A 136,707-nucleotide genomic window follows, 5' to 3' on the forward strand; every position below is an offset into this window, starting at 1 on the left:
CAAGTCTCCAACTCACTGGCCCAATCCTCAGATTCTCAGGTCTTTATGTCTCCCCTATAATGTGCACCCGTTTCTAAGATCACCTCTCTCCTGGTCATTCTGCCTCCCTGGAGAGCCCTGGTAAAATTACTCTGAGGAAAGCAGACTCCCCAGATGCTTTCAAAGTCTGATAAAGCCTGTGGCTTCCTGACTAACTTCTGTACAGAGCAGGTCAGCATATGGACACCTTCTGTACAGGTAGCTTTGCATATGGTCACTGTGTACCACCCTCCAATTCAGGCGGCAAAGCTCACCATTTATTGATTAGGAGGAGAACAAGAGTGAGGCTTAAAAGCAGAGGCAGATGATGTGATAGGCGGCCTTTCCTGATTTTAACATTCTGGGGAAACCCATAACTGACTCAGGAACATGGGCTCCTACTTCCAGCTCCCAACTTAATGGAGTCTGGGTTTTCCAGGTCACATATCTGTGTGAGTTAGAAAGGGGGTCCTTAAAGCTGAAAGCACACGTTTGACTTCTGGGTTTATTAAAGCCGGGATAGGATGAGGCTGAAAAGGCTGGTTGGGGGCTGAGTCTGATCTTTCATGACAAAACAGCCAGCACCCCAGACTGTTTGAGTCATTACCCCAAATACACCAATGACTGTTGGAAGCAGACAATACTCCTGTTTTTTTGCTTTTTAGGCACAGAAAACACCACGATGACACTGAGGTCCTTAAAAGTGTCAGGCTCTGTTCACAGTTCCTGATAACATCTTCTTTTTGTTACTTTTCTGTTGCTCTGATAAAATACCTTGACAAGAGAAAAAAGGACTTCTGCTGGCTTTTAGTTTCAGAGGGGACACAGCCCATCATGACAGGAAAGGGCCAGGTAGCAGAAGCATGAGGTCAACCTGGCAGTCAGAAAGCAGAGTCATCAATTCATCCCCATACAAGAAGCAAAGGGAGTGGGGGATGGAGAGAGAGACAGAGACACAGAGAGATAGAGAGAAAGACAGAGACACAGACACAGAGAAACAAAGAGATATGGAGATAGAGAGAAGCAGAGACAGAGAGACAGAGATAGAGAGGGGGAGAGAGAGGAATTTAAAGACAGAGACACAGAGACAAAGAAACAAAGAGAGACAGAGAGAGACAGAGAGGTAGAGTTGCCCCAGTGATTTCCTGGGGCAAGCCTCCACCTTGTGGAGGCTCTATAACCTCTTTGAAGTACACCCCAAAATAGGGGTCAAATTTTCAAATCAATAAGCCTATGGGGACATTTCTTATTCACACTATAACATCTTCTAACATCTTTTTTATTTTCTTAATGAATAAGAACAATGGAGGGATTACACAGTATTACACAGTGAAGTGGCTTGCCCAAGGCCACAAAGCCAGCCAAGAACAGAGACAAAGATTTCCCCCAGGTACACTATCTGTGGGCAGAAATGTGAGACTAGAGATTTGATGGAGAAAAGGCCAGAAGATGTGGCCAGATGGCAGACGAGAGAGGATGGTAGGAGACAACATCGCTGTACTAGAGATTCAGGAGTTAGGCTAAGGATTGTGTGATGGTTTTCACCCTTCCTTCCAGCCCAGTTCTTAAGTCTTTGCCATGGACCCTCAGTGCCTCCTGTAGGAGGAGTGAGTATGTGAGGTGTTGTCATTGGTCATTCCATGATGGAGTTTTATTCAGGCATGACCAGGATCAAAATTATGATACTGCACAAAGTTGGATAGAAACCATATTAAGCAAATAAGGCAGACTCCGGATGATAAGCGTTTTCAGTCTTTCATTCAAATGCAGATTCTAGGTGAAGTGTCCTTAAAGTAGAAGGGGTTTGGGGGAGAGAAGGGTGGGAATAATCACAAAGCGGGAGGTAGGAGGGGGAGAAAGACAAATATGTGGAATCTGCATTTAAAAATACAATCTGTATCTACCCATGTGTCCACCCACCCATCAACCACCCATAAGATAACAGAGCCGAAGGGACTGCTTGGGAGGAGACATGGGATGGTGGGAACGGGGAGGTTGCCATGCAGGCTAATCAAGGATACAGTGCCTACATACGGCAAAATAGCAAAAAGAAACCATGATGCTCGTAGGAATTTTAGGAAAAGGCCTTGACTTGTTTGCAGCAGTTCTCCAGCTTTTACCCACAGCCATGAGTGCCCTGTCTCTGAGAAACTTCCCCCAGACAAGGAGCACATCTCATGAAACACACCCATGGCGACCCTCAGTTACCCACAAACTGACAGCAGTGGGGCAGACACCTTTGCTGTTACAAGCAAGTAACATTTTAGGGTTATTTGTTCCTGGGCAAAAGGTAACTAATGAATGTCTTTGCCTTTTCCCCGAAGACTGTGAATTCTGTCTATTTAAAAAAAAAAAAGTATCTTCTTTCAGCTCTGGAACCCAAGGGGTTTCAGTGGTGAACAAAACCAAATTTTGGCTTCTGACTCTGCATGTTCCGTACCAGAAGCAGTCTGGGAGAATAGAACAACACTCACCTAGTTACTCACTGTAGCCGATGAAGCAGACTCACCTGGTTCAGGTGAGTCTGCTAAGCACACTGTGGGCATCCAACACAGCGGCAGAGACATCACCCCTTCCAAGCGTGTGGATAGCATTGATTTGCCACACAGAGAGAACAGTTTCAAACCTAGACATAGGCTTTATTTTTCCAGGGCTGGAGTATTCCATTATGGCTTAGCAAAGAAATACAAGGACAGATGTTTCCTGCTGAAAAGGCCACCAGGGAAATGGCCCGGCCATGCTGCACTCACGCTGAGAGTCCAAGCTGTCGTCCATGTAAGTACAAAGAGATTTAACCTTCCTAAGCAGAAGGAGCAAAATGGGAAAGTGCATTTTCTTATTTTTATTTCTCATGTCTCACTTGGAAATGACCAACAGGAGTTATGGTTTGTCGTGCACTGGAGGAGAAAATATGGTGGAGAAAGCCTAGACTAATTGTGGTGTTAGTCAGCTTTCTGTCACTGTGACAAAACACCTGAGAAAAGTAACTTATAAAGAGGGAAGGTTCTTTTGGGCTCAGAGTTTTGAGGGTTCAGACCATAGTCAGGTGACTCCCCTGCCCTGGAGACTGGGGTAGTCAGCACTTCACATCGGAAACACAAGCGACAGTGGAAGGAGGAGAGGCTCAGCTCCCAGCATTCCTTTCATGAACTGAATGAATTTCCAGTGATCTTCTTCTGCTATTCCCTGTACACAAAGGATCCCAGACCTCTTACAGGTGTGGACACAGGGCTTTTGGCGGCAGTCAACCCAAACCATAGTACTAGTGCCAGTGAAAACAAAATGGTTAAAAGAGAAAGAAGGGCTTCAAAGCCAGTGAACACGAAATTACAAGAACAGACCGTGACTCACTACATGGAGGTAAGGAGACAGGCATTTCTTAAAAGCTCCGAGGGAACATTTCCTCATCTGTGGTCATAGTGATGCCTCTCCACCATATGTAAAGATAATAATAGATAACCTAAATGATAATCGGCATGTAGAGTCACTCAATAAACATTAATGTTAGTGATCATATTCTTCGACTTCAATTCTTAACCTCTCTTTAATATTCTTGTCTAACCCTGCCAAAATCCTGTTCACCCCCTGCTGCCTAGACTTAACCAGACCTTTCTGCTACCAGGGTGATCATCTGACTCTTTTGAAACAGTTGTAAAAGACACGCATGTCCATTTTTCAAATCCATTCATTCATGCATCCATGCCTAAATTCAACAGGTCTTTCTGCCCAGGCACTGATGGACAGGTTAGGTAAGTATGGTTTGTCACTGGCCATGGATAGTGGGTAATAGAGGGAGGGGTGTCTGGCAAGGGGAAGAGTGTCTGGCAAAGGAGGGAGTGTCTGGCGAGGGGAAGGGTGTCAAGTGAGGGGAGGGGTGTCTGGTAAGGGAGGGAGTGTCTGATGAGGGAGGGGTGTCTGGGAGGGAGGGGTGTCTGGGGAGGGAGGGGTGTCTGGTGAGGGCAGAGGTGTCTGGGGAGGGAGGGGTGTCTGGTGAGGGCAGGGGTGTCTGGGGAGGGAGGAGTGTCTGGAGGGAGGGAGGGGTGTCTGGGGAGGGAGGGGTGTCTGGGGAGGGAGGGGTATCTGGTAAGGGCAGGGGGGTCTGGTGAAGGAGGGGTGTCTGGGAGGGAGGGTGCTATTTTATGTGTCAAGAAGAGCCCCAGAGCTGTGTCTTGGAAGCAGAGCAGTAAGTTATGAGGAAACCTGATCAGTGCAAAGGACCAGAAGGTGGAGGGCTCTGAAAAGGACACCAGGATGGCTGAGCAGAGGGCATCAAAAAGGAAGCAGCAGATGATGCAACCGCAAGGCTTGGATCAGTGTCAGTTACAAGCTCTTGACTTTTGCTCTGAGTGAGTTTCAGAACCACAGGAGGTTTTGAGTAGATCTGTTGAATCATTCCGTTGTGCCTAGATTTTAAGAAACATTTGTTCTATATGCAGCGTTGAAAGTAGACAGTCGAGAAATAAGGGTGGGAGAAGGGACAGAGCTAAAGGGCTTTCCTGAAAAGGAGCAGGAGGTGGTAGGAACCATGCAAGATAGGAGAGAAGGAGATGTTTCTGTCGCCCTCTTCTGGCCTCCTTGGGAACTGCACACATGTGATGTATGTAGAGGCAAAACACTCATAAAAGAGAAGTAAACTCAAAGACAGTGAAGTGATAGCAGTCAGGAGTCGTGGGTCTAGAAGCTTGCTTGGGAATTCATTCTAAAGGTCAGCAGTAGCTGCAGGAGAGAGGAGGGTCACAGGGACTTTAACTGTAAGGTGAGTGCTAACTCTGCCTGTTTATGATATTGAGAAACACGTAACAGAAAAAGCAATAATGTTTCTCAGGAAACACAACATTGCTGAAATAAAGAAGCCAACAGTGGGGGAAGGATGAAATCCTGTGTGCCGTGGCAATCTTGGCTTTAAATAGCACCCCAGCTAGACCATACAGGCAACAGGTAGGGTGGGGCAAGACAGAAGCAGAGGTGATGCCCCCCACCCCGATTTGCCACCTCAGGCCATCAGGAAACCTTCCCACAGAGTCATGAGTTCAGGACAACTAGCCTTGGCTCTCATCGGTTATGGCACTTGGGAGAGCAGGCCCTGCACCTCTCTTGGACAGCACAGCAGAGCTGACCCTGGGGTCAGGAGAGCAGGTGAACTGTCCCTGCCCCTTGCTGGCTGCAGCACTCAGGAAAGCAGGCCCTGCAGCTCACCAAGCAGTACAGTAGACCAGGTTCTGGTGTGTGTGTGTGGGGGGGGGGGGGTTGCTGGTTAGCTGCTCCTGAGGGTGAGAGTGCAGGAGAGCTAGCCCAGCCCCTCACAGGCTGCAGCACTTGTGAGAGTAAACCCCAAACATTGATTGGACAGCACAGTGGGGCTGGCGCTGGAGGCATGGATGTGGGTGACCTGGCCCAGATAGCAGAAGAAGAGCCAGATGGAGCAGAAGAGCCAACCCTGCCTCTTACCTACTGGGTGACCTAGCCAGGCAGTGCTATAGAACTTGCCCTAGTGGTGCAGATGAGAGAGAGAGAGAAAGAACAGACAGGCTAACTAACTCAGTTACCACACAGGCCCAGATCCAGGGCTCTGAATCGGCCCACCCCAAAGTCTATATCATCTGTAAACAATTGGGATGTATGAAAGGGCCAATCCTGCTGTCCCAAAGCTGCAGGATCTCCATGACATAGTAGTAACAGGATAGCCAGGAGGAGTCCTGGTAAGGATCCAATATTAATGGTGTCACAGAAGCCAGAGACCTGGAATCAGGCCAATGACTCAATGTCATGAACATTTGCATGTGAAGATGTGTGGACAGAGGGGTAGACTGTGGGACACACTGTGACACAGTACAGCTTCCATGATGAGATGTTTTCTATGCTTTGTGCATGTGCGTGCGTGTGTGTGTGTGTGTGTGTGTGTGTTTATTTTGAGTGGGAGTTTGCAAGGGTGAAGGGAGGATATGAGGGGACATGGTGATGAATGGGACTGGGTGATGTGAAACTCCCAAAGAACCAAAAAAATATTTATAAAAGAAACAAAGAAAAAATGCAGAGCATCCATGGATAAACACAGTTGTAAGTTGGGAGAAGTCAGAATGGGAACTTCTATCTGCACCCTCCCCCAGCCCAAACTCATGAGCTGGGAAAGGGGGAATCAGGAAAGCAGAGGGAAGAGCTGGAGATTTGAAGACAGAGAGCAGGAAGAAACAGAGGGTATAAAGATCCAGGCAGCATGGGATGACCAGCAGCTCAATGAACAAGACTTACTTGTGTGGTTGTGGGGATGTGTTCCAGCCACAGGGGTTTCCTGAGGTGAGGGGCAGAAAGAAGCATGGGGCTGGATTTGAGCAAGGTTTTTACCACACAGATGTTTTGAGTCAAAGGATGCAATATGAAATTTAGTGGAATGTGAGAAGCATGTGCGTGTGTGCGTGTGTGTGTGCATGTGTGTGTGTGTGTGCACGTGTGTTTGAGACAGCCCATGAGGACCTGAGTTTTGATGCCCACTATTCACATTAAAAGCCCAGCACGGTGTTCCTATACCCCCTGTATCTTTCTCCATCTCAGTGCTTAACCCCAATGCTAGCAAGCCCCCTACCACTGAGCTACACTTGCTCAAGCAAGCAAGTATTAAACTTGGACCAAGGGATACAGGCTGGGTAGGCAGGGAAGTAGACCTTATGGTGGGAAGAGAATGAGAAACAGTGCATCCTTGTTCCTGGGAAGTCTGAACAGTGGTAGGGGAAATGTGGAGAGGCATGATTAGAACCTGTTCTATGAATCACACAAGAGTTCGGGCTAAGGTAAGACTTTGAAGCACTCATCTGAAGAGAGGGCAGGGCAGAGATTTTCAGTCATCACTTCCTGGGTCTTGTGCATCCTCAGTAAACATTTAGAGGAGAAGCAAGTCTGTACCTGTCTCCCTACGTTTAGAGCACAGTGTTCTGAGTTCAACAAGTACCTCATTAATATTATAGGTGTACACTGAATTTTAAATATTAACCACTGAGGGAGAAAGCCTTTTGATTGGGTGCTGGGACTCAGACTTTGTGCTATAAACTGCTAGCTTCTGCACCTCTCCCTCGAACTTCCTTCCTTCCACAGCACTGAGGTCAAATTATTGAAAGCCCTGGCTTTGGAGAGTTGAGTCAATGCTTTTCCTTATTCAAGACCAAGCACAAAATTCCACCACGAGAGACCAGAGAGGTAGCTCCCCAGGAATCTGCTGTGTAAGCATGAGGACTGAGTTCAGATATGGTGTGCATGCCTGTCATCATAACCCGGGGAGGCAGAGACAAGAGGGTCTCTGGGTTCACTGGCCCATCAGTCTAGCTGTCTCTGGAAGCTCTAGGTTCAGAGAAAGACCATGACACGTAGGCCAGTAGTCTCAGCATTGACATCCCACAGCAGCCATGTTATGTTACAGTCATTTCAGAGCAGTACACGTTCACTAAAAGGAAGAAAATTGGGCTATTATGTAAAAACTGCCTAAAACAAAGCTGTGCTTCTGTCAGGGGAATTCGCAGAGGCCTTCGCACAGACACTTCAAAGATGTAAAAAGAACCGACTTTCACATCTGTTTTATGTAAGTGGGATTATGACTTTAACCTGAATTCCAGCAGGTTGCTAAATACTTAGTCTGTGAACTACCGAATGCTTTGGAAGCTGTTGTCGGTCAAAACCAGCTTTAGTGGCAAGCTCAGCCAAATGACAGAAAGAAAACACTCTGTGGATCATGGACTGAGAGGATGGAAATTATCCAAGATTGATTGATTGATTGATTGATTGATTGATTAGAACAAGCCGTGACAAATGACATACACTGCCGTACCCTGGACGCCAAGGCTTACAGTGTTCAATCAAACCTGATCCCAAAGAGAAGCTTTGGTGAGGAGGGAAAACGATGGCCTAAGTTAATCCTCTGGTAAGAGCCCATTCTTCTCCACTTTCCCTGTACAGCATTCTTCAGGGAGAAAGAGGGCAGCGCCCCTCTCTCCCTTCTGTGCATCTCTTTTCCTGACTGAGCACACCACCACCCTTTGCAGTATTAGTGACTCATTTTGAAAGTGTGAATTTTCAATAGAAACATTCGCAAAGTTATCGTGTTGATGGATTAAAGAAGGCCCAAGGGCCAGCAGGAGGGCTCAGTGGCTGAAAAAGCTTGGTGGAAGCTTACAGCCCCGAACCCAGAAGCCACATGAAGGTGGAGGGGAGAACCAGCTCCCAAAATTGTCTTCTGATTTCCACGAGCACACGGTGGTTCACTGGAGTCTGCACATGCACTCATACCCTCGTGAACACACACATAATATTGAGAATAATAATAACATATAAAATTTAAAAATACCTAAATTTGTTTTTTTTTAAAGCAAATCTAGGTAAAACCTTAAAAATATACACGTGGAAATGTCCAATTATGGTGAAGTTGGGGCAGGGTGTGCCATATACAATCTGTCACAGTGGTGGCTTGTTCTCTCCCCCCACTGTGTGAACATCACGGTTGAGGCAGCATAGGGCACCTTCTTCATACAAGTGGTCCTGTTCATTCTTGCTCAGACCTAAAGAACTAACTGTAGCAACAGGGGTCTCTCCTGGTTTCTGTCTGTTTACTTCCTGATTCTTAAGGGTCAAACTATAAGGGATATGTTGACTTTCGGGAGGCGGCTTAGAAATGGCTGCTGTGGGGGCTGATAAAAATGACTTCCAAGAAATTAAGAACCCATCGCAGGTGTTCTTAGAGGTGAGCTTACGGTCTAAAACTTGTGCTACCACAGAGGACACACCTCAGTGGTTTTCTGTTACTCAGGTGGGCGGCAGCCTCACACGTAGTTTATTGACCATGCATGGAGGCTTAACTATAAATGTAGTGCACATGTTAAATATAGCAGCAACATAATATGCATTTTACTTTGAAAACAAAACCACATCTATTTTAAATTATAATAAATTTGCGGTGCATAAAGGGAAATTGCCATCTCCAGTTCACGAGCAAGGGAATTCCTGCTGACAGCCACTCGATGGAAAATTAAACATGATGCATACGGCATCTCTGTGGTCACTGTGAATTGCAAATATATGCTAAATTTTGAGTGATTAATTCTTCTAGGCATTGTAGTTATATAAGTGCTTGTTCTCTGGAGACTTTGGGAATATGTTCTTAGAAGAAAAATCATAGTCAGTTGATGAAAAGACTATAAATAACTGGCCAACTGTATCTTCATTTCCTTGTGCGAACCTTACAGAGTGGGAAAATGAAGACTGTCTCTCACAAAGCCCGACTGTCACTTGGAACCAGGGGTTTTCAGGTTTCTCTCATCTCTGCTTCTGTTTCTTCCAGCCTTTCTCATGCTTTGCTTCTTTGTTTCTTGGACTCTACTTCTTCGAAATTCTACTATTCTCCTCCCCTCCCCCACAACCATGTCCATCTTCCTCCCTCTCCCTCTGCCTCTCCCCTCTTCCTCTGCCTCCCCTCCCCTCCCCGCTGCATTCATCTGTTACCTTCCACCACATGTCCTGGGTGTTCCAAAGCTGGGCATCTGATGCAGGCTGGGTCGGCATACAGCAATGATGTGTGTTGGGCTGAGCCCTGAGATGCTCTAGGCTTCATTTTGCCATGTGTCGCATGGTACCTATGTCTGAGAAGTCCCTCAGCATACCCTGGGAGCAAAGTTGACGACAGAAGAGTACAGTCACTCCATGTGATGACGAATGAGTCACCTTTAACTCACAGTCCATGAGCACTGATTTAAAATGAGATCCAGCGGGGTTGGGGATTTAGCTCAGTGGTAGAGCACTTGCAGATCCAGCTAGCGTGTATTTTATAATTACCGTATCATCTGTTTTCACACACACACACGTTCTTATTTATTTCTTATTATAAACCATGAAACATTTTGCCATAGTTCATTGACTCTACAATGGCATTAATTGCAGTGGAACCACTACTTTATGTACCACTGAGACGAAAAGAATATTGCCAAGTTAATTTTGTCAGAGTGTTCTTATCACTTGGCTTTTTGTCATGTGCACAACAAAGGAGCTTCTTAAAATACATAGGCTTATAATATATTATTTTTGTATGTAGGTTGAAAGGAAATTAATTCACTAAGAATTCTGAACATTCTTTACTTTTAGAGTCTTTGACAATGACTTTTCTGCTGAGTTCTCCAAAGATGCTGGAGTCCTTTTGTTTGCTATCACAGGGTCTTCGAGGTCATGGCTGAGTCTTCCGTGGTCTCAAAAAGACTCCATAGTTTTCTCCGATCTTTTATGAATGTTTTGATATGGTTTTTATCTTATCATAAGTTACAGAAAAATTTCTACTCACTAACAAGAATCCCATCCCCTCCTGAAAATATACTTAAATGGTCAGGAAGACTACAGTCCAGTTGGTCCTTCTAGAATAACAATACATTAACATATGTGTGAGCACGGGGGTGGGGTGTAAGACACCACCAACTGACAAATGTTAAAATGACAAAAGCCAGTCTTCAAACCATACAAAGCAGACACCACCTGTCTACAGATGAGGCTCAAGTCACCTCCCTGGATTCTCTGGGAGAGAAATGGGAACGGAATTAATTTACTGAGCATTGACTTACTTCATTCAGTGTCTGAGACAATATATTGTGGGGCTGGGGACAATGTATAGGTTCTTCTGTGCATGTGGGCGTACAGGTCAGGAGTTTGGTCTTTTCTTTTGCATTTACTTTTCTATTGCTATGATAAAACACTGTGAATAGTAGCAACTTGGGGATGAAAGGGTTTATTTCAGCTTATAGCTTATAGCTCAGCATCCAGGGGCAACAAGGAAGGATCTCAAGGCAGAGACCTGGGAGAGGATATAAAAGCCACAGAGAAGTGCTGATTACTGGCTTTTGCCTCATGACTTGCTCATTCTGCTTGCTTATACCATCCAGAATCCTCCCTTTGTGGGATGGACACACGCATATCAGTCAATAATCAAGAAAAATCAGCCCAGACTTGACCACAGGTTAATCTATTAGGGGCGTTTTCTCAATTAAGGTCCCCCCTTCCAAAATGGCTCTAGCTTGAGTCAAGTTGACATTAAACTAGCCAAGATAACACAGTGTCTTCCTTAATTCTCCACTTAGATCTCAAGACAGAGTATCTCACTGAACCTGGAGCTTCCCAATTTGAGTAGACTAGGTGGTCAAGAGAGTTGCAGGGATCTTCCCTCCCTTCCTTCCTTCTCTCCCTCCTCATCGAAGGGATGGTAGGTATGCTCTGCTTTGCCTGGTTCTTTGTACATGATTACTGGGGGTCCAAATTAAGGTCCTCATGCTTTCATAGCAAGCACTTAACCAGGACTAGACCACCTCTCCAGCTCAAAAGCAACCCTTTGAAATGTGTTTCTTTCCCGATGATAGATCATCAAAAGCAGAGTCAGTACCTGGGTGTCTTGTTCTGAGACAGACCAACCCGTCAATATGGGCAAGAAAGGTACCTAAGACACAGACAAAGCATTCTTTAACAGGCCAGCATAGGGTGTGCATGTATGTGTCTGCCCAAGGCCTGCTGACCATGGAATGAGAATCCAGACTAGCCTTTTACCCCAGGCTAGGAAGAGATTATGATCAGTTCTCACCACACAGAGAAGTTGGTCACTCCCAGTAATCCTTCTGCACTGTCTTTGTTAACATTTCTTTCAGTCAGCCATATTCACCACAGCCTACTCACCAAAGGATTTACAAGAGTTTCATTTTATAAGAGCATCCTGGAGATGAGGCCTAGGTGAGCTTTCTCCCTTTTGTTTTATCCAACAGAAAGACAAAAGCAAACCAGGAAGGTAGCTAGTAAAAACAGAACCTAAATCTGGGGCCCAGTGTGGTGTCCAAGAGTCCCACAGTGGACAGGCAGGACCAGAAGGACAGAAGAAGTCATCCCAGAGTACACTGCTTCTCTCAGTGCCTTGAATGGCCAGCAGCCATGGGATATGAGTCTACAATGCAAAGCCAGAAAGCAAGAAGCCAACCAAGACTGTCTCAGGGCTGTGTGTGAGATGAGGCTTTTGTATGAACTCCTCATCCAGATGTTCCCAAGGTGTAGCTGTAGGAACACCTGCCACCTTCCCTAAGGCCCAGCAGACAGCGTCCTGCTCTATGCTATACCCTCAGAATGGGAGCTATGTGGAGGTGAGGCTCTTCACAATGGCTGTGCCTCCCTTCCCTGCCCAGGAAAGGGAGTTTCTCTGGAGCAGAGATAGGCAGGTTTCAGCAACTATGAGGAGCTGCCACATGTGAAGGCAGAGCCACTAGAAAGAGATTTTCCACATCACTGTATTTAGTCCCCACAACTAAGAAGTAAAATGATTTATTTTCCCAATTCTAAATGAGAATCTTAGTTTTGAAGACCAAGTGACATAACAGTAGAAAGAACTTCATACAGTGAGAACATATATCAGTATCAGTGTCCATAGAGTGAGAACACGCTGCAGGATCAGTGTCCATGCAGTGAGAACACGCTGCAGGATCAGTGTTTGTAACAGTGAGAACACACTGCAGGATCAGTGTTTGTACAGTGAGAACACGCTGCAGGATCAGTGTTTGTACAGTGAGAACACCCGCTGCTGCTGCTGCTGCTGCTGCTGCTGCTGCTGCTGCTGCTGCTGCTAAATCAATGCTTGACTGAGGGTTGAGGGATGCCTGGAATTCTATTAGATGATAAATGTGTCTTAACCACTGAGACACTTAAGGCTAGATAATGTATAATGTAATAACCAGAGATCCCTTCTGCACAGAGGGGGATGTGGGAGTGTGGGAAGGAGTAGGGGGTGGGGGGATGGGAGGAAGATCCTGCTCCAGGGTGCATATGCACCAGGTCATCCTCAGATGCTGTTCTCCAAGCAAAGTCAACCTTTTACAAAGCCATTACTATTTATTTTTATTTGGGAAGTTATGCATACCACAGTGTGTATGTAAGGTCAGAGAACGTTTGGAAGTCAGTTTTCTTCCTGGAGATCACACCAGGTCACCAGCCTGGCTGGGGAGGCTCCCCACTGAGAATCTCACTGGCAGGGACACTCTCTTTCTTTTCCTGTGCTTGTTGTTACTTTGTGTTTGATATTTTCGAGACAGGGTCTCTTACTGGCCTGGAAGGTGCTATGAAGGCGAGATTGGCAAGCCAGCAACCCCAGGAATCTGCCTGCCTCCGCCTCCGCCTCCGCCTCCGCCTCCGCCTCCGCCTCCGCCTCCGCCTCCGCCTCCGCCTCCGCCTCCGCCTCCGCCTCCGCCTCCGCCTCCGCCTCCGCCTCCGCGCCTCCGCCTCCGCGCCTCTCTGCCTCCGCGCCTCTCTGCCTCTGCCTCTGCCTCTGCCTCTGCCTCTCTGCCTCTGCCTCTCTGCCTCTGCCTCTCTGCCTCTGCCTCTGCCTCTGCCTCTCTGCCTCTGCCTCTCTGCCTCTGCCTCTCTGCCTCTGCCTCTGCCTCTGCCTCTCTGCCTCTGCCTCTCTGCCTCTCTGCCTCTCTGCCTCTCTGCCTCTCTGCCTCTCTGCCTCTCTGCCTCTGCCTCTGCCTCTGCCTCTCTGCCTCTGCCTATGCCTCTCTGCCTCTCTGCCTCTCTGCCTCTCTGCCTCTCTGCCTCTCTGCCTCTCTGCCTCTGCCTCTCTGCCTCTGCCTCTGCCTCTGCCTCTGCACTACTGGGATTACAAATATATACCACCAGACCTCCCTGGCTTTTTGTGTAGATTCTAGAGCTTGAACTCAGTTCCTTGTGCTTGCAAGCTTACAGACTGAACTATGTCCTCAGCCCTGGAGCCATATAGATTTTTGTTTGGATAGTTTTATTGGGACAGAATCTAATATGTGTGTATGCATATCTATGTACATACGCATATGTGTACATATGTATGTGCATATGTGTGTATATGTATATATATATTATAAAATGCTAACTGATGTAGGAGGGCACAGCCCAGCCCCCTGGTACATCTCTTCCACTTGGGGGTAAGTAGGCTTGGGTTGTATATAGCATAGACAGCTGAGCAAGCCAGAGGGAGCAAGCCAGTAAGCAATGCTCCTATAAGCTGTCTGTGAGCTTACTAAGTCACCCGAACTTGTCTAACGCTTTAAGTTCTCATACTACAGCATTCTAAGAGTGGAATTACAAGCCTCTCCCACCATGCCTGGCAGAAAAGTCAGAGGATTTGTTTTTGTTTTTAACAACAAATTTCTGAAACCAAGAATGCTGGGTTTGCTTTGCTCTGCAAATTGTTTGCCCAGGATTCATTCTTAACACTAAGCCCTCCTCTTCATCCTTCCTAACCATCAGTTCCTGCATCTGCCCAACCCAGATTATCTGGTGCCCTCGCTACCCCACACCGCTCTTTCCTATTCTCCCTGCTTGAAAGTCAACTGTCTGTCCTTGGTACAGTTTACACTTATGCCTGTTAGCAGTTACATTTAGTTTCTTAAACAGCAGAAGCTCAACAGTAAACCCCCAAACTGAAGAGGAAATGCCTTCTCCTTTGGTCTGACAATATTTTCTTGAGTTACTGACAGTCTGTTTCAATTAGAATCTATTTCTTCTCTTGAATGAAAGTCGATCTGGCTGGACATATTAATTTTCGGCTTTTTCCCACATAGAATATGCTGGCGAGCATGCTAGGACACAAGGTACTCAGCAGGTTGAATCCAGGTCCACAGATTTCACACCATTGTTCTCATACATCCCCGGAGGCTCACCACGCTTCTCTCAGTCAGACCTGCCACTGTGCATCACAGGTCCGGGCTGGGACTGCTTTTAACTTCTACATTTTCATTGACTCTGATGCAACACCTTTTCTCGTGATGTTTCTAAACTTGTCAATGTTCTACCATTGAGGTCTATCCCTGCCCATGTTTTTGTGTTTGTTTTGTTTTGTTGAGACAGGGTCTTCCTAAATAGCTCATGCTGGCCTGAAATTCACTATGTACCATGCAAGCCATTCCGTTTGAGGGCCAATGAGATGATGACTCAGCAGGGAAACTTACAAGCCTGACAATCCCGAGTTCAATTCTGAGAAAGCAAATGGATGTAAAGGCAAATGCTCAAACACTATGCTTTTCTTTTTACACATACGTCCCCAAAACACGTACAATAGCAACACTGTAGCCATGATGGGATGTGGTTTCCATAGCAATATGACTACTTTCCAGGAAAATTGTTCAAACCGAAAACAGTTGTCCTCTCCCATTAAAAGAAACAATTTTTTTTTGTTTTCAATATTTATTTTTTTTTTAGTTCTTTTTTTTTATTTTTTTTAATTTATTTTTTTTTATTAACTTGAGTATTTCTTATATACATTTCGAGTGTTATTCCCTTTCCCGGTTTCCGGGCAAACATCCCCCTCCCCCCTCCTCTTCCTTATGGGTGTTCCCCTCCCAACCCTCCCCCCATTGCCGCCCTCCCCCCATAGACTAGTTCACTGGGGGTTCAGTCTTAGCAGGACCCAGGGCTTCCCCTTCCACTGGTGCTCTTACAAGGATATTCATTGCTACCTATGGGGTCAGAGTCCAGGGTCAGTCCATGTATAGTCTTTAGGTAGTGGCTTAGTCCCTGGAAGCTCTGGTTGCTTGGCATTGTTGTACTTTTGGGGTCTCGAGCCCCTTCAAGCTCTTCCAGTTCTTTCTCTGATTCCTTCAATAGGGGACCTATTCTCAGTTCAGTGGTTTGCTGCTGGCATTCGCCTCTATATTTGCTGTATTCTGGCTGTGTCTCTCAGGAGCGATCTATATCCGGCTCCTGTCGGTCTGCACTTCTTTGCTTCATCCATCTTGTCTAATTGGGTGGCTGTATATGTATGGGCCACCTGTGGGGCAGGCTCTGAATGGGTGTTCCTTCAGTCTCTGTTTTAATCTTTGCCTCTCCCTTCCCTGCCAAGGGTATTCTTTTTCCTCATTTAAAGAAGGAGTGAAGCATTCACATTTTGATCATCCGTCTTGAGTTTCGTTTGTTCTAGGGATCTAGGGTAATTCAAGCATTTGGGCTAATAGCCACTTATCAATGAGTGCATACCATGTATGTCTTTCTGTGATTGGGTTAGCTCACTCAGGATGATATTTTCCAGTTCCAACCATTTGCCTACGAATTTCATAAAGTCGTTGTTTTTGATAGCTGAGTAATATTCCATTGTGTAGATGTACCACATTTTCTGTATCCATTCCTCTGTTGAAGGGCATCTGGGTTCTTTCCAGTTTCTGGCTATTATAAATAAGGCTGCGATGAACATAGTGGAGCACGTGTCTCTTTTATATGTTGAGGCATCTTTTGGGTATATGCCCAAGAGAGGTATAGCTGGATCCTCAGGCAGTTCAATGTCCAATTTTCTGAGGAACCTCCAGACTGATTTCCAGAATGGTTTTACCAGTCTGCAATCCCACCAACAATGGAGGAGTGTTCCTCTTTCTCCACATCCTCGCCAGCATCTGCTGTCACCTGAGTTTTTGATCTTAGCCATTCTCACTGGTGTGAGGTGAAATCTCAGGGTTGTTTTGATTTGCATTTCCCTTATGACTAAAGATGTTGAACATTTCTTTAGGTGTTTCTCAGCCATTCGGCATTCCTCAGCTGTGAATTCTTTGTTTAGCTCTGAACCCCATTTTTTAATAGGGTTATTTGTTTCCCTGCGGTCTAACTTCTTGAGTTCTTTGTATATTTTGGATATAAGGCCTCTATCTGTTGTAGGATTGGTAAAGATCTTTTCCCAATCTGTTGGTTGCCGTTTTGTCCTAACCACAGTGTCCTTTGCCTTACAGAAGCTTTGCAGTTTTATGAGATCCCATTTGTCTATTCTTGATCTTAGAGCATGAGCCATTGGTGTTTTGTTCAGGAAATTTTTTCCAGTGCCCATGTGTTCCAGATGCTTCCCTAGTTTTTCTTCTATTAGTTTGAGTGTGTCTGGTTTGATGTGGAGGTCCTTGATCCACTTGGACTTAAGCTTTGTACAGGGTGATAAGCATGGATCGATCTGCATTCTTCTACATGTTGCCCTCCAGTTGAACCAGCACCATTTGCTGAAAATGCTATCTTTTTTCCATTGGATGGTTTTGGCTCCTTTGTCAAAAATCAAGTGACCATAGGTGTGTGGGTTCATTTCTGGGTCTTCAATTCTATTCCATTGGTCTATCTGTCTGTCTCTGTACCAATACCATGCAGTTTTTATCACTATTGCTCTGTAATACTGCTTGAGTTCAGGGATAGTGATTCCCCCTGAAGTTCTTTTATTGTTGAGGATAGCTTTAGCTATCCTGGGTTTTTTGTTATTCCAGATGAATTTGCAAATTGTTCTGTCTAACTCTTTGAAGAATTGGATTGGTATTTTGATGGGGATTGCATTGAATCTGTAGATTGCTTTTGGTAAAATGGCCATTTTTACTATATTAATCCTGCCAATCCATGAGCATGGGAGATCTTTCCATCTTCTGAGGTCTTCTTCAATTTCTTTCCTCAGTGTCTTGAAGTTCTTATTGTACAGATCTTTTACTTGCTTGGTTAAAGTCACACCGAGGTACTTTATATTATTTGGGTCTATTATGAAGGGTGTCGTTTCCCTAATTTCTTTCTCGGCTTGTTAAAAGAAACAAATTTTAAAAACCTCATCAATATCTCTCTTTCATAGATCATAAGGCTTGATTGTGACAGAGCAACGGCAATCCCTAGCATAGACCCAATAGGTAGTGCAGCTGTCATGGAAGGCTGAGACAAAACAGGTTCCTGTCTATCCAGAGGAGCCTCCTCACCAAGGACCCTACCTACCGCATGGGCTGTGCCAAGCAAGACTGGAGGTCTGCCTCTTGTGGGTCTGTATATTGACCACCGGGCAGCACATTACACTATAAAGAGGCACATGCCAGTGCTGTGTGACACTATTGCTGTGGAGAGGTCATGACTACTCACCTCAGACAGGAAACAGACAACAGACCAAAGTAACAGCATCAAAGTCACCGTGATGGACCAATGAGTTTACTGGGTCACTTACAGGACTGGGGATAAGAGGTTGCTTGCAGGACTCTGAGCAACTCAAATGACAAGGACATCATCAGAAGCCTACCCAACATGATGGATGACTCAGTGATGGTTTGGCACTCTCACAGCTGCCCTACAGGTGGGAGAAATCTCCTCTCTACAAGTCCCCTGGTCAGTTTTCGCCCTCTGCAGTCCTCTCCTGTCAAAGCCTTGGGGAGGGACTCTCGTGAGTCCTCAGGCTCGACTGCCTCTGACGTAGGAAGTTTGTCTGCCTCTTGGGACTCTTGAGTCCCCATTGCTCCTGGGAAGGAATGTTCTAGTTCAGAACAAGTTGCTAAGTAGCACCAGTCTTTCTCAAATATAAAAAATGATTTGGAGGGAGAGAGGGAGAACGGTTTTCTCCATTAGGCATTCAATGAGATAGAAAGGCCTAGAACTAGAAGACAATGGCAAACTGCAAAAGCCAACACTCATATTCTAAGGTCCTCCCAGGAATCATTTCAGTTTTTCTCCAGTCCCAAGAGGGGGGCAGGACAACCCTTCCTGATGCACAGCTGTAGAAACCGAGGCTCGGAGTGAAGCATCCCAAAGATGAGATCATGCTAGGGAAACATCAAAGGCAGGATTTAAATTCTGAAAGTCTAACTGCAGGGTCTGCACAGACCAATCATTCAAAAGAGATAGACTCTTGCTCAAGATCCCAACTGGGGCTCTTGGATTACAGTGAGGTTTCCACACTACCAGGCTGGCTCTCCCCAGTGGACAATGGTACTACTGGAAGAATGAAGAGAGTCTGGGGAAGTCAAGATAATTAAAATATTCTCTGTTTAAAAAGCCATATCCATGTATGTGTGTGCCTGCATATGTGAGTATGTTCACCGAAGTCAGAACATGGTGTGGGATAACCAGGAGCTAGAGTTAGATGCAGGGAACCTGACTCTGGTCCTCTGTAACCAGGAAGTGTTCTTAACTCCTGAGCCCTCATCATTCCATATTGCCAATGGCACCCTTTATAATAAACACATTCTCATTTCAAATGAACACCTTCCTCTAAACTCCTTCCTCAGGACAAACCCTATATAGCACTGGAAAGATGTACCCAGATTTTGATGGGGCCGTAGTTTGACTAGCTAGCTATTAACTAGGGCTCAAAGTTAAACCCGGAACTCTTCTGCATGCAGATCACTGTGTCTGGAGGAACAAGGGGTGGTATGTACTCCTAATGTAGATCAAGGAGTAATGATGATAGAAAATGGCTGCATTCCTTATAGCAGCTCTCTTGGCTGGCCTTGTAGATAAAGATATCTAGATTTAAGACAGATACTTTGGCAAATACCTGCTGAGGACAAAATCAAGAAAGTTTGCGAGTTGGAATATAAATATAACACTGGACTGGAGAGATGGCTCAGTAGTTAAGAACACTGGTTACACTCCCAAAGGACCCAAGTTCAATCAACCATCTGTAAATCCAGTTGTAGGATATCTGATGCTATCTTCTAAAAATAAACACTAGGGGCAGCTTTGATGATGACCTTGCTTCACCAGAACTAAGTCTCAGTACATATACCTGCTAGGCAACCATGTACAGGTTAGATAACCCTTTGGAGTCTCAGCTATAAAAATGGTGCCTATAGGAACCTCAACCCTGACGGAGGAGCTGTTCACAGTTGATGGCCGCTGGAGACTGGAAAGTCAGTGTTCTTTAAGGGTGTGATCCCCAGTAGATCAATCATGCTCCAGTGGAGGGCCCTGCACCCAGGGACATACAGGCAGAACAAAGTAGACTCAGCGGATTATAAAAAGAGAGACGAGATTGTTAATCTGGGAGAGGGTGAGAGAGGCATTAGTGGGAGAATATGATCAAAATACATTGTATGTAGGTACAAAATCCTCAAAGAATCAATAGCAACATTGTATTAAAATGGGCTGATGGTTCCACTGTCACCAGGCTTTGGAAGAGGTAGGACTATCAGTGCACAGCAGTTGGGTGGACTCTGATGTTCCCTTAGCCACACTCCTGCTCCCTGACTTTTCTTATACTAAACTTAAGTTCACATGAGTTTTCAAGTTCCCCATCCTCATTCTTCTTCACACAGGCATTACCCTCCTCACAGCCTTCCATGTCTCCTCTCTGCCCCTCTGCTCCTTCCACTAGTCCACTGTTAGAATGCTCACTAAGTGCTCTGATGAGCCAACACGTTTTCCTCCTCATTCAGCTCTTTGGATGTGTTTTAATACTAGGGGCTCACCACAGAGCCAGGCAATGATAGGCGGTAAGTAGTTGAATTGATGAACCAGCAACTAATGAATTTCAATAGGAAGTCTAAGCTATGCTCAAGAAACTAAATCAAGAAAATCTTCTGGAGACTGAAGATATGGCTGGGTAGTAGAACACTTGCTATAAGAGGGGTTGGTCTGGTGCCACTGTGTATTCAGATGCTAAGTGCCAGCTCCCAAGATGTGATTGTCCCCAGTGAGCAGATCCTCACATATACCAAGTGATATATGTAAACCTTGCTCCCCAATTTAAAGCTATTGGTCAAAATAAAGTGGCTACAGCTGATAACTGAGGAGAATAGAAGAGGGAGATTTTCAGTTGCTGGGCTGGGGGGTCAAGGTAGGGACCACAAGGAGGAAAAAGAATGAAGGGGAGGAAAAGAAGAAGAAGGCAGAGACAACAGAAGGTCTCCACTAGCCGTGATGGACCAGGAGCACTTGCCCAAGTGAAAAATCCCCCAGGACAGACTGCTGGGGCAGAAGTAACCTGGGCGAGATTCAAACAGCAAGTATTTGGGGATCACAGTTGTAATTAACAGTCTAGTTATATGTGTATAATAGAAATATGTGTAGGTTGGTGTTAAGGTGATACAGGATTGGACAGTAGAGAGTGGGGTGGGGACGAAGTTTTTGTAAGGTGGGAGAGAGGAGGAAGGAAGGGGATCAAGAGGGAGTCTACAGGGGAGGATGGTTCAGGTTTAGGTGGACTACATTGGTTTTTATCTTATCTAGGTGGGTGGTTTATATCTTTATCAATTGGCAGTGAATTTACTCTGTGGATCAATTGTGGATTGAGAATTTAACATGTAAATCTAATTGCTAAATTACAAGTTTCTGGAACTTTGATTTTACTGGGCTAAAGAGGACAGTGTGTGAAAGAAATGGCTGAGAGGTAGTTGGAGTGTGCGGATCTGGTTCTGTGGCCTGAGCAGAGTGAGAACGGGCAGGGCCCACAGAATGAGATATGTATGTGTGTCAGGTGTGCTAACTACCGCCTACAGGACCGCACCAAGAGTGCAGCTAAAGGGAGACAGCTGGGAGTGGGCGGCTTTCAGACCAAGTGCCGGAAACAGCTGGAGCGAGTGGATTCGGCTTGCAGGGAACTGATAGAAAACGTTCTTTTTTAATTTTTACTGCAACAAATATAGATTGAGGGATTATCCCATGTGTGAGTATGTGTGTGTAGTGTGTGATAGCGTGTATGTGTATGTGTGTGTGAAAGTGTGTATGAAATGGAACATATGTATAAAGCATGTATAGTGTGTATAATGTGTGTGTATGTAGTATGTGTAGTGTGTGTATAGTGTGTATGTGTATTGTGTGTATATAGCATGTATAGTGTGTATAATGTGTGTGTATGTAGTATGTGTAGTGTGTGTATAGTGTGTATGTGTATTGTGTGTATATAGCATGTATAGTGTGTATAATGTGTGTGTAGTGTGTGTAGTGTGTGTAGTGTGTGTATGTGTATTGTGTGTATATAGCATGTATAGTGTGTATAATGTGTGTGTACTGTGTGTAGTGTGTGTATAGTGTGTATGTGTATTGTGTGTATATAGCATGTATAGTGTGTATAATGTGTGTATAATGTGTGTGTAGTGTGTATAGTGTGTATGTGTATTGTGCGTATATAGCATGTATAGTATGTATAATGTATATGCATGTGTGTGTGTGTGTGTGTGTGTGTGTGTGTGTGTGTGTGTGAAATGGTACATGCCTGCAATTCTAGCACTTGGGAGGCAAAAACAACAGGATTAGAAACTCAATGACATGTCACTACATCCTAGCTCAAGCAATTAAAACTTTAAAACAATCCTTTTAGATATAGGGATCTAAAGAGACCTTGACTGGAAATAGAAAGACTGTACAGCCCTGAGTTCATGTGCACTGTTTGTCATAGGCACAGTCATGTCAACAACCTCAGTGCTTGGTGCGGCTAAGCCTTCCCAGAGGGTGAAGCTGGCTGGGAGGATAACACGGTTGGTTCACAGATCACCCGAACTCGGCTTTCTGTATGTATCCATGTGTCTGTTCTTTCTGCATTCCCTCATGGCCCCAGTTGGTTCCTGGGACTCTGAGGCCACGCACGCCCTATAGCATGTGGCATCTAGAAGTATTAACACTCTCAGCACTCTTAGATGACTCTAGCCATCGAACCCAAGATCTATTTTCAATTTTATTTTAACAGAACCTTAAAGCTTTGGGATTACAGTTAAGAGAAGATTACAAGACAATTTTGTGATAGAAAGAACTCTTAAGGCCAGATAGAGGGGGTGAAGAAATGCCCCAACTTTTACCAGAGGAATTCTACGCATTTCAATGCTGACTTCATGTCTCAAGTTGTCATTGATGATTTTTTTTGTCATATAGTGCATACTAATGTGCATACTAATTGTGCTAAGAGATATGCAGACATAAGGACAAGAAGAATAACACGGTGCTTTTCTTTTTACACCCACATGCATAGACCAAGGGTCTATGAGAACACACACCCCTTCCATTGTTCTAAGACGTGGTTCTCAACTTGTACATTGCAACCCCTTTGGAGGTCACACAACCCTTTCACAGGGGTTCCATATCGAATATCTTGCATATCATCTGATTGCATTATGATTCATAACAGTAGCAAAATTACAGTTATGAACTAGCAACAACAATAACTTCATGATTGGGGGTCACCACAGGAACTATATTAAAGGGTTGCAGCTTTAGGAAGGCTGAGAACCATTTTTCTAAGGGAACATCATGTCCTTGAGTAACTCCCCTGTTATGGAAACAAATAAGATCAAATATAGAACTGAGCCCATTCACCGGGTACAAAGCTTCTCAGGCCTATTGTCACACAGCAAGGTGCATCTCTCAGCCGGAATTCCTGCTTGGTGTTTGTGTGTTGTTCTAGCTGAGAACTGACTTGACTATAAGGAAAGGCCAAGCCTTTGTTCCATATTCAGTAACAAGTCTGCCTTAATGTCCATACATAATTAAACAAGATGAGAACAGGGACACCTCAAGGGTGACCGCACCAGGGGCTGACACAGTGTGGGCTACAAAGACTTTCTTCCTAACTCCCTGCAGTTGCGGACTCCCCTAGTAATATCTCATAGTTGCTAATCACTTCACCATACAATTTTCTACTCCAGCCCTCAGTTTAATGATAGGGATTTAATTCTACACAACACCTGAAGGATCACAGGTGGCTGTATTCCTTCCTATTTGGGAGGGGAGAATTCTGAACTCTTTCCAGGAGAGTGTGTGAAACACTATAAATCATGAGTTACATTTACTGCAGTCCACACATTGGTGGACACCCTGATGCTGTTCCACTGCAGGCAGGGTGCAGATACACCATGTGGTAGTGAGCAGAAAGACTCCCTCAGACTGGGATGTGCATATTGGCTTATATTGTTCCTTTAGGCATGCTCCCACCGTGCCCTACAATCCTACCTCCTCTCGGACACCATCCTGTTGAAGGAATGTGGGGACTGTAGACAGCACAATGTACAGGACAAATCTTGTGCCCATGGGTAGATTTTTTTTTTAAATCTTTGACGTACCTGCTTTATTCACACATTCACACAATGTTTATGAAATGCACATTTTAAAGCACATACATAATATTCCATTTATTGGACACACTTGTCCTAATTTACTTAACAAGATCTTGAGTTGTTATGTTAAAAAAAATCTTCCAACTGTTTCATGAATATCTGGATATTGAAGACCTTGCTTTGATGGGACTGGAGAGATGGCTCAGCAGTTAAAAGCACTTGCTCCTCTCTGGCAGAATGTCCAAGTTTGTTTCCCAGAACAACATCTGGCTAATCACAACCATCCATTAATTCACAACAAATATTCAGAAATTAGCAACCTCACATTTTCAGAAGGAAGGTCTAACTCACACAAAAAATTGAAGCATTTCAAAGTTTCATTCTGATAGAACTATCTGATCTCTTTAGAACTTGAGATACAGTTTACAAAATTTTATTGGATATTTTATATTTACATTTTAAAAGTTATCCCCCTTCAAGGTTTCCTGTCCACAAATCCTCTATCCCATCTCCCTTCCCTTGCTTCTATGAGGGTGTTCCCCCACCCACCCGACCACCCCTTCCTGCCTCCCTGCCCTGACATTCCCTTACATTGGGCATTCGGGCCTTGGCAGGACCAAGGGCTTCTCCTCTCATTGCTGTCCAACAAGGGCATCCTCTGCTACATATGCAGCTGGAGTCATGGGTCTCTCCATGTGTACTCTTTGGATGGTGGTTGCTCTGGTTGGTTGGTAGTTCTCAGGGGTTGCAAACCTCTTCAGCTCCTTCAATCCTTTAACTAACTTCTTCAATTGGTACCCTGTTCTCAGTTCAATGGTTGGCTGTGAGCGTCTGCCTCTGCATTTGTCATGCTCTGGCTAAGCCTCTCAGGAGACAGCTATATCAGGCTCCTGGCAGCGTGCACTTCCTGGCTTCAGCAATATTGTCTGTGTTTGGTGGCTGTATGTATATGGGTTGGATCTCCATGTGGGGCAATCTCTGGATGGCGTTTCCTTCAGTCTCTGCTCCAAACGTTGTCTCCATATTTCCTCCTATGAATATTTTTGTTCCCCCTTCTAAGAAGGGCTGAAGCATCCACACTTTGGTTATCCTTCTTGAACTTCGTGTGGTCAGTTGATTGCATCTTGGGTAATCTGAGCTTTTGGGCTAATATCCACTTATCAGTGAGTGCATTCCCTGTGTGGTTTTTGTTGGTTTTGTTTGTTTGTTTGTGATTGGGTTACCTCACTCAAAATGATATTTTCTAGTTCCATTCATTAGCCTATGAATTTCATGATTCACTGATTTCCAGAATGGTTATACCAGTTTGCAATCCCACCAGCTGTTGAGAGTGATGGCCTTAAAACCCTCCATTATTGATGTTAATATTATAATTAGAGTTAAGTATGACTGGGTTCATGGAAAATCCCCAGCCAGCTGCAGAAGGCTAATACAAATCTGGTGGTCAGGATGCCTAATGATATGACAAACTTGTGACCTCTCTGAGAAATACATCTGATGTCAGGATGCCTAGTGATATGACAAACTTGTAACCTTTCTGAGAAACCAACATCTGGTGGTCAGGTTGCTTAATGATATGATAAACTTGAAACCTTTCTGAGAAACCAACATTTGGTAGTCAGGTTGCCTAATGATATGACAAACTTGTGGTGGTCAGGATGCCTAATGATATGACAAACTTGTGAGCTTTCTGAGAAACCACCATCCTGTTGACATCAGCTGACCACAAGAGTACTGTGTCCTGGGCCTGCGTAAATATTTCTCACTTCCCCCCTCCCTTTGTTACCCCTGCTATAGTATAAATTCAGCCTTGGGAAAAATAAATTTGTCACCTTGATCAGACTCTTGTCTTGGTGTCTTCGAGTCTCTTGTCCCCCATTCTCTCCTAGGTGTTCCCCAACCTCTGCTAACTACCCTGTGGCTGGAGCAACCAACGATGGATGAGTATTCCTTTTTCTCCATATCCTCGGGTTATTTGATTCTCTGGAATCTAACTTCTTGAGTTCTTTCTATATTTTGGATATTAGCCCTCTATTGGACATATGTTTGGTAAAGATCTTTTCCCAATCTGTAGGATGCCTTTTTGTCCTAATGACAGTGTCCTTTGCCTTACAGAAGCTTTGCAATTTTATGAAGTCCCATTTATCGATTCTTGATCTTAGAGCATAAGCCATTGGTGTTCTGTTCAGGAAAATTTCCCAAGTGCCCATGTGTTCAAGGCTCTTCCCCAATTTTTCTTATAATAGTTTGAGTATATCTGGTTTTCTGTGGAGGTTCCTGATCCACTTGGACTTGAGCTTTGTACAGGGCACTAAGAACGGATCGAATTGCATTCTTCTACATGCTGACTGCCATTTGAACCAGCACAATTTGTTGAAAATGCTATCTTTTTTTCCACTGGATGGGTTTACCTCCTTTGTCAAAGATCAAGTGACCATAGGTGTGTGGGTTCATTTCAGGGTCTTCAATTCTATTCCATTGATCTACCTGCCTGTATCTGTACCAATACAATACTGTTTTTATCACAATTGCTCTGCTATACAACTTGAGGTCAGGGATGGTGATTCCCCAAGAAGTTCTTTTATTGTTGAGGATAGTTTTTCCTAGCCTGGGTTCCAAATGAATTTGCAAATTGCTCTTTCTAACTCTATGAAGAATTGAGTTGGAATTTTGATGGGGATTGCATTGAATCTGTAGATTGCTTTTGGCAAGATAGCCATTTTTACAATATTAATCCTTGCCAATCAACGAGCATCTTTCCGTCTTCTGAGATCTTCTTCAATTTCTTTCTTCAAAGACTTGAAGTTCTTGTCATACAGATCTTTCACTTGCTTGGTTAGAGTCACACCAAGGTATTTTACATTATTTGGGACTATTGTGAAGGGTGTCATTTCCCTCATTTCTTTCTCAGTCTGTTTATCCTTTGAGTAGAGGAAGGATACTGATTTGTTTGAGTTAATTTTGTATCCAGCCACTTTGCTGAAGTTGTGTATCAGGTTTAGAAATTCGCTGATGGAATTTTTAGGGTCACTTAAATATACTATCAGATCATCTGCAAATAGTGATGTTTTGACTTCTTTCTTCCCAATTTGTATTCCTGTAACTCCTTTTGTTGTCTGATTGCTCTGGCTAGGACTTGGAGTACTATATTGAGAGAGTGGGCAGCCTTGTCTAGTCCCTGATTTTAGTGGGATTGCTTTAAGTTTCTTTCCATTTAGCTTAACGCTGGCTTCTGGTTTGCTGCATATTGCTTTCACTATGTTTAGGTATGGGCCTTGAATTCCTGATCTTTCCAAGATTTTTAATATGAAGGGGTGTTGAATTTTTTCAAATGCTTTCTCAACATCTAATGAGATGATCATGTTGGGTTTTTTTTCCTTTGAGTTTGTTTAAATAGTGGATTACATTGATGGGTTTCTGTATATTGAACTATTCCTGCATCCCTGGGATAAAGCCTACTTGATCATGAAGGACAATAGTTTTGATGTGTTCTTGGATTTGATTCGCTGGAATTTTATTGAGTAATTTTGCATTGATATTCATAAGCGAGATCGGTCTGAAGTTCTCTTTTTTTGTGTGGTTTAGGTTATCAGACTAACTGTGGCTTCATAGAATGAATTAGGTATTGTTCCTTCTGTTTCTATTTTGTGGAATAGCTTGAGGAGTATCGGTATTAGGTCTTTTTTGAAGGTCTGGTGGAATTCTGCACTAAAACCATCTGGTCCTGGGCTTTTTTTGTTTGGGAGGTTTTTGATGGCTGTTTCTGTTTTCTTATGGATTATGGAATTGTTTAGTTTACCTGATCTTGATTTAATTTTGCTATGTGGTATCTGTCTAGAAAACCATCCATTTCATCTAGATTTTCCAGTTTTGTATAGACTTTTTTTTTCTTTTCTTTTTTTCGGAGCTGGGGACCGAACCCAGGGCCTTGTGCTTGCTAGGCAATAGATTTTCCAGTTTTGTATAGACTTTTGTAGTAGGTTCTAGTGATTTTTTAAAAAAATTCCCTCTGATTCTTTTATGTCTCCCTTTTCATTTCAGATTTTGTTAATTCGAAAACTGTCTCTGTGCCCTTTAGCTAGTTTGGCTAAGGGTTTACCTATCTTGTTTATTTTCTCTAAGTACAAGCTCTTGGTTTTGTTGATTCTTTGCATCATTCTATTTGTTTCTAACTGGTTGATTTCAGCCCTGATTTTGACTATTTCCTGCTGTCTACTTCTGTTGGATATGTTTGCTTCTTTCTGTTCTAGAGCTTTTCAGGTGTTCAGTTACTTGTGTGGAATCTCTCCAATTTCTTTATGAAACCACTTAGTATGATGAATTTCCTCTTAATACCGCTTTAATTGTGTCCCATAAGCTAGGGTATGATGTGTCTTTATTTTCATTGAATTCTATGAAGTCTTTGCTTTCTTTCTTTCTTTCTTCCCTGGTCAAGTTATTACTGAGCAAAGAGTTGTTCAATTTCAATGAGTATGTGGGCTTTCTGTTGTTTTTTGTTGTTATTGAAGTCTACCCTTAGTCCATGGCAATCTGATAGAATGCATGGGATTATTCCAATCTTCTTGTATCTGTTAAGGCTTGGTTTATGTCCTATTATATCATCAGTTTTGGAGAAGGTTCTACATGGTGCTGAGAAGAAGGTATATTCTCTTCTTTGGGGGTGAAATGTTCTATATATCTGTTAAATACACTTGGTTAATAACTTCTGTTAGTTTCACTGTGTCTCTATTTGGCTTTTGTTTCAATGACCTGTCTACTGCTGAGAGTGGGGTGTCTCCTATTATTATTGTGTGTGGTTCAATGTGTCTTTTGAGCTTTAGTAAAGTTTTCTTTATGAATATGGGTGCCTTTGCATTTGGGGCATAGATATTCAGGATTGAGCCCTCCCCTTTGTGGATTTTTTCTTTGATGCTTATGAAGTGCCCTTCCCCATCTTATTTGATAACTTTTAGTTGAAAGTCTCCAGCTTGTTTTTTGTGACCATTTGCTTCAAAAGCTTTTTTCCTGCCTTTAACTCTGAGGGAATATCTGTCTTTGTCACTGAGGTGTGCTTCTTGTATGCAACAAAATGCTAAATCCTGCTTACATATCTGAAAGATCCCCATTTGATATTAGTACAGCCATTTCTTAAAATTGAGAATCTTTTAATCTGGCCCTTGCTTAGCCCCTAGATGTTAGACAATAGACCAGAAAGCACAGAAAGCACATTTCTACCCACTCTCTAGGAAGCTGCAGGACCATAAGAACAGATGGTATAGAACATATTTACTGCAGGGCAATTACAAGACAAGAAACATCTCTGGGAAGCTAACTGACCACTATAGAAGTGAGATGTCCTTGGTACTGAATGCAGCTGTGCTGACATAGCTATAGCTTTGTCCTTAGGAACTCCAGAAGAGAAACACCTGCCAAGACAGATATCCTTGGTCCTTGTCCTGGGAACCCCAGGATAAGAAAACATATATCAAGTCAGACGTCCTTGGTACTGAAATAGCTACATTGATGTAGCTACGGCCTTATCCCAGGAATTCCAGGACGAGAAACATCTGCATAGTTATCCTTGGCACAGAAATAGCTGAGCTAATGAAACTGTGTAATCTTTTTTTTTTTCGGTTATCACAACTCAATTTATTTAAACACATCTATACTCATCTTTAGTGAGTGTTGTTAATGGCTGATTGTTTAACAAAATGTCTAGTAACCTCAGAATTAAAATATGCTGGGAACTATTGTATATCAGATCTCTTCTACTCACACTTTACCAAAGAAGCTGTGTAATCTTAAATGACTATTTAAGCTGTACATTTCTGTTGTTTGAGGCTCTTCACATCCCTCCTGCGTGAGAACCATGTCGAGCCCCAATACATTGGTATCCCAAAGTAAACCTCTTGTTTTTACATCAAGACTGAGTCCCATGTGTTTGTGGGGTGGTGAGTGTCCTCAGGACTGGAGTGAGAGTCTCCTCTGTCTGAGGGTCTTTCATATCCAATCCGTTAGACTATGTCTTTTTATTGGGGAATTGAGTCCATTGATGTTGAGAGATTATTAGTCCCTGATATTTTTGTTTCTGAAGGTGGTATTATGTGTATATGATTCTCTTCTTTTGGGTTAGACTCTCTGTTGAGAAGTCTGGTGAAATTCTTATATGTCTGCCTTTATATGTTACTTGACCTTTTCCCCTTACAGCTTTGGATATCCTTTCTTTTTATTCTGTGTATTCAGTGATTTGATTATTATGTGACAAGAGGATTTTCTTTTCTGGTCCAATCAATTTGGTGATCTGTAGACTTCTTGTACAAGTATGGCCATCTCTTTCTTTAGGTTAGAGAAGTTTTCTTCTATGATTTTGTTGAAGATGTGTTCTGGCCTTTTGAGCTATGATTCTTTACCCTCTTCTAGTCCTCTTATTCTTAGGCTTGATCTTTTCACTGTATCTCAAATTTCTTAGCTATGTTGGGTTACACTTTGTATTTTCTTTGACCAACATGTCAATATTTTCTATGGTATCTTCTATGCCTGAGGTTCTCTCTTCTATCTCCTGTATTCTGTTAGTGATGCTTGCATCTGTAGCTCCTGATCTCTTTCCTAAGTTGATCATCTCCATAGCCTACTCCCTTTGTGTTTTCTTTATTGTTTCTATTTCCACTTTTAGTTCTTGAGCCATTTCGTTCAATTCCTTCACTTGATTGTATTTTTTTTTTTATTTCTTTAAGGGATTTATTTGTTTCTTCTTTAAGGGCTTCTACCTGTTTGCATGTGTTTTCCAGGATTTCTTCAAGGGAGTTCTTTATATCCTCCTTAAAGGCCTCTATCATCTTCATGAGATGAGATTTTAGGTCATTAATATGCTTTTCATGCATATCAGGATTGCCAGGACTCACTGTGATGGGAGAACTGGGTTCTGATGGTGCCAAATTGCTTTGGGTTCTGTTGTTTATGTTATTGTGCTTGCTTCTGAACATCTGGTTCTCTCTGGTGTTAACTGGCCTGGGTGTCTCAGACTGAAACCAGTCTCCTTGGAGGCAGGTAGAGCTCTGTGACCTGAGTTAGGGCTGGTGTCCTTGGAGGCAGGCGTTGTCTCTGGTTAGGCTGGACCTCCTGTGTCTCTGGTTCGAGTAGACTTCCTGTGCCCCTAATTACTGCAGACCTCCTCTGCCTTTGGTTACTATGGACCTCCTGGAAGACTCTCAGCCTGTTGCATTCCCCACTGGTCTGGCCTGGGTAGGGAAGTGGACCAGAAGGAAAGTGGAATCCTTTGTCCTTGCTGACTGCAGACCTCTTAGGAAGCACACAGGCTGCAGTTTTTAGGCAGGTATCTGTCCTATGACTGATCTGGCCCTGTGGGGAAATGGTTGGGAAGGAAGGTGGATGTGGCAGGGTGGAATAGTTCTTGAATCAGCTTGACTGTGTGGGTATCCCAGCTGGCATGGGTATTTTAGTGAAATTTTCACCTGAGTCTTTGGTCACTGAGGACCTCCTGGGAAGTACACAGGCTGCAGTGTTTGGGCAGGTATCTGTCATGCTGCTGATCTGGCCTAGTGGGGAAGTGAGCCAGAAGTACCCTTGAATGTTAAGGAGACATTTAATCAATTAAGGCTCCTTCCTCCCTGATGACTCTAGCTTGTGTCACAGTGATATAAAATCAGCCAGTACAGGATGTAGGGGTGCTAAGACACTCCATGATGATGTCATCATGGCTTGAAGGCAGAAGGAAATGAAACTGATGGGTGATTCAAATGACATCATCCAGTAGACATTGTAAAGACCTTGAATATCATGGGGACACTGAAGACACACTAGTGGGGGAAGTAGTTTGGAGAAGAACAGTTGGTACAAGGCCATCTTCTCAACAGAGTAACTGCATCACCTTCTCTTTAGGTTCTACAGATGCAATTATATCAGCTTCAAGGATGACAGAAATCTCCCTCAAGCATTTCCAAAGAATAAAAACTACATATTTCTTGGCAGTTCTAAGGTAGTAGGTGAGCACTGCAAATCCTGACCCTCATCATGTGAAAACGAAACAGAATGTATTTTTGTATGTGTGCATGTGCCTAAGGCTTTGGGTTTTACAGAGAATGCTGTTTCTTTCTACTCACATGCAGATGTTTCAATCTAGGGAAGATAGTGATAGGAACATATTGCATTTTTCAACTGATTTGCAAGATATGTTTGTATAGAACTCAAGGTGTCTATTAGACCATATTTACATTAAATTGTTTTAAGTTATAACTGTTTCAAAAGTTGTTTGTTTTTTATCACAAATGACAATCCACCAACTTATTTTTCTCTTATTTTTCTCTCTTTGAAGTTAAGGCACACACACTTCAAAGGTATTGTTAATCAGAGACATATCTTAGACATTTTAGAAATAATTCACCATTGTAATATATAAAGCTATTACACAGTGCCAGGCATACAGTTAGTATTCAATAAAAGTTATCCTCCTCCTTCACACACTTCACTTTCCAGAGCTATCCAGAAAAAAATCTTCAACTTTTCCTCATTCTTGCCTTGGCTTCCTCATCTATCTACAAAATCTAACCTCCCTCAATTCATGAACTATCTTCAGATAGGTGTCCTAATTACTGTTCTACTGTTTTGAAGAGATGCTGTAAGCAAGACAACTCTTATAATTGGAGAGGCTTAGTTCATTATCATTCTGGTAGAGAACACAGTGGCTCTCAGGTAGACGTAATGCTGAAGAAGTAGCTGTGAGCTTTATATCCACATCCGTAGGCAGCAGGGAGAGACAGAGTGGGAGCTAAAGATAGGCACAGAGACAGAGTCATAGATAGAGATAGACACAGAGACAGAAACGGAGACGGGGCCTAACATGGGCTTTTGAAACCTCAAATCCTACCTCCAGTAACACACTTTCTCCAGCAAGGCCATACCTACTCCATACCTCCTAACCCTTCACAAACATTTCACCAAATAGAGACGAAGCATACAAATATTTGAGCCTGTGGGGACATTCTCATCAAATCACCACTTTCCACTTCCTACTTCCATAGACTTAAAGTCACATCATAATGCAAAATGAACTGAATCCAACTTGAACAATCCCTGTGGTCTATAACAGTATCAATACTGTCTAAAAGTTCAAATTCTCTTCTAAGACTCATGGCAATCTCTTAGATGAAACCCCCAATTAAATCAAAATAGGAAAGAAGATCACACACTTCCAACATACAGTGGCACAGAACATACATTACCATTCCAAAAGGGAGGAAAGGCTGCATAGGGAGGAAATATTGTACCAAAGCAAGACTCAAAACCAGCTGGACAAACTCCAAACTCTGCATTTCCATGTCTGATGTCAAAGCTCTTTTCAGATCAACCCTTCTCAGCTGTGCTGAGGGAAACACACTTCTCTCTCTTTGGCTGGATCCACTCCCTGTTAGTAGCTGTCCTTCCAAGGTGTGGGGAGCAGGTGTGGCGGCAATCCCAAGATGGCGCCCAGGACTGCTGCCAAGTCTTATGACTAGCACCTGACTTCCTCATACACCCAAAAGTAAGCCACGCCCATTGTGAGAGCTGCACAGGCACACCATGACACAAGATAAGACCATTTGGCATGGACCTATGAACTGAGACTACATAGACTGGACTGATGGGGCGTGGTTACGGGTTTTTTATTAGGGAGTGTGCTTGGGGGTGAGAGAGATTGCTGCTTGCATGCAGAAAGAAAGGTTCCTGAATAAACTGCTTTGAGAAGAACATCGTGGTGTCACTCCTTTCTGCGGGACAGCGACAGAGACGACACCAAGGTATACCACCACTTAGGCATCTCCAGCATCTTGGAGTCACCTTTACAACTTCAAAAAATGACCTTTCAGGCTCCATGAGGAACTTCTCTGCCAATGCATGTCCTCGTTGGCTTTCCTTAATCATGGAGGAAAATTCCATAACCTCTTTTCTGTATCCTTGACTCTTAAGTTAGAACTATCTGGACAAATCTATCAAGTTCTTCTGGATGCTGGGGCTAGAACCTGGACACCTCCTTGCATTACATTTCATAAACTTTCACTTGTGGATGTTTTTTGTTGTTGTTGTAGTTGTTGTTGTTGTTGTTATTGTTGTTGTTTTTACTTAAACTTTCCCTTAATTCTTTTCCAAAAAGACTGGAAGCTTAGCTGGTGAGGTTTTGTCACGAGGTTCCCCTCCCCCCCTTATTCCATTTAGTATTGTAGTTGACCCACAACTACCAGTCATCATAGGGACCTTGAATTAGAGTCTGGGAATTAACAGACAGGGAAGACAGAAGAATGGAGCCAAGACAAAGTTCTTATCAAAGCTCAACTTTATTGCAAAGCAGTAGGCTTATAAAGGCAAAAAACACAAACCAAATTCCTAGACGTGACTGATGATATAAATTACCTCATGCCAGCAGCCAATGGCATAGGTTTTCATGTTTTAGCACAGATCTCTCTTTAAGGAAGGCAAAACTGAGATCAGGCCAAAAGCAGAACTCCCAAGTCAGTGGGGAAATTCCACCACGTGCTGTGATAGCAAAAAATAACTAATGTGACAACTCCTGTTATGCAGGGCAGGGCAGAACCTCCACAGTTCCCCCTTCTTTGTTTTTCAAACAGCCTTTAGAGCAAGCTGGGTAGGGGAACAGGTTATACCTGTTTGGAGAGGGCAGCATAAGGGTGACTGTGCCTGTCTTAGCTTGACCCAACCTTGTGGGCTCTTACCTGTCATTGACTATCTGGTCATCAACTACCGAACCCCTTCCATGTATTATTGAGTCTCATGCTTCAGTTGAGCAAGGCACACATTCAGCTGCACTTGGTCCATATTCAGACCTTGATCTCTGAGGGCCATCATGACATTAATGGCTTTCTGATGAAACACCCGTTGTCTACGCTGTATGACCCACAGGTATCAGAACTGAAGTAGAAAACCAAAAAGTTTTCCCCTACTATTAGTTCATAGATAACAATCCAAGTGGGATCAAAGAGCTTCTTAATTTTATTCCAAATTTTACCTACAAAGGAGAAATCCATGTCTAAAATATTGACATGTATGGAAGAAAGATTAGCCATGTCCCAGGTTAACCTCAGGAACAAATTCAGAAACTCATTATTCCATTGTCCTTTAACAAAAGTGGCCAATCTCCACCATTCTAAAGATCTATTTTTAACTAAAAATGGAGTAAGGCAGGTAGACCCAGAGATTGATTTCCCGAGTAAAACACAGGGAAGATGGCAGTATCCTGGGTGACTAGTAGCAAAATTGGGAGAAGAGGCACAAGGGCCCACAAATCTTCAGTCATTATCATTAGAGATTGCATCAGGACCAGGAGCTTTACCAGTCACATCATCCATCTGCTGAACCAAACGCTCTGGCAGTCAGTAGGTGCCATTTTCTTCCTGTGAAAACAAAACACAAACAGATCCTCGCCCCCGTATTAACACAGGGTCGGGTTCATTCCAGGTATTGGTTACAGGGTCCCTCCATTTGACCAGAGCATAATTCTTGAATGTTTCAGGATGCCAATGTCGATTAGCCACAGAATGCCCATGCTTATCAACTTGCAAAAACTTTAAAACAAAACAGGTAAAAGTAAGATGGGCTTTGGGAGATTTAGGGGGTACAACTCCCCTTTTTTTGTTTTATTCAACCAAGTTCTCAAGGTGCCACTATTTCTTGTCCCATTGGATTATAATGAATTCCAGTTTTATGTTGGATGCCAAACTCTTTACAAAAGGCATCAAATCCTTTGACAGTGTATACTGGTCCATTATCTATTTTAATCAATTTTGGTAATCCTATAACATTAAAGGCTTGGAGACAATGATTTATAACACTTTGAGAGGCTTCTCCAGTATGCAGGGAAGCAAAAATGAACCCTGAGCATGTGTCAATGCAAACATGCACATATTTTAGTTTGCCAAAGTCTGGATAATGAGTAACAACAATTTGCCAAATTTGATTTGGGACTAATCTTCTAGGATTGACTCCCAGGTGGGGAACAGGAGCAAGCAATGTACATTCAAGGCATTGCTTTATTATGATCCTGGCCTGTTCTTTGGTGGTCTTGTGTCTCAGCCAAAGTGTATGGCTAGACAAATGAAATTTCTCATGATCTTTTTAAGCCAATGAAACAGGATCCTATTGCAATATTTCTCCCACTAATGCATGCTCTATAGTAGCATTGCCTTTGACCAGGGAGCTAGGCAATCCCGAATGGGCCTTCAGATAACCAATATGGAATGGTACCTTTCTTACCAAATATAGGCCTGGATTTTAGCAAACAAGGATCCAACAGGGATATTAACATTAAGACTTCCACAGGTTTCTAATAGAGGTACTGATGTAGCCACATACAAACTATCAGTATAAAGATCAAAGGCTTCTGATATATTATGAAACACTAGTAAAATGGCTGATAATCAGCTATTGGGCAGACAATCCAGGAATATCGATCACCGCTATCTTATCTTTAGCATAATAACCAGCTCTACCTTTACAAGTTCCGTCAGAAAATACCAGAATGACATTATCAAGAGGAACTAAAAAGGTCACTTTAGGAAAAAGTCAAGAATTCTATTAATTTATTTTGAGGGTAATTACTATCTATCTGTTCAGGAAAGCTGATTTGAGCAAGCAACCAAGCATCACCATGCTGTTTCAACCATTTATTCTATTCTACAGTATAAGGTTGTTCAAAAAATATCAGGCTTCTTTCCAAAATAAGCAAGAGATTGACACCTGCCTAACACATTCACTTCAGCAATGGCTACATAATAAGGAACTATATATTTCTTAAATGAGGTCCTAAGATGAACCCACATAAGGGGAACATTCTGCCATAACAATGCAGTCGGTAAACATGCAGTAGGAAATATAAGCAAATATAAAGGTCAATTATAATCATGATAGGACACAAATTGCTATTGAATAGCCTGTTCCACAAGCTATAAAGCTGTTAAACTTCTGGGTGAGTTAGAATGTTAATCACTTCTCAAAACATCAAACAAAAGCCTCAACTGTCAAATAGGGTCTAAGCTAATTAATATCTCCTAATAATTTTTGAAAGTCATTTAATGTCTTTAGTTGATTTTGTCTTATGGCCACCTTTTGATGGGTGATGGCCTTATCATCTAACATAAACCCTAGATATTTATAGGGTTCTTGAGTTTGAACCTTTTCCGGGGCTATCTGTAATCCCTTTGCTGCTAAATGTTTCCTTAAATCCCGAAAACATAATAAGACTTCCTGGGGATCCCTGCCAGACAATAAGTTAGCATCCATATAATGAATGATGTACGGCTGTGGCCACACGTTTCTAACTGGCAAAATAGCTGATGCCACAAACTTCTGGCATAAAGTAAGACTATTAGCCATTCCTTGGGGCAATACCATCCAATGATACTGTTTCATGGGCTCCCTGAAGTTGCTAGAAGGCACACCAAAAGCAAAACACTCACAATCCTCAGGATGTAATGAAATAGTTAAAAAAAAAAGCAATCTTTAAGATCTCCAACTATTTTATAGTATCCTTTAGGTATAGCTGTAGGGGAGGGTAGGCCAGGCTGCAAAGCTCCCATATTTATCATGGTGAAATTAACCCTTCTAAGACCTTGCAACAGATGCCATTTTCCTGACTTCTTTTTTATAACAGAGATTGGGGTATTCCAGGGGGAAATAAATTTTGCAAGATGACCAGCCTCAAATTGCTTCTGCACTATCAAGGTGGCTGGCTGGACTTTTTTCTGAGGATAATGGCCACTGATCAACCCACACAGGATCACAGGATAACCATTGAATCTATCTGCATGGGGAGTAGGAATGACAGCAGTCACCACTGAAAATGTCCCAAACCCACCCTATAAAGTTCTATTTTAGGCTATACTGGTTAAGTCATGCCTTGATTATTTTTCCCCAACCTTCTATGGGGTAGATACCCTTTATTCAGCAGCATCTTGATAACAACTTCATTTGGGCTACACATCATTATTCCCATTTGAGACAGTAGATCCCTGCCCCATAATGTAACTGGTAATTGGGCCATAGCATAAGGATAAACCTGGCCTTTGTTCCCTTCCTCATCTTCCAAAGTTAACATTGGAGGTTTTTTTTTTTTTTTTTTTTTTTTTTTTTTTTTTGTTCTTTTTTTCGGAGCTGGGGACCGAACCCAGGGCCTTGCGCTTCCTAGGTAAGCGCTTTACCACTGAGCTAAATCCCCAGCCCCAACATTGGAGGTTTTGATATTGTCCAATAACTTGCAAATGGGCAATGGAGGCTCTGAAAGGTCAGGTAGGTGGCCAATCCAATTCTTTTATTATGATGACATCTGCACCAGTATCAATCAGCCCACTAAAAACTTTCCCATCCAACTTTAAACTTAGAGCGGGCCATTCTTGTGAGATTGTTTATACTCAGTAGGCATCAGAGGAACTGAAACCACCCTGTCCTCTTTCTTGTTTTGCAAATTTAGATGGTAAAGGATTCAAAAGTAACAGGACAATTTGTGCAATCCTTTTATTGGCTGGTATGACAATGACCCCTGAAGCGGAAGTGGCCATAATTTTTATTTCTCCAGTATAATCATTGACCACTACCCCTAGAAATATTTGTAACCCTTTAACTATTCCACTATTTTGGCCTATTAATAGTCCCCAAGTCCCTGATAGCAAAGGACCAAAAACTGTTGGCATGTCTGGAATTATTACTGTATAAGTGGTGGAACCGGGCTCCAGTGCTGCACTTCCTGGGGTTACTCTGATAAGTTCAAAAATGGATTTCCTTGGCTTGGCAGCAGCTTCATGGCCCCATAAACCACTTGTTGAAAATGTTTAGAGGTTTGAGGCTGACTCATCCTCCCATTTTCCAACTCTTTATACAATGGGTGACTCTGATTAATTGTTTTTGATCTATACTCATTGGCCCAATGGCTCCCTTTCTTACAACAGGGGCATAATCCAAGAGAGCGATTCTGTTGTTTTTCTGTTCCTCTTTTTTTTGGGGGGGATAATCTCTCTTAAAACATCCCAAGCCACCACATCTAAATTAGTCTCTATTCTTTGTGCTCTAGTCTCTGTGCTGTGAGAGTATTGCCTGTACTGTTATCCCTTGAAGGGCAGCAGCCCATGGCCAGGCCTTGGGTATAAGATGCTCCAATTTCTGCACAAAGTAGAATGTAGCCTGATAAATTTGTCTTAATTCTATAAGTGTGTATAGCAACTCTACAAGCAGCATTTGTGGCTTTATAGGCTAATTGCTTGACAAATGAACACCTGTTTGTAGATCTCCAAAATTCTGCCAGCTGCCTTTAACAAGCGATCCAAAAAATTTTTGAAAAGACTCGTCAGGGCCTTGTTTTATGTTAGATAGCCTTCCACTTAAATCCCTTTGGTAGGTAATTAAGTCCAGGTATCTTGTGCAGTCACTGCCATTTGAGAATATACTCTAACGGGCAGGCCAATCTGATTAGCCTTACCTTCATATGGGCCTTCTCCCATGAGCATATTAAGACCCCAGTTAGCATTTCCAGCTTGTGCATTCATCATGGCAGTGTGTTTGCTGGCTTTTCACCACTCAGAACTCCATAATAGATAGTCCCCACTGGACAAGGTGGCTTTACATTATGGTTTTCAAATCTAATAGGGTTAAATTTGTTTCTACCACTGTGTGTAACAGTGCTTGCATAAAAGGACTACTCCTTTTGCACTGTGTGCAAAAGTCCACAGTGTGCAACTGCTGCTTTCAGTTCCTTGATTACTTTAAATTCCAATTGATGATACTGTCTAAACTCTATTGCCCTGCTGATCAACTATTTCAACAACAGGAAAGGCTAAGACTTTGAAAGTATCCTGTCCTTTACAGGCCTGAACTAGCTCCTTTTCCAGCAGGGAGTGGCAAACAAAAGCCTCATTTCCTTCTTTTCTTACCTTGGATAGATTTTTCAACTCCTGTAATTCATTAGTTAATTTTTGTAATTAGAGTTCTAACTCTAGTTTGCAAACCTATATTTCACCTTTGGCAGAGTCTTTTTGCCCTGTTGGGACTATGGGGAAAGCTCATCCCTAGTGACCTCCAATAAGGCCATACCTAATCCAATGAGAACATACCTTCCAATCCTTCCCAAACAGTTCACCAACTAGGAGCCAGGCATACAAATATTTTAGCCTATGTGAGCCATCCTTATTCAAACAACAATTGTTCTGCTTCAACTGTATCAGGAGCTAGCAATGCAATAGAGACTGAATCTTTTCCCTAAGAAACGCACTGCAGAGGGAGAAAGAGTAAAGCTGGATAGACTCAGCCTAGTGCTCACATGTATTCTCTATATTTAAGTTTATAATTTTGTTATTTTAGCCTTGCAGTCATTTATTAAACTTCCTAACAACTATGAATAGAGCCAGCAAAATAACATGACTTTTCTCCCCCTCCAAGAGGGGAGACCCTGCCTTCAATCACAGTGTAAAACAAGGGAAAGTAATGATGGGCTACACGACACTCACACAGTAGTGTGAAAAAAGTGTTTCAACAGGGAAGTGTTCTGAGTTACTTTCTCTATCGATAAATAACTCCTTCTTAAAACCCTTGGGGATGTTCTGAGAACCTCCCATAATTTGTAAGGAGTTCCCATCATTAATCCCCACCCCAAAAATGTTACAATGTTACAATTGTCAGTGAGAAAGCATAAAATATTGTAAGAATTCTTTTTCCACATTATTTTCATAATTTAGTGTTTTTAATACTTTGAATTGTGTCATTTAGTGCTGAATTCTGGCTAGTTTTAAATATTTTTTAGTATGGGGGAGTATGTGCATGCTGGTGCTCACATCTGTGGGTAGCTGTGGAGACCAGAGGAGGACATTGAGTGTCTTCCTCTGCCACTCTCCATCTTATTCCCTTGAGGTAGGATCTCTCAAGTGATCCTAGAGCCAGGATGGCAGTCTGCAAGCCCCCATAGAACCTCCTGTCTCCACTCCTGACAGCAATAAGGTTGCAGGTGCTTATGATGGCCACATTTGGCTTTTTCTGGGATCTGAACTCAGGTTTTCATGTTTGAGTAGCAAGCACTCTTACCCTGTAAGCCATTTCTCCAGCCTCTGAATTGTACTTAATGAGATTTCTTCCTAACTTCTACTTCTGCTCAGTTTCCCCTTTTGGGGATGTTTATTTCAACCCCATTTCTATTCCAATAACCATGAATATGAAGTCAGTTTTCTGTGTTGTATAGGGCAGTAGCAATCTGGAAAAGGTGATGGCTCCCCAGAAAAACGAACTTGCTCAGTATAAAAAACAGGTATGGTGGGTGAAATTTCTTTTCTTTTCTTTTCTTTTTTTCATTTTTTGTTGGATATTTTCTTTATCTACATTTCGAATATTATCTCCCTTCCTAGTTTCCTCTCCAGAAACCCCCTATCTCACCCCCCTCCTTCTGCCTCCATGAGGGTGCTCCCCCATCCACACACCCAGTTCCTCCTACCTCCCTTCCCTGGCATTCTTCTACACTGGGTCATCCAGCCTTCACAGGACTAAGGGCCTCTCATCCCATTGATGCCCAACAAGGCCATACTCTGCTACATATGTGTCTGGAGCCATGAGTCCCTTTATGTGTACTCTCTGGATGGTGGTTTAGTCCCTGGGAGCTCTGGGGTGTCTGGTTGGTTGATATTGTTGTTCTTCCTATGGGGTTGCAAACCCCTTTAGCTCCTTCAGTCCCTTCTCTAACTCCTCCATTGGGGACCCCATTCTCAGTCCAATGGTTGGCTGTGAGCATCCATACTCTGTATTTATCAGGCTCTGGCAGAGCCTCTCAGGAGACAGCTAAATCAATCAGGCTCCCTCCAGCCAAAGACTTAGCAGGCACTCTGTGATCCAGTGAAAACACTTTACTAATTTACAAGTGTTTACCTTGATGGCTGAGGAGCTAATAGTCCTTAGAAAATTTGAGGGGTGCTTTCTTTTTCCTTTTGAAATAAGCTTAAAATTTCCTTTTGTTGCTTGTTTTTGAAGTAGGATAGAAAAGCACTTTTGGTAATTGTATGCATCTGCGATGCAAATATTTTTGTGTGTACTAGAGTGTTTACTTAATCAAAAGTTAAAATGATGTGAAGGAGTACAGAAATATCTGAAAAAACAAACAAACAGAAAAGATGCTGAAGAGGCAGCTAAGACAGAACACTGCTCTTGCAGAAGACCTGAACTTGGTTCTCAGTACCCGTGTCATGTGGTTTGTAACTGCCTGTAACTCCAGCTCCAGGGGATCCAAATGCATTCTGCTTTCCCCTGAGGTCACTTGTATATATGTGGATATATACTATATATATTATATATATTATACATATACACATATATAATATGTGCAAACATACATACATATAGACATATAGTCATACTTCTTGTCCTGAGAGCACTAGCATACATGTATGCACATATATATCCACATATATTATACACATACATATGTATACATGTATATACATACACATGTACATATATAGATATTTATATATATATATAAATAAAAGTAAAACAAATCTTTTTAACAAAAGAAAACAAAAACAATTAAGTGCTTAGTTAAAAGTTAGATGGACTGAGACAAAGTGAACCTGTTGGTCTCTGAGAGCTGAGGAGGAAGCAAACCAGAGATGAGAAAGGGTGGAGTGCCAAAGCTAGCAGAGGCAAGGCAGCTGGAAGAAGAACCAGAGATACAGAGTCACAGCAGGAGTACGTGATTGGCCCACATCATCTGTCTAAAACCACGGACCATCATGTGGCTGAGCTGCCCATTCTATCTGCCAGCTTTCAGCAGTTTAGTCTCCTGATCACCACAAACCAATGTGGTGGGCCTTCAGGAACAGATAGATCTACATTCACCTCCAATTCCTAGTCTCATCTAGGGTCATGAACCAATCTCTAAATGATCCTACCATAAAGTCTAATAAGTATTGGAGTTTTCAAAAGACCTGGGACTGTATATGATGTGCCAACTGACAAATATAAATTTGAATTTCACTTTAATGACTTTTTAAACCAATATATCTAAAACTCTTCATTCAGCTGTATTCCTCAAAAATAAATGTGACTAACTTCAGGTGGCAAAAACAAGACAGTTCACGGCCTTCAGATGGCTCTGCGGGTAAAATACCTGCTGCAGAGCCTCAGGACCCATGTTTATCCCCAGGATCCACATGGTGGAAGAGGGAACCAACTCCCTCAAGCTGCCTCTGGCCTCAACATGTGCCCTGCAGCCCTGCCCCATACAAACAAATAAATTACTTTTAAATTAAACCAAAAATGTTTGTCCTTATTTTCATTCATTTCATTCTTCCTCTCCAAAGTAAATGCTCTAGTAAATGACTAGATAAGCACATGACCTTTGTGAACTGAAGTTCCAGGTAAAAAGGTCACATTTATGTAAAAGATTCTACAACACAGATTAATTAGATCATCTATGACTTCAGGAAATACCACAGTGCAAGCCCAGAGACAAACTATTCTGGGTTCTCTTTAGCCTTCCTAGGCAGCCATTCATTGCCTACCTCTGTATTTGAACAGACATCTCTGTGATGGTTAAGTACATGAGTTTACCTAACAGACCAATAGCTCCTACCCAAAGGCTAAGAATGTCATTATACAATAACTTTGAACTAAAGCAGAGATCCACGTGCTTTACCTCAATCTGCCTCGTGTTTTCATTGATGTGCTTTAAAGGTGCTTGGATTCATGACTCTCTGTTCCATTACAGTAAAAATGTCAAGGAATTGTCACCATGCTAGAACATGGCATTGCAGGGAACACGTATCTGCTCCTCAGCCATCACTCAGCTTTAGCTTCAGAGTAAACCATCCCTTATTCCCACTGCAAAGGAATTTGTGGTTTTACATTGATGCCTCTCATTCTTTTCCTGATGTACTTACACACATAAGAGTGAACACACGCTTTTGTTAGGCAAAATAAAATTCTTCCAAGGGTGTCTGATGTGCCCTAGGGTGGAAGTCTCAGCCTTCTAGAGCACAATCTCTAGAATAAATTATCAGAGCAAAGAAGAATTAAAGCCATTTATCAGTTGGCTTAAAATAGAGAGATCATGTTGGGTCACCCAAGTGGCCCCAATGCAATTACAAAAGTCTTCAAATGTATGAGAATAAGGTAGGATGTGAGCTCAATAATGTGAGAAAGATATCACTGTCACCTTGACAGTTCAAGTAAGGTCATTCAGAGCCAAGAAAGCATCTGTAGAAGCTAGGAAAGAAAATTACAAGTCAATCTTCAAGAACCTTCAAGAAGCAACAAAACCCAGGAGGCAAGATAATTTTATTCCAGTGAGGCTCGCTTAGAACTTCTCACTCTGATGTTGACAGACACAGTTATAGCACTCTAAGCACTAACTCTTTGCTATTAGTTATAATGGCAATAGGAACTAACATACTGTCCCTCACCCAACAGTGAAGCTCTACCCAGGCACACATCCAGGTTCCAGTTGGCTCCCTCTTCCACTCATAATCAAGAACCATCAGGCAGAGAGCCCCAGAATCTTACAGAAGCCTCAAGCAAGGAAAGTAGGGAGAACTAACGCATTTGAAGGTTTGATCTTGGCAAATCTGGAAGAATTGTCCTGCGTGAAGTAAGTCCAACTTGTCTTTGATGAGTTTCCTGTTTCCTTCATGCGCAGATAATGGTCTGAGGTTTCATGTTTACCCCTGTAATGAGCCTAGGCTGATGGTATAAGCCTCCTGTTGGATCTAACAGGTCAGATCATCATTGTACACCTATATGTGCGAGCACACATGCATGTGCGTGTGCGTGTGTGTGTGTGTGTGTGTGTGTGTGCGCGCGCGCGCGTGTGTGGTGTATTCTCAACTAGCCTCAACAGTTTAGGGAGAAGGATGTTGATGACTATAAAAGTCACTTGAAAATGTAATTGTCAACTTGACAGATAGGGCACGCCTGTGAGGGATTGTTTTGATTTTATTATTTGTGTGGTGAGAGGGGAACCATTCCCTGAGCAGGGGATCCTGGACTACATAAGGTAGAGGGAGCAAGCTGAACACTGGCATGCATGCACTTACCTTTGCTCTCTCTCGTCCTGATTACGGATGGGGTATAACCTGCTTTCTCAAACTCCTGCTGCTCTGAATCTCGAACTGTGAGCCCCAATAGTCTTTCTCCCTTAAGTTGTACTTTTCAGAGTGTTACACAACAGCACCATGAATGGAAATTAAGACAAGTAAGTATTCAAATTCAAGGGCAAAGACGATTGAGCCCCAATGATGAATGTGTCTTTTTGTGTTCCTCTCGAGTTCCTGACTCCCTTTGTTTCCCTGCCATCTCTCCAGGTTCCAGAATTCCCAATGGGAAATTCTGCATTGCCTGGGAGGACTGACTTTACATAGAAGTAACCTGCCACTCAAATCACAGCACTAGTGTCAACATTTGGAGCAACTTCCATTAGAGGCAGCTTCACACAGCTCACCCTCTGGTTCCCACCTCAGGGGACAGAGGCGGGTGGTAGTACTTACAAGGCCATCATTCCAAACCGCAGCTCCTGCTCCAGCCTCCAAGGGACGCTTCATATGAGCCTCAGGCTACAGTTAGAGTGCCCCTCCTGAAGTTAATCAAAGTTTCTTCAGCTTCATCAAACAACAGGGGTGCGTTGAATAAAACTCCCAGAGTGAGGTGATGGTCAGGCCTCCTTGAAAGGAAAACCGCAGACAGGAAAGGTATCCCACGGAGATAAAAGCTATGCTAACAAGTGACGGCATTTCCAAAACAAACCCCTGGAGTGAGAGAGCAGAGGAGGGGGTGTGAGGGAAGGGTACCGGATGAACTGTGAGCCAACCCAGGGCGAGGGGTGGGGCTGACAGAAGGCTTTGAAGTACACTGAAGTGTTTCTGAGGTTTTTCTGAAGCGTTGCCACCTGCTTCCTTCAGACTTTCTATCTACTTCACACTTTCTGCCTTTTCAAAAGTTACACGCTGAGAGGCCATGTTAGGCTTTCATTTTGGGTCAAACATTATTTTCACATTTTTTTCCTACTGCGCCATATTTCACTGGCAACACGAAGCTTTTAGAGAGGAATGAGCTCCTTCAATCCAGCCTAGCTAAGGAGTGGTGAGGAGAGGGACACAAACAGAAAAATGAAAGCCTTTGGATAGTGGGGCCAAGATCAGCCCTACTTGTCTTTCTTCTGCATCACAGTTGTCAAGGCACACATAAGCGACCTCAGAGTAGCACACTGAATAAACAGCAGGCAATGGATATACAGCAGATGTCTTCCAACTGCAGACTTTCTGTCTAAGGTTTCATTGCTGTGAAGAGACACCATGACCATAGAAACTCTTCTAGGGACAAACATTTAATTGGGGCTGGCTTACAATTTCAGAGGTTTAGTCCATTATCATCATGCCAGGAAGCATGGCAGGGTCCAGACAGACATAGTGCTGGAGAAGAAGCTGAGAGTTCTTAATCTTGATCAAAGGCAGCAACGAGGAGACTGACTTTCCCAGGTAGCACTGGGCAGAGCTTGAACATAAAGACCTCAAAGCCTGCTCCCCACAGTGACACACTTCCTCCAACAAGGACACACCTACTCCAACAAGGCTAAAAAGCATTCAAGAACATGTCTATGGGGGCCAAACCTATGCAAACCACCACACATTCTTAGTACTTTCTCTGTGCCAGGATGTGTTAGGTTGAAGGAAACATAAAGATAAGCAAGACACTTGTATACCAAGGGGCACATCACATCCTTTGAATATAATAAACAAATAAGGGCACATAAGCCAGTCACCAAGACATATACTGCTCTTGCAAAGGACTGCGGTTCAATTCTCAGGCTCACGATCAAATTTACCTCTAAGGGACCATCATCCATCTCTGGCCTCCACAGAAACCTGCACTCACACGAACACCCCCATACATATACACATATATTTTTAAATCTTTTTAAAAAATATATTGGTGCAACATATGAGAAAAAAAGGTAAAATATTAGGAATCTGACCTCAAATAACATAATTTATATCTTGAACATACATATTTGCATATTGCATAAGCAGAATTGAACTTTGACTTTCAAGTTTCCAATAATTTTTTTAAATTTTTATTTTTGTGAGTACACTGTAGCTTCAGACACACCAGAAGAGGGCATCAGATCTTATTACAGATGGTTGTGAGCCGCCATGTGGTTGCTGGGAACTGAACGCAGGACGACCTCTGTAAGAACAGTCAGTGCTCTTAACCGCTGAGCCTCCAATAACTTTTTTAAAGTTGAAAGAATTAGATACTCACCAGTTCGTTTTAACAACACAACTTGGTTTCAGGTACTTGACTGATAAATGCTTCAGATGTGTGTTTTAAGACTAGAGTTCAAGCCAGACTAACGAGAGGACACAGAGAGTGCGTCCAAATTAACAAAATCAGAAATGAAAAGGGAGGGCTGGGGATTTAGCTCAGTGGTAGAGCGCTTACCTAGGAAGCGCAAGGCCCTGGGTTCGGTCCCCAGCTCCGGAAAAAAAAAAGAACAACAACAGAAATGAAAAGGGAGACATAACTACAGATTCAGAGGAAATTCAAAAAATCATCAGATCTTACTATAAAAACCTATATTCAACAAAACTTGAAAATCTTCAGGAAATGGACAATTTCCTAGACAGATACCAGGTACCGAAGTTAAATCAGGAACAGATAAACCAGTTAAACAACCCCATAACTCCTAAGGAAATAGAAGCAGTCATTAAAGGTCTCCCAACCAAAAAGAGCCCAGGTCCGGACGGGTTTAGTGCAGAATTCTATCAAACCTTCATAGAAGACCTCATACCAATATTATCCAAACTATTCCACAAAATTGAAACAGATGGATCACTACCGAATACCTTCTACGAAGCCACAATTACTCTTATACCTAAACCACACAAAGACACAACAAAGAAAGAGAACTTCAGACCAATTTCCCTTATGAATATCGACGCAAAAATACTCAATAAAATTCTGGCAAACCGAATTCAAGAGCACATCAAAACAATCATCCACCATGATCAAGTAGGCTTCATCCCAGGCATGCAGGGATGGTTTAATATACGGAAAACCATCAACGTGATCCATTATATAAACAAACTGAAAGAACAGAACCACATGATCATTTCATTAGATGCTGAGAAAGCATTTGACAAAATTCAACACCCCTTCATGATAAAAGTCCGGGAAAGAATAGGAATTCAAGGCCCATACCTAAACATAGTAAAAGCCATATACAGCAAACCAGTTGCTAACATTAAACTAAATGGAGAGAAATTTGAAGCAATCCCACTAAAATCAGGGACTAGACAAGGCTGCCCACTCTCTCCCTACTTATTCAATATAGTTCTTGAAGTTCTAGCCAGAGCAATCAGACAACAAAAGGAGATCAAGGGGATACAGATCGGAAAAGAAGAGGTCAAAATATCACTATTTGCAGATGACATGATAGTATATTTAAGTGATCCCAAAAGTTCCACCAGAGAACTACTAAAGCTGATAAACAACTTCAGCAAAGTGGCTGGGTATAAAATTAACTCAAATAAATCAGTTGCCTTCCTCTATACAAAAGAGAAATAAGCCAAGAAAGAAATTAGGGAAACGACACCCTTCATAATAGACCCAAATAATATAAAGTACCTCGGTGTGACTTTAACCAAGCAAGTAAAAGATCTGTACAATAAGAACTTCAAGACACTGAGGAAAGAAATTGAAGAAGGCCTCAGAAGATGGAAAGATCTCCCATGCTCATGGATTGGCAGGATTAATATAGTAAAAATGGCCATTTTACCAAAAGCAATCTACAGATTCAATGCAATCCCCATCAAAATACCAATCCAATTCTTCAAAGAGTTAGACAGAACAATTTGCAAATTCATCTGGAATAACAAAAAACCCAGGATAGCTAAAGATATCCTCAACAATAAAAGGACTTCGGGGGAATCACTATCCCTGAACTCAAGCAGTATTACAGAGCAATAGTGATAAAAACTGCATGGTATTGGTACAGAGACAGACAGATAGACCAATGGAATAGAATTGAAGACCCAGAAATGAACCTACACACCTATGGTCACTTGATTTTTGACAAGGAGCCAAAACCATCCAATGGAAAAAAGATAGCATTTTCAGCAAATGGTGCTGGTTCAACTGGAGGGCAACATGTAGAAGAATGCAGATCGATCCATCCTTATCACCTTGTACAAAGCTTAAGTCCAAGTGGATCAAGGACCTCCACATCAAACCAGACACACTCAAACTAATAGAAGAAAAACTAGGGAAGCATCTGGAACACATGGGCACTGGAAAAAATTTCCTGAACAAAACACCAATGGCTTATGCTCTAAGATCAAGAATCGACAAATGGGATCTCATAAAACTGCAAAGCTTCTGTAAGGCAAAGGACACTGTGGTTAGGACAAAACGGCAACCAACAGATTGGGAAAAGATCTTTACCAATCCTACAACAGATAGAGGCCTTATATCCAAAATATACAAAGAACTCAAGAAGTTAGACCGCAGGGAAACAAATAACCCTATTAAAAAATGGGGTTCAGAGCTAAACAAAGAATTCACAGCTGAGGAATGCCGAATGGCTGAGAAACACCTAAAGAAATGTTCAACATCTTTAGTCATAAGGGAAATGCAAATCAAAACAACCCTGAGATTTCACCTCACACCAGTGAGAATGGCTAAGATCAAAAACTCAGGTGACAGCAGATGCTGGCGAGGATGTGGAGAAAGAGGAACACTCCTCCATTGTTGGTGGGATTGCAGACTGGTACAACCATTCTGGAAATCAGTCTGGAGGTTCCTCAGAAAATTGGACATTGAACTGCCTGAGGATCCAGCTATACCTCTCTTGGGCATATACCCAAAAGATGCCTCAACATATAAAAGAGACACGTGCTCCACTATGTTCATCGCAGCCTTATTTATAATAGCCAGAAACTGGAAAGAACCCAGATGCCCTTCAACAGAGGAATGGATACAGAAAATGTGGTACATCTACACAATGGAATATTACTCAGCTATCAAAAACAACAAGTTTATGAAATTCGTAGGCAAATGGTTGGAACTGGAAAATATCATCCTGAGTGAGCTAACCCAATCACAGAAAGACATACATGGTATGTACTCATTGATAAGTGGCTATTAGCCCAAATGCTTGAATTACCCTAGATCCCTAGAACAAATGAAACTCAAGACGGATGATCAAAATGTGAATGCTTCACTCCTTCTTTAAATGAGGAAAAAGAATACCCTTGGCAGGGAAGGGAGAGGCAAAGATTAAAACAGAGACTGAAGGAACACCCATTTAGAGCCTGCCCCACATGTGGCCCATACATATACAGCCACCCAATTAGACAAGATGGATGAAGCAAAGAAGTGCAGACTGACAGGAGCCGGATGTAGATCACTCCTGAGAGACACAGCCAGAATACAGCAAATACAGAGGCGAATGCCAGCAGCAAACCACTGAACTGAGAATAGGTCCCCCGTTGAAGGAATCAGAGAAAGAACTGGAAGAGCTTGAAGGGGCTCGAGACCCCAAAAGTACAACAATGTCAAGCAACCAGAGCTTCCAGGGACTAAGCCACTACCTAAAGACTATACATGGACTGACCCTGGACTCTGACCCCATAGGTAGCAATGAATATCCTAGTAAGAGCACCAGTGGAAGGGGAAGCCCTGGGTCCTGCTAAGACTGAACCCCCAGTGAACTAGACTATGGGGGGGGAGGGCAGCAATGGGGGGAGGGTTGGGAGGGGAACACCCATAAGGAAGGGGAGGGGGGAGGGGGATGTTTGCCCGGAAACCGGGAAAGGGAATAACACTTGAAATGTATATAAGAAATACTCAAGTTAATAAAAAAAAAAAAAAAAAAGACTAGAGTTCAATGTTTTGCGTCCTCTGTTTGTTCCTTCCCCCTTCCATGGAATGTCATATCATAAGTCCCTTTCTGATCAACTCTTTCAAATGATAATGTACACAATGTGTCCTGACTGAACTAACTTTCCTTCAAGACATTGCCTCATGGATCATCTGCTTTGGTGCCATCCACACTGACTGTGGGTTCATGGTGTCTTTCTGTGACAGGTTCTCAGGCATTGAACATCCTTGCCTAGATGATGAAGTTATAATATATATCCAGTGACTGTATATCTCTTTGTTATCCAACAGTGAGAAACTATAGGAGCTACTTAAAAGTTAGACAAAGAACCATAAATGACTTCTTTAAATTTTACTTCTTGATAATATTACTGTGGTATGCAGATTGAGAAAACACTTAGGTGAACAGTATTTTCCTCCTCCATCTACTTTTGAGACATGATCTCACGTAGTCTAGGATGGCCTTGTTATGTGGCTGAGGCTAACCTTGAATCTTGGATCCTGCTGGCTCTACCTCTCCAGCCCTTGGATTACAGGCACTTTGACATCAAACCTGGCTTTATCTTTTTCTTAATATTAGGCTCTTAAAAGATATCAGAATGGTTGAAGTGCAAAGCAAAGATTCTTATTTTCCTATGTGTGGATTTTCATTAATTTCACAAATATGTTCACCACTCCCTAGTTGCATAGGAATCTAAAAAATGAAATGACCAGCTTCCAAGTTTCAGGGAATGAGATATGTAAGATTGATTATTATTGCCTAAAAATGTCTTACACTTACAGAATAATAATTTTCCATCATTCTAATGGTCTTTTATTTACACACTTAGCATTTTAACCGTAGCAGGAAATGAACAACCCTACTGAAGAAGGCATGTGTCTGTTTTTGTAATAGGATTAATTGTCTAATGCTTTGGACAGTTTCCATGATTCTGAGTGTGTCTGCTCTGGCCTTGCCCATCAACAGTGAAAAGCCATAACCATAAATTAGCATAGCTGTTGCAGCACATAATCAATTGAGACAAGGAGTCCCTGTTTCATTAGCCACATAAAGTCTTCGTCAAGGTTTCCAAAAACCCATGGGTCAGATCTCTCTCAGTCAAGGCACATGCTCCGTGGGATGTTTTAAATAAACAGCTCAGATGAATTTTCTGCCAAAAGCCACCTACTACTGTCTCCTGAAACTAGAAACAAAGCAAACATTTCTAGTACCTGTTAAGGATCCCTTTCTTTTCAAACCTTGAATAATTCTTCAACCAAATAAAATCAGAAGAATCATTCCAAGAAGTAACACTTAAGGAAACAGCCATAATAATGGTCCCGTCGTCTTGAAAAGCTTGTACCAGGACCACACTTAGTTAAGCATGTCAGCTGGTGCTGTGCTTCGTTCTATGCATCCTTGTACATTACCAGTCCCCTACACAGTCTTACTCCTGCTAAAACCATGTATTCTACACTCTTCTATATCTTGGGCATGTCCTCTAATACACCCAAAGACACCTGTTAAACCCGGGACTCTACATGATCAAACGGTCCCAAATATAGTCTGATTGCAGGAGAGGGCAGCAGCAGGAGCTAGCCTTTCTGTTGTCTGAATGTTTTATTTGTGAGTTTGATGGTAATTGCTACACAGGTAGCCTACTTATTTACTAAAACATTCTATAAAATTTCTCGTTTAAACTATATGTATAGCATGGTGCCAAATCTTTATGTTAAAAGACAAGAGTTTCTAGAATTGGGGAGTTTAAAAAAATATGTTTCTACCTGGGTAGGAAAAAGCATGAGTAAAATAGTTGTTTTCTCTTAAGGATTGGGGAAAGAAAAACTGGGCTGAAAACTAACAAACCCTATAACAAATGACTTGAATGAAGGGTGGTATCACAAAATATGAACATACAAGAGTGGACTCAAATTCAAAGTCACAGGTAGATGGAGCACCACAAAGCATCCCATTTCTGCAATGTTCAGTGAATCTGTGAACAAGATCTGTCTAATTAGATGTTCCTACTACAGTCTCTGGACCAAGAGAGGGTCTCAATATAGATAGATGACAGAAGGTAGATAGATAGATGGATAGATGGATGGATGGATGGATAGATAGATAGATAGATAGATAGATAGATAGATTGATTGATTGATAAATATACAGATAGTTTTGATGGCTAGAATGATGATGTCCCCCAAAGGTTCAGATGTTTGAATATTTGAATACTTGGTCCTCAGTTGGGAACAGTATTTGGGAAAGCTTAGAAAATGTGGCCTTGTTGGAGGAAGTACATCACTGGAACAGGATCTGAGGTTTCAAAAGCCACACGTCTGTCCTTGTCCACATACTCTGGTCTTGCTTGCAGTTCAAGATGTGAGTCCTCAGCATCTCACTCCAGCCTGTGGCTTGCTGTCATACTTCACTGCTGTGATGGATTCTTATCCCCATGGAAGCTTGTCCTGGTGGTTTTTGTTAATGTCTTAGCACTTGGGAAGCAGAGGCAGGCAGATCTTTGAGTCTGATGCCAGCCTAGTCTATAGAGCATGCTCTAGGACAGCCAGAGCTACACAGAGAAAGCCAATCTTGAAAACCCTAAAAACAAAACAAAACAAAACAAAAACTTGTTAATAAATAATAGGATGTCGGTAGGTAACAGGCTACTGCTGTAACAGACCTGACCAATTTTCCTGAAGCCACATTGAGGAAACAACTCCATAAGATTGGCCCATAGGCAAGCCTGTGAAACATGTCCGTAATTAGTGGTTGATGTGAGGAGGCCAAGACTACTGAGGGTCGCAGCATGCCTGAGTCCTGGGTCTATAGGAAAGCAAGGTGAGCAAGCCATAGGAAGCAAGCCAGTAAGCTACACTCCTCCATGAATTCTACTTCCTGCCTCCAGGTTCCTCAGCTGAAATTAATCCTTTCCTCCCTAAATTGGTTTTGGTTGGGGTGTCAGCATGAATAAACATCTTTTTTCTGTACGTTGCCTTTGTCATGGTGTTTTATCATAGCAATAGAAAACTAACTAGTTGAGCGGTGGTGGCACATGCCTTTACACCTTTAATTTTAGCATTGGGAGACAGAGGCAGGCAGATTTCTCTGAGTTTGCTGACAGCCTGGTCTACAGAGCAAGGTCTAGGACAGCCTGAGTGACACAGAAAAATCCAATCTCAAGAGAACAAAAAGGGGGGAAAAAAGAAAAAGAAAAACAAACAAACAAAAAAAAACAGACAAAAATAACAGCAACAACAAAAAAAACTTGGTACTAGGGAATGGGATATTGTTATGACAGACTTGACCGTGCGTGTTCTTTTTTGAAAGAATGTGGAAGGCTTTGGAACTTTGAACTAGAAAACTGGTTGAACACTACAAGAGGCCCCTACTGGGCCATCCTAGTTGGAGCTTGGAAGACAGGGCTGAGACCTATGAGGACTGTCAAGGCCCAGCTCAGAAGTTTCAGAGGGGAACAGTATTAGCAAACAGACTAAAAATAAAAGGAAAAGAAATATAAATGTGGTTGCTTTTGCCCTTGTTGCAAGACAATGCCCAAAGCTAAATTTTAAAATAATGAATTAGCTTATTTGGCAAAGGAAATTTCAAGACAGCCTAATGCTAACCTGTGGCATGGTTGGTTGGTAAGCACTCTTATTTAAACCTAGAATGAAAAAGAGTGGAGCAGAAAAAAATACAAAAAGAGCAGTTTAAAGAGAAAAAGAGAACCAGGAAACAATGTTACAGCCCTGAAGGACATAGGGAGATTAAGGAGTCTACATTATATTAAAGGGAAGGATGTGCGTAGGGCAACACCTCACCCTTAAGCTTCCAACTTGTAAAACAAAAAGACAATAAATTTTCTTCTCCTAGACAAGAACAACAAAGAAAACCTAGTGCAAATGTAACTCAAAGTGTCCAGAGTCCATCGCAAGTTGTCAGCCAGTGTGGGCAGTGTCCTCCTCCGGTGCTGGCCTTACACTCATGGAGGATAAATGAGCAAAGGGGCCATGAGAACCTTCCCCCATGCTTTCAGAGGGATGCGGAGACAAGGCCAGGAAATGTGTGGCAGGGGAGTCCCTACCTGGAGGTCCTGAGAGACCATTGCATCAACCTGTGAAAGTAAAGCCTGGCTTGCACTGAACCCCAAGATATTGGAGATGACAATGTTATGAGATGCCAGCTAATCACAGCTGCACACAGGTAGTGGAAACAGCCCAGGGGGGAGAAGTACACTACAGGCAACAAAGCTAGAGGAGCAGAGACATCTGAGCCTTTCGACACTGGATATGGAGCTACTAGTTTTGGTTTTTTGCGGTGCTGGATTTTGGTCTTGCTTTTGTCCGTCTTTCCTTACTATCTCCCATTCTTTCCTTCCAGGATGGCAGCGTGTATTTTGTGCCATTGTGTGTGTTGGAGGAACGTAATTTGCCTTTTGACTTTAGAGGGACTTACTATTAAGAGATTGTCTCGGGTTTCAGGAGAGACTTTGGACTTTTCAACATGTTGAGACTGAGAGACTATGGGGACTTTTGAATTTGGACTGAATGAACGTTGCATTGCTCCTGATATGACCAGGAGCCCATGGGGCTAGGGAACAGAATGTGACAGTTTGAATGAGAAAGCCATCATAGGTTCTGACATTTGAATACTCAGTTCCTTGTTAGTGATACTGTTTGTAGGGAGCCATATTGGATTTGGGCCTGGCCGTTTTGTGACTGTATAGCTCAGAATGCCTACGTGACTCTTGGCTGCATGGCCACAGATGTTCAACCTTGAAATGACTGCCATAAAGCCTTGAGATTGTTGGACAAAAGCCTCTCCCATGAATTTACGGCACAGGAAGATAACATTCACGGGATACTTCAGCCCGAGTAAATACCAGATGTCTCCTGGGCAAACACTAGATGTCTCCACCGCCTGACCTCATCGTCTACTGCCTCACCTCTTTGCCTCCTGCTATCACTGCCTATATCCTCATCCCTCCCTCCTTTGTGTTTCACAAAGGTCACTCCCCCTACCTGAAATCCTTAAAAGCTGTAACGCTCACCCCAATAAACGAGACCTTGACAACAGAACTTCTGCTTGGTCTCCTTCTTCTCTTCACCCCCATTGGCCCACAGGTAGAAAGCCTCTTCGGGACCCTGAATAACTGGACCCGCTGGACGGCTCAATTGTTTATGAAGGCTTTCAGGGGATGGACTTGCTGGAGGAGGTGTGGAAAGAATTTTAGGTTTCAAAGCCCAGTTTGTCCTCTCTGCTTCCTACTCTTAATTTTAAGATGTGAGCTCTCAGATTGATGCTCCAGCTGCCATGATTGCTTGCCGCCATACTTCCCATCATGATGGTGATGGACCACTGTCCCTTTGGAACCATAAGCCCAAATAAATCCTTCTGCCTGTAAGTTGTTTAGTATTGGTGTTTTATCACAGCAATAGAAAAATAGCCAATGCATAGATTGAAAGATGATTGGGTAGGTTATTGACAAGCAATAAATATCTGAATAATACATAAATGATAAATTAGATACACTTACAGGAATTGATATGTGGTTGTGGATATTTATGATTTTTCTTCACACCGAGAAGGCAATTAAGTCTAGGTACAAAAGTCTGAGAACCAGGAACTCTGGTCTATAACAGTAGATTACAGGTGGCACTGCCAGGTAGAATATAAAAATTACCTTTTCTGCCTTGTTTTGTATTCAGGTATTCAAAAGATCTGATGATGCTTATGTACTTGGTGAGAATGAGACTTCTTTGCTCAGCCCAAGAGTTGAGAGACCATCGCCTCCTGGAAGCGCCTCACAGATTCTCTGAGATATAATTATTTTTACTACTCAGGCATCCCTTATCCCAGTCAAGCTAATCTATAACATAAATCATCAGACTGACAGATCTGATGAAGAAGACATGCATATAAACTTCATTGATGGTTTCTAAACACTATTCTGGTTTTTAATAAATTATTTGATCCCTGATGGAGCAATCAAGAATGATAATCACAATTATTTCTGGTGTCATTTCCTGGGTATCTTCTTAATCTTCCCCTTGGGTTAGATGTAACCATTTAGTTGTTATACAGTCACCAAATTCCCTCTGACAACCATGACAATGATAACAAATAATGTGTGTCAGAGTGATGACTTCCTTTATCTCTACCAAGTTATCTTCTGACCTGCTTTGGATGTGGAAGATGACTTCAAACCAGGATTCTATATTGGACAATTTTATGAGTTAAAAGGACAACAGTTACAAAATATTCTGGTTATCTTAGCTTGACTCACGTCAGTGCATGAGTAAAATATTCTATTTTCAGAATGTAAGGAGATGGACCATGTAGTCCTCAGAATGGCCCTCGGGGCCTATGAGAATGTGGGTTCTGCATGTAAGCCTGAGGTGAGGTCAGCGCTATTTGTCTGACCAGTAAGAAACCTGCTAACATCCAGAATACTTGGCTTCCAAAGGAAGGCCCTCTTCCTTCAGATCTTGCCAAGGAAACATGTCTGGCAGTGCAGCATTAAGGTGGGAAGCAGGTGACATCAGCAGCCTTCTCTGTGGGAATTTACACAGTTCTGCTTAGGAATTTGGCTGGGATCTCACCGTGTGAAGCAGCGTGAGCTGAGTCCACTTAGAGAAGATTCAATTTGACCAGAACAGGCTGTAAGGGAGCAAAACAAATTCTTCATACCTTTAGGTTAGCGGGTGCCTCCAGTTTATCAGACTGTCTGTTGGCAACTGTTTGCATATTCTTGTTTCTCTTCGACCTCACCTACATTACCTACTTGGCCTCTGAAGGCGTTGGGTCCTCTGCAAAGAAGTTCTCCACATGAGATGACAGCATAGCAGCCAGAATGGGCAAACAAGATGCCTTACCTCTGAAATTCTCACCAGAAATCAACAACCCAAGTCTCATCATGATTGATGCCTCCACTACTTTACTCTGGATACAGTAGACCTGCCACCTCACACTCTTGCCACCATGCTTTCTATTACCATGGTAGACTGTATCCCCCAGAACTGTAAGCCAAAAATAAGCACTTCTCTTAAATTTATCAAGTAGTTGATCACAAGGAGAGAGAGAGAGGAAGAGAGGGGAGGTATAGTGGTAAAGTACACAGGTCAGTTTCTGTGAAGCCACACCCCAAAGTAGTTCGGAGCCAAAGCCCTCCACCCCACCATGTAGTGCACATCTTTAGGTAAAAAGCTTCCAGTACCCCCTAACAAAACCGAGGTGAGCCCAGCAGCCTCAGACAGACACTATAACCCCATGCCCCCTATATACTCCGATGATATGCAATTACTTTATTTATTTATTTATTTATTTATTTATTTATTTATTTATTTCAAGATAGTGTTCCTCTGTAGAGCCCTGCCTGTCTTGGAACTTGCTCTGTAGATCAGGCTGGCCTGCCTCTGCCTCTGCCTCTGCCTCTGCCTCTGCCTCTGCCTCTGCCTCTGCCTCTGCCTCTGCCTCTGCCTCTGCCTCTGCCTCTGCCTCTGCCTCTGCCTCTGCCTCTGCCTCTGCCTCTGCCTCTGCCTCCCAAGTGCCAGGATGCACTACCCTGGCCCAACTTATGTGGTGGCTTTAAAACAGAAAAGAGAAACATGAGAGGCCCAGAGCTGGAGTCTGTGAAACAAAGACTGTGACCAAATCTAAAATTACAAGAAGAAGCAGGCATGTGCTGCTCTGCTGGACTATGAGGAATCCGGGTTAAAGAGGCACAGGTATATTCACTGGTTCATGCAGAGATGAGAGCCACCCTGCATGAGGTCACTAGCCCCAAGTTTTCAGACCAGGACATCAGATTCTCTTAGAGAAAGCATCTGAAGTCTCTGACCTCTTCTTTACCTGTCCACTCTATACTGTAATAAATCAGAGCTCTTGAGAGTCAACACATTTTAATATATTACCTTTTTATGTGAAACATAAAGATATACACTTATTAAAATATTATTTCCAACATATATATATGCATGCACACATATGTATATTTTTAAAAAGGTCTTTTGAATCAGGTCTCATAGTGTAGCCTTGGCTGTCCTGGAACTTGCTCTGTAGACCAAGCTGGCCCAAACTCATAAGATCACCTGAGTGCTAGAACTAAAGGCATGTACCACCACACCCAGCCATACATAGACATTTTGTTTTGTTTTGTTTTGTTTTTGACAGATGAGGATTTCTAGCTCACATTAGCCCCCATGGGAAGTGGGACTCATAGTGGTGTCACTGGTTTCTGTCAACTTGACACAAGCTAGAATCATTTAGGAAGAGGAAACCTTAATTAAGAAAATTTACTTGATTGAGGAATGATGTGGGAGGGTTGTGCCCCACCCCGGCAGGAGTCCTGGGCTGTGACCCCTGAGAAGCAGGCCACTAAGCAAGCACCGAGAAGCCTCCCTGGCCTCTGCTTCAGTTCCTGCCTCCAGGTTCCTGCCCTGACTTCCCTCAGTGATGAGTGACCTGGCAGTTGTGAGCTGAAATAAACTCCTCCTCAAGTTACTTTTGGTCATGACATTTTATCATACAACAGGAAGCCTAACTAATTACACCGAGGTAATTTAATATGCCCAGTTCTCCTTTTGGCTTCTCTCAAACTTCTCCTTATTGGGCCCAGATCCAGGGCAGATGGAGACCAACAGACTGGTGACTTTTCTCCCTGATCTGATATTACCTTCCCCCAGACATCCATCTTAGCTGTGTTGGGCTGGAGTGTGATCTGGACAGCTGGGTTTAAACCCCTCAGAGTTTCCAGAATGCAGCCCTCACATAGCCGCACACTCACTCAGATCACTTGGAAGCAGCTGTTCTCCAATCAGCGTGACCCTTCCCAAACTGGCCTGCCCTGGGATTTTACTCAGGACAAAGACATCCTTGGCCATTGTTCCAGCAGCTTCCAGTAAATCTCTGCTACCACCATAGACGCAGCCACATCGAACTTGGACTTGATGCATTGTCAACAGCCCATAATATTCCCTCTTCTCTCTCTTGCTATTTTGGTACAGATAAAAATCAATATAAAAATAGCTTGCTGTGAGGGCTGTAACTTAAAAGACCCAAACCATTTCACTATTTAAAAGCGCCCAACCCCAGGTATCAATTTGTATCAAAACTATAAAATTAAATTGCAAAATTATACTCCTTACTCTAGGTAATTATTAGACCTTAAATTTGCAGACGTCTTTGGCATATAAATCTAAGGGAAGAAGCTCCTTTACTGCAGAAAGAGTGTAAGGAGCCCTGAGCTGGGAGGGGCTTCCTGGAATTTCATCACTGTCCTCCAGGCCACACCCCACAGCCCTGAATCTATCCGCCTGGGATTACCAACGCCAGCTGGGTCCATGTCCTCACCCAGCTCTCACTCTTCTTTGAAAGACATTGAGTGGTGACCCAGTGGAACATATAGAAAAAGAACAAGGTCTCTACTTCCACAAGAGAGCTAAGACAACTGACCTAGAACATAACAAGGGTCGAAAGGCTCAATGGTGCAGAGGAGACCTGGAGTCAGTGAAACACTATCGTCCTCCCAACCACTTCTCAACTGATGAAGCCACTGTCTAATTCCCTAGTGATAATTCAGTGTCTTACAAAGAATGGTCACTTCCACTCAGTTTCCTAGACGAAATCTTTCCTTCGTGTTTCCCACGTGCCCACGGGCTTTAGAAGGACTTCTCTCACTTAGCACAGGACAAGGTTCTCAAGAACCCGGGCCTGGAAGCCGCACTTTCTCAGCCACTTACAGTGGTGCATCCACCTGCTGCAGACACCAAAGATTCTTCCAGAAGCTTCCTAAGGAGAAGAGGGACTCAAAGGGGCAAACACCCACAAAATAACTCTAGGAGTTGTTCCCAAAGTTTTGTCAACAGGTTTAGTGTAAAGCTCCGTAGTGGCCATGAGTTGGCAGCCTCCTCTGAGTTCCCTTCCAACCAGCTGGGAAGACGTTCCTCTGTCTCTGCAGTTTCTGACTTTGGTGTATGCTCAGGCCGACAAGTGATTCGGTTCCCAGGCGTCTCTGTCACATATACTCCCCACAGCCAAACCATACATTATCCTGGAGCACCCACCCCACTGGGAAGTTATAAAGATAAGGTCACCCCTCCATTCCCAAGACTGGGCTTACACAGCTCCCCTTAGCTTCAGTCCAGGAGCAGAGTCCCTAGGTGGTAGACCAAAGTGAGTAAGGAATCGCCCCCAGGACCTGTCTGTGGCCTCAGCACTTGCCCCGACACAGCACCATTTATGTATTTCTTTTCTTTTAAAACCAATTTTAAATCTATATTTTCTTTTTTAGTTTTTGAGGATTTCATACATCAGTACTATGTTTTATGATTTCTATCCTTCCTTTTCTCTCCAACTCCTCTTGCTCCCCCACACATACTCCCTTTCAAATTCAGAAATATATATTATATATAAATCCTAATATATTTATATAATATAAATATAAATAAGATACTTATATAAAAATACATAAAACCCTACTGGATTCACTCAGTGTTGCTGCTCAGTATATGCATTTAGGGATGACCTCTTGAGATTGCATAGCCTATCTGGGAGCTTGCTCCTGTAGAAAACTGATTCTCCATATTCTCTCTCTCTCTCTCTCTCTCTCTCTCTCTCTCTCTCTCTCTCTCTGTCTGTCTCTGTCCATTGATTATTGCCTTTAGTCTTGGGAAATTTCCCCTATCCATGTTGGCACGTCAACTGGCGTTCTGATTATGAATGTCTTATTTAGGCAGCCATGGTGTTGAAATCTTACAGGGGCTTCCCTTTCAATGTCTAGAAGACACTATCTACAGCAGGTGCCATGGTCTGGCTCATAATTCTTCTGCCCCACCCCATGGTTTTCACTGAGCTTTAGGTATTGGGGTTACATTGCAGTTGAATTAACTGTAGTGGGATACTCCACAGTTACTTACTCTTACTCTCTCTGCACTCTGGCCCATTAGAGTTTCCTGTAATAGTCTCGATCTGTTGCAAAAAGAAGCTTCTTTGAGGTGGGGTTATCTGTGGGTCTGAGTATAATCAGTATTTAGAATACAGTTAGAAAGGATTGATGGCCAACCCTGGGGACTTTGGTGGCTTGTAGGTGAGCAGAGGGGCACAGTGATGTCACATCAATGTGCCAGGGAGGTCCCTCAACATTCTAGCCCCATTGAGCAACACTGAACAGCTGGGGGGGGTATTAGCCAGGAGGCCCAGTGAGCCCCAGAACCAGTGACTAGCAAGCAAGCAAGCCCAGGAGCTCAGGTAGCAGACACCATGCTAGGTCATGTTAGAAAAACATCCCCAGCTACTTGCAGGCAGAGGAGCAGGGGAGAGGTCAACACTGGAGATTCCCTGGTAACACGTTGCCTGGGCAGATAGACTGTGATGGAGACAACTCCCAGCCCAGTGTCATGCAGCTGCGGTGGGCAGACCATGCCTGTGATGATTCTTGCTCTGTGACACATGGCAAGGGCATGGCATAACACTCCTGAGACAAACCCAGACACACGAGGCCCTGGCGCCACTAAGATGACAAGTAAGTGGAGGAGAGATAGAAGAAAGAGAAGTAAAAGGATGTATACACAGTGAAGGGAGGCAGAACTGGAAAATTGAGGGTAGTGAGGAACACCTGATATGAGTAGCTGGTGGTGCCACTTTAATGAGATCTTAGCCTGTGCTGCCACTGAGATCTATGTCTGGGTTCATGGCCCTGCAGCAGACAGGATCTGTTACCACAAAAGGCTGTCTCTGCTCTGAGGGTAGCCACCTGGGGCCATGTTAATGTCTGTGTAGAGCTGGTCCCATCTCTCTCATGGACATCATGGGAGAGTTGGCCCCACCTCTCACCTGGGGCAGCATTTGGGAGATCAAGCCCTGCACCTTGACTGGATCACTGTAGAGCCTGGTCGTGGGGACACAGGTGAGCCTGCTCTAAGGACAATGAGCATGGGGGAGATGGCCCCACAACTTGTCTGACACACAATGGCATAGGCAAGGGAGAGATGCCCCCATTGACACTACTCCCTATGGCAGACAGCAGAGGTGGCCCTGAGCTCATGAGATTAAGGAGCTGTACCCGCCCCTTGCTGGGTGCAACACTGCAAGCCCTGCACCTCACCTGCGCAGCACAGTGGAGTTAGCCCTGGTTGCAGGTTTACAGGCTCCAGGGCAGTAAAGCAGGAGACCTGGCCCAGCCCCTTACCTACTGCAGCACTCAGGAGAGCAGCACTTGCATGGTGCCCTATGCTGCCTGCAGCATTTGGTGAGCTAGCTGGGGCAGCTGGAAAGCTTGCCCTGGTGGTGCAGAAGATCTGCTGTGCTGATCAGCTTAGCCATCACCCAGACCCAGATCCAGAGCTTTGAGTTGGTCCAGCACAACATCACCTTATCTATGAATCTATGAACTGCTGGAATGAGTGAAGGGGCCAGTCCTTCAGATCCAAAAGTACAGGATCTCCATGACAAATGGCAACAACAGGATATCCTACAGGAGTCCCAATGAGGATCAAGTATGGATAGCGCAGCAGGAGCCAGAGGCCTCAAACCAGACCAATGCCTCATTGCAATGAACGTTTGCAAAGAAAGAAGTGTGGATAAAAGGGTGTACTGTGGGACACACTATGATATACTACAGTTTCCATGGCGAGTTTTTGTGTCTTTTGATGGGAGATGACAATGGCAGAGGCTGGGTGTGAAGGGGTGGGGAGATAAGTGAGATTGAGGTGCATGATGTGAAATTCACAAAGAATCACAAAAAGTTAGATTTAAAAAAACAAAATTACATCGATTTAAGAAAATTGCAATAGTAAGTTCTCCAGGTTCCATCACCTCTCTAGCCACAGGTATTTGACTAGGTTGCAGTACCAGGCATGAATTCCCTCCCTCCCACACAGCAAGGCTTACATTAGTTAGACAGCATGTGGCACTAAACAAAACCCAAGGAAAGCTGTGCAGTGCAACACACAGCTACAATCCCAGCACTTGGGAGGTGAAGGCAAGAGAACCTAGTTCAAGGTTAGCTTTGCCACACAGCATGTGAGGCCAGCCTGTTCTACATTAGACATGTCTTAAAAACAAACACTAAGGGAAAGGGAATTACCTTAGCTTCCTTCTTGTGGTATTTTAAAGTAACTTTATTCAAGAAAGATTCATTTTAATGTCTCATGGGACACCAAGCTCCTTAGTAATTCTTGAGAACGTGTTACAATGCTAAAGTAGAGGTGTGAATTAGAATCCTGAAATGGCTTTCCTCAAGAGCACTTACTGAAGATCTGCTATGGACCAGGGCTGTGCATAAGATTGTACATTAGATTATGCACCCCCACTCCCCTGCAAGAGGTAGCTAGTCAATGTTAATTTATGTTTCGGTACTAAAAGCTGGACAGGTAAGATGACTAAGTGGTCAAAAATGCTTACCACCAAACCTAAGAGCCAAAGTTTGATACCCAGAACCCACCTGGTAAAAGGAGAGAATCCACAAACTGCCCCCAACCTTTATACTACACACACACACACACACACACACACACACACACACACACACACACACTTTATAAATAAATGTAATACTTTTAAAGTAAAAATCACTCTACTATACTCTACTATAAAGCATTTGCAAATTTAAAAAAAATATAGGTCAATTAACAGAACCACTCATTGTTGTCCAGACTCAAAGCCTGTGCATCTCAATGAACTTCTGTACAGTTAGAATGACCATCCTGAAGTTCTGGGGCTACACTTTTAATATTATGTTTTTATCAATTACATTTTGATTTACCTATCCATAACAAAACAACAAATCCATGACAGAGTTAAAGCCAGGAAAGCAATTAGCTTAATAGCCTCTTTCATGACTCATGTGCCTTTTACAATTCATTTTTCCTCATCACCTAAACAGAAGAAAGGATAATGAACACACCAGACACATATACAGACTGGAATACTGTTCATCCCTGATGGAAAGTAAGTCCACAGAATTTGCAGGATAATGAATAGGTTTAGAAGGTATACTACTAAGCAAGGTCACCCAATCTCAAAAAGAAAAAAAAAGGGAGGAAGGGAAGAAAAAAGGTAAGAAGAGAGTGTGGGGATGAAGGAAAGGAGAGGGGTACATTTTCTTCCATATGCAAACCCTAGCCTATAACATAAACACGTTTATATGCTAACAAATGTACAGATGGTTATTGCTGAAGTCTGCCTCAATCAATGTGGGAACCACAACTAGAGGAGTGAGGGTGATTATAGGAAAGGCAGAAAGAAGAGTCAAGAACAGGTATGGGAGGGCTGTTGATTAATACCATGCCAGGAAGCAAGTGTGTTTTCTCAGTGTCTTTCAAAGGCAAGCAACACAAAGCATGACCAGTTCCAGGAAGTAGACAATGACCACAAATGCTTATGTGGCGAGCTTATGGTACACATTATCTGTGATTGGCTAAGGCTGTTTGTTTCCTTCAGGCTTGGACAGTCTCTCAAGGATGTATGCGTTCTTGGAGGAACTTGGCAGGATATAACACATGTCTTAATTAAAAACAAAGACAGATGTCAGCAGATTCATTCATGATTAATCACAAACAAGAAGTCAGTCGAATTAGCTCTGGATGTACTCCCCACATGTCCTTCTTTTTTATCTATACACGACAAAGTTGTCACAGCTATTGGTGCAGAAAGACTGTATCTGTCTTAGGTGTCTCCTCAAGAAGTACAGATCTTACCCATTATTGGTACATGAATCCTAGCATTCATGCCCTGACTTAGGTTGATCCACCTCTGATTGAATCTTACCCACCTTTTTATATCTCTAAGAGGCACTTTGTCAGTCACACAGCAGAAAGTTGTGCCTGTCTTAGATTGCCATCCAAAAACAGAGCTCTTACCCATCATTGGCATGTGAATAATCTTCTATTCCTGGCCTGTCTTAGGTCGAGAAGTTTTTTAAGATGATACCCATCATTGACTACCAACTTCTTCTGGGGAAGACTTGGGAGGTTGAACTTCTGTAACTCTGCTTTGCCATCTGTGAAAGCTCTGAAGATTCCTCTCAAAAGAACAAGTAATAGACATGTCATAAAAAGGGTCATAAAGCCAAGTCCTGCTGCCAATAAGAGAGATGTAAATGAGGACTATGAAGGAAAAATGGTGAGGACCTCTTTCAGAGTATCATCTGCAGTGCTAGCAACATCAGAAGACAAAGGCTTTACATTTCTCAATCTTATACCTCCTTATGCAGGGTAAATGAACCTAGAGAAGTATTAGTATTATGCCATATACCCGGAAGGTGCCTGGTCCAGCTATGCTGATTCTCATTATACATTTTTGGAGTTAATCAAGTCCATAGATAATAAGCATAATATTTCAAATAGCTTCTGACTTTCATTCCTTGCACCTCATCTCCCATGATTTGCACTATATCATATGTCAATTCTTTGTTCTAATTGTCCATCCAAATCTTGTATGCTCAGAACGCTAGTTACATTTTCAGCAAGATAATTAACAAAACTAGCTGTTTGTATCTCTTGTGCCAAAGCTAATGCAGAAGTAGTAGACCTGGATATAAGTATTATGAGAGCAACAACACAGGCAATGATCAGCCTAACCATAAATGTGCTCCTTGCCAGAACATGATCTAATTCTTCCAATATTTGCAAGCCTTTTTCAGAATACCAGTGCTCCGATAAATTTACAGGAATTGTATAAAAGCTGGATGGTGTACTACCATTACAGATTGAGCATCCTACAGTACAGAAATAATTAGACAGAAGTGTCCCTGGACGAAGTTACTTCTCCGAAACCCACCTCTCTCTCCTAGCCCTTATCAAGGGTCCAAAGACTGAAAATTATGCTCTTATCTATAGGCACTTTATCTATTCCATGCACATCATAATAACTTTGAAGTCTTTCTCCAACTTTCTTCCAGGTTTCTAAATTTACTGTACCTTCCTCAGGAAACCAAGGACAAACCTTTTCTACAAAATATAAAAAGTTATATAATCACTGTTGGTCTACTTTAGTGAAGCATATTCATAAGGATTTGTACAAAAGCAAACGGCCATTTCCATTTCTTTCTTGTTCTTTTTTCTCTTTCTCGTTCTTTTCTTTAGATTTTTACTCTTTCTGAGTCCCTCACCTTTTCCAAGCTCCCTTAGTTTTTCTGAGCCTCCTTATCCATGTTTCTCTATGTCTTTTACTCCCTAGATATACTGCACTGAGCTCCCCTTTTCTCTTCCCAAGCACTCACTTATTCCAAGGTGTACTTCACTTTGTCCTCCATAGTTGAGCCTCACACTGGATACCATTCTGCCAGGGCCTGCTGGTCAGTCAATGTGGGAACCACAACTAGGGGAGTGAGAATGATTATAGGAAAGGCAGAAAGGACATGCAAGAGACAGAAATGGGAGGGCTGCTGGTCAATACCACACCAGTGAGCACGTGCATTTTCTCAGTGTCTTTTAAAGGCAAGCAACACAAAGCATGCCCAATTTCAGGAAGATAAACAATGACCATAAATAAACAATGGCCACTTGGAGAGCTTATGGTGCACTGTTTGACTAGGGCCATTTCCTTCAGGCTTGGACAGTCTCACGAGGATGTATGCATAAACAGAGGAGAATAATGCACGTCTTAACTAAAAACAAAGACAGATGTCAGCAGACCCATTCACAATTAATCACAAGCAAGAAGCCAGCCAAACTTAACTCTGGATGTGCTCCTCACAGGATATAGTGTAACATACAGTAACAAGAATAAGGGGGGCTGGGGATTTAGCTCAGTGGTAGAGCGCTTACCTAGGAAGCGCAAGGCCCTGGGTTCGGTCCCCAGCTCCGAAAAAAAAGAACCAAAAAAAAAAAAAAAGAATAAGGAAGGGTAATAGGTGATGAAAACTGTTTTCAAAGAACAAAGGCCTCGGCTTCCTTTCCTCCATCTTCAAGTGGCTTTGGCACCTAGCTCCGTAGCCCTGCCCTCTACCTGCCAAGCCAAGGATTTCTTCCCCAACATCAACATCACCATTCCTTTAAAATGCTATAGTGAAGAGATTTTCCATACTGATTCTCCAGAACAAACTTTCTCAAAGGGTTTCCACAGTTCTGGGGTATGGATGCCCTAAAAGGAAGTAATATCTAATATATGACATGCTGGCTCTCTGTGACACATCAGCTCTCTGTAACTAAATCCATCTTCACTGTTGACGTCAAAGGTCTGTGTGTTGTCTATTTTTATTATTGTCAAGGCCAAACATCTTGCAAAAATGAACTTAGAGGAGCAAGGGCTTTGGTTTATGGTGAAATGTAGTCGGCATGGCAGCAACTGCATGAGGCAGCGGGTCATTGAAGCATCTACAGTCAGAAAGCAGAGAGCAGAAAGGGAGACTGAGATATCTAGGGAGCTAGATGCCAAAGCCACTTGAAGATGGAGGTAGGGAACTTCAAGGCCACCCCCAGTGGCTCGCTTCATCCATCAAGTCTCCATAGCCTAAAAGTTCCACAACCTTCCATAACAGCATCATCAACTGGAAACCAAATGTTCAAACACATGAAAGTACAGGGGCCTCTCACATTCAAGCCGCAGAACAGGGCTTCATTCACATAGTGTAGCCTTAGTTTGGAGAACACAAAGAAAAGCCTCACACTCTAGAATTTGGAGATCTTTCCAAAGAAAACTTGAATGTACAGGCAGCTGGGCTTGGAGCAGGGAAATGGTTTTGTGTTTCGGGTCTGTTGCTAATTCAATGTGTGACCCTGGAGGTGAGGCCTGTCAGTTAACTATCTCCTCTCTTGTCTTTAAAGTGCACAGATCATTGAGGATTCTTTAGCTGTCCCCTCTGGCTGTGACTGAGAGCCTCCACGGCTGATCTGAGAGGACAGATTCCATTTGTTTTCATAAAGCACAGATGTCTCTGCAGAAACTGACACTTGGGGAGAAGTCTAGAGACTGACACGTGACATATTTAAACATTGCCTGCAGGGCAGAGCAGTGGAAAGGGGTGTCTTCTAGAAGCATTATATTCCTTGCTAAGCCACCAAGGCTCACTGCAGAGGTCTTGGTCACAGCGTTTATCCTCAAATGCTGAAATGGCACACAGTGTGTGTCCAGGAGAAATGAACCACTGAGGTTTTCCTTTGTTCCTTATCTGAGTCCACTTTGCAATTTTAATTGATTGGTTCTCTGAGGGGGAAAGACAAGAGGCCATAGAAACATGGAGGGCAAACTCTGAGTTGAGGTCTACAGAGTCTTCTGCAAAGGTCCTTAAGTAGACCTCTAAGTTTTGAGTTGGAGCTCATTGTACAAATAGGAGAGGAAACACATTCTGGTCAAGGAGGATGGGAATTAAAAAACCCTGAGTTGCAAGTCTCTCTGATAACACACCAATGCTTAGTGTGGCTACAGAATGAAGCCCAAAGAATTGTATGCAATGAGAGAATTTATCTGATGTTGTGCAGATCATGAGAACCATGCTGAGCCCCAGCTTATGTGACCAATCCCTTCTCCACTCATTTACACATTTATTTACACCTCACATTCATCCACCACCCATCTGCTTGGCATCTCTCCATCTGTCAGCCATCCAACAATGGATAAAATCATATCTTTTTCTTTCTCTTTTCTCTCCCATCTTTCCTCCCTTCCTCCCTCCCTTTCTCCATTCCTCCCTTCCCCCCTCTCTGTATGTGTAAGTGCACATGTGTGGGCATGTTTGTGGAGGTCAGAAAACAACCTTGGCTGTTGTTCCTCAGTCATCAACCATCTTGGTTTTTGAGACAAGTTCTTTTGTTGGCCTGAAGCTTACCACATATGCAAGATTGACTGACCAAAAAGTCTCAAGACAGGGACCATCCTGTCTCTACCTAGCTCTGGAGTTCCAAGCACTATACCCCAATTTTTACAAGATTTCTGGAGGGCCAAATGCCAGTCCTTACGCTTGTGAGGAAGGAGTTTACCCACTTACCTGTCTCCAAGCCCTAACACAGTGCTCCTCAGTTATGGTTAGGATTCAGAATCACACAGAGCCTTCAAGTCTCCAGTGCCCAGGCTGTATCCTGGTATAAGAGAATCTCTGGGAATGGGATCCAGGGCCCTTCCCCCAAAGACTGGAATGCAAGGCTGTATTAGTTACTTTTCTGTTGACGTGATAAAACACTGACTTATGGGAGAGTGTATTTTGGCTTACAGTTCAAAAGAGGGGTTCAGCAATGGTTAGGGGTAGATGTAGTAGCAGGCACGCATGACAGCTGGAGCAAGAAGTTGAACAATCACATCAAAAGAACAAAGGAAGTGCAACAAAGCTATAGACTCTCAAAGCCCACCTTTAGAGCCATACTTCCTCCAGCCAGACTCTACCCCCCAAATGTTCCATACATTTCCCTACACTGTACCACCAACAAGAACCAAGTGTTCAAATATGTGAGCCTAAGAAGGACATTTCTCATTTAAACAGTGGCTAAGTTTACAAACCACTGAAAGAGTGTATTGATTTGTATCCTTGTCGGGTCAACCAATCAGCTGCCCTACTTTCTCCACGATGTCTCCGGGCATATTGTCTTCTTTACCCCCGCCAAGGACATGCATAAGACTACATGTTCGATCCAGGCCACCGCTGCTTGCTAAGACACCCTTGTGCATGTTAGAACAGGTACCTTTTCTTCAAGACATGATGTTTCATATGTTATTAATGTGATATTATATACAGATTATACCAGAGAAAGCGGTATAAAGTATAAATCAGTAATATCCACAGTACTTTTAGAGACTCTCTGCATAGTGTACAAATAGTGTACAACTCACGTATAGTCACCCCTGTTCAGTGAGGGGAATTGTTGATCCCAGCCCTCACTAACTCTTTCACCGATCCCAGCCATCTCCCTCTTTAATGCCTTTCCAGTTAGGGTGCTCCACAAATAGGGTGAATGATTTTCACAAGTCCAAATTAGTATTCTAGATCCTAAGAAAGGTGTTTTGTTCTTGGTCTTATTATTTTGATTCATGCGTTTATTTACATTAAAATGTTCTACAGGGGTATATAAATTAAATCATATCTAATTATTTAATTTATTAAAAATAATTGCACTGCATGAAATTGGAATGGTTCTAGAAAATCTACATCTCTAATCTCCTGTTCTCCGTGATGAGACATTTGTACCACCCTGGCCCCTTTGTCTATTTTTCCTTGCAGTGGATGGATCACTGATGACTGTAGTGTTCAAGTGGAGATGCAGAGTCTCACAGAACAGAGTCAGGAGGCTCCCTTTGTGGCCTCTCATGCAGAGAGAAGGCTATTACAGAAGGAACAGGAGTGTCTGCAGGCTCTCTACTCACCTTCAGGGACATTGTCATATGGGAACTGAGTTCACTGATAGCTGAGGAAAGACACATCTGACAAAGGTGACAATGGTCACAGAAACCCAGGGACCATTTGTCCTACAGAGAAGCTGAGGCAGAATATGTACCTTCCAATATGGAAGTGTCATGTAGGGTTGTGGAGGGCATTTTCTTACTCACAGAAGCCAGAGCAGGAACACCAAAAAAGAGAATACAGCATGGCAGCTGTGGAAGCCATCTGCAGTCATTTCTTGTTGGTGTGGAGAAAAGATGTAGTAGAAATAAATACCTTAGGAAGCAAGCATTTATACTGGACTGTGGTTTATGGCTGAGCTCCATTGTGGTAGGCAGGAAATAGTAGCAGGAACAGCTCACAGAAGTAGCAGTATGAAGTGGCTGGTTATATCTGGAGACCAAGAAAGGTAGAAGATTCAGGAACTAGTGGGAAATAGCCCCATAAGGCCCACTCTCCTATACCCTACCCTCTTCCAGATTATCTCTATCTCCTGAAGGTTCTGTTAATCCTGAGATTCAAAAGAGAAAAAATAGTTCTACAACTTTGAGTCAAGTTTGAAGCAAGCTTTAATTAAATACTGACCAGGATGAACTTTGATCAGGACCACCCCTGGTTTCTCAGAGAGTATCCAAAAGACACATGATGTAGGGGCTTCTAAGGACAAAACCATATGACCACTATATTTTCCCATGTGGCTTTGTTATTCCCCCAAAGAACTACAACTCCCAGCATTCCACAAAGTTACCTGATTCTTGGGCAGGTGGGGCTTGCAGGTTTTATACTTGCCCCTTGAGTTGTATCCTGGGTCAAATCCTTGATTCTATGTTTGATACTTGTTTATATTGATATCTAATAACCATCGGCTTAATGGTACCTAGATAAGAATTATCATTTATTTGATGCAAGAGCCAACAGTAATTAGCAGAAGTAAAAGCGTCAAAGACTCTGTGATGGCTGATATCAGAGTTGACTTCCAGAGATGACTGGAAGGATCCTGGAATGGACGAGGCAGTAGTCATTTATTTTTTTCTCAGGTTCCCTTTTTGTAATATTTCTTTGAGAACAGTCAGATTATAATCCTGAATGGTTTGTATAAAAAAATTCCTTTAAAGCCATAACCCAATTCCAGAGTCAACCTTTCAATAAAGGTTTCAATAAAGTAATATAGAACAAATTTAGTATTATTGTATCTATACTCAAAACATTTGGATCTCTATTATGTTAGATGCAGTTGACCAGAAAACCCAGAAATAAATTCCTAGTCTGATTGGCTGGGGGACAGAAGAAACAGCACAGTAAATTCACCCATTCAAGACCAATCAGAAAAACAACAACAACAACAAAAACATTCAGAGGCTGCATTCATATTCAAAACCGACAGAGAAAACTTTCCTTACCTCCTCCAATGCTGTAATTTCAAAGGGCAAAAAGCAGGTCGAGATAGCCGCTGCTGAATCCAATGCCTAGAGGGGTATAGTACCTGCATCATAGAGCCATTGAAGAAACGAAGCCACCAGACCCGTCTGTGAACAGACCAACCATATCCCATGTTCCCACAGCTCCGCAGTTTCAGGAGTAACCTTTGGAGCAGTGTATCCTATCGTTGGTATATCCAGTCACCCCGAGTCAGAATACTGAACAATAGGTACATGCACGAGACAAGACACAGCACCAAACGGCAACAGAAAACAGGAGACATTCAACAACTAAGTCTTCTGCTCCAGAGGTCCACCAGTCTGACCAAGAGAAAATCAGAGGCCACTTTCTTAGTAGCTTCCCCTTATAACCTAGATGGTAGGAACCCATCACAGGCTGGACATCTCTGAATTTCCTCAACTCCCTAATCTACTCTGGGCCTGGTGAAACCCTGAGCTTGGCCCCAGGGTCATTGAATGCCCCTATGGTTTCTCAGTTCTGATGTGACACCCAGGTATTGGAACCCCACGGATAAATACCCGTATGCTTGGTCTCTCTAATTCACTGGGGCACATTGGCCTCTAGAGCTTATTGCCTGGTATCTCTAGTAAGTGCTCTCATGAGAAAACAGTCAGAAGAAGAACAAAAGAAAACTGGTGACTCTGGCTGAACTCCAAGATTAACCAGAATTGACTAGTGGACCATGGGGCATCTCCCTTTACCCTGAGTAGGGTGCATAAACCTTGGCAGGTCCTCCCGGTTCCCAGTCAGGGTTCCCCATAACCAGAATCCCGAAACCAAATAGAAAAATGTCACGATAACTCACCAACGGGGGCCTCCTTAAAACATACGTGTTATATCCGTTTCCAAGCACGGCTTTCACTGAAGTGGGCACGGGGCATGGGGTGGAGGTGGGGTGGGGGTACAGAGAAGGAAGGGGGCGGGTGGTCCAGGAGTCAGATTGAAGAGCTTAACTCTAAAATTTGGGGTGGAATGATCTTTTTACCTCAATGCAGGCTTCCAAATGTTAATCCTGAAACACACAAGAGGCAAAAACGGTTCCACTGTTTGGAGCCAAAAGTAGGCTTTGGTCAGAACCACCTTGCTTTTAAGGACAAAACCACACACCCGCTGTATTTTCCCATGTGGCTTTGTTATTTCTCAAGAACTACAACTCCCAGCATCCTTGGGCAGGTGAGACTTACAGGTTAACTCTTGGTCTTACAGTTTTCCAACTCCCAAAAAGTGTTCTCAAGCAAGAGACCATGTGCAAACATCTGAGAGTGAATGCCTTTTAAAATAAATGTCCCAACAAGATATTTGGCACTGAAGGTGCAGAGGGAACATAAGGAGGCGTCTAAGCTCCCATGTTTATACTCATTTTCTGTCCAAAGACACTAAGAACGCAGGAAAAACGGTGATGTTCTGAAAAATAAGATCCCCAGACCATTCTTGATCATAAACGGCTATTGACCTTGAGCAAGCCGTCTCTCACCTGTACTTCCGGGTCCACATCTGTGCAAGAAACCGGAAAAAAGAGACCTGAAAGCCCCGTTTCTACTCAAGAGGCTGCACCATTCAGATAGCAAAGAGTTGAGGCCAGATAAGGTGCATCCCAAAGGCTCCGCCTCCTGCAGCCTATGTGACCTTGAGCTGTGTGTGCCAGAGCATGGCAGGGATGGAAAGGTTTCTACACAGAATCACTCTGAGGGTTAAAGAAGATTGCAAACGCAAGGTGCCTCAAACAGAGCCGGATGCATAAAAACAGAAAGTTCTCCATGGAGTTGGAAGCCACATGAGAGGAGGGGTCTAATGCTCTGTCCCTGATACACTGTTAATAATATCTGGTAATGGCATGAGACTGTGTCAGATACTCGAAGACACTGGTTGGAAAAATGAACCTAAGTGAACCAAGGTTCTGACTGTGGCTTCACAACTGAAGTTTGTACCTGACACTGCTCTGCTCTCACCACTTGAGGTTTCCTAGCATGAATACTACACTGTACATCTTGAAGAGAGAAAAAATATGCGAATTACAGTTCGCCGTCTTTAAAAAAAACCTTACACTTCCCAAAACAGTTACAACATCATTTCCAACCTCAGATGCTCTTCCAGGGCCTTGCCACTTCTCCACCAGGAGGTGGAGTCCACCTTCCCCCCACGTGAACATGAGCAGGGCCTCTCACTGCCTTGCTAATAGAGAATGGAAGGTGTGACGTCATATGGCTGCCAAAGGCTGAGTACAGGTTCTCAGATGTTCTTGAAAAACTTAGGACATTGAGCTGCTCTGCATGAAGTGAGCCAAGGAAACCCAGGAGAGATTTTGTGGGGAGATGGCAGAGAGAGGCTCTGACACTGAGGAGGAATAGATGCTTGACAGTTCTAGCTGCCTTGGCTCCACTGCCCTAGTCCAGCTTGCTGACTGACTGACTGACTGACTGACTGACTGACTGACTGACTGACTGCCTGACAAACAGACCTAGCTCCAAGAGATTCCCTGAGCGGCAACCTAGGTGAGTGGTTCCTTAATTATTTCTGTGTGCTGTTTCCAGTATTGGGGTTTTTCCTTTGTTTTATTTATTTGCTTGTTTATTCTTCTCTCATATATTATATCCTCACAGCAGTTTATCTTCCCTCCTGTCCTCCCAGTTCCTCTTCCCACCTTCTTTCTCCCCCAGATCCACTCCTCCCCCATTTCTCTTCAGGCCTGGAATAGGCCTCCCAGGGACATCAGCCAAACACGGCATAACAACCTACAATAAGAATAAACAAGTACCCTCAATATCAAGACTGGATGGGACAATCCAGTAGGACAAAAGGGGACCCGAAAGCAGGCAAAAGAGTCAGAGACAGCCCCTGCCCCCACTGTTAGGAGCCCCACCCACCAAACACCAAAGTATACAAGCATAACTTATATGCATAGAACCTGGTGCAGACCCATACAGCTCCCTGATGGTTGCTTTAGTCTCTGTGAGCCCCTACAAGCCCACTTAGTTGATTCTGTGAGCCATGTTCTTATCGTGTCCGTGACCCTTCTGACTCCTACAATCCTTCCTCCCCTCTTCTTTGGGGTTCCCCAAGTTCTGCCTAATATTTGACTGTGGGTCTCTGCATCCCTCCCATCAATTTCTGGATGAACCATCTCTGATGACAATTGGGTTAGGCTCCAGTCTACGAGCATAGCAGAATATCATTAGGAATCATTCCCCCCTCTCCCCCTCCCCCCACCCCTGCAGTCTGTGTTTGGTTCTATCCAAGGTCTCTGAGCTACCCAGCCTCTGGTCCCTGGCCCTCTAGGCAGTGTCTCTCTCACAGCATGGGTCTCAAGTTGGACCAGTCATTGATTGGCCACTCCCACAAGTTCTTCACCACCTTTACCCCCACACTTCTTGCAGGCAGGACAAATCGCAGGTTGGAGGTTTTGTGGCTGTGTTGGTCTCCCAATTGCTCCTCTAGAAATCTTGCCTGATTATAGGAGATGGCTGCTTCCAGCTCCATATCTTCCATTAATAGGAGTCTTAGCTAGGGCCACCCTCAAAGATTCTTGGGAGGTTCCATCGCATGTTTCTACCTCACCTCCCAAATGCCCCCAATTCCAGTCATCTCTCCATCACTTTCTCTCTCTACCACCACACGATCTTTTCTGTTCCTATTCCCTCACCAATTCTACCATCTGTGAAATTTATTCTATTTCCCCTTCCCAGGGTGATCCATGTGTCCTCCCCTGAGTCATCCTTGTTGTTTTGCCTCTCTGGGTTTGTAATTTTACCATGACGATTCTTTATTTTAGAGCTAATATCCACCTATAAGTGAGTACACATCATCTTTGTTTTTTTGGGTCTGGGTTACCTCATTCAGGAAGAATTTTTCTAACTCCATCGATTTGCTTGCAAACTTCATGATTTACCTTTTTTAAAACAACTAAGTAATACTTCATTGTGTAAATTTATCGCATTTTTATTATTCATTCTTTGGTTGAAGGATTTTTGTGGTGGTTTGAGTAGACGAGGCCCCCTTAGACTCATAGAATGTTTGGCCTATACAAAGTGGTACTATTAGGAGGTGTGGCCTTGTTTGAGTGGGTGCGGCCTTTTCGGAGGAAGTGCATCACAGTAGGGGCAAGCTTTGAGATCTCATATGCTCAGAATAGGCCTAGCATAGCTGTCTCCCTCTGATGCCTGCCAATCAAGATGTAGAAATCTCAGCTCCTTCTCTAGTACCATGTCTACCTGCATGCTGCCATGATGATAATGGACTAAAGTTCTAAAACTGAAAGCCAGCCCCAATTAAATGTTTTCCATTATAAGAATTGCTATGGTCATAGTGTCTTTTCACAGCAATAAAACCCTAATAAAGAGGCATATAGTTGTTTCCAGTTTCTGGCTTTTATAAATAAAGCTGATATGAACACTGTTATAGTTTGTTTATGCTTGTCCCAGGGAGTGGCACTATTAGAAGGTGCAGCCTTGTTGGAGTGGATGAAGCCTTGTAGGAGTAGGTGTGTCACTGTGAGTGTGGGCTTTAAGACCCTCATCCTAGCTGCCTGGAAGCCAGAATTCTCCTAGCAGCCTTCAGATGAAGATGTAAAACTCTCAGCTCCTCCTGCACCATGCCTGCCTGGATGCTGCTCTACCTTGATGATAATGGACTGAATCTTTAACCTGTAAGCCAGCCCCAATTAAATGGTGTCCTTATAAGACTTGCCTTGGTCATGGTGTCTTCACAGCAATAAGACCCCAAGACAGAAGTAACAATTTGTCTTAGAGTTTATATTCCTGCACAAAACATCATGACCATGAAGCAAGTTGGGGAGGAAAGGGTTTATTCAACTTAGACTTCTGCATTGCTGTTCATCACCAAAGGAGTCAGGACAGGAACTCAAATAGGGAACCTAGAGGCAGGGACTACCAGTTAGGGATGGCACCACTAACAGTGGGCTGGGCCCTCCTACCATTGATCACTAATTGAGAAACTGCCTTACAGCTGGATCTTATGGAGGTCCTTCCTCTGTAATAATTCCTGCTTATGTCAACTTGACACACAAAGCCAGCCAGTACAAATACAGTGGAGTAAGTGTCCTTGTGGTAGAATGGAATGCCCTTTGAGAGTATGCCAAGAGTGCAATAGCTGGGTCTTTAAGTGGATCAATTCCCACATTTCTGGGAAACTGCCATATTAGTTTCCAAAGTGGCTGTACAAGTTTGCACTCCCACCAGAAATGGAGGAGTGTTCCCCATGCTCTACATCCTCACCAGCATCAGCTGTCACTCGTGTTTTTGATTTTAGTCATTCTGAGAGATACAAGATGGACTCTTCAAGTCATTTTGACTTGCATTTCCCTGATGACTAAAAATGTTGAACATTTCTTTAAGTCTTTCTCAGCTATTTGATCTTCTTCTCTCAAAAATTCTCTGTTAAGCTCTGTACCACATTTTTAAATTGGATTATTTGGTTTGTTGGTGTTTCTTGAGATCTTTGTGTATTTTCAATATGTGTCCTCTGTCAGATTTGAAGTTGGTGAAAATCTTTTACCATTCTGTAGGCAGCCATTTTGTTCTATTGATGGTGTATTTTGCCTTACAGAAAATTTTCAGTTTCATGACGTCCTATTTATTGTCAATCAAAAGTCAGGTGTCCATGGGTGTCTAGATTATGTCTGCATCTTTGACTCAATTCCATTGATCAATCTGTCTGCTTTTATGCCAATACCATGTGGTTTTCATTCTTTAGTTCTGTAGTGCAGCTTGAGATTAGGGATGGTGATATCTTCAGAGTTCTTTCATTGTACAGCTGCCCCCTGCTGTTTGGATTTTTTTATATATATAAAGTTGAGAATTGTTCTTTCAAGGTAAAGAATTGTGTTGGAACTTTGATGGGGACTGCATTGAATCCATAGATAGCTTTTGGTGAGACGGCCATTTTTACTATGTTAATCCTACCAATCCATGAGCAATAGAGATCTTTCCATCTTCTGAAGTCTGGAAGGTAAGTTGGAACCAGATCCTGGAAGTCTGCATGCCAGGTTTTGGTTAGATCATATATTAGAAGAGGTTCCGGGGGTATAGGTCAATGATAGGTCACCAAATCCCTGGGCTTGATACAAAGGTGAAATACACACACACACACACACACACACACACACACACACACACACACACACATACACACACAGAGTGGAAATTTCTGGCTTCTTTAACAACTCAGTTGTGTTATATGTTTTTCTGGAAGCTGCCTTCTGAGAAGGAAAGCTATATTTTACAGAAAACAGAGACTTGAGAGGGCATGTGATGTTTAAAAAAAATATACATTGAACCCCACAAACAGTGAGAGGAAGTTCTTGTATCACTGCGCTGTGCAATGCTTTGCTGGCCTTGGCTGGTCTTTGCTGATCTTTGCTGGTCTTGGCTTCACAGAGAGAAATGCACCAAAGAACTTCTCATGGTAACCCGATTAATTCTGATTCGTACACATTCGATGGCGTCTTGCTGGTTCTTCTGGATCGTGCCAGTGCTACTGATTCCTCTTGAATTGGACTGCTGGTATTCTGACAATGAAGAGTAGAATTGCCCCAAGGAACTACTTCTAATTAAGTCCACAACTCTCTTTCCCTATTAACCTTCTTTTTCCCCTACCTCTGATTGGTGGTTCAGAAGGGAGGTTGAAGTATTTAAGAATCCTAAATTAAGTAGATTTTGAAAAACTAACCCCCCCACACACACACATACAAGCGGAGACTGAAGTTTTTATAATGAATCTCATGTGACAAGGGCCTGACTTAAAGCTGGGTTTGTTAGAATTCACAGCTGAGGAATGCCGAATGGCTGAGAAACACCTAAAGAAATGTTCAACATCTTTAGTCATAAGGGAAATGCAAATCAAAACAACCTTGAGATTTCACCTCACACCAGTGAGAATGGCTAAGATCAAAAACTCAGGTGACAGCAGATGCTGGCGAGGATGTGGAGAAAGAGGAACACTCCTCCATTGTTGGTGGGATTGCAGACTGGTACAACCATTCTGGAAATCAGTCTGGAGGTTCCTCAGAAAATTGGACATTGAACTGCCTGAGGATCCAGCTATACCTCTCTTGGGCATATACCCAAAAGATGCCCCAACATATAAAAAAGACACGTGCTCCACTATGTTCATCGCAGCCTTATTTATAATAGCCAGAAGCTGGAAAGAACCCAGATGCCCTTCAACAGAGGAATAGATACAGAAAATGTGGTACATCTACACAATGGAATATTACTCAGCTATCAAAAACAATGACTTTATGAAATTTGTAGGCAAATGGAGGGAACTGGAAAATATCATCCTGAGTGAGGTAACCCAATCACAGAAAAACACACATGGTATGCACTCATTGATAAGTGGCTATTAGCCCAAATGCTTCAATTACCCTAGATGCCTAGAACAAATGAAACTCAAGACGGATGATCAAAATGTGAATGCTTCACTCCTTCTTTAAAAGGGGAACAAGAATACCCTTGGCAGGGAATAGAGAGGCAAAGATTAAAACAGAGACTGAAGGAGCACCCATTCAGAGCCTGCCCCACATGTGGCCCATGCATATACAGCCATCCAATTAGACAAGATGGATGAAGCAAAGAAGTGCAGGCGGACAGGAGCTGGATGTAGATCTCTCCCGAGAGACACAGCCAGAATACAGCAAACACAGAGGCGTATGCCAGCAGCAAACCACTGAATTGAGAATAGGACCCCCGTTGAAGGAATTAGAGAAAGAACTGGAAGAGCTTGAAGGGGCTCGAGACCCCATAGGTACAACAATGCCAAGCAACCAGAGCTTCCAGGGACTAAGCCACTACCTAAAGACTAAACATGGACTGACCCTGGACTCTGACCTCATAGGTAGCAATAAATATCCTAGTAAGAGCACCAGTGGAAGGGGAAGCCCTGGGTCCTGCTAAGACTGAACCCCCAGTGAACTAGACTGTTGGGGGGAGGGGGGCAAGAGGGGGAGGATGGGGAAGGGAATGCCCATAAAGAAGGGGAGGGGGGGATGTTTGCCCGGAAACCGGGAAAGGGAATAACACTCGAAATGTATATAAAAAATACTCAAGTTAATAAAAAAAAAAAAAACTGGGTTTGTTGTTTCTGAAACATTCTTATGAAATGTTTGAAATGAGCTACTTGCTGCCTTCAACCTGGAAAAGCTCTAGCACACAAAGGGATCAGCTAATTTGCTCTGAGGTCAGAGATGAGTCAGTGGAGAAGACAATCTTGTTCAGTGGACAGCACCTGGCCTTGAACCAGAACCACCACTACCACCACCACCACCACCACCACCACCACCACCACCACCACCACCACCACCCCTCCACCCTGCCCCAAAACCCCTTCCCAACGGCTATTCTTCCAGCACAACACAGAGACTCTTTAAATGGCTTTTGCCCTGGAGAATGATGATTGGTGAAGAACAATGCAAAATCAATAACTTGTCACAAAGAGAGAAGTTCAGATGGTCAGGGCATTGTTCATGGGTGGGGTGGGGATGGCTGCTCATTTGCCTCTGTTTCTTTTATCAAAGAAACTGTTAGAGAGTTCACAGGAAGTCCCGAGGACTCCTTGCTTTCTAGGACACATTGTGACACCTTTACTACAGTTCTTTTTATATCTACCAGCTGTGTTAAGTGTTTTAAAAATGAGGTTTCACCTAATCTTTATAACAACACAATGAGTTAAATCTCTTTACTGTCTTAGGAATAAAGACATTAAAGCTCAAAAGTCAATATGTCTTCTCTCTCTCTCTCTCTCTCTCTCTCTCTCTCTCTCTCTCTCTCTCTCTCTTAAACAGAGTTTCACTGTGCAGCCCTGAACTCACTCTGTAGACCAAACTGGTCATAAACTCTGCCTCTGTCTGTCTCTCTCTACCTCTCTCTGCCTCTCTCTGCCTCTCTGCACCTCTGCCTCTGCCTCTGCCTCTGCCTCTGCCTCTGCCTCTGCCTCTGCCTCTGCCTCTGCCTCTGCCTCTGCCTCTGCCTCTGCCTCTGCCTCTGCCTCTGCCTCTGCCTCTGCCTCTGCCTCTGCCTCTGCCTCTCTCTGCCTCTGCCTCTGCCTCTCTCTGCCTCTGCCTCTGCCTCTGCCTCCCCAGTGCTGGCATGTGCCACCACCGCCCTAGGTAAATATTTCTTCTTTTTGGAAAAGAGCTAGTGAAACAAACCTAAGTAGAATATCAAAGCCACACCCACTTGGACTTTCTCACACCACTAGACTAACAGAAAACCAGAAGTCACCTGGGATGGGTTGTCCTAACCACCTTGTCTCTAGACTCCCATTACAAACCCAGTTTAAGAGTAGAGACAGTAAAGGCTAGAGAGTGGGCTGGAGACTTACTGCTCTTCTGGAGAACCAGAGTTCAGTTCCCATCACCCACACTGGGCACCTAACAACCAGGGGACTAATGCCCTATCTTGCTTCTTCAGGTACCTGTCATACACACGCACGCGTGCGCACGCGCGCACGCACACACACACACACACGCACACACACATATACACACACTACACACACAAACATACACACACTACGTACACTACACACACACACACACACACACACACACACACAAATAAAAATATAACATAAAATTCTTTTAGGTACAACAGAACGTCAGCATCATTTGCCTTGGATACAACTGGGCCATTTGTATCTTGAAACAATGCTCACTGATAAGTTTTATGTGTGCCCTAGCTGTGACCTTCTTCGCTAGATCAAGCAGTCATTCACCAGTAGATCTTGGCCCCTATGCTGACTAGTTTTTGTCAACCTGAAACAAATAGAGACACCTGGGAAGGGGAACTCTCGATTGAAGACCTGCTCCATCAGATTGGCCTGTGGACTCGTTAGTGGAGCATTTTATTGATTGCTAATTGACAGAGATGGGCCTAGTACGCTGTGGGCAGTGGGCCTCTGCTTTATTTAAATCCCGCCTCTGTATCCCTGCCTCAGAGTCCCTGGATGATGGATGGATGACAGTAAGCTATCAGCTAGAACAAACCCTTTCCTCCGCAGGTTGTTTGGGTTGTGGAGTTTACTGTAACAACAGAAATCAAAGTTGAATAGCAAACTCTTCCTCATACTCATATTCCAGCATTCCACCTATGCTGGAATTCTATGGTGCAATTCTCACCACCAAAATGATGTAAGTCACATGGTGTTCTATTTGGAGACTCTTTCCAGAGGACAAATAAACCCTTGGTGGTCCAATTAGAGGCCGCTTTCTATTTCAAGTGGGCTAAATTGCAATCAAAAGCTTACCCTTGGCTTTATTACCGTAAGAGATGGTTTTATCGCTATGATAAATGATTATCTAAAAATTCTAATTATTTCTGCAGAATTGCTATTGAATGCCTTAAAGCATATATAGTAGAATAAACACCTCAAATAACATGTCCATGTCCTAATCTCTGTTATCTGGGGGATGAGAACGTATGTGCAAACAAGAGTCTTTGTAAATATAAGTGAAGGTCTTAAGGTAAGACTGTTGGGCTTGGTGTGGTCCCTTAGTCCAATACCTGGTATTCTCATGAGAGAAAGGAGGACTTTTTGATAGAAACAGAGAGGCCAAGACTGGAATGATATACCAGCAATGTAAGCAGCCCCAGAGTTTATCTGTAGCTACCAGAAGTGGGGGAGAATCCTAGAACTGGGTCTCAATCAGAGGCCTCTGTCATCTTGATTATGGACATTGGATTTCCAGGACAGTGACAAAATAAAGTTCTGTTATTTTAAACCATGAATTGTGGGGTCCTTTTTTACAACAGCTCTAGACTAATACATTATTCCTGTTATGTCATGACGTCAGAGAGTAAACAATAAACCTAATGAAAGAAAGTCAGGCTCTCTCCAGAGGACCTTGTATGTACTTCTTCCAGTTCCTAGGAGGAGGAAGGGGGAGGAGGAGGGGGAAGAGGAAGAAGAGGAGGATGAGGAAGAGGAGGGGGAGGGAGGGAAGGGGGAAGAGGAGAAGAAGGAGAGGGAGGAGGAGGAGGAGGAGCTCTGTAGCCCAACAGTGCTATATTTCTCAGACAGCTCAGGCTGGGATTAGTCAAACCAAATGATGCCCGGCCCCACATGTGCATTAAGAGCATCATTGTTTTTCTATGATCCTATTCTCTTTCATTTTAAGTGTAATATACATATTTGTGATTTTATTATAAATCATTTAAAATCCCCCCTTGAAAAGAGATGGATATTAAGCTATAAACAGGGAGGGCTGGAGAGATGGTTAAGAGCACTGGTTACTCTACCAGAAGATCTGGGTTCAATTCCCAGCACCCACATGGCAGCTTTCAACTGTTTGTAACTTCTGTTCCAGGGGATTCAACATCCTCACATAGACATACATGTAGTCAGATTACCAATGTACATAAAATAAAAATAAATTATTAAAAAAACTATAAACAGTAGCAGAATAGCCAAGAGAAGAATCTCAGAAGCTAAACTTCCTAGGTTGAGAACCCAGTTCCACAATGTAGGAGCTGGGTGGTGTCTGTGGTGGAGGCACCGTCTTCCTCTCCTCAGCTGTGGACTAGAAATAGCACTAGCATATCTCTATGTGGATGCTGTAAAGGATCAAGTGAGACAACAAATACATACAAGGCACCAAAGTATCCATCCAATAGATGCTGGCTGTTCCTATTCTTTGTACATGTTATCGCTTTGGTGGTACTTTGGTGCTCTTTAGTTTTTCTTGACCCTTCCCTCACTCAACCTCCATCTTCTCACTATACCTCCATGCCCACAGAATGACCTTTTAAGTCCTTCTATAGCACATGGGCTCTGTATGATGTCCACCTTCTGAAGAGTGAATCTATTTGATGCTTCAACCATGTTGGCCATACCCATACCCTCGGCTGGCTGCTGTGCCAGGATGACCTGGCTAATTCTTGCTATGTGTTAGGGCTTGACCTTCCCTCAGAACTCAGCCCAGGCCTCCCTTAGGATGATCACTATCCATTTCTGAGTCCTTGGTTCTTTATCTTGCCTTCAAGTCCCTCTTGCCTACCTCTTCCATGATAGTTTGGAGGGGTTTGCATTCTATCTTTCTTGACTGAAATATTTATAATTTTTCCTTCAGTTGGATGAAAAAAATAAAAAGAGCTATAAAGCCATGGCGAGTGTGACAACTGTCTTCTGGCTGACCAGAGCGGTGCTGGAAGGGTTGGAGGGAAGCTGGCGACTTAAAACCTTAGAAGGTTCCAAAGGCCATACTATGCTTGGGTTTTAAGACAGCTTTTCCTTCAAGTCCTCAGTTCCTCAAGAATGATGTTACTTCATTAGCTAAATGTCATTCTGTACTCAGAGGCCTGGCTACTTGCTGTGAAGAGAATTAAAGAATAATGCCCTCTGAAGAGATAGTGCCCAGATGACTTTGTTTGTTCCCAGCTGAGCATGACATCAATCCTCTCAGGGGTCTGACCTCATGCCATTTTTGAGGATATTAGATCTGGGGCTTGGTAATAAGTGTGAATGTGTGTGTGTGTGTGTGTGTGTGTGTGTGTGTGCCTGTGTGTGTGTGTGTGTGTGTGTGTGTGTGTGTATGATTTGTAGTGTGTGGTATGTGTGTATAGTGTCTGGGTTATAGTGTGTGTATGGTGTGTAGTATATGGTATGGTCTGACTGAATAATGTATGTGTGTGTTGTGTAGTATATGTGATATGTATGTATTCTGTGTAGTGTGTATGTATGTAGTATTTTGTATATGTGTGTAGTTTGTTGTGTCTGTTGTATAGTATGCATGTAGTGTATAGTGTGTGTATGTGTATATGTGTGTAGTGTGTAGTATGTATGAAAGTATCTATGTATGTAGTGTGTGAAAGTGAATGTGAATATGTGTGTAGAATGTAATGTGTATGTGAGTGCATGTATGTGTATAGTATGTGTATGTGTGTGGTGTATGTGTGTGTGAGAAAGAACATAAGTGTTTATGCATATTCATGAAAGCACATGTGAGTATATAAGAGACTCTGTCACACATTTCCCTGCAGAATCATGGAATCAACCTCAAAGGAGAATCAAAGGTGTTAGACTTGGGGAAAAGCTACACACGACCTGGCTTTAGCAGGGTCATGAGCCACCACAACACACCCAGATCTCCAGTTTCTCTTCAAGACATTCCAGGCTTCCTCTGCTTGGATTTTTTTCTCCTCACCAGGAATGGGATACAGAACGCAAGAGCCAAGCTAGACTCAGTGCAGGTAAGGACCTTTCCATGTCAGGGACATGGACCCAAATCAGCAGACGAGAGAACCAAGACAACAGAGCTGTGAGTTCCTAACAGCAAAGACCCTTATGCTTCCACAGACCATTTGAAGCTGTACTTTCTGATACTTTCCACCATTCAAGGATGCCTCGGTGTTTCTGTTCTCAGTATTCAGATGCACACAAGCAAAGAGTTCCCAGGCCTAGTAACAGAAGATGCAATGTTGGAGGACAGAGAGGAGGTGCTAACTGAAACCAGGCTGGTAAACATGGAGTATAGACCAGGAAGGTTATCGTGTAGACCCAGGAGGTTACAGTGTAAAAAGAGAAAGAAGAAAAGTGATGGGCAGTGTCCTCAGGTCATCGTCCCTGTGACTTACTATGGAGGCTAGAACACAGCACATTTTTTTACACAAAAATTGTCACCATAGTCCTTTATGCACCCCATCTCTTAGCCTCTATACCCACCAATTTCAGCTTGTCAGACTCATGGGCTGCTCCTTTATTCCCTTTGAGTATCTGACCCAGTCTGTGTCAGGAAGAATACGGGAAATTGAAGCTCACTGGACTCTAGGCCATGAGCTCTCCTGCCTTGAGCCTGCATCGCCCCAAACATCTGACCCCTGTCTGCCTAATAGTCAAGTAGAGGGCAAGGCACAGTGTCAATATCACCTCATGTGCAGGGCGAGGATGTCTGCACTGTGGCCTACTGCAAGGTTGAATACCACAGCAATGAGGAATGGGAGTCAGCTTGCGTGCAGGCAACTCTTTAGCCTCAAGTGGGCATCAGGCCTTGGGATGAGTAGAGAACAGAAGAACAGAGCCACCATCTCCAGTGAAATTTGAGCCAAGTGAGCCAAGTGAGGTCCGAAGAGCTCGCTGTGCTGGTGACTCACTCAGTATGACCTCAGAGGAGGTACACCACTCTCTCTGCCTCAGTTTCTTCATGTGCTAACTGGAAACGATAAGGCAGCCTCAGATGGCTGCTTTGAGAATGACAGCAGTTGAGTGAGGTATTTGGGACAGTGGCTAGGTCACCTGATATGAATTCATTATCCTCATCCTGGATGCTAACATCTTAAGATTGCTGAAAGCATGCAGTGCTGTCACTTGAGGTCCATGTTAGGGAGGGCACCCAGGGCTTGCCAGCTTGTATCTTATCAGTCGTGACAGGTTGCTGTCAGATCTCAATCAGGTCCCTAATTTCCCTCAGCCTCCATCCCACAGCCCAGTCCCAGGAAGGCAGGGGTGTGGCTATCCCTGTTTGTATAGGAGGGGTTGGCAGGTGACCCAAGACCACCACCAGCAGACTCAGTTCCCCTGTTTGCTATAGAGCGAGATGATGAGGTAATCGGTTATCAGAGGGGACTTGTGGCTGGGCAGGTGAACCAGGCACTGAAGTCGCGGGGGAGGGGGTGTTGTATAGAAGGGACAAGCACACTCCTGTATGCTGAGATGCTGTGTCAGGATGTCCTGGAAGCTATACTTGACTTAAATTGAGATGAAACAGACTAATTAACTGAATGATGTCACTCCGACTTGTTAGGTCTCAAGCCCAGAGCCACAAATGGCTAAGGTGCCTATTTAACATATCAAAGGACACCTGGCCACCATGCTGTCCCAGCATCTCTCAGTCCCAACCAGTTACAGGGTATGACTGACATACTCTGCCCCCTACCCTAAACTTCTCCAGCCAGGGGCTGGGCTACCCTTTCCCCAGCTGCCCTTCCCTATATAATCCAGCCATTTGCTTACCTGACCCTTTTGTTGTCTACCTTCTACTCTCCTGGCTCTCTTTTTCTCTACCTTCCCCCCTCTCCCCTCTGCCCTCTCCTCTCTCTCCTTTTCCCATGTGGCCTGGCTCAGGGTCAAGTTCACTCTGTACTCTCCAGATGTTTCTGCCTCTGGCTCTGCTCTCCCTCATATCTACAACAAGCCTTCTTCTCCACCATACCTAGGAGTGCTCATGCTCTTCTAATCTCTCTCTCTCTCTCTCTCTCTCTCTCTCTCTCTCTCTCTCTCTCTCTCTCCATTCAAGATCCAAATTTTGATTTCTCTGTGGGGAGTGGGTACTAGCGAAAGAGAGTTCCAATCCAGATGGTCATGGAGGTATAGTGAGAAGATGAAGGTTGAGTGAGGGAAGGGTCAAGAAAATCTAAAGATGTATAGAAAAAACCTATAAAACCTCCTACTGTATAAACTACCTTTAAAAAAACAGAATTTGGAAAGGAGTTTGAGTGGAAATTCTAAATACAAGTTGATAAAATTGTTCCCAGAAGCCATAGAAAAAAAAATAAAGAAAATTCTCAGTGCCAGATGAGACACCTTCTCATGAGCTGTTGGCCAGAGAGCACCCACAGAGTCTCCTGAAACAATGTTATCACCATTGCTCTTGGTTAGTTCAGAGAAGTAGATGGTAAAAACCTATGTCTGAATTCAGCATAGGCCTTGGATCTGAGACCCTGAGAAATCAAGCTGGAATCGCTGGCTCACTGTTGGCTGTTTTGCTTCTTATAGTGCAGAGAGTCGCTATGTAGACCACTGAGGGAGAAACTTCTCAGCCGTGGCCCTCACATGCTCTGCTACTGACCTCCCAGGCAAGATGGACTTCACTGATACAATAGTGACAAGAATGTTTTCAGGTTAACCAAGCATTTCCCAATCCTATCTGAGGCCTGTTCCACAGGAGGAAACAGAGGCCTGATACCTAGTTACGAGCCTCTGGCTGGGATTGGGAGGACAGGCTCTAGGGGAGGAACCACTACAAATGTATGTTTTACTAATGGGCGTGGAAACATGGCGGCCAACCTGCCGCTTCGATGTTTATGTTTGCGAGTGTAAACTGGTGCTGCTCTTAGCTCGGGTCAGACACTCTTCTTTTGCAGAGGAAGACAGTTAACACAGTCTCACAATTGGTGTGAGTGCTGAGAACAGAGACCAGTGCTGAGCGTCTGGACCTACGTGAACTTATAGTATCGCCCCTCGGAGGTCAAGACCATCCTGAAAGAGGGACTAGAAAGGACTATTGAGCCAGAGGACGGATGGAAGGAAGGAAATGCTTCTGAATATGGTGTGGTCACCACAATCACAAGCCCATGGCATCTGTGGTTACCTACCATGCCCTGAAAACATGCGAAAGGATGAGGGGAGGGGCAGGAGAGAGGAGGGATAGAAGAGTGTGATGTTGGGGTTGGGGATTTAGCTCAGTGGTACAGCGCTTGCCTAGGAAGCGCAAGGCCCTGGGTTCAGTCCCCAGCTCTGAAAAAAAGAACCAAAAAAAAAAAAAAAGAAGAAGAGTGTGATGTTGAGTAGGACCACCACACATTCCACACATGCATGCATTTACCCAAGCTAGAGTTAAGGCAAAGGCTAATCGATCAACAGCGCAACTCATGTATGTTATGTATACATATACGTGCTTTTAAATTTATGTTTATGATTTATTGATGTGTGTGTGTGTGTGTATGCGCGCACGCGCGCGCACGCACGCATGTATGTGTTGGGGATGCTTATCACAGCATACATGAAGAGGTCAGAAGACAAGATCGTGGAGTTATTCCAATAGGCATTCTCCTATTCTAGTTATTCTAGGGTCTAGACTCGGGACTAGACTCTCACAGCAAGTATATCACTGTCTCACCAGCCCCTCGTGAGGAGAGGACTTAGTGTCTTGAATAGAATTCAGAAAGAGTTCACTAATTTTTCTGAATTTCCAACCCTCTGGCACAGTGTGAAGTAATATAAGTGTCCAATTACATCCTCTGCACAATTTTAAGTTATCATCAATGTTCAGGGTATCTACGCTGTCCCGTTTGCTAACCACATGCCTTATGTGGCACTTGAAATGTGTCTCAAGTTGAGTTATGCTTTAAGTGTTTATCTTGAGTTGTAAAGGCTCAGCATAAATAAAATCTCAGGGATAGTTTTTTCCCCATTTTTTGATTACACACCAAAATGCTAGATTTTTTTATACAGATTGTACTAAATAAAATATATTATTAAAATTAATTACACCTGTCTATTTTTCTTTAATGTGTGGTTTGTGATAGTTCTTTTTTGGGAGAATCGTTTATTCTAACACAGTGATTTTTTTTTTTAGGTTTTTATTGATATGTACTCAGTGTACATAAGTACAGGTTTTACAAAGACGTTTTCATAAAGCTTACCATATGCTTCAACCTTATGTCCCCTTATTCCCTCCTCACTCTCATTATTTACATTCATATCCTCAAACATTCTCGCTTTCTACTTTTGCCTTTTTATACACATATGCAATTATATATATGCAATCGTTGTCTGCCCTTCATCTGCTTTGCTTTGCTTACTATGTTGAGAGTTGGTGGTGTCTGTTTCCCTGTAACTGACATGATCCAATTCTTTACAGACGAATAAAGCTCCATCGTGTACACATCCACTGTCTCTTCACTCTTCTCCTGATAGATAACCAAGCTGCTTCTATAATTTAGCTGATGGAACAGTACCACAGATGTGCAGGTGTCTCTGTGCTGTTCCAACATGGAAACAGTACACACCACAGACCGTGTGATGGTTTTGTTTTTAGCCTTTGTGGGAGCCTCTGGACTCGCTTACATAGGGGTTCACAAGTTTACATTTCTACCAGCAGTGAATAAGGTTTCTTTTTCCCTTATTTTCGTAGTCATTTGTTATACTTCATTTTTTTCCTTTTTTTTTTTTTTTTGGTTCTTTTTTTCGGAGCTGGGGACCGAACCCAGGGCCTTGCGCTTCCTAGGCAAGCGCTCTACCACTGAGCTAAATCCCCAACCCCCATTTTTTCCTTTTTATCGGATATTTTTTATTTACATTTCAAATGTTATCCCCTTTTCTGGTTTCCCATCCATAAACCCCCTATCCTATTTCCCTCCCCTTCTTCTATGAGGGTGTTCCCCCACCCATCACCCACCCCTTCCTGCCTCCTCGCCCTGACATTCCCTTATACTGGGGGGGGGGTCCAGCCTTGGCAGGACCAAGGGCTTCTCTCATTGATGCCCAACAAGGCCATCCTCTGCTACATATGCATCTGGAGCCATGGGTCTGTCCATGTGTACTCTTTGGCTGATGGTTTAGTCCCCGGAAGCTTTGGTTCATTGGTATTGTTCTTATGGGGTTGCAAACCCCTTCAGCTCCTTCAGTCCTTTGGAGGAGTTAGAGAAAGGTTTATGATATTTCTATTGGTTAGCAGGTTTTATACAGTGGATGGTGTCTTGAGAATTCTGCCTTTCCTGGGATGGGTGAGTACTTGTTCTCCTGATTTCTTGCTCTCAAGTGGGCAGGTTTAGCAATGGAGAGAACACTTGGCCAAGATTCTACAGATACAGTGGATCATTTCACCTGAGCCACTGGGTTGCTGTGTGGCCTTAGCAACAATGGTTATAATAAGAAAACATGATGGCCATTCCATAGCTTCATAGGGCAAACATTGTTCTTAGCATTAGACATATGTAAAGTTTTCACAGACTCTTAAGAGTTGGGACCTATTAATAGCTTCCTGTGAAGCAGTTAAATAAGTAGGAATAGTGATGAAAAGTGGTAAGCCTAGGACTCAACCCCCAGGCAGTCTGATTACAAACTCCTCGGTTGTTTTAAGTTATCTAAACTAGCCTGGATCCTGTGTCACTGCCTATGAAGAGGGCTAATATCTATTCTTACCGCATGGAATCATATGAAGATCAGAGGATGACATGGATGACCACAGAGTGTAGTCAGATGCTCAAGAGGGAAGATTACATTAAAAGATCCTCCCGATGGTTACTTTTTATTGTTACCTTGACACATTCCAGAACAACCTGGGAAGAGAGTGTCCATGAGAGGTTGTCTAAATCAGGGTGGTTTGACGGCCACCGATAGGAGATTGTCTTGATTACACTAATTGATGTAGGAAGACCCAGTCCTCTACAGCCAGCCCATTCAATAGGCTCAGGATAGAGTCCACGAGGCTGCCAATGAAGGCTGGTCTGATGGAGATGATTTAAGACTATTGACCGAGTCCTAGAACACGTGGGGTCCTGAACAGGGATGCTGCTGGGGCTGCAGTGGGAGGAGGGAAGGGCCTGAGGGGAATTAGTGTAGGAGGTAATCTTCTAATTCATGTAGGAGTTCTATTTCCCTTCTCCCTGCTCTGGGGAAAGGTTCTTGTCAACAAGCTTACTGTCCAAGTCCCTAGAGCCAAAATTAAGATAAAAGGTCAATGCCTAAAATCAAATCAACTCGGCTGTGACTCAGTTCTGACACCTGCATGACCACCTTGTTCCCATCAGTGCCTTTGTCCCTGCTTATGCCTAAGTCTGGGTCTCAACCTGCCCAGGGACACTCAAATCTCCTAAGGTTGGATCCATCACCAACCTTTCTCACTTCATCAGAGGTTCCTGAAGCCTTCGGCTTGGACATCTAACTGACTGTGATCCTGGTTAATCCCTCCATCTTTGTGCTGCTGGACCCTGATCATGCTATGGGAACTCAAGATGCAGATGCCTTCTTCCACCTGCTCTAATACCCAGTCTACTGCTCTACCCACTTAAAGGCCACATCCAATATCTGGGTCTGGATGAATGTACCATTCTTCCAGTTTTAGGAAAAAAATGAGACATGGTATCATGTAGCCCAGGCTGGCCTCAAATTCACTATATATCTAAGAATAGCTTTGAACTTTGAATCCTCTGGTTTCCATCACTCAAGTGCTAAGATTAGAAGTGTGCACTACCATGCCCCGCTTTATATGTTGCTGGGGATCAAACCCAGGCTTTGTGCATGCTGGATAATTCTGCTGAGGTTTTCCCCAGATCCTTTTCTCTCCTTTTCTTTTTTCATTTCCTCATCTTGGAACAAGTGAGATTTGAATTATCTCGATGGTCTGTCACAGGTCAAGTATTATATGATTCCCAAATATGATCAATGATAGCAGAGAATATCAGGTTTTACATGACAAAGTCTTGACCCACAGTTGAAGTAATTCTCAGACTAACCCTAATGGCCACATAATTTCTACATTTGGAAAAGACAAAAATCATCAGATCGCCTCAGTTTTATTCATTGTACCAATAAAACATGTTTTAGGTGCTTGTCAACCTGCTAAACATCCCATTAATGTCCTCAAAGCCTAGCATTCTCATTTTCCCCAGTGTCTCCTTTAAGAGACACTTCCCTCCATTTTCCTCAATTCTGTAAGTAAAGGCAAAATACAATCACATTCCTTTGCCATGGAGCCTGCAAAGCAGCTACCTTTAAAGAGGCCAAAACAACAAAGATGCCACTTGAGGACAAATGAGATCATGCCTGGCCCTTGTCCTTGTTTCTTCAAGTTTTGCTCTATCGGCTGTGCACAGAACCAGTTTCGGCTTCCAGCTGGCTGCGATGGCCTAGGCTCAGGGACATTTTGTGTGTTGTGCAAATCACAAGGTCCAGGTCATCATGTTTGCCAAAGTCCTTGAAAACAGAAGGTTCTGATTCCCAGGGACCCCCAAGGTGAAAAAGACCTGTAGGGTACCCAATACAGACCCTCCAATTTAAAAATAATAAAACAGGATCCAGAAATGGCAAATATTTTCTCCAACATCTATACTGTCTCCCCAGTTTGACCTGAAAATTCCATTCCGTGGGCTTCCTATCAGGGGCTTCCTTGTATGAGCATGATGATGTCATCAAGGTTCACCAGCAAAGCAGAATAGCAGCCACTGGGAACAGAGTTACTGTTCTATAGAGGACTAGTGTCCATGGATTCCAGAGCTTCATAAGCACCTATGAGAAGGCAGCTCTCAGAATTGAGAGAGAACCCCGAGGCTTGCTGGCCAACTAATGTGGCTGAACAGTTAGCCCTAGCTTCAGACTACATGTGCCCATATCAACTCTAACCCCAGAGTACACCTTCTCAAGGTGGCCATATCCCTCAATGGCATGAAAATTCCAACAACAGCACAGCCTCACCCCAAAGCTCTGTACAACCACAAGAGTGGTACCCTTGTATGGTGGGGTACTTTGCTTCTTAAGAGGTCTGAAAGCACCCTGAGGTATTGATGGGGACAACCATGGCTGATGCCAGCATGGCCCCATGCAGGGGTTGAGAATGAGTCAGCTGCAGACTGGTGTTCATTTCCCAAGGTGTCCCCAGTGACTGAGGGAACACCTCAGCCAGAACACACTTTCTTCAGCCAACTCTGACTCTTTAAAGAACAGAAAAGCAAAAGTGTGGGCCTTAGGTTCCACACAACTTTTGCTGACTCATAGGAGGAATGTGGTCATATTTATCTGTCATCTGAGGCACACAGGACCCAACACAGTAGAGACTACATGTTACACTTCCATTTCCCCATTTGTGAAGCACAAACCCAGCATCCCTCTGAACCTTACTTGGTGAGCTATCATAACTGTTATCTAAAACATCCTGCATTCTGGGTACAGCTAACTTCATTCTTACTCATAGGAGTCTTATATCATCAAGGCCTGGTATGGTGCTGGGTCTGGAGTTTTATTTTGGAGTTCTTTGTTTTGTGGCCCAACACTGCAAGCCACACTGGTCCTGGGAGAATTCTACAAATATCAACTTCTCTGCCTTTTTGATAACTGCTCAACTTGATGACCTAGGCTCAACTTCTACTCCCTAGAAAAATCTAAACTTTTTCAGTTCATACCCACAATGCATCAAGCTTAAGCCACCCTTGTCCCAGTTGACATCCATGTCCATCCTGCCTGTGAATAATGACTCCAGGGTTTTTTCCATGTCTTATTCTGAAGACTTTCCTGTTCAGGCAACAGAACATCTCTATGCCATCAGCCAGCTTGTCAAACAAAGACCAGCATCATAGTAAGGAGAAATCCCAGGTCTAATTGGGCAGAGAGATAAGATACCAGGTTGTCAACATAGCATCTCTCTGTCCTTTACTTCTCTTTGCAGACTTCTGCCACGTTTGGCAACAGAATGGTGGGCATCAGTAAGAGCAAGAGCATCACTCCCAAGGATCTGACACTGGATAGTCTCTTAGTCACTGTTCTATTTCTACGAAGAGACACCATGATCAAGGCAACTCTTACAAAAGAAAGTATTTAATTGTAGACTTGTTTATAGTTTTAGAGAGTTAGTCCATGATCATCATGGCTAGAAGCAGATAAGAAAAGCATTGGAAAAGAGTATCTGAGACCATTGCATCATAATCCACAGGAAGCAGATGAGAGAGTGAGACATTGGACCTGGTGTGGGCTTTTGAAATCTCAAAGCCCACTCTTAGTGATATACTCCTTCCCAAAAGGTCATATCCCTAATCCTTCCCAAACAGTTCCAAAAGCATTTAAATAGATGGTCCTTCAGGGCCATTCTTGTTCAAACCACCACAGTTGTAGGCCTATTCATTTAGTCTGTCTTGTTTGGGAATTGGTTCAACTCTAATTAATGTACTTCCCATTGGATTCCAGAATCTTTAATCTGTAACAAAACAATATTCCTAGTTTGCACCAAATACTTGATAATATGTATTTAGTTGAAGAGTGTTTTTATTCCCAAATACAAACACAATTTGCACACAGATGCTTGGCCACATTCTGAACATTTCCTCAGAGTAAATTACAAGCCTAAAGTGGGAGCTAGGAGACAAACTTGGAAAATAGCTTGATCTCATTCTTTGTCACTGTTGACTTGGGTAATTTGGACTTCATAAGTGCTTCTGCCCTTGAACTCATAGTCTCCCAGAGCAAGTAGGAAGGAGCTGCCAGCTCTCAGGTAAAGAGCTTTAGAATTTTACATACATACAGCTAAGTGACAGGCTACGAAGCTCAGAAAGTCAATAATCCCTGGTAGCAAGAATGATTCCATTTAAACACTGGTGAGCTCTATGGTGACCAGAGAAGCCATAGTTACTTCAGACTCCTAAGATGGCCTCAGTAAGGTAAAGCCTTCAGATATGCCTTACCCTGCCAACACCAGTGGAGACTTCTGTTTTCACTACTAAACCACATCCCAATTCCTTAGCAATTTACTTAGCTGAAACTGTGAGTGGAAAGAGACAAAGTGGCATCTTTTCAATAGCATTGAGCTGAGAGCTGGCCTCTGACTGCCAATGAGTGGATTTTTCCAGCATGTGCCTGTTACAAGCTTCTGTTAAAGGGAACACATGGAATCTCTGAGCCAGGGTTTCCTCTTACTTGGCAAATTATCATTGGCTGCTAAAAGAATCAGAATCATCAATTATGGAAGGCTTGTCTGGCAGAGGTATCAAAAAGGGAACTAATTGGTTGACAATAAATGCTCCTTGTATTTGTATGGTGTGTGTGTGTGTGTGTGTGTGTGTGTGTGTGTGTGTGTGTGTGTGTGTTGGATGGATCCACAGAGCCCTCTATCACCAGCAATCTAGTAACTATTAACCAGTATGTTCAAAAATGATCTCTCGTTTCCTGTGATTTGCAAACCTGAGACTAAAGTCTTGCAGAGGGGAAGGAGACCCCCATAATGGTTGGGAATCCTTGTTGGGAGGGAGAATCCGAGGGACTAGATGTCAAGAAGGAAGTAGTAAACAATTCCTCTCTCCAGCAAGAGTCTGAGCACGGGAATAAATCAGAACATACACAATGTAAGTAACTGAGCATGAGTAATTCAGTAAACACGGGCAGAAGGGGTCTGTGACCAAAGCAGACCAACTCATGACTTGTTCCATGTCACCTTTGCAGAGTGTCCCTCCAGTGTTAGTCTCCATCTCTTGCTCTGTAGTTGGACAGAGCTCTTTCCTCTACCTAATGATATATCGAGTTTGTATTTGCTTGTGTGTTTGTTGTTTGTATCCCCAACACAGTATCTCCAATGTCCTGGATAGAACCTAGAGCAAGTGTAACGAATAGAGATAACTTGTCTGTTCCAACAGATGAGGAATTGGAGACTCCAGGAAACAGCAGATAGAGATCAGAGACATTGCTGTATATCCTAGAACACACAGGATGCCTTTCTATTCCTTATGGACCCATTGACTTATTGAAAAATGTTAGGTTAGAAACTGTGGGGAGGGTTAAGAGCGGGGTAGGAGGCCAAGGAGAAAACTTAGGTAGACTCTAAATGATGGTATCCTTTACACATAGAGAGACAGACAGGGGTTGTTGAGGGAGGACTTAAATGCTTGCCCAGTGTTCCCCCTCTCCCTTGCTAGCTCCCGGCTATGCGATCTTTTTAAATCTACCTATCCCTAGTTATACCAACAACGAAAATAAAAAAATTCTCCTGGGGACAAAAATGCCACCAGTGTTTCCCCAAGTGGGTTCTTCAAACTCCATGGGAAACTCTTTTACCTTGTGGGAGACTCTAGACTGAAGGCTCTGGTCAGGCATGAGGTGACAACTGCCCCCTCTAGAAGTCCCTTGTCTTTCCTACTGGACTATGAGTCCTTGACCTGAGTGTGTGATGATCCTTGGGCAATACCCTTCCACACTACCTAGGGATTTCTCATGTATGGGAACAAGGATCACCCATGACATCAGTTTCTACAGTACTTGTCACCCTTCAAAGGAGAATGCCCTAACTTAGCCCCACCCCTACCCTTCAAGGAAATCAGCCATTGGTCTAAAGCTTCTGATCATCACGGGCTGCCTTAAAGCTGTAGGGGTATTAAAGCACGGCGCTAGACTGATACGGGAATGTGTGTACCTCTGGAGTTACAGGGAAGGCTTTTGAAATAAAATGCTGGAAGTCCTATCTGTTAACACAGAACGTGAATGAGAGCTAGGTAAGGAAAGAAGCAGGGTAGGGAAGGGATGGGGTGGGGTTTGGGGTTGCCAAGTGATTTGATTGGCAGTTCTGATGATACTCCCTCCAGGGCACGGGTAAGGGCTCTGGTGACTTATTTAACTTAGCCATTCTACGTAAGCCCAGCAGCCTTTGGTTTGGCTGGCTTTCTGGTTTAATATTCCACCCATCACCCAGGATGATGGATTTCACAGAGATGTTTTTCTCAAATGACCTATTCGCTCATTTCTAACGTGTCCATCACCCCCGGCTTGGATGTTAGCAAATGATATTCTGTAATTTTCTGTAAGGAACTGGATGAAGTTCCTGCGGCACTCCTAAGTAATCCTGTGGCCTGCTGCGGGTAACAATAAAGAAAGTGACGGTGCAGGGGCAGAAAGCTCAGGCCGAAGACGCCATCGCCCTGGACTCTGGAAGGACTCTGAATCCATGGCTAGATGGAGCAATCACAGGCCTGGAATCTCATGTTTAATTGCTTATTGCAACTTGGGGCTGGAAGATACTGCAGAGCACATTTAATTGATCTTAAAAATAATTTCTGAGACGAAAAGGCCTGGGAATGGAAAATTCCTTTAGAATAAATGATTGCTGCTCAACTCTAGCCTGTCTAAGCAGCAAGGATATCCTGCAGTCAGAAACCTCATCTCTATCCCTGTCAGGCTGCTGCGGGATCTCTTGGATCCCAGTTTCAAATCTTTTTTAGTTTAACATTCGATGGTCTACACAAGGATCCTAGTGACTAGAGAGTCAGCTGAGCTTCCAAGTGTACAGAGAAGGGGGAAAAATGGAAGGCAAGAACTGAACCGAGTGAGCCAATCCAATTTAAGAGGCCTCTGCTTGGTCTAGTAACCTAGGTAACAGTCGACTCCTTCGTGCAGACAAGAAGATGAACGTCTCCTTCACTCATGAGACCCAGCACACTCTCAGTCACCACAGACACTGAAACGGTACAGGGTGACACACTGCATTTAAACAGAATTCATGACACTTTCCCTCAGAGCACCCTAATTGATAAGACTGGTGTTGAGACATCAGTTAAAGACATCCACCGTGAATGGAGGTAAACCCATGCACAGGACTAGGTCCTCGAGGGTGGGAGCGTGGGACAGGGCTGATGACTTCACTGTTCCAGTGTGTCCTCTGTCCTTCAGAGCACATCTGGTATCTCAGCTTAGAAATACAGACAGAATTTCTTGGGTGCCCCTGGTCCTGCATCATGCAATGTCTCCAGGGAAAAGCCCACATACACCCGAGACCATGGACACACAAAACTCCCAAATGATCAGGAGGTCTTGGTTTCTAGTTTCTATGCTTCTACAGGAGTAGCCAAGGTGAACACTCAGAGACCCTTCATCACGGTTTCTGTGGCTGCGCCTGTGTGTAGGGATGGGTCCCTCCGGCCATGGGCTGGACAGCAACACACAGAAGAAAAGAGAGGGAAGGGAAACAGATATGCACGCATATTAAAAAGAACAATAGTTTCTGTCCATATGTATACATTCAGCCCAAGGCAATACTTACTTTACCCTCCTTGAGACCCTTAGGGAAAAGCACCCACACCCCAGTGCACTGGATTAGGAACAGATAGCAGCAAAGAACTTTAGGTTGCTACACCAACATTCTCTTCTCTACCAGTGTGTTCCAGAAAGAAACCAAAGACATATTCTACTTAGGATAATTCAAACAAGGTTAGTGTGGGCAGGTTGTGGGTAGCACAGAGCCCCTAACCTGAAAGGCTGATCATTAGACCACCTTGTAAAGCAAAGATCACGCAGAAAGGGTCACCTTGACACTGGCTGTGACCCCTCAGAAAGAACCAGCCAAATGTAATCCCACAGGAAGGAGAGCAAGAGATTCCAATCTTACTCTGCTCCACACCACACTACACACACACACACACCATACACACATCACACACACACACATACACACACATACACACACATACACACACACATACACACACACATACACACACATACACACACATACACACACATACACACACATACACACACACATACACACACACATACACACACACATACACACACATACACACACACCCCCAACAAACACATACCATACACATATCACTCATGCACACACATATACACACACCACGCCCACACACCATACCACACATATACATATACACATACACACATACACCAAACAGATACCATACACGCATCGCACAAACACAAACCACACACACACACACACACACACACACTGTACATACACACCAAACACACAGACACACACACACACCATACACACACACTGTACATACACACCAAACACACACACACACACACACACACACACACACACACGTACTATTTCTTCTGGAGTTGACTCCTCACTGACTGCAGCCACCCAAGAGTCCAAGAGTCAAGAGATGCCACTGAGGCAGCTCCTCAGGTTAGCTGACTGAAGGCGGGGAGTGGCAGGTTGAAGGTAGAGCCTGGCTCTGAAGACACATGAGGAATAGCCAGTTTATTGGGCAGGGCAGGGCAGCTGCTGTCATGGATCCATCTTTCAAAGTTGTCAAAGTCACCATCTTAGTGCTGCACTGGATTGTGGGGACACGGTGACATCACTGATATGGGCCGACAACCTCAGGGATGGAGACGGCTGGAGAGCCGGAATGGTTGTTTGGAGAGTGTGTTGCCATTGCTTTGCTTGTGACGCAGAGGTCTGTCTAAACAGAGTCAGGCAGTCCTGGAGAAAGGGGCTTTTCACTTCCACCTGTGTGGCTGCTCTTTCTGCATTAGGAGACCAGAGAAGGCTGACATGATCCGGAAGGTTCCTGGCAGCTTGCCTCTCTCCAGTGTCTGCTTTATAAAATGCTAAATTATTAAAGGTTTCTATCGCAGTGACAGACTCATAACTATAGTGTATAATAAGACTGTTTGTTATGTTTAGGGGAAAACCTACATGTCTGAAAAACACAGTACAAAAGCAGGGTGCGTCTTTTCTCTCATCAATGAAATCCGGGTGGAATGGGTTTTATTTCTGTGGTCAGTGCTGATTCACCAAGGATTCACAAATTAGTAATGAATCTTCTCATTTCTCATTTACAAATGGAATACATTAGGAAATTGCTCAGCCGCTCGGTGTGGTTTTTAATTGAAATTCACCTCTCTCTCTGGATGGGCTGAATGTTTTCCACTGCTGGGAGAGGCTGGCTGACCATGTCAGCTCCAGAGGGCTTGAAATATGCTTTATTTTCATATTAGTAACCCTTCACCTATTTAAATAGAGTCAGCAAGCTGTCACATATCTTACACACACACGTACACACTTGCACATGCACACATGCATACACATGCATATACACACACATGCATACACGTGCACATACATGCATGCACACATACACACTTACACATGCACACACATGCCCATACATGCATACACACATGCACATGTATGCACAAACACAAACATATTCACACTTACACATGTACATACATGCATACACACATATACACATAACCTTTTGGACAACTTTTAGGTAAAGAAAACAGCAGCCAATGTTAATTTATTAGCCTAATGCTGCTTCCCCATTTAATATCAAATGTACAGACCGGAAGAATTTGTTAGCTAAACATAACAAGAAAAGTGTAAATGCCTCATCATAGTAAAAAAAAAAAGTAAAATTCAACAAAACGCTGACATCGGTATGTAAATGAACAAAGGACCAACACCAAACAATGCGTTCATAAATCACATTTGCTGAACTAACATGAGGGAATACTCAGCTTTCTTTTCCCATGCTTTCATTCGATAAGTAGTTAGTCCCCATCCCTTACATGGCAGGCACCACACAAGAGCCTGGGGATACACAGATGATGGAAACACGACCTCATCCTTGGGGCCTTCCGACTTTACCCGCAGATACTTACAAACAAAATTTATGGATGCCAGGTTCGGTGAACAAAAACCAATTAAGAAAATAAAAGTACTTAAGTGCTAAAGGTGTCACAGGAATGGAGCATCCAAAAGAAAGGGTTCAGGCAAGTGTTATTTTCAATGAGGGAAGTAGGCAATATTTTAAAGATGAAAGCCAGTGCCGTAAAGCAATAGTCACTTGGACTGATGCTGTACCAATTCAGTAGTTGCTGTTTTAGGACACCATCCTGCCCTGTACGGCAGCCGTCACTTCTCCCCGTCCCCTTCTCCTCTGAGAAGGGGAAGACCCCAACCCTGGGTATCACCTCACCCTGGTCACCAAGTCACTGCAGGACTAGGTGCATCTTCTCCACCAAGGCCAGACAAAAACAGGGTACACAGACAGGCCACAGATTTAGGGACAGCCCACCCCACCCCTGCTCCAGTTGTTGGGGACCCACATGAAGACCAGGCTGCACATATGTGCATGGGGATGGGGATAGGTCCAGACCGCGTGTGCTTTTGGTTGGTGGTTCAGTCTCTGGGAGCCTCTTTGGGTCTAGTTAGTTGGTTCTGTGGAGTTTCAATTCCTTTCCGGTCCCTCAATCCTCCCCCAACTCTTCCACAAGTCTCCCCCAAGTCTTTCCAATGTTTGGCTTGGGTCTCTGAATCTGTTTCAGTCAACTACTGGGTGGAGCCTCTCAGAGGACAACCATGCTCACACTCCTGTCTGCAATATAACAGACTATCAGTAGTAGTGCCAGGGATTGGAGAATGTACGTGGGATGGGTCTCAAGACAGTCATCACTCTTTCTTTTTCCATCTTTATTAAATTGGGTATTTCTTATTTACATTACAATTGCTATTCCCTTTCCTGGTTTCCAGGCCAACATCCCCCTAGCCTCTCCCCCTCCCCTTCTATATGAGTGTTCCCCTCTCATCCTCCCCCCATTACTGCCCTCCCCCCAACAATCAGTGACAGACATCACTCTTGAAAGGTTAGCCTCCACCACCTGAAAAGACGGGCCACACCCCACCCCCACCCCAGCTCCTTGACAGCCCTCTCTGGGAGAGAAAGTTAAGAAGCAGTTTATGCTGTGGTTTCACAGTTCTTAATTTATGTTGCCTGGATCTCTCACCCCCTCTGAAGCTAGTATTTTCTTAGTTCTCAGGAAATTGCTATGGAGACTTCCTCTGGAGAGGAGCCTTCGGCCTCCCCCTTCCTATCCCTCTCATGGTGGTAATCTCTGCCTTTCCCTCCCCACTCTCCATAAGTCTCACTCTGAATGAAGGTCCTTTTCAGGCTCTAAAGAGAAGCATCACCTTCCCTTAAGGCCCCCATGCTTAGATCTTCTGTATTGCAACAGTTTCTGCCCAGTGTTCTTTCTCCCACATTGAGGCCCTGCACAAGGCGTCAAAGCTCTTTCTGCCAGTAAACCTCCTCTCTGAAGGGGACTGTATGTCAGTCATTTTGTACTCAGAATGACCAAGATGATCATTATTTCCATTATTGTCTTGTTTAGGCTAATTCAATACAGTTCAATATTAAACGTATTATTCATTAGAAGTGCTGTCATGTCATAAGATGTTCCTTAGTGCCCAGTACTCACTGAAAAACTCAATGACTTACAGTGTATCTATTTGCCGGAGCCTTCTATCATCATCAGAAAGGCCTATGTCAGCATCTGGGCTTGTGGCTCTGCAGAGAGCTTGCCTATGTACATGAAGCCCTGGATTTAGCCTCCAGTATCCTATAATCAGGGTGGCGTTGCATTCTGAAATCGAATACTTAGGAGGTAGGGGCAGGATGATTAGAAACTCAAAGTCACCCTTAGTTACAAAGCTAGTACAAGGCTACTCTGGACTACATTTAGACCCTGCTTCAAGGGAAAAAAATAGTATTTGATTTACTAAATAAAATCTCCCTGAAAACTTTGTATATGCTAAACATTAGTTATTTTAAATATGCATTGAAAAGACCTAGGGAGAAATGTATTAATATTCTAGCCATGATCACACACATAATACTTTCTCTGTATCTCACATAAAACATGTTTTATATTATTACCCTGTTTTCAAAAGAATTAAAATTACATAAAATGAAAAGTTGGAGAAAATAAAATTCTACCCAGGGCTCCTTGGTGTGGTAGTAGTTTTCCACTGGCTTGAACTCAAACATTTTCAAAAGAGGCCTGGAAGGCTGGCTTATCTCTCCAGGCCCAGCGTAATTTTGGCCCAAACCCTTGACTGTCTAGTTGCGTTTTTGAAAAGTAAAACAGAGGCTCTGGATTCATCGCCACGCTCTTTCTGGTCCCTAAATCTGTGAATCTTGATGAAGAGTGTGTGGCTCATGTCACTGATTTCAGATGCAGTCAGAGAGATACTGCACATGAATCAAGTGCAGAATGTCAGACAGGAAGAGACGTACTCAGAAAATAATGCATTTGCTCAGCTGGCCTGTGTCAAGGAAGATGAGCTGGCACATCAGGAAAGAGGAGGTGGTAGTTTCACCGCTGACTCCATTGCCTCCTCAGGCCCTTGGTTTTCATCAGTCTTTGCAAAGGAGCAAGTTTCCTAGACTATGTACCATGTGTCAGCTTGTCACAGAAAGCAATGCCTTAAAGGCGGAGCTTCCATTTCCTGCACCAACACAAGGCCTGTGGAGGTAAAAGTGGATGCTGTGCAAACCTCACAACCTGAGTTTAGTCCCTAAATCCCATGGAGAGAACAAACTCCTGAGAGTTATCCTCTGACCTCTACAAATCATGGAAACCCCATGCCGGCTGTCACTGGCCCCTCCTACGCACACATTGTAGCCACCATCATCAATCAACCTCAGCCCCTCCTGCCTGGCACACAGATACAGTGTTTCAAACTAAAGGTGCCCCTGACAAAGTCACCTACTCAGAACCGGAACGAAGCATAGCATCTCTGTAGCATTTCTTGACTAATGCAAGTCATAAGCCCAAGAGTACCCCCATATCTTCTCCCAGTTAAGCCAGTTTGGGAATGCAGTGATCAATTAAGGAAACAAAATTCTTAGGCAAGGAAGGTAGGGTATGGTCAGAGGAGCCAAAAGAGAGATGAGAGCTCACAATCAGCATGTCCAGCTTTGGATTGGATGAGGTCTGATGGGCTTCCCTAGATGGCAGAAGTTAACTAGAGATCGACAAAGTATGACTGAAGTACCTTTCCTATCAGTGGCCTTCACACATGAATCCATTTCTTTTGTTGTAAACACGTTTAGCCTTTCAAAGATCCCACCAGCTCTTCAGTAGTTCACTGGAGAGGAGCTACAGTTGCCGGCTCCTGAGCTGTTGGAAGATGCGAAGAATGGGTTACAGTGTTGCAGCACTCAGGGAGACTCAGGAAAGCCACTTCCACCCATGGCAACAGGTACTGTGGCAAGATGGCATCCCAGGGTTGGGCTGTTTTGGGTGAGCACCCACTCTACCACCAATCACGACTCTCCTCCCTTAGAGGGTTCAGGGGAACAGATACCCTCTGCAAGAAGGCAGAGACAAAGCTAAGATCTGCAAGAATACATTCCCTGGGGAATCTGTGAGCACTGAAGGTTCAGTGATGAAGATATCACTGAAATGTCCCAGGGCCACATTCCACCAACTGGGAACTTGGTTCTGCTCATGACTGAGCATCTCTGCGATGATATGAGTTCATGGGTGGAACCCATCTTTTCCCCAGCCACACACTGCCTCTGTGAGTCTCATCACTGCACTGATGTGGCTCATGGCCACACTTCTATTCCCCATCAGGGGCCTCAGTGGTCATCCACCCAGGTCAGGTACCAAAAGAAATCTCTGGATTTCTTGTCTCCTGATTCTGAATTTGGTGTTTCCTGAAACTGCAGTTTCAGCTGCCATCTTCCTTCCCCTCATCTATCACAGTCATTTCAAATGACAGCTCTGGCTTCCTTGCTGCCCAACAGTGTCACCTCCACAGCCATCATACCCTGTCACCATCCTGTACCTACACCTGCTGCCCTGAGTTTTACTTCTACCCTCCTCCGATCTGCTTCCCACACATCTGTCAAAAGCTTTTCCTGAATACACCTGGAATTTTGTTGATCATCTGCTTGAAGGCTTTCCCTGACTATCTACATCGCCCTTCAAATGAAGTCCAGCCCCCTGTTCTGGTGTTCCAGCTCTGTACAACAGGGCACTTCCATGCCTTCACAGAGGGCCACACTCGCTCTGTCCTCACAGCTCTAATCATCTCACAGGATAGTTTCTTCGATGTCTCATAGCCTTTACTCCCACTGTTCCCTCATCTCCACCATCCTTGTGTGAAGGACTCTTTTTCTACCGGCTAATTCCCATGCTCTTTGTGGGGCTCTTCCACTCCCACTACTCCTCCCGCCCCCACTTCAAGCTGCAATGTCAACATGAGCTGTCCCTGGACCATGGTTGCTATCTGTGACGGTGGTCCTGATCACTTTAGTCCTGCGATTATTTTCTGTGCTGTTTATTTGATTACTATTCTAGATTATGAACTCTAATGGAGCAGGGGTCCTGATCGTTCCCTCTGGTCTGGCATGGCACATAGCAGGTGCTTAATAAATATCTTCTGATTAAATTAACCAGTTACAGAGATGGTTAGCTATTCCTATTAAACGGTTAGGGAACCAATCTGATCAGATTCAGCCATAGTATTTTGCTCCCTCCTGTTTGTTGTACATAGTTTACCACTGCTAAAGAAGTAGAAAGGCCTGTCCCAATTTTAAGTGAGCATCTGAAGTGATTGGTCTAATAGTATTTCCTCTAGAAGGTTTGGTTGATTAGCACAGGAAATACTAATTATATTCATTTATGGTAGCTGTTCTCCATTTTATAGCCAATTACCTTGGAGCTCAGTAACATTTATGAATGTCATTAAACATGTGTCATTGCTACAAACTACAGCTCAAACATTACAACTGTACATGTATTAACACTTCAGAAAACAATGTATCAACCACACAGACTGTTAAGCCATCACAGGGGGCTATCGTTATATAAATATAGTAACAGTAATGTTTATGATTCACTTTAGACAAGGCAAGAATACAAAATTACCCTGGTGTGTAATTAAAACTATTAAAGTATGTATACAAATTTGGAACAATTACTCACCAGAAACAAGAAAGACACAGGTTGACTTTCTAGAGTTTTAAATTTGTGTCAGACTGTTTTAATGTTCTTTTAACTGTCTTGGAACAGTGCTGAGGAAGGCTAAGTTCAGAGGGAAGGGACTGTAAAAGGGGATGCCTGTGTGTGCCTGTGTGTGGGGAGAGAGACCAGACACCTGGGTTCTGGGGCAGGCTCACTGTAATGTCACTTTTTGGGCCATCTAGAAACTCTGCCCTTTGAGTAATGCTTCCCAGTTTATCAGCTGATTAAATCCGTCACTCGAAACTTCACTCAGGAAAAGGCTGACAGAAGGAACCTCTTTAAAATGTATGTCTCCTGTCTGGCCACCGTGAGTGTCTGGTGTGAGTGAGTGTGCGTTAGAATGGGGACACGGCATGGGTAGCACATTTACAGTAAGTACAACAAGATGAACTGCAGGGATTAAGATGGCTTTGCATGTTTTGTACGGAACACTTCCAACAGTGTTTTGTTCAGTTAATCTCTTTAAAAAGAAAATGTGTGGATATTATACCACTGTTTCTGGTGTTTTAAAACTGAATCTCACAATTTTACACACACACAGTCTCATATGTATGTGTATGTGTATGTGACAAATATGTGTGTATGTATATATGATGTGTGTATGTGTATATGTATGTGTATATAGTGTATATGTGTATATGCACATGCATATGATGTATATGGTCTATATGTACTGTACATATGCATGTACATATATATGTATATATATAGTATCTTGATCATATCTGCCTCCAATACCCCCTTTCTATTCCTCCAATCTCCCCCAAAATGTGCTTCTCCCACCATCACCTGTTCTCCTGCTTTTGGATAACCCACTGAGTATCATTAGTATTGTTTGTATGATCATAGGCAACCAACCATCAGCCACACCCACACTACCACTTTTCCGATCAAAAATAGCGTGTATTTGTGTGTTGTATGTTTGAGTTTGTGTGTGTGAACGTATGTGGTGTGTGTGTGTGTGTGTGTGTGTGTGTGTGTGTGTGTGTGTGTGTGTTTGATTTAGTTTATGTGTTCCACAGGTATCCAGGAAAGACAAAGGACAAAAGGACATTGGATCCGCTGGAACTCAGTTACAGCCACCTGATGTGTGTGCTGGGAACTGAACCTTTATCCTTTGCAAGAGCAGGAAGCATTCCTAACTACAGAGCCATCTCTCTACCACTCGTGCCACTACTTTTCAGAAACAAACTTAAAATCGGAAATCAGAGAATGTGATACACATTCTTTTCATGGTATGGTCTATATAAAAATGTACATAAAACATAGATTTCCATAACTGTATATTACATGTCTATCTTGTCTGTATATACTGTACATATACATATTTTCAGCACAGATATACCTAGAAAGTTAAAGAATACACTGATAGTGAGAGTCGCCTCTAGGCAAGAATACAGGGAACAGGGAACTGAGAGGCGAGTGAGCCCCATGCTTGCCATATTGTCTTCCATACTGCTTACATATTTACCACAAGCATACATCACCTGTTCAAACAAATGGCCAAGCCATGGTCACTAAAGATGGGCAGCAAGTTCCGAGAAGCCAATATAAGTGTATAATGAAGTAAATTGTATTAACTGTGTTTGATGAGCAAATTAAAGCATAATACAAGATCAGATGGGATAGATATAGTAGGTGTTAAGTGCCATTGATGGCACACTGACCATCATGAGGCACTAGAGGGCAAAGATGTGTATTAACAAGTATATGATGCTATTATCTGTATTAGTTAGCTGTGGCTGTTGTGCCAAAAATACCAGAGACTAGGTAGGTTACTCAGTAGAAACTTACTCTATCACACTGGATGACTAGACAATCAAGATCAATGTGCTACAGACTGGACTTTCCCAAAGACTTCTTCCAGATGCTCACCCTGTGTCTTCCTTTCCACGGTGTTGGTTCTGCACATTCATACTCTGAGCCTCTCCTGGTGTTCAAATTTACCTGTTAGTGAAGACACCATGAAGTGAGTGAGAGTCCACCTTAATGCCCCAGTTTAACTTTAAACCTCTATTTCCAAATTCAGCTCACCCTGGTGCTGGAAGCTAGGGTTTCTACACAAAAACTACACACAGTTCATTCCACAGCATCATTCTTGGGGAATATTCAACTTAGTAAAGTTAACCATAAGTTCCTGGGGTTTGTAACAATAACCAAAAAATGTATCAAAGTAAATAATAATATTGAATCAGCTGAGGCTTGTTAGAGCAGTGGCATCTTCCCAGGGGACAATCTAGTATTTTAAAGTAAAAATGAGGGGCTGGAGAGTTGGTTCAGCATTCAAGGGCTCTTGCAGGAGCCAGGTTCAGTTCCCAGCACCCACGTAGCAGCTCAAAGCCATCCCTAACCCCATTTCCCAATTATATGATCCCCTCCTTGGGCCTCCTGGAATATCAAGCATGCACATGCATGCAGTCATGCATGTCAAATAAATAAACCTACCTTTTGTTTAAGTAAAAACCAGCAATGCATATGAACAAAACTACGCATTAGGCCCCATGGTTGTTTGAACGAGGAATGTTTCCCATGGGCTCGTATACTTGAATACCTGGACCTCAGTTGATGGCACTGCTTGGGGTATGGTATGAGACCTTGATAGAGGAAGTGTAGCACTAGAAATTGCTTTGACAATTAATCGCCTTGCCCCACTTCTAGTTCATTCTGTTTCCCATTTTCAGTTGAAGGTGCGGTCTCTCAGTCCCCTGGCTGCCATGTCTGCCTGCCAGGACGGGCTCCATCCCTCTGGAACTGTAAGACGAATTACTCTCCCAGACGTTGCTCTTGGTCTTGGTATTATATCAGAGCAACAGATATAGTAACTGAAATGGATGCTGTCATCCTTGCTGGGATAAAATTACTTCACCAAGGTATAGCATTGGAGACATGATTCCAAGCTAATCCACTAGTTTAAGCAATTTGGTGGAAACAAGTTATCCCTGTGCTATTCAAAACTGTCTAGGTGAAAGAAAGTTGGATGGCTGAGAATGTTTTATCTGATACCAATTGCCTAATGATAAAAATAAGGGAGATTTTTATGAAATGCCAAAATTCCTGTCTAGGTAGACATACAGATCATCTCTTTTACATAGTTCATGCAGAAAATGCTGAGCTGAGAGCCTCTTTGTGCACTGGGGTCATCTGGCGACTAAAGATAGATTAACAAGGGAGTCACTACATCCACACCTCAGAGCTCAGTCTTTGCCTACTATTTTAACACACTGGCCTGGATTTTTTTTTCTTTGCTTACTTTCTTTCCCCCAGTTTTTCCTCTTCTTTCTTTTCCCATTATGTCTTTCTTACAAGTAGAATAGCCCGTGACCTACCACAGAGTACCATACAAGGTGACTCAGACTGTAGTCCTCCAGATCTACAAAATATGGCAGAAACCGTTCTTACGCCTGCTATATGAGGGTCCTTACAGTATTCAACTCAGCCAACTCCACAGAAGTCAGGTGGGTTGCTCAGCGCTGCATGGAAAATCATTTCTGGAATTGTAAATCCTCCAAAGAAATAAAACAGAGAACAACAATAACAAATGTGCCTTGAAGCTGCAGCAACTTCCAAAAACTGACCCTAGTCCTAGCTGCCTGGCACTACAGGTCCCGATTCTCAGCTGACCAAATGTGCCACCGTCATCAGTAACACTGCTAGAATGAAGAAACTGTGTTCATTCCCTAAATAACAGAGGAGGGCTCTTGGCACGAGGGAGATAATCAGAACTTTTATCAGGAGCTAACGAATGTTGATCCGTGATGTGGTTGTTCCGTGGAACAAAGGCTATCTCAGTAGTTTTTATTTTATTTTTATTTTTTAGTATAGAATAGTTTATTCAGGGCATGGGGAGGGGAGTTAAGAGGGTAGTAGGGGCAGAGAAAGGCAGAGAGAGGGGGGGCAGCCATGAGCATGTAGAAAAAGAGGTGGGGATGAGAATGGGGAGAGAGTGGGGGCAGGGAAGACAAGAACAAGAGGAAAAGAGAACAACAGGGCCATTTGCTTTTTTACATGTAAACTATTATTTGTGTCAACATTTGTGCTTTCTTCTCTGCAATGTCCATTTTGTACAATTCTCAAGAAAGGATAGACTGTAAAGTAGAACAAGAGAGTGCTCTGGACTCCAAGAATATTAAAAAAAAGAGAGGCAAGAACTCAAGTGTCAATCAATCAGGTTCCCCAAATGATCCATTACTTGGGCCAGATGAAACAACGGCTCAAACATGCTCCAAATCAAATGAAGGGTGAACCTGCTCATCTACAGGATGTTCCCTCACCCTGAATACGGAAGCCACAGTCCATGCTCTCATTTACCACAGCAGAATGCACTGCTAACCTCAGCTGCTACCTGAGTGGACCTCAGAAAAGAAGCCAGCTGAAACCCTTTAGGGACAATTCTCTAGGCCATTGGCCCAAGCTGAGTGTTCCCATGTGGAGTCCTGGGATAAATCCAAACAGAGAAGAGGTTGCTGACTCAATTTTCTTAAGACCAAAGGGGAAAACTGCCAGAGGGCTTCTTCAGCTTGCTTGCTTGTTTTCCTGGCCTCACAAATCAACCTAAATAGCAACGTTATGTTTGACCTGAAGGCCTGGCCTAGTTTTCATCAAAACATCAGGTTTTGTTGTTATTGCTGTCTGTGTGTCTTCATAAGAGAATCTGGGAAGTTCCCCCTCAAAAAAGGAAGCATTCTCCCATTACTTCCTGATGGTTAGGAAGCTGAGAGGGAAGGCTGGCACGATGCCCACAGCCTGTGTGAATCCTGGTTGTACTGGCTGCTGCTAAGCCAAGCCAGAGGGAACATCTGGAAATGAAGGGACCCACCCGTCATCACTTGCTTCTTCTTGCCCTGACTCAGCACTGCCCAAGGAAGTCAGTTCTCTACAGTAGACATTACACCCATACCTAGGCAGGGGTCCTCGGGCTAGCCATGCTCTCCCAAAAATTTCTCAGGGTTTTATTCAAAGATAGAGTGTTAGCAGGAAGCATGGCTTCGGGATTAGAGTCCTGTCTCTGCCCTGTGTGGTCAGCCTAGGATAAGATATGCTACAATAACAAAGAACCCCACATGGAGTTGGTTTCCATGTGGCCTCCATCTCACGGTGATCAGCAACCACTAGCTGATCTGTGGAAGAGGGCAAAGAGTCGTGGGATGATTTGTTGGCTTTTAAAGTTTCTGTTCACGGCATCCCAGTCATATTTTGTAGACTGCTGCATGAACTTTGAGTAACAAACAAATGTCTACTGGCCCCAAGTGGGGTGCCAATGATAGATTAAAGTAGGGACTACCCCAAAGTCTAGCACAGTAAGCCAATGGGTTCACTGGGCGAGAGTTACAGGAGCATGGTTAGCCCCAAGACGACTGCTCCTAGCACAGATGGCAGCTTCCCATAGCTGCCCTATGGAGTCCTCCCTTCAGTTAATCTTGCATGGCTTGTGTGTGCCAACTTCCAAGGCCATGTGCGTCTGAGGGAGGATTGCATAGAGCTCAGAGGAAGGTAAAGAAAGAAGTTGGCGAAATCTCCAGTGGGGGTCTATGAGAGAACACCAACAGATGTGATCCTGAGGGTCTCTTGGGAGTCGTCATGGCTGCCATGATACAGAAGGAGACAGCTGCTATGCTGAGAGGACTTTGTTCCACAGCACTGAGCATTAAAGTCACAGGGCCAAGCTTCAGAGCAGGGATATTTAATCCACCCTGAGAAGGGACAACTTTCCATCGTCACTTCCTTACTCCATGTCCTTTGGCAAGTTCTGCTGTGAGGATTATGGTGTAGAGGCAGAGATGACAATAGAGTGATTAAATTAAAAACATGAAAATTGAGATTGTTTTAAGTAAAATTTACTAAATAAGTCAGGTCAGTTCTCTCTCATACTTTATAGTCAGACTTATCAGTCAAAGAAATTCTCATCTACCCTTTGAAATGTAAGTATTTTGGGCCTCCAATATGCAGGCATACAGGTGTTAATTACTTCTCTTGGGAAATACTCATATTTTAATAATACACTTCCATATTGTTTTAACCAAAAGTTTGAATTCTAGTTGTGGTAATTTCACACACCAGAGACTGTTATTACATGAATAATTACTTGCCTGCACAATGACCCCTGAAGCTTTCTGCTTTGTGCCTTGTAACCTTTACCTATGGCTTCAGCCCTGAGCAGGGAGGGGACTGGTGAGCCCAGACTAGACACGTTATGACTCAGGATCAGTGGAACTCCGAGAACAGTTGTTTGACCTTTTCCTGTGTTTCCTGCAACCCCAGGCTTGTTTTCCACCGTATTTGATCTCTAACACCAGTTTTGTTGCCATGCTGGTCCTAGCCTTCTAGAATCCAGAATTTTTCCATCCCTCCCAAGACTGTATCTTTTTATTCAGTCTTTAGTGCAAATTAAAAAGGCCACAGCTCACCTACTGTCAAAGTATTTACCTTTCACCTCCCACAGGACCTTTCTAATAGCCCTGGTGCACCAGGCTGGACCACTCTCTGTGGTCCACTAATTGGACCTTTGTCCCTAATGATGTCATGGCCCCAGATAACCAACTTCCAAAGATCTAGGCATCAATCACACTCCAGTTCAGCTACAAGCAGCAGAAGAGAAGGCATTTTGTAGATTTGCCATAGGAACCAAAGCCAGATCTGGTGATAGGACATGAGTAGTTTTTCTTGGCTTTCTGCCATAAGACATTGTCTTCAGTCATTAAGGTTAGCAGAGATGTCCTTGGGAGGTCTTAATGTTCCCTGGGCAGTGACAGGAAAGAGGCAAGGACAAGCAGGGACAAAGTGTCCATAGCTATGGTTATAAGTCAAGGACGATTATTATCATCTGTGGTGATAATTAATAATGAAGGTCCTGGGGTTGGGGATTTAGCTCAGTGGTAGAGCACTTGCCTAGGAAGCGCAAGGCCCTGGGTTCAGTCCCCAGCTCCAAAAAAAAGAACCCAAAAAAAAAAAAATAATAACGAAGGTCCTATGAACAAGGCTGTCTCCAACATTTCTTTTTTTTTTTTTTTATTAACTTGAGTATTTCTTATATACATTTCGAGTGTTATTCCCTTTCCCGGTTTCCGGGCAAACATCCCCCTCCCCCCTCCCCTTCCTTATGGGTGTTCCCCTCCCCATCCTCCCCCCCCCATAGTCTAGTTCACTGGGGGTTCAGTCTTAGCAGGACCCAGGGCTTCCCCTTCCACTGGTGCTCTTACTAGGATATTCATTGCTACCTATGGGGTCAGAGTCCAGGGTCAGTCCATGTATAGTCTTTAGGTAGTGGCTTAGTCCCTGGAAGCTCTGGTTGCTTGACATTGTTGTACATATGGGGTCTCGAGCCCCTTCAAGCTCTTCCAGTTCTTTCTCTAATTCCTTCAACGGGGGACCTATTCTCAGTTCAGTAGTTTGCTGCTGGCATTCGCCTCTGTATTTGCTGTATTCTGGCTGTGTCTCTCAGGAGCGATCTACATCCGGCTCCTGTCGGTCTGACTTCTTTGCTTCATCCATCTTGTCTAATTGGGTGGCTGTATATGTATGGGCCACATGTGGGGCAGGCTCTGAATGGGTGCTCCTTCAGTCTCTGTTTTAATCTTTGCCTCTCCCTTCCCTGCCAAGGGTATTCTTTTTCCTCATTTAAAGAAGGAGTGAAGCATTCACATTTTGATCATCCGTCTTGAGTTTCATGTGTTCTAGGGATCTAGGGTAATTCAAGCATTTGGGCTAATAGACACTTATCAATGAGTGCATACCATGTATGTCTTTCTGTGATTGGGTTAGCTCACTCAGGATGATATTTTCCAGTTCCAACCATTTGCCTACGAATTTCATAAAGTCGTTGTTTTTGATAGCTGAGTAATATTCCATTGTGTAGATGTACCACATTTTCTGAATCCATTCCTCTGTTGAAGGGCATCTGGGTTCTTTCCATTTTCTGGCTATTATAAATAAGGCTGCGATGAACATAGTGGAGCACGTGTCTCTTTTATATGTTGAGGCATCTTTTGGGTATATGCCCAAGAGAGGTATAGCTGGATCCTCAGGCAGTTCAATGTCCAATTTTCTGAGGAACCTCCAGACTGATTTCCAGAATGGTTTTACCAGTCTGCAATCCCACCAACAATGGAGGAGTGTTCCTCTTTCTCCACATCCTCGCCAGCATCTGCTGTCACCTGAGTTTTTGATCTTAGCCATTCTCACTGGTGTGAGGTGAAATCTCAGGGTTGTTTTGATTTGCATTTCCCTTATGACTAAAGATGTTGAACATTTCTTTAGGTGTTTCTCAGCCATTCGGCATTCCTCAGCTGTGAATTCTTTGTTTAGCTCTGAACCCCATTTTTTAATAGGGTTATTTGTTTCCCTGCGGTCTAACTTCTTGAGTTCTTTGTATATTTTGGATATAAGGCCTCTATCTGTTGTAGGATTGGTAAAGATCTTTTCCCAATCTGTTGGTTGCCATTTTGTCCTAACCACAGTGTCCTTTGCCTTACAGAAGCTTTGCAGTTTTATGAGGTCCCATTTGTCGATTCTTGATCTTAGAGCGTAAGCCATTGGTGTTTTGTTCAGGAAATTTTTTCCAGTGCCCATGTGTTCCAGATGCTTCCCTAGTTTTTCTTCTATTAGTTTGAGTGTGTCTGGTTTGATGTGGAGGTCCTTGATCCACTTGGACTTAAGCTTTGTACAGGGTGATAAGCATGGATCGATCTGCATTCTTCTACATGTTGACCTCCAGTTCAACCAGCACCATTTGCTGAAAATGCTATCTTTTTTCCATTGGATGGTTTTGGCTCCTTTGTCAAAAATCAAGTGACCATAGGTGTGTGGGTTCATTTCTGGGTCTTCAATTCTATTCCATTGGTCTATCTGTCTGTCTCTGTACCAATACCATGCAGTTTTTATCACTATTGCTCTGTAATACTGCTTGAGTTCAGGGATAGTGATTCCCCCTGAAGTCCTTTTATTGTTGAGGATAGCTTTAGCTATCCTGGGTTTTTTGTTATTCCAGATGAATTTGCAAATTGTTCTGTCTAACTCTTTGAAGAATTGGATTGGTATTTTGATGGGGATTGCATTGAATCTGTAGATTGCTTTTGGTAAAATGGCCATTTTTACTATATTAATCCTGCCAATCCATGAGCATGGGAGATCTTTCCATCTTCTGAGGTCTTCTTCAATTTCTTTCCTCAGTGTCTTGAAGTTCTTATTCTACAGATCTTTTACTTGCTTGGTTAAAGTCACACCGAGGTACTTTATATTATTTGGGTCTATTATGAAGGGTGTCGTTTCCCTAATTTCTTTCTTGGCTTGTTTCTCTTTTGTATAGAGGAAGGCAACTGATTTATTTGAGTTAATTTTATACCCAGCCACTTTGCTGAAGTTGTTTATCAGCTTTAGTAGTTCTCTGTGGAACTTTTGGGATCACTTAAATATACTATCATATCATCTGCAAATAGTGATATTTTGACCTCTTCTTTTCCGATCTGTATCCCCTTGATCTCCTTTTGTTGTCTGATTGCTCTGGCTAGAACTTCAAGAACTATATTGAATAAGTAGGGAGAGAGTGGGCAGCCTTGTCTAGTCCCTGATTTTAGTGGGATTTCTTCAAATTTCTCTCCATTTAGTTTAATGTTAGCAACTGGTTTGCTGTATATGGCTTTTACTATGTTTAGGTATGGGTCTTGAATTCCTATTCTTCCCAGGACTTTTATCATGAAGGGGTGTTGAATTTTGTCAAATGCTTTCTCAGCATCTAATGAAATGATCATGTGGTTCTGTTCTTTCAGTTTGTTTATATAATGGATCACGTTGATGGTTTTCCGTATATTAAACCATCCCTGCATGCCTGGGATGAAGCCTACTTGATCATGGTGGATGATTGTTTTGATGTGCTCTTGAATTCGGTTTGCCAGAATTTTATTGAGTATTTTTGCGTCGATATTCATAAGGGAAATTGGTCTGAAGTTCTCTTTCTTTGTTGTGTCTTTGTGTGGTTTAGGTATAAGAGTAATTGTGGCTTCGTAGAAGGTATTCGGTAGTGATCCATCTGTTTCAATTTTGTGGAATAGTTTGGATAATATTGGTATGAGGTCTTCTATGAAGGTTTGATAGAATTCTGCACTAAACCCGTCTGGACCTGGGCTCTTTTTGGTTGGGAGACCTTTAATGACTGCTTCTATTTCCTTAGGAGTTATGGGGTTGTTTAACTGGTTTATCTGTTCCTGATTTAACTTCGGTACCTGGTATCTGTCTAGGAAATTGTCCATTTCCTGAAGATTTTCAAGTTTTGTTGAATATAGGTTTTTATAGTAAGATCTGATGATTTTTTGAATTTCCTCTTAATCTGTAGTTATGTCTCCCTTTTTATTTCTGATTTTGTTAATTTGGACGCACTCTCTGTGTCCTCTCGTTACCCTGGCTAAGGGTTTATCTATCTTGTTGATTTTCTCAAAGAACCAACTTTTGGTTCTGTTGATTCTTTCTATGGTCCTTTTTGTTTCTACTTGGTTGATTTCAGCTCTGAGTTTGATTATTTCCTGCCTTCTACTCCTCCTGGGTGTATTTGCTTCTTTTTGTTCTAGAGCTTTTAGGTGTGCTGTCAAGCTGCTGACATATGCTCTTTCCTGTTTCTTTCTGCAGGCACTCAGCGCTATGAGTTTTCCTCTTAGCACAGCTTTCATTGTGTCCCATAAGTTTGGGTATGTTGTACCTTAATTTTCATTAAATTCTAAAAAGTTTTTAATTTCTTTCTTTATTTCTTCCTTGACCAGGTTATCATTGAGTAGAGCATTGTTCAATTTCCACGTAGATGTGGGCATTCTTCCCTTATTGTTATTGGAGACCAGTTTTGGGCCGTGGTGGTCCGATAGCACGCATGGGATTATTTCTATCTTTCTGTACCTGTTGAGGCCCGTTTTTTGACCAATTATATGGTCAATTTTGGAGAAAGTACCATGAGGAGCTGAGAAGAAGGTATATCCTTTTGCTTTAGGATAGAATGTTCTATAAATATCCGTTAAGTCCATTTGGCTCATAACTTCTCTTAGTCTGTCGACATCACTGTTTAATTTCTGTTTCCATGATCTGTCCATTGATGAGAGTGGGGTGTTGAAATCTCCTACTATTATTGTGTGAGGTGCAATGTGTGTTTTGAGCTTTAGTAAGGTTTCTTTTACGTATGTAGGTGCCCTTGTATTTGGGGCAGAGATATTTAGGATTGAGAGTTCATCTTGGTGGATTTTTCCTTTGATGAATATGAAGTGTCCCTCCTCAACTCTTTTGATGACTTTTAGTTGAAAATTGATTTTATTTGATATTAGAATGGCTACTCCAGCTTGCTTCTTCTGACCATTTGCTTGGAAAGTTGTTTTCCAGCCTTTCACTCTGAGGTAGTGTCTGTCTTTGTCTCTGAGGTGTGTTTCCTGTAGGCAGCAGAATGCAGGGTCCTCGTTGCATATCCAGTTTGTTAATCTATGTCTTTTTATTGGGGAGTTGAGGCAATTGATGTTGAGAGATATTAAGGAATAGTGATTATTGCTTCCTGTTATATTCATATTTGGATGTGAGGTTATGTTTGTGTGCTTTCACTCTCTTTGTTTTGTTGCCAAGACGATTAGTTTCTTGCTTCTTCTAGGGTATAGCTTGCCTCCTTATGTTGGGCTTTACCATTTATTATCCTTTGTAGTGCTGGATTTGTAGAAAGATGTTGTGTAAATTTGGTTTTGTCATGGAATATCTTGGTTTCTCCATCTATGTTAATTGAGAGTTTTGCAGGATACAGTAACCTGGGCTGGCATTTGTGTTCTCTTAGGGTCTGTATGACATCAGTCCAGGATCTTCTGGCCTTCATAGTTTCTGGCGAGAAGTCTGGTGTGATTCTGATAGGTCTGCCTTTATATGTTACTTGACCTTTTTCCCTTACTGCTTTTAATATTCTTTCTTTATTTTGTGCGTTTGGTGTTTTGACAATTATGTGACGGGAGGTGTTTCTTTTCTGGTCCAATCTATTTGGAGTTCTGTAGGCTTCTTGTATGTCTATGGGTATCTCTTTTTTTAGGTTAGGGAAGTTTTCTTCTATGATTTTGTTGAAGATATTTACTGGTCCTTTGAGCTGGGAGTCTTCACTCTCTTCTATACCTATTATCCTTAGGTTTGATCTTCTCATTGAGTCCTGGATTTCCTGTATGTTTTGGACCAGTAGCTTTTTCTGCTTTACATTATCTTTGACAGTTGAGTCAATGATTTCTATGGAATCTTCTGCTCCTGAGATTCTCTCTTCCATCTCTTGTATTCTGTTGGTGAAGCTTGTATCTACAGCTCCTTGTCTCTTCTTTTGGTTTTCTATATTCAGGGTTGTTTCCATGTGTTCTTTCTTGATTGCTTCTATTTCCATTTTTAATTCCTTCAACGGTTTGATTGTGTTTTCCTGGAATTCTTTCAGGGATTTTTGCGATTCTTTCAGGGATTTTTGCGATTCCTCTCTGTAGGCTTCTACTTGTTTATTAATGTTTTCCTGTGTTTCCCTAAGGGAGTTCTTCACGTCTTTCTTGAAGTCCTCCAGCATCATGATCAAATATGATTTTGAAACTAGATCTTGCTTTTCTGGTGTGTTTGGATATTCCATGTTTGTTTTGGTGGGAGAATTGGGCTCCGATGATGGCATGTAGTCTTGGTTTCTGTTGCTTGGGTTCCTGCGCTTGCCTCTCGCCATCAGATTATCTCTAGTGTTACTTTGTTCTGCTATTTCTGACAGTGGCTAGACTGTCCTATAAGCCTGTGTGTCAGGAGTGCTGTAGACCTGTTTTCCTCTCTTTCAGTCAGTTATGGGGACAGAGTGTTCTGCTTTCGTGCGTGTAGTTTTTCCTCTCTACAGGTCTTCAGCTGTTCCTGTGGGCCTGTGTCTTGAGTTCACCAGGCAGCTTTCTTGCAGCAGAAAAGTTGGTCTTACCTGTGGTCCCGAGACTCAAGTTCGCTCGTGGGGTGCTGCCCACAGGCTCTCTGCAGCGGCAGCAACCAGGAAGATATGCGCGGCCCCTTCCGGGAGCTTCAGTGCACCAGGGTTCCAGATGGCCTTTGGTGTTTTCCTCTGGCGTCCGAGATGTGTATGCAGAGAGCAGTCTCTTCTGGTTTCCCAGGCTTGTCTGCCTCTCTGAAGGTTTAGTTCTCCCTCCCACGGGATTTGGGTGCAGAGAACTGTTTATCCGGTCTGTTTCCTTCAGGTTCCGGCGGTGTCTCAGGCAGGGGTCCTGCCGCTCCTGGGCCCTCCATCACGGGAGCCCAGAGGCCTTATACAGTTTCCTCTTGGGCCAGGGATGTGGGCAGGGGTGGGCAGTGTTGGTGGTCTCTTCCGCTCTGCACCCTCAGGAGTGCCCACCTGACCAGGCGGTTGGGTCTCTCTCTCACGGGGTCTGGGAGCAGAGAGCTGCTGCAGGCCGGGATCCGCGGGTGTGGGACTTCCGGTAAACACAGGACGTGCCCGGTCCTAGAGGAATTCTGCCTCCGTGTGTCCCGAGCTCACCAGGCAGCTTTCTTGCAGCAGAAAAGTTGGTCTTACCTGTGGTCCCGAGGCTCAAGTTCGCTCGTGGGGTGCTGCCCACGGACTCTCTGCAGCGGCAGCAACCAGGAAGACCTGTGCCGCCCCTTCCGGGAGCTTCAGTGCACCAGGGTTCCAGATGGCCTTTGGCGTTTTCCTCTGGCGTCCGAGATGTGTGTGCAGAGAGCAGTCTCTTCTGGTTTCCCAGGCTTGTCTGCCTCTCTGAAGGTTTAGCTCTCCCTCCCACGGGATTTGGGTGCAGAGAACTCTGTCTCCAACATTTCTATCGGAAAACTTCTATGCTAAGTGGAAATTTACATTGTCCTGGAATTGATAGCTAATGTCTTTGCTTTCAATCACACCAATAGTTCGGCTGCGCATTAACCCCATAACAAAGTAGGAGCCATGAAAGCCATCCCATACCACTCCCAACCTGTACTTGGGGTCTTATTTGTAGTTCAAATGGACCTAAGAGCCTAGGGCTTGAGAGAAGGCTCAACAGGTAAATCACTTGTGATGTGAACCAGACAACCTGAGCTTGATCCCTGGAACCCACATAAAATGTCAGGCATGGATGGATGTAGAGACAGGAGAATTAAAGTTCCTGAGACAGATAGCCTGAACTTGGCTATGCAGAAGAAACAAGAAACCCTGCCTCAACAAGACAGAAGGTGGGAACTAACTGCTACAGTTGTCCTCTAAGACACACACACACACACACACACACACACACACACACACACACATACACACATGCACGCTCACTCACATGCTCAAGCACAAAGACAAGAAATTAATTAATTATTAAATTGCCCTAAAACCTAAAGGCTAGAAAGGAGAGTATGTTATCCTATGAAGCAAACAGAGCTCTCCTTAGGAGGCTCTACGTCACCAGAAGAGAGGATAAGTACTTTGTTCTCACATGGGAACAGTACTCACTGTAACAAACAATGAACCCCAAAGCCTGTGGCCCAAACACAACAGCTGTTTTCTCATATAACAGTTCAAACCTCATGCCTTTGTTCAGCCCAGAGCTTCCCCTTTGAGTGACCTGGGGATCCTGACTTTTTTGTCTTCTTTTGTTTCATTTTATTTTGCATCCTGTGGTTTTGCCATCAGTCCCTGGCTGTCCTCATCTACACACCAGTGAAAGAAGTGAAGGGACTATAGGCAACTAAGAAATGCTGAAAGCAGGAGGAAGTCTGTCCCAGGGAAGAGTCTCCCTATTGGTCATCCAACACTAGATAGTCCCACAATGATATACAGAAAAGTAACATTATATTCACTGAGTAGGTTGTATTTATATATTTGGGGATTACATATGAGATACATGTATGTCATATATATCACATTTAAATTAAAGAAGATTTAAAATATTTCATAAAATAACATTTATAAATAAAATAAAAATTAAAGTCAATTAAAGAAAAAGAGGCCATAACTTTGAGAGAGAGTAGGTGGGAAGGATTGGAGGGAGGAACAGGAGGGGGGAAATTATGCAATGATGCAATTACATTGCAATGTCTAGGAATTTAAAAAATTAGCACAATAAATAAATAAAGTTTAAAAGAAAAAAAAGACAAAGATGCTTGGACCTTCTTAAGGGCTTCAGCCTTCAAGTGTCCCAGGTCACTTCTGCTCACAATCTACTGGAGCATAGACAAAATATGGGGCTAGAATTTACAGTCTTTCATTGCAGAGCACTTTCCCAGAAGTTGCTTTCTTTATTGGTGAGGAGAAGGACCACAAGTTTAGACACTATCTACTTAGACCATCCTGAGTCATAAGCGCTACATTTGCCCTGAGTATCTCTAGTAAGGCTTTCCTGCGTGCTTTCCCAGAAAACTATGACAGACTAGCCCATGAGAGTGTGTGGCCAGCTCTGATATTAGCTTAAAGTAAACCAGACACATTAAAACTTGGATGGAATCAGTTTTGTCTAGGCCAATATATATGCCCCTCCTTCTGACACACATTGCCAGGATCCATTTAGTCGTGTTGCTGCCCGGGGCTACAATTCTATCAGCAAATCTTCCAGTAAATTGCATTTTATGCACTCTTGGAGATGTCTGCCTATCTTTCTTTGGTCTCAAAGTGCCTTAAGTCTGGTTCTTACTCAAGAGGACAGGTTTGTTGGACAATGCCAACCTGAAGTAGGTACATCGCTTAGTGCCAAGTGATAGGGAGTAGGCTGTAAGAGAGTCACTGACAGAGATTAGAGGTACTTACAAGTGGACACTGTTACCTACGGATGCCTCTGTCCTGAACTGCACTATCTGCCTTGCTTTGATCGTGCCTTCTACAGAGAAGTGAACTCCTTGGGAGAAATTGACAAGGGTGCATGGATGCTCTGGAAAGCTGCATGCTCTCCTTGCCTAGATGTTTCTGAAGAAGAGCTAACAGCGTGAGAAGGAGCTAAAAGCATGACATGTGGTTGAAGAAAGGGATGAATAGGGAAGCCTCTGCCTCTCAGAGGCGGTGGACCACACCTCAGTGGTCTCGTTGGCATCATGTCAAAGAGCAAGAGACTGCCTTTGTAAGGTTTCTAAAGGAGCAAGGAGCCAGGTAAGGTGAAAGGAGGGTGGGGAGGGGGACTACCAGCCAGGCTGAAATAGAAGCCCAATGATCTGAGAGAACCTGAGTACTCAGGTAAGGGGATTGGAGTTAGAATTAAGAAACACTACCCACACTGAACTTTGGATGTTATATGTTGAAAATTATTCAACAATTAAGACTGTTAATATCCACTAAAATCAGCTCAAAAGAGTGTGGCCAGGGACATCTCCCCAGCACACAGAGGCAGCCAGTTCTGAGACAGCATTGCCTCCATCATTCCTTCTTGCCACTCACCAACCCACAGAGTGGGGACCATGGGAAAGAGGAGCATGTAAGCTGCGTGCACCTCCCTTCCGCCATGCTAGCGATCAAGGGCTACAGCTCTGACCTGTGCTGCAGGAAGGCGAGGAGATGAGCTTTTAATAGCCTCTGAAATTTAATGCAGCCTTAATTAGCAAAAGTGACATGAAAGTTATAGAGCCAGTCGAATTCGTTGTTAGGAGACAGGAAATGGGGAACTTATCAGAGCATAGCTCAAATCGGTAATTGGAAAGAATAAGACGGTTGTACTCCACTAACTTGAATCTCCTCGGTCCGTTGTTAAGCCTATTTCTGAATCATTACTTTTCAGTATGTTCCTGATTGAGACTAACTTTTCTAATTTTAGGGGTGGGGTTATAAGCAGACTCCTTTTGCCTTTAAATATCAGCCTGGCGAGGATAGGTAAAACCTAACCGAGCCTTAATTCTGCCATGCAATGTCCCTTGTGCCCAAAAAGGGTCCCATAAGGTGAAAGGTCTCTGAGCAGGCTTTCACACTCACAGATGGGAAATAGGGTGCACAGTGGTTCCAACTGACCCTGATTTCCTAACATGGCTGCCAGGTCCCTTTCAGAGGGTAGCACAAAGCGATTCTAACAGGGCACATTCCCCACAGCCTGGACCATAGGCTGCTCTGGGGACACTAGGGACAACCGAGTCCCAGCAAGAGGGGTGAGGCCACTAATTGACCCACACACTCTACCATACCTAGCAGTGCAGCGCGCCTGGCATTCAGCAGTGCAGCGTACCTGGCATTCAGCAGTGCAGCGCGCCTGGCATTCAGCAGTGCAGCGCGCCTGGCATTCAGCAGTGCAGCACGCCTGGCATTCCGCTTCCCAGTCAGGACGCATTAGTGAACAAACAGAAACCTGCCAGCTTGTGTTGTGGTAGAGAGGAACAATAAACAACGAAAGTGAAATCTGTGTTAAGTGAAGTGTGTGAGCAAGCTGTGTTGTTTGCTGAGAAAGAAGATTCGGGGCAGAGGCTCTGAGCTGATCTGGGTTGCCTGTTTCTGGGGCACAGTAAGTTAGACTTCATGCGGAGGAACGTTGCGTAGGAGATGCGGTCAGAGAGCTCGGGGGGGGGGGGTCCTCTTCAGAACTCTAAAGTGGATTCTGAGGGAGACTGAAGGCTGTCCCGGGCTTTGGGCCGAGGAACGAGTGATCTGAGTTTCATTTAGGATTCTGTAGGGTCCTTTAAGACAGGGATGAGCAAAGGCAGCTAGCTGTAGCTATGAAAAAAAATCATGTTCTTAAAATTTTTATGATTCAATTAAGAGGTTATGGACACAACGGTGGGAATAGTGAGAAATCGCCAGCGTTGTTCTTGTTGTTGTTTTTAATCTCTAATTTAAAAAGCCTAAGATTATTTTCTCATTATGCTGTCCACAGTGCTCTTGAAGTCCTGAAGCAATTCTCCTATCTCAGCCTCCAAGAAACTGGTACTGTAGGGATGCTCCACTGTGCCCATGAAGTGTGTGTATGTGTGTGTGTGTGTGTGTGTGTATGTGTGTGTGCGCATGCGCGCACGTGCCCGCATGTTGGAGGAGGAGGTGCATGCAAATGTACATACCTGTGTGTGCAGGCCAGAGTACAATGTTGTCTACCTCAATCCTTATCCACTTTATTTTTTGATACATTGTCTCCACAGAACTGGGAGCCCCCTTACTCGCTTAGAAGAACCAGCCAACAAATCAAAGGGCTCTTCTGGCCCCTGCATTAGGATTGTAGGCCGCAGTGCAATGGGTGGACACTTAAAAATAACCAGGGTGTCAGGCATGGGATTCAGGTCCCCACACTTGAACAACAAGTACTTTACCAACTGAGCCATCTTCCCAGCCAATCATTGCCAGTCTAAATGTAGAGTCACCAGCACACCCTAGTAGACTAAGGGACAAAACTCACAAGTTTCTGTAAGATTTTCAGCCCAAGCAACTGGAAATGGACCTGTCATCTGTGAAAACAAGGGAGCCCAGAGAGAAGCGGGGGTTGGGGGTGCATTATCAGTAGGTCACGTGAGATCAATGCAGGGTACCAGGAGGAAGAGGCTGGCAAGCCTAGAGTTTAGGAGAAAGGCTTCGGCTGGTGATGTAACTTGGAGATCATGGGTGACGATTTACTTAGGAGAAAATACAGTGAGCAAAGGAGTGTAGAAACAAAGTCGAGCTAACTGTACATTTGCAAACAAGTGCCACTGAGCTTAATCTATTGGCTTAGGCCAGAAGCCAGTGTACGGCCCATGCCTTGGTGTTATGTTTCCTGAGAAGCATGAAATTGCCTTATTAATCCTCTCAATTGTATCAGCATTGGTTGAGGGAGGGCTGACCCTGGGAAAGAACAGTGTTAAGTGTGTGGAACTTGCAGTTGATGTGTACATAGGCAGGAGAGGCTCCAGGGGTCACGAAGAACTCTGAAGCCAATACCCACTGACACTTGCGGTTGGCTTGGAAGCACATGCATTCACTCACTGAGTATAAGTATAAGTGTATAAGTGCACACATACAGCTTTAGTAGCAGCATGTTGTGTATAACAGCACCGTCCATAGGTAGGGTTTACCCGGTCCTACATATACATAAGCTATTACCTACGTGACGTATCGCATCCTAGTTCTATAGGCAGAAATCCACTCACCTATGTATGCAGAAACAGCATGTCCAATAAAGTCTGATGAGTTATGATTTTAGAGGAAGGTTGCTTTATGCATATGGGTGCTTTGCCTGCTGTGATTTTTTTTATGAGCTCTCAGGAGAGGAAGAAAACTTCAGTTCCTCCAGCAGTTTCCATACAACAATGTCCAGGGGTCACTTGTCTTAGTCTTGGCATCAAGAAAACTTACTGTGAACTGCCACCTCTCCTTATCAAGATGACCGGTGACAAGAATAATGCACTCAGGATCGGAGAGAACTGGACAAGTGGGCGAAAACACCTGCCTTGGAGCCTGACAGATGAAATTGATCCCCGGAACCCATATCAGTGGAAGGAGAGAACTGACTTCTGCAAATTGACCTCTAACCTCCACATATGCCACTCCTCTGCCATAGGCACAAAATGGACAAATGAATATGGAAAAGGTAATGAATGAACATTAAATAATTAGAGTGATGTATGTATTCTCACGCACACGTACATACACACAAACAAACATACATACACATATATACAAATACATATACACACACATATACATACATACAAACATACAACACACATGCACACATACACACCCACACATGCACACATACACACACATGCACACATACACACACACATGCACACATACACACACATGCACACATACACACACATGCACACATACACACCCACACATACAAACATACAACACACATGCACACATACACACACACATGCACACATACACACACACACACACACACACACACACACACACACCAGTTAGAAGCCTTTATCAATCTCACACAATGCCCAGAGTAAATACATTCTATCTGCACCTCCTTTGTAAGGTTAATAGCTAAATTAATGTACAGCCTCTCAAAAAGATCAGGATTCTGAGTGAGCATCATTTTTTTACTTGGCATAAATTCAAAGTGATTAAGCAGAGAGTTCACACATGCATGGTGCACATACTCCATCCCATAAACACTCGCACAGAGTAAGCAAGTAAAACTACTGTAAAATATTTAATAAAAGAAAAATGAACACAAGATTCATTCACTTTCTAATAAATCAGACTATATAGTTATAACTTGTAAAATTTCTTACATCTGTTATTTATTTATTTTAAATTCATCAATTTAAATAATTTTTAAAGATGCATTTATTTATTATATGTAAGTACACTGTAGCTGTCTTCAGATACACCAGAAAAGGGCATCAGATCCCATTACAGATGGCTGTGAGCCACCATGTGGTTGCTGGGATTTCAACCCAGGACCTCAGGAAGAGCAGTCAGTGCTCTTAACCACTGAGCCATCTCTCCAGCCCAGATTAATTTAGATCTTTGTATCTGATATATTTCAACAAAACTCCAAATTAACAATGTTGCTAAATTCAACTATGTTACAGAAAATACATTTTTCATTATTAAGGTAACAAAGATAAAACCCAACAACTGGCAAGATTTTTATAGTGTCCGCTGCTGATAATAGATTAATATCTAGAACACACAAAGAATCTCACAATACGTAGAAATGTCAGCAGAAGAACAAGAGAATGGTTAAATGTTAATACCAATCCTCCAGGAAGGAAGCACAAGCAGTCAATAATCACATAAAAATATTCCAACCTCACCAATAGGAAAAGAAATTCAACTAAAACAATAAAAATTCAGCAGGCAGCAGTCAATGCTAAGACACATACTGATCAAAGCATTGAGTCACGGAGAGTTCTGCTCTAAAGGGGGCATCTTTACCAATCCCTCCCTCCCTGCCCCAGCCAGAGCTCAGAAAGCAAGGGGAGGCAGACAGCGTGGAGAAATCGGAGAACATGGAGGCGCAGTGTAAAGTGCTCTCTTATGAACATGGCATAGCTGTGGCCCTCCCAACAACTGTGGTTGCCTGCCCAAGATCTCTGTGAAATCTAGCCAGCAAAAATCCCCAGCAAGATGAAGAAGGCATTCACCTAGCCCTAACCTTATTGAGAAGTTTTTGGCACTTGGTAGCAACAGAGAGAGGAAGCATCATTTCTCTTTGAGTTGTGCCCACTAACAGGTTTCCTATGCCCCAGTGGATGGCCCCACACCCAGGCACATTTGGGCAGCACCATTTGGATGTCTTGAGTTATAGAGCAAAAGAGAAGGGAAAAAGCAGAAAACATGAATCTGGGAGGGGATGTTGGGGAGAGGAAAGGGAGAGGTGGAGAGGGCAGGCATGGTCATATTTCACTGTGTACATGTTGAAATCCTCTAAGAATAAACACCACATAATTTTAAAACACAGCAAGATACATCACTTGACCCATATCAAAAAAAGAAAGAAAGAAAGAAAGAGAGAGAGAGAAAGAAAGAAAGAGAGGAAGGGAAGAAGAGAGGGAGGGAGGGACGGAGGGAGGGAGAGAGAGAGAGAGAGAGAGAGAGAGAGAGAGAGAGAGAGAGAGAAAGTTGCCAATGAAGATGTAGAAACAATGACTGTCTCATCCTGAGAGGAAAAATGAAAATCAGTGTGGCGATCTGGAAAAAATCACTCCACCGGAGTCAGTGACTCCAAGAACTCCACAGTTTCCTCTGGATGTAAATCCACAGTAACTCAAGGAGAGGTGAACATGAGCAACACTAGATTGTGCCTGGACACACTGAAGAACTCACTACCAGTGCATTTCATGCACAAAATGAAGTAGACACACAAAGAAGGATACATATAGTCGCCTAGACCTGCATGCTACCTTGAAAATTAGGCTCAAATAATTCGGAGTTTCAGAATAAGAAACAGTGAAATTTCTGACCAAAGGCCCTTTCTTTGCATAAAAGGCACACGCTCAACAATATTATGTATTCTCATTGCATCGATTTGTATTAATCTTTTCTGTTGCTGTGACAAAATGTCATAACCAAAAACAGCTTAGGGAAGAGAGTCTATTTTAGCTTGTAGTTCCAGAAGGACAGAGCCCATTATGCCATGGGAGACACAGCATGTTAGCAAGAGCAAAAAGTTAGCTGACAGCATTACATCCCATATATATAGAAGAGATGAGAGAGAGAGAGAGAGAGAGAGAGAGAGAGAGAGAGAGAGAGAGAGAAAGGCTAGAAGTCCTCAAAGTCTGTACCCCATAACAGACTTCCTCTAGCAAGGTACCACCTTCTAAAGGGTCTACTACATCCCAAAACATCTCCAGCAACTAGAGACCACCTGTTCAAACATGTGAGCCTATGGGAGTCATTTCTCACTCAAGCCACCAGGATCTCTTAGCTACTTTTCTCTTTGCTGTGATCAAACACATAACAAACGCAGCTTAAGCCGAAAGGGCTTATTTTGGCTTACAGTCTAAAAGGTCAGTCCTTCATGATGAGGAAAGCATCATGACAGAGGCATAGTGTCGTCAGTCACATGTGGATGCCGTCAGGAAGCAAAGGGACGTGAATGCCGGTCAGCGCTCCCTGTCTCCCTGTTATTCAGTCTAGTAAGTACATCTATGAGATGATGCCACTCACCTTCACCGAAGGTGGGTCTTCCCCACTAAGGTAAGACTTCCTTTAAAAAACGTCCTTATACACACACCAAGAGATGTGTTCCTATGGTGATCTAACCCCTAACAAGTTGACAGTTGAGACTGGCCATCACAATGTACATAAAGTGTGTACATGAACAGTGATGTAGAACATTGCACAAGTGAAACCGGCTGCCTTTGAGCGAAGGAGTGGTGGACAGGAGAAACTGGTAGATGGAAGCAAAACTAGAGCAAGGCTGACGGGGAGCAAGCATGACGAATCCAGTTAGACTCCTCAACCTCAGAGTGCAGAAGAGGGAATGGAATCCAAATAACATGAAACCCGTTTCTGGACCAATCTGCATCAGTAGCAAGCTCAAAGGCCCAGAAGGCTGGCGGCTCTGGGTTCCACACCATGTAGCAGCCATTTTATTTCCCTCCGAGAATAAACGAAACATAAATTATGACTCCTACCAGGGGTTTCTGCTTCTATGTCCACGCATCCGCTCCTAAGGGAACCAGGGAAGGGGGTCATATTTAAACTGACTATCTAAGCTCAATAGCTATCATGGATGAGGGTACAGGCGAAGGGAACACGTGACCAGAAACAGAAGGGGAACTGCTGCCTACCGAAGGGAACTGGGCAGAGTAGCGCGGAGTGAATGTGGGCTCAGGAACCGTACAGGGCTGAGTCTGGAGCTTTTTGTGTTCATGAGAGGCTGGGTTCAATCCCTCGGAACTGCCCTAGCCCAGAAAATGAAGTGTGAAGAGGCCATGATAAAACCATTACTTAAATAATGACCTAATATAAAACAATTTGTAAATTATTTTAAAATCTGCTAAGCAAATTTAAGATAATTTTTAAAAAATGTTTAAAAAACTAGCCTTGGTGAGGTTTGTTTGTTTGTTTATTTATTTATTTATTTCACTGCTCATCATAAATGTGTTCCTCAGGTAAGTTTCTTATTCCATTTTACAGATGAGTATGTTGATCCTGAGACTATGTCCTGATTTCCCTATAATCAAAAATGCAGTTTTCTCTTATAAAGAACTAAGTTTTTCAGACTCTGAAACAGAGTCCCGAATTTTGCCTAATTTTCACTCTCTTGTGTCACTATTACACAAGTAATAGTGGAAGAAACAGAGCAAATAGAAACCACACAGAGTAGAAAAGAAGGTCTTGACATTGTGAAGCTAGGAGATGGGAACAGCCCAGCCTTAAATATCATTTCTGAAGTGTGTCCCCAGAATTGCTGTGTGTAGGGAGATGATCTTGGCCGTGACTCTGACAGTAGCTGCTGGAAAGTGGGCCCAGGAACAGCTGCTACACCACGGGTTTCCAGGCACCCACCCCCACGTGCCTACGCTTACCCATGGCATCTTCTCCATCAGGACCCGGGGGCAGAAGAGCATCTGCATCCCTGTCGCTGCTCCCACACCAAGGCTGAGCCTTCTCTGGAGCCTGTCAATCAAAAGGAAAGTGGCCACAAAGGACCAGTGTGCTGTCTCCTTGTGCTGACAGCTCACTAACACTTCAATCTCTATTAGTCAAAATACAGGCTTCCCACCCCTTTCCAGCCCACTCTCCAGATGAATGTCTTCATGCCCAACCCAAAGTTAGAAACTGGTATTGATTATAAGAGTTGCTGCATGTCCCCTAAACATATTTCCATGTCAAGAACAGAGACCCCTTTAGGTATGTGTAGGTGGACTACTGTTCTAAAATAGGTACTCCGTGTAAAGAAAATGCAAGGGTTGTCTGTAATATCGCTTCATTATTTGTGCCTAATTGGACAACCACTGAAATATTTCCAGGTTGATTTGTGGAATAAAACACATAAACACTCACATAGAAACCCATACAATTTAATATGAGTGTATATTAAAAGAACCGTTCCTTTTTATAACCGCACCTCAATGCTCCCCTCCCTAATGGTGTTCTTTTTCTTGCAATTTTTGTGCTGAACTATGAAGTGATTCAGAACACATGGTGGCAGAGTTAAGCAATACGGAGGAGAAATTACTCCACTTGCCTTTTCTTTTTGTAAACCCACAATCTGTCCTGCTTGCTCTGACTTTTCAACTGCTCATCTGTGAACAAAAAGCATGACACTCTATCTGATGGCATTTCGTGGAAATTCTCCCTCAGAAGAGAGTAACTTGTCGCCTGGTTAGATGGAAGTTTGTTCAGTCCATGGACTGAGTGGTCCTGGCTTGCCATGGAGATGTCAACCTTATTAACCAATTATTATATGCTGATGACTAGAAATGACTATGCCCTGCTGTCAGTAAAACCTACCTAAAATAAGAGTTAAGATTCACTGTTTTTCTGACATAAAACAAGGCTCCATATAGGAAGTCCAGAGCTGGACTGACAGTCTCTCAATCATAAAGGCCCAGGTTCCATCTGTCTTTCTGGTCTACCAGCATTGACACATGGCCCCATACATGATGACATCATCTCCTCTAAAACAAATGACAACTCCGGTGTGTACATTTAAATTCAAAGTAGGAAATAAACTTGAAAGAGAAAAGAACTCACAAATCTCTGAATTCACCTTTGGAGGAAATTTCTACCCAAGGCCCCAAAGGCAACACAGACTAAGAAACATGGAATTTTTTTACAGTGCTTTTCAATCAAGAGTTTTTAAAAAAAAAATAAGAGGTGTTGCTATTAAGGAAAGAAAAAGTGGATACCAAAGTCTATTACTCATGAAGAAATTCTTTATGTTACATGGAAATTAAATGTTAGCATGCTTTGCTAACATGCCTGCCTTACACAGCCAGTAAGAACAGGTCTTAGACATGTCTTAGGCAGCCATTCTGTTTTCTCTTCTGTCCAAGTAGTTTCAACTTCTTCAGGTATCCATTCACTCTCCACAGAGTCCTTATCTTGACAGAAGCCATCTGTATATCTGGCCCACAGGCAAGCTTGTTTTATTTAAAGCCTGCCATTTTCTCCCATCTCCTTGCTTGAATAATCTTGATTGGCCACAGGATATCAATGGGTGCAAGAAGATATTTTTCCCAGTGACTTCATAAAAATTACCTTGAATCTTCCGGAAGGAGGTCCCAGGAAGCAATAGTCAGTAGCTGACTGTGGGGCTAGATGCTCAGACAGTTTCTGTCAAGGTGAGTACCCTGTGTGTGGAGGGGTGAATACCTGAATACTGCTATCTCATTACTATGTATGGGCTGTCATTCTGAGGCAGCCCCTCAACACCAGCATGCAATCACCATGCAGAGAACTCAGTGTGCATCCAGAAGACAAGGCTGCAAGAATGGAGCCACAGCCTCACCTCTGAATTCCTGCCAAATAAGCCTCTTGTGCTTTAAGATGACTGGAGTTTTAAGTTGTCATTTTGTCAACCATAGCTTGCTTTTGTCTCTACCATCCTGAAAAGATTCCTTTCCATAACAAGAGTCCTACCTATTAACGTCCCAGAACCTGATAACTTTGAAAGAAATGTACAGAATGCAGTAAATAGTAAGTGCTTTCTCATACCTACAGCAGCATTAAAACTATTTCCATATACAGAATTTTACCACCCTGACTACAATCAAATGTATCTTCCCTTCTGTTTTTGTAGAAAAATCATATTTCTTTTTATTGAGATGTGGTGTCATAGAAAGGTGTCAGTATGCCTTTCTTAACTCATAGTTCTGTCAGATTTACTGCTTGACATGGACCAGGCATCCTTTGACTTCAGCCATTGCTTAAGTCTGAATGTATTCTTCAACGTGTCAGATCTCTGCTGCCTGCAACTCATAAGCCATCTCCTCAAATCGTGGTTTTCTGGAGCATATTTAAGGCAGCAATCTCATCAGCTGAAGTAGATGCTCCTTCATTTCCTCTCCAGGCAGTCTCCATTGTACTTTTGCAACCTAACCAAATATGTGTTTTCCAAAGTCCACAGCTCATTAACATCTATTCAAGACTGACTTTACAAGCCCATCCACCTGCCACCTTCGCTGACGGCTATTTACATGCCTAGCAATGGTTACTCATCTTGGTAATTATTGAAAGAATATTTTAAAGCTTTTGTGGATATGCCAAGTATTTTTTTTACAACTAATGGCTAAATTTTTTAAAATTTAGAAGATGTAAGCATATGTCAGCAAATATATAGATATGAATTGAAGGATTAATTATGAGTTTTAAGTCAGTTCATAAGCATCACCATATACATATACAAAACAATAATGGTGCCTGTAGTTATCATCATTCATCTATAACCAAAACTGAAGACATTATTTGATTAATACTTAATTATAGGAGAGAAATGCTAATAATTTACTTAAAGCAGATTTGTTTGCTTTATCAACATTCATAATTGCCTACATAGTGTAATGTAATGTATCTGGATTAAATAGAGGGATAATTTCCATTGTTTATAAATGTTTGTAGACATCTGTAGATTCAATTCTTTTGCACAATATCTATGATTTCTATTGGGTACAAAGTCTACTTGGATCCCCTAATTGGGTTAAGATTTTTATATAATTTCCATGTAGAGAAATCAAGTTCTCAAGTTCACCCTACATAAATGCCCACTAATGGGGCTGGCAAGATGCAAACAGTTGCCACCCAACCCTGGGGAGCAGAGTCCAATCTCCAAAGCCGTGGGGAAAGGAGAAAACAAGACCCTCAAAGCTGTCTCCTGACCGCCACACATGCATGCTCTCTCTCTCTCTCTCTCTCTCTCTCTCTCTCTCTCTCTCTCTCTCACACACACACACACACACACACCATTTTAGCTAGGTTTTTATTGCTGTGATAAACACCATGAACAAAAGCAACCTAGGGAGGAAAGGGTTTATTTTCCTTACACTCCATCACTGAGAGATGTCAGGGCAGGAACCCAAGCAGGCCAGCAGGAACCTAGAGGCAGGAGTTCAATCAGAAGCTGTGGAGGAGTGCTGCTCACTGGCTTATTCTCCATGGCTTGCTGTTTGCTTGCTTGTACCATCTAGGACCAAGGGTCCAGGGATGGCACCACTAACAATTTCTCACACCAATCATCAATCAGGAAAATGTCCTACAGACTTGCCTACAGGTAATCTGATGGAGACATTTTCTCAATTGGGAGTCTATTGTCCCAAATTGCTTATTTTAAATTAATATAAAACTAACCAACACACACACACACATAGAGTCCACAAGCATATCCAATAATAATAATAATAATAATAATAATAAGAAGAAGAAGAAGAAGAAGAAGAAGAAGAAGAAGAAGAAGAAGAAGAAAGTGAAAATGTTTAAATGCCTCATTATAAAACACTTTTGCCATAAAACTTAAGTTGAACAAAATCACTTACCATTGAGCTGCTTCTCAGTGAGTGTCTGATGACTCAGAGGTGTTGGCTATATATAGTCAGGGTCAATGTTACAGAGAGCAACAATGGACTATTTGTTCATGAATATACAAGCTAGTAAAACCATTTAAAGACCAAAATTGATTCTCTACATTTCTGAGAATCATTACATTCTATTCACTTTTCCAAATAAAGGTAGTTACATTTTTAAAAACCCAATAATTTGTCTATAAATGGTAGATTGATAATTAAGCAAATGGCTAATTGATTGTATTTTATAGCTAAACCATCATTGTAATACAGAAATCAGTTTGACAACACAGAACCAATGCAAAGGTACTTTAAGAGATTGAAAAATTACGGCCTGGGTTATAATATCTGCACATCATCTTCCTAGGGATTAGAGGTTAATCAATACACAGATCAGGATGATAGCTCACTTGGTAGAATGTTTGCCTTGCAAACATGAGGACCCCAATTCAATCCCTAACACACTCACACACACACACACACACACACACACACACACACACACACACAATCCAGTCCTGGTGTCTCATGCATACAATGGCAATGGCAAGGAGGCTGGACAGGAGGACCCCTGGAACTCCGTGACCAGCCAGCCTAGATGAACAGGTGAATTCCAGACTAGGATGAAACCCTGGCTCAAAAACCAATATGGCTGACACCTGAGCAGAGACACCCAAAGTTGACTTTCAGGGTACACACATACGAGCACACACACACACACACACACACATATCTACACACTCTTACACTCACACATACATCTATGCATACACACGGAGATGCACTCTGTGCATATACTCACACACACACAAACCCACATGTATATACTCTTGCACACATAAGCACGTGTGCACACACACCCCGAAAAGCTGCTTATAGATTTCTGAGGCTTAGAAAGTTTGAGCAATGATCCTCCCCCATCCCTGTTGGCCTGAGTTACACACTGAGTGGTTCCTGCAGGCAGCTGGGGAAGTAGAATGTGTCTGGCATGACTGGACTCTGCTGGATAAGAAGCCCAACTTACATAACCATCCCTCAGCGTTGTGAGCTCAGCATTACCGTCTCTTGTGTCACATGAGAACCCTGAAGATCAAAGAGGTTAATGATTGCCTCAAGGTTCCATGGAAATCCGAGGGGCTCCAGGCAACACCGCCCTGCTTCTCGGGATGGATAAGGATAGCCAGTGCAGTGCCTTATGCTGCAGAGCACGGTTTCTCCTCATATAACGGTGTCCAGGGATACAGATTTTTTTCTAAAAATAACTCCTCCGATGGCAGAGGCAGCCATCTGGACATTCTCCAGCTATTCCAAAGTCATTGTTCTCTGCTCAGCACCACGGACCTAAAAGCTCCTGTGCTACTTTTTCTGCTGCTGTAGATTTTGAGCACAGAACTCGCCAAAGCAAAGCTGCTGCCCCACACAGTTCTTCTGAAATTTCTATTTTTTCCTTAAATGACACACAGTAATCTCTTAAATTTGCATTGTCAACACAGAAGTGCTATTTATTTGTGATCCTTTGACCATAATAACTTTGTGAAGCAGGTAGAGAAGAAACTACTTCCCTTTCAGTGACAGAAAGGATCGACTTCTCTTTCCCATTCAATGGCAGAGACTGCGTTTCACATGTGAGTAGGTGAATAACTCATGGTCATCTAGAGATGGGATACAACATAGCCATGATGCAAACACCAAATCCCAGGGGTGGCAAGATGGCTGGTGGGCCAAAGCATTCGCCACAAAGCTTGACAACCTGAGTTCAATTCTATGAACCATGTAAAGGTGGAAGGAGAGAAGTAACTCCACAAGATTGTCCCCTGGCCTCTACACGTATGTCGCCGCCTGTACACATCCCCAAACACATCACATTATTATCATTATTATAATAATAAAATAAGATGCACTCTAAATCCAGCTTTCTTTCTGTCATCCCCAACCTTCTTGTGAAGACAGCCATAGCTACCTGCACTTCTCTGTAGAATGATGATGGGTGGGATTTCCTGGAGAAGGAGGAGGAGGAGCATGAGGAGGAGGAGGAAGAAGAGGAGGAGGATGAGAAAGAGGAGGAGGACAAGGAGGAGGAACAGACAGAGGAGAGAGAATACACAGCACAAGCCTCCCCTGGTGGCTTTGTTCCAGGCTGACTTCCTCATAGCCCATTCCCATTCCTTGGTAGCCACCCTATCACTCAGTCCCTTTTAATTTACCTGGAGAAAAGCTAACTTTAAATACAGTCGCAAGGGTAGATTAAGAATTAACAAAAGGCAAACGTCTGCTGAGAGCTTTTTCTCAGGACAATGGATATGAGCAAATAAATCAGGCTAATGAGACAGTAGAAAATACTGCTGGGGCTCACAGGAAAGGAAAGCTCGCTGTCTCTCTCAGATGGCAGATGATCCTGCTGGGTCCTGGGTTCACTGCAGCCATTCTGACACCATGAAAAGTGACTTTTTTATTATGTATCA

General features: G+C 43.3%; 1 long non-coding RNA gene across 1 annotated transcript; it reads right to left on the minus strand.

Moving 5' to 3' along the window:
- Positions 1-52,357: 52,357 nt before the first annotated feature.
- LOC134485893 (uncharacterized) lies at positions 52,358-108,337 on the minus strand. Its single transcript, XR_010064208.1, has 5 exons — positions 108,191-108,337; positions 104,418-104,542; positions 72,352-73,403; positions 71,228-71,828; positions 52,358-53,244 (listed from the first exon to the last, which is right to left on the minus strand). It is a non-coding gene; the product is annotated as an uncharacterized LOC134485893 (long non-coding RNA).
- Positions 108,338-136,707: the final 28,370 nt, after the last annotated feature.

This window comes from Rattus norvegicus, chromosome 2, assembly GCF_036323735.1.
Source record: "Rattus norvegicus strain BN/NHsdMcwi chromosome 2, GRCr8, whole genome shotgun sequence".
NCBI lineage: Eukaryota > Metazoa > Chordata > Mammalia > Rodentia > Muridae > Rattus > Rattus norvegicus.